The sequence below is a fragment of the Rosa chinensis genome, chromosome 4 (genome assembly GCF_002994745.2).
Source record: "Rosa chinensis cultivar Old Blush chromosome 4, RchiOBHm-V2, whole genome shotgun sequence".
NCBI lineage: Eukaryota > Viridiplantae > Streptophyta > Magnoliopsida > Rosales > Rosaceae > Rosa > Rosa chinensis.
Genome location: NC_037091.1, coordinates 65,398,086 through 65,540,460, shown reverse-complemented (window position 1 = coordinate 65,540,460; position 142,375 = coordinate 65,398,086). Strand labels below are relative to the sequence as shown.

The following is a 142,375-nucleotide window of genomic DNA, read 5'->3' as shown; positions in this document are numbered from 1 at the left end:
TTGTCTCATTGGATGTATAATTTGTATAACCGTTGTTACCACTAGTACCAAATTTGTTTCTTGAGAACAATACGTTTGTATCATTCTTGTCGGATTGGTTATATATACAGTTCAACTTTAAAAATCATGCATGTAGCTAAATAAATCGAGTATCTAATACTCGAGCGTACCTTTTATGATAGATATAGTACATTACCGGACCGTAAGTTTAGAACATCCATCATTAGATTTGAATTATACAGTCCATTTATACAATCTAGCTAGCTCCATTCCCATGTTTTGTTTGAAACCTTCGATGATATATTTCTTGTAGATATGGATAGATCGAGAAGAAAGAGTGGAAGATCGATAAGAAGGAGACCGAGATGAGAGATCGATGGATGTTAATCATGGCTATATATCCAATCTGGATGTGGATATTGGATCTATTGAGAGCTTTGTGGTCCATGTACATGTTGCTCGAGCTTTGACTGAGAAGGTATCCTGTACCCCATCTGATAACGAAGCTTTTGTCTTTCGATTTGCTAAGGCCTAATTCACATGGGCAGAGGACGCCAAAATGTAGACCAAAACCGTCCAATATGCTTGGATCTTTGAATAGAGATCATGTGTGCTTTCTTCTCATGCGACAATCTCACATGCATTTCGGGTTTCTGGGAGAATGATGGGCAAGTCGGCATGGGCGACAATAACATATCATTTTCATTTGGTATTATATATATGAAAGGTAGTCTATTGTTTTGATGAATAGCTATAGGAAAAGCATCTCTTGGGCACAAAAACATTCTCCTACTTCATCGCGGCCTTTGTTACTACAATGTTATGGAGCAAGCAAGCATTGATTCATCACCTCTCCAATGAGAATAGCTTGCTTTTAATGTGCGGGGCATGCGATGATGCGATACCGTGCAAATGTTGAACTGTGATATACCCCGTGTCTCCATGCATGGCATCTAAATAATGCTTCGAACGACCCAACTCGATCAGGCTAGAGAGATCGAGCGAGATGAAGAAGTCTTGTTGGATCACCAAACTTCGGATAGAGAGATTACTCAACAATAGTTTTCTTTCTTTGAGTTTGGAAAAGTGAGGACATACAAGTTGTTTGAATTGTTGCTAATTAAGGAAACAAGAGATATGCAAGAAACACCATGACACCCAATCGTGAGGGTAATTTGTTGAGTAAACATGCCACCTCTACCAAAATCCATCAAATGAAGCATGGAAACGGGGAACAATTTCAGCAAACTAGAAACAGGGAATCTGAAAGAAAACAAAGACATCGAATCAATAGAGATAATATTTGAAGTGCTCCCCATTATTGATTAAGAATCTGATATGCATATAAACCCTAAATCCCAGGGTTTGTAGTGAAATTTAACTAGACCAGATGGAGGAATGAGTCTCTGAGCTAGTGCTTACATGTCGGGCATTATGTGCGGAAATGTATTCCCATAGAATTTAATAATCTCACATGGAAACTGCAACCCAATCATCCATCAGTTTTGGCGCTATTTACAATTCTTTCATTTCTCTTATATGTCATATTATACCAGTCAAGCACTGAGCTTAATTGCAAAAACAACAGAGACTCGGATGGCATGTTTAATATTGAAATATAACTATAATTCCATTTCTCTTTTCAAATGATATTATCTTAATTTGGAGTTTTGAATTTGATTAATATGTTATTCCACGTATATAATTATATACCTTCGTAAGTGACTCTATTCCTCTATAGGAAAATTACCGTAACGGTTCAGCAAGCATCAGTGGCGGATCTAGAATCTAAAAATGGGGTGGGCTACATTCATGTGTTTTTTTGGGCGAAACCCAAAAAAAAAAAATAGTACAATTATGCACAAGTGTGAAAATGCAGGAGCGGGAGATAAGAACTTGAGAGTTCAAGTGTTTAATGATTGAATTTAGTATGAAATTTAGGCCTTTTTGGGAAGAAGAAGACGAAGAATAATGAGAATTTGTGATAGACGGAGAGAATGGGAGAGCCATATAGGATTTTGACTTCGATAATTCAGGAGTTCGGGTGGGCTTCGTCAAACAAACATACATAAAAAAAAATCAAATACATATCATATTTATAGGTCTTTTTTTTTTCAACCCAAAATTCCAGGGAGGGCTTGAGTCCTTCCCCCCCTTATACATATGTACCTAGAGCCCCCCTGGCCAGCATTCAATGAAAAATTAAATACCGTATTAATCTTCTTTGTCATCCAGCAAAAATTTTCTTCAAAATACAAAAATAGAAAGTCATAAACCCTAATCCTTGTATTGTTATCCCTGTAGATTGTTAAGCTGTATATAAATCATTTTGTTCTATAACCGCTTGTTTGTGAATATTCTTTTAGAAAGAAGGCCCTACAAAAAATATGCACTTTCCCTTTATGATTTTTTGTCAATTTTTTCTGACTACCAAAAAATATTCAAGGTGTTAAATCTTGTGGTTTCAAATGTCATGATTATGTACTTGAGTCTTGCTTCTTCTCTTATTTTTTGAACCTCATATCATATTATTTGGAATCAAACATAGAGTTGACATTATTAGGGCATCTCCAATAATAGAGTCAAAAGCCAAAATGACTAAGGGATTTTTTTTTCACCATCTCCAACCCAAATCAAAAGGGTGTCAAAATGGCTTTTGAGCCATACCTCGAGTCAAAATGACTAAAGAATGAAGGTAGAAAGCCAAAATGGCTTAGGAGAAAAAAACTGGGCCCCACCTTCTACTATTCAAAATGGAAGGCCAAGATTAATTAATACCAAAAATTAAAAAATAAATATATAATTACTTCATTTCTAATCTGACAGTCAGAAAAATGCGATGAATTAAATTCAACGGCTAATAATAGAGTAATGTAGTTTTAAACGAGAAAAACTTGAAAAAATAAAATAAAATTTTCTAAAAAAAATTTAAACGACGATATATTATATAAGATTATTATGTATGATATATAAATTCATATTATAGTTAAATAATTAAAATTATGAAATGGCTATGATTTTAGACTAAAAGGGGTTGGAGATGCAAAATATGAATGAATAGTAATGACACTAGGGGTGTCAGATTTTCCAAATGACTTTGGTTTTTGACTAAAGAGTTGGAGATGCCCTTATTCAAGGGATAAGTACTCATTAACTCATCCAATTAAATATGTATGAACAATACTATTCTATTCATTATTAGTCACCTAATTATCAGAATCTCATATTTACTATCTTCTAATTCTCAGTTAACTGTTCATCGGCTTATGAACAGTGCCGGCGCAAGCCCAGCCGGTCGTGGCTGAAAAGACTATTTTGTCCCTGTGTCAGCTCTCTCTTGCCCGACACCTGTCTGCCTGCTTTGATCCCCCGTGTCTTTCTTCTTCGCTTCACCCCGTGTATTTCTTCTTCGCTTCGCAGAGAGAGAGTGAAGGGAATTCATTTTCTTGGACCAACAACCCTCAGTGTGTGTTTTTCTTGCTTGGACACCTGGGGTGGTTCTCAATGCTATCGTGTCTATAATACCTCGCTCCACCAAGAGGTAAATAGTGTTGAGGATTGCGCAATCGGTCTTTTATTTGCATTTGAGGATTTTAGGCAAGATTACTTGCAACCGATTTGCGGGTAATTCCAGTTCTGATGTTGCATGTCATGGTTGCGTCTGTGTTTCTTCGATTTAGGGTTTCTTTGTTGGCTATTTTTTGGATTTACAGTTCGTCAAATTTGATTTGTGTTGAAAGAGTGGGTTTTGGTGCTGAGTTAAATTTTGGTTTTCACGTAATCTGTTTTCTCAAGCTAATAGACATGATGTTTTCCTTTTTTTCGCTTTGTTCTTGGCTGAGTTTTGTGTTTCTGTTGTTGATAGAGTGAAAGAGAGGGAGAGAATTCCAGAGAATATGTTCTGCATGTTCTCCGTGTGTGTGTTTTTGTGTTTTCTGATAATAGTAATAATCAAGAAACACGGAGAATGAACGAATTAACACTTGGTTCTTTTTGAAAGAATTTTGATTTGGGGTTTTGGTGATGTCAGGGGTTTCTAGGTTATTGGCTTAAACTTCCAGAGTTATTATTCATGCTTGGAGACATAGATTGCTTCTACTCTCAAGGTTCCTTAATTATCCTCTCTCAATTTTGTCCATTGTAAATTTGTAATTGTAAATTGTTCCTATTTAATGTTAAACTGTGATTGGTTTTGTATGCAGGTTTCATATGCTACTGTTGTAAGAATTTGGTCTCCAAGGTCTGAAGAGAAGGAGAAGGTTGAATATGTAAATGAAGGTAAATGGAAGAGAATACATGTTAAGCAATTTTTGAAATCATGCTCAACTTTAAATTTTTAGAAACTTTTTGATAAGGTTTTTTGTTTTGTTTTTTTCCTGAGATCTGTAGAGGATGAATTTTTTTGAAGTTGTAACCTTTGAACATTTTAGTTCAATTTTAAAGCCATAGCCCGAGATTAGGGTAGAAAATTGATATGAGGTGGTCTGCTGGTGTGAAATGATATGTTGTTGAGGAACTCTTCTTATGCTTGAAAGATGGTTTATGAAACAGGATTTTGGTTAGATTGCTCTATGGGTTTGATTTCTGCATGTCTGACGATCTCCACATGATGCCCATTCTCTCTTTATCGTATACATTAATCAGCCTTCTTTACTTGGTGATGAATGTGTCTACATTCGGGTGTGTTTTCTTTCTGCTTTCTTTGCATCGAAATCAATTTTTTTTTTTTGGGCTCTATTTTGTCATGAAGAGAGAATGGGTAGATATGTGGATTTAATGATGATTATATGGAATTGCAAACTAGGAACCCACTAAGTTTTCGTAATGTTAGATAAACAATTTTTTTCATTGAATTCCTAGGGCACTAAGTTAAATGATTAACTTATTGGAATTGGATTTACATAAGGATCCGGTTTTCAAGTTACACTCTCTAACCGGTTTCTGTTTTGCTTCTTTTCTGACTGAGTTTTGTGTATTGATTGATTGATCATTCAGTAGAGAAGGACATATTGTTTGGCAGGAGTAATATTTCATGGTGTTTAAAAGAAAAAAGTATTAGGAGTATTACTTACACAATAATGAACTTTCTGTTGAAGTTAGTTTTGGTAGTTTTATGATTGGTTTGAGGATTTTATTGTTCTTTTGTTTGATTTTTGCAGATTTTATGCAAAACATTTTAGGGGTTGTTTTTGCGCCACTGTTATGTTGTCTGTTGTTTAGTGCTATTCATCTCTTACTCTGATTCAGGTGAGTTTTGTTAGATCAGTTGTTGATTTTAGTTGTGTGCATGATCTTCAATATTTTCATTGCAGTTTCCAATTTATATACTGAATCAAATATTTCAAACTATTTTTATCCTCATTTGGATTGTTGTTGGTGTTCTAGCTGTTTGTTCAAATATAAATTGCTGAGATTGCCTAAAATTTTTGCTTCTATGGTCATCAGATCCCTACAATCTTTCTCACCATCTTATCTTTTCCGCAATTGTTCATATATGAATCATATAAATTGCTTTGCTTTTCTTTCGTCTCTGGAACAATCACATCTTTATAGCTTATGACTTCATAATAAATTATATGGCATTTTCAGGTTATTAATAGCCTTATTCCAGGTCTTCGATCAGAATGCTTTCTTGATTCAAAAACTAATTCCCAGTACAAAACACCTAGATTTTATACATACCCAGTATAAAGATCTATGGTAGCAGCTAATCATGAATAAACCATAATCCATCAAGATTTAACTTTATCTTTTATCCCTTTAAATAAAATTTTATTTTCAAATTCCATAATCATGTCATATCCACTTAAACATTAATAATACATGGGTCATGGGAGGAAAATTTAACCTTTTGAAGGAGGATCAGGTTCTCTGAGATGCCTCGGTGTTTCAGATGATGCCGATTTGTAATTATCTTATTGTTAGTTTTTAGTTTGTAAATAATTTCCTTCCTTTTTTCCTGTGTATCCAAAATGTGAACTTCAAGTCTAAGAAGTTAGAGATTCCTTGCACTAGAAATGTGTATTTGCATTCAGAATTTCATGTGCATGTAAATCTGTTAACTATGATAAATATCTATCTTATACATTTTAGAAAGTCTCCATATTTAGTACATAAGTTTGTGCTAATGGCTACAGAACTTATGCAAAAAAGTTGGAGGAGTGGGTTCGACCTCAGACTTCCACTTCGTTGAATGAGATAGCTTAACCAACATATATGACCCTCCAAGAAGTGGATGCAAACAGACTGACACAAATGATCAGATTTGAAAAAGTTTCTCGAGTTCAAAGGTTTGCCACGAGCCCATGAGGGTCTCTACACCGCAAGTGAAAAGTCAAAGACTGCTTTGTGCCAAGTTGGAATCAAATACAAGGCATATGATCAGATTTTGTGGTCAAATTGTAGAAAGCTGTTACAGGTTACAGTGCAAGTAGAAATAGCTGGTATACAAAACATCAGAAAAATGCTTGACCAGACTATTAGATAAATGAGCAACATCAAATCCCAGTGGGAACCACAACCCAGCTGATATGTGTGTGACGAACACCGACACCTCTTTTCAGCAGACAGATCAAATGTAGTTAGGTTAGCCTATAAGTAGAACAATATATTTTTGACAAGGACATAGCAGTTGTATTGTATATTTGCACATTATCAGAACATTCATATTAATGGTAATGTTAGTTGCAAACATAAATCTCTAGCCATCCAAAGTTGCAGATTTTGTTTGAAAACCCGCAGCAACGCGCGGGCACCTATGCTAGTTTGTACTAGATCAAAAAATCTAAAGTGAGTTGCTAACTAACATTTCATTCTTCCAGCCACTGCTGTGGCATGAGTAATAGACTAAGATATAGGAACATAATGGAAGTCAAAGTAAGAAGAAAATTTAGAGCAAGTTCACTTGCTGGGTCACTTGGTCATCCACTATTCACTACTTTTTAGTGTTTATTTTCACCTCTGGGTTACGGGCACAGTTTCTAAACTGACCTGGGTCACCAAAATCACGACCTGGGTCACTTTCGTGACCTGCAAACTGACCCGGTGACCCCTGGTCAGTTTGGAAATTGTGTCGGTGACCCAGAGGGTGGAAATAAACACTAAAAATTAGTAAATAGTGGGTGACCAGGTGACCCAACGGGTGAACTTGCTAATGAGTTTGTATAATTTAATTCTTCCATGGTTGTTGTGTTCTTGTTATTGTTTCCCTTTTCCTGTAACACACAAGTGGTGCCATGCCAAAGTCACTATAAAAAGGGAAACACAACACACAGTTTGCATGTCCAATTCATTCCATTCCAGTCTGTCCAGCACATAGCACTTGAGTAACAAATATCCTAGTAGCTAGCTAGCTCGTAATGGGTTCCATGACACTTCCCAAAGAGCTTCCCACCATCAATTTCTCCTTCCAAGACTTGAAGCCTAGCTCAAGTTCCTGGGCCTCCACCTGCAAACAAGTCCACTGTGCACTCAAAGAATACAGTTGCTTTGTGGCATTGTACCAACAAGTTTCCCCACATCTCATGGAACAAACACCGCACAAGTCGCCACCCCAAACTTAGATTGTCGCCAAAGAGAAACCCCGACTAGATCTTATCGGACTTATCAAACATGCCACCTCTGTTGCGATCAAACTCACCACCAAGAACGATTCCGATGCAGCAGTGACGCAAAAGAAATCACCACCTGTTGAGCCCGAATCCGATCACTGCCTTAACCCAAAACCCTCAGCCGCCACAGCCTTAGCACTGCTGAGACAGGAGCCTGTCTCCACCTGGATCGATTACCGATGCAAGACACTGCAAAAAACACCGCCCCTCCGTCGTCGTACCACCATTGCCTGGTTTGGGTAACACAATGCCACCACCGCCACTACACAAAACCCTAGGCTTCGCCCGTCGAGGTCGCTCCGCGGAACTCGGAGACCTCCAGATATTGAACTACGGTCTTTTTGTATGGGAATAGATTAGATTATGATTTTGTTAGGAAACTTTAATATAGTTAGTTTTGTTATTGGTACAGACTAAATGAGAGATTCGTTAATTTTTTTTTTTTAATTGGATATGTCATATATCTATGGAAAAAAAAGAGAGTTAAATAAGTTAATTTAATATTAAAATTAAAATATAGGATGTAACAAGTAAGTATGGTGAACAAATAAAATATTAGGATGACAATAACCGCACCCTCTTAGAAAAGTACGGATATGTTGTTGATAACAAAATAAGAGATATGTAAGAAGTACTATGACGCCCAAGTTAAGAGTCTAACATGAAATGGGTTAGTTTCGTGTTTACAGTCGACAATACTTGGAGATTTATAATATTTTCATATATATTCAGTGATTATTAATGGGTGTTAGTTTTTTATTATTGTTATTATTAATGGTTGTTAGTTTTTTTTTTTTTTTTTTTTTTTTAACCCTTAGCCCACCCCACCCTTACATATGTCAATAAGAATCGAACCAATGACTTTTACAATGTTGGAATTATAATTTATCAACAGGTCACAGCTTACTGACCTATTAATGTTTGTTAGTTGGAAGAGTGGTTTTTATACGTTCTCTACTTCTTATTATCGTTAATTGTCATTGGTCTTATCCACGTATTTAATCATATTTGAAGTTAGGGTTTGGTTAAAAAGGTGAGGGCCGACAAGTGATATTGTGTTTTTGCTTTGTTTAACTCACCACTACATGCATAAGTTTCCTTTAGACTTTTGATCAAACACTTTGTCTATATTTTCAAAACCCATCAAATGAAGCGTTGAAACGAGGTACAATTTCAACGAACTAGAAATGGGAAATCTGAAAGAACATGAAGAGATTGAATAGAGAGAATATTTGAAGCGCTCCCCTTTGTTGATTAAGAATCTGCATGAGATGCATATAACCCTAAATCCCAAGGTTTGTAGGGAAATTTAACGAGATTAGATGGAGGGATGAGTCATCTTTCATATCGCTGAGCTAGTAATTACATGTCATCCATTATGTTCAGAAATGTATTCCCATGGAATTTAATAATCTCACATTGAGACTGCAACCTAATTTTCCACTAGTTTTGGCTCCATTTACAATTGGATACAAATTTGCTCACCATCTTTGGTTAGGTGGTGATACCACCACCCCATAAAATTTTACCACGTGTTTCACAACCTAAACAAAGATGGTGAGCAATTCATTCAATTCTCTCATCTGTCATATTGAACCAGTTGAGCACTAAGAGCATCTTTAGCAGACTCTATTTTAGCTCCTTAGCTATTATAGAGAGCATGTTTAGCTTTTTATATATTTTAGCAGCTGCATTAGACTCCTAAGTGGCTCTCTATTATAACTTTTAGCTATCTCACTCCTAAATATATAGAGTGAGATGAGGCTCTCTATAATTTAAAACATTCATTTTGAGTTATTTTATATAAATTATAAACACATTTAAACTATTTAATCTTCATTTAAAAAGTAATATAAATTCAAAATTAGCTAAAATAGAGAGCATTGATACAGACGTTTCTAAAGTGGCTAGCTAAAATGACTTTTGAGCTATTTTGGCTAAAATTTGACTAAAAAATGGCTAGCATTGCTAAAGATGCTCTTTAGCAGATTCTCTATTTTGACTCATTAGCCATTTTGGAGCGTGTGTTTTGCTTTTTATATATTTTAGCAGCTGCACCAGACTCTTAAGTGGCTTTCCATTATAACTTTTGCCTATCTCGCTCCTAAATATAGAGAGCGAGATGAGGCTCTTTATAATTAAAAACATTCATTTTGAGTTATTTTATGTAACTTATAAGTACATTTAAACTATTTAATCTTCATTTAAAAAAATAATATAAATTCAAAACTAGCTAAAATAGAGAGCATGAGTGCAAACGTATTTCTAAAATGGCTTGTCAAAATGACTTTTTGGCTACTTTGGCTAAAATCTGACTCAAAAATGGCTAGCATTGCTAAGATGCTCTAAACTTGCAAAAACAACACATACTCGGATAGCATTTATATAAGTATACTTCTATTTCAAGGGGTATGCATATTTTAATGCTATTATCTTAATTGGAAATTTGAAATTTGATTCCTTTTGTGGTAATATGCCATTCTCTATATAACTATATGTCATGTTCTTAAATGACTCTTTTCTTCTATAGAAAAATAACCTTAACGGTTCAGCTAGCATTAAACTCAAAATTAAATACCGTGTCAATCTTTTCTGTCATCCAATAAAAATTTTCTTCAGAAATATGAAAATAGAAAGTCATAAATCGTAATCATGGTATTGTAATATGTGTATTTTGTTAAGCTGTATACAAATCATATTGTTCTATGACATTGTTTGTGAATATTCTTTTAGAAAGTTGTTGTCATTGATTGTCCTACAAAATATATCTTTTGAATATCCACTATTGTTTTTTGGTCTCGCATATTCACATTAAAACGCTACACAAAAATGTATTTTCACTTGCTTTTTTTAGACAGTACTAATAACGTGGTATGGCACTTGATATATCACGTACATAAGATGACAATGGAATGGGGTGTGATCAAATTTTCCTCAATCATCCTTTCATAGTTGACCAATATGCAAAGCCTAACTGCCTGAAGTGGACTCTCTCCATGTCCAAGAGATGGAGGAATCCAAGCATTTAGGACATTCGCGTTCTTCCTTTCGTAGTCGACAAATACACAAAGCCTAAATACTTGAAGAGGACTCTCCATGTCCAAGAGATGGAGGAATCCAAGTACTTAGGACGTCTGCTTTCTTCCTAATGTCATAGTTAACGAAACCACAAAGCCTAATTGCTTGAAACGAGTTCTTACCAAGTCTATGAGAAGTTAGAACCCAAGCACTTAGGACGTTTGCAACCTTCTCTTCGTCATCGACAAACGCACATAGCCTAATTGCTTGGATTGAGTTCCCACGAAGTCTGGAAAATGGAAGAACCCAAACACTTAATTCATCTATGTTATTCGCTTGTCTTCAAATGTGAGATGTACTGTTTGTCGTATACAAATGATCAATACAACTTGCAAATGAGGTTCAAGGCATTGGATATGCGTACAATATTGATACAGTATATGGAAACACAGCTTTATCAAAGCAAACTAGTCACATGATCCATAACAATAATGACTTCGATAAGTCGAAGGTGCAAATATTGAATACATATGCCTTGAGTACTAGGCAGCAATGGCGTCTACTTGTTTCACCTTTGACGCCTGAAAATAGCCTGCACATTAAAAAAAAATGCATAAAGATTAGAAGCCTGCAGCCAAATTTAAAAAATAAAAATAAAAATTAAAAAAATAAAAACATGTGGCTGCACCTGCACAAGTAATCATAAGCCATCCTTTTATCGCATGCTCATGTATACAAGAAAAAAATAATCAACCCTGGAAGGAAGCAGTGGATGTTGAATTTACCGAAAAAAAGCGCGCAACAAGACAATTAAAAGAATCGAAGCATTTCATAAGAGAAGTTGAAAACAAAGCCAAGACAAAAGACAAGTATGTGGAAGTGTGGAACTCACATCCTCTAGTTGCACTAAGAATTCTTGTTAAGCATTGAAGGCTTCGAAGTCCAGGAATCAACAATAAAGCAGGCAATTGATTGAGGAAAATAGCAAAGGTTGTTCTCAAGCTATTATCTCAAAAGCCGCAGCAGTTTGGCAACGACGAGAGGATTAAACAAAATTTTCAGTTTTATAGTAAAGTCGATAGGATCTATCAATAAATAGTCTTGAAGATGAGAGTGGGTACATGGAGGGAATTAGCTTGTTCGGTCATGGAATAAGGTGAATTTGTGTGAGAGAAATCACCTCAAGGCGAATATGGGTGAGGAGTAATCCCCTCAAGATGAATGTGGGTGAGGAGAAATCTCATCAAGGCAAATTTAGGTGAAGAGTAATCCCCTCGAGAGGAATCCAAGTGAGTAGTAATCCTCTTTAGGGGAATCCAAGTGAGGAGAAATCATGATGGAGCAATTTTGAGCAAAAGAAAAAACAAACTTGACGGAGCCATGTTCCAAAAATGGGTTAAATACTGTTTACTCCCTGAACTTTCAGGGAAAAAACAGTTCAGTCCCTGCTTTTTCAATTTCACACGTTTACTCCCTCAATTCTCAATTTTGAACCAATAGGTCCATTCCGTCTAAAACCTTCGTTAAGTAGGTGACGTGGCAATTCATTTCCGCTAAAATGTCTATTCTACCCTCACTTCCTTTTATTTATTTATTATTTATTCTTTTTTTTTTCCTTCTATTTATCTCCTCCCCTCCCCTCCCCATCGCCACAACACTTCATCCTCGCCATTGCCACCACCACTTCCACCACCATCACTACCCACATTGCAGCCAAAGGCTGCTGCAACACCCCTCTCACCGCCACTACTACCAACACTTCCTCCTACATGTCCCTTTTCTTTCGTCCAAATTAATACCACAATTCCCAGCAAATGCCACCTAATCGCCGTTTTCCTGCAACCAAATCAATGTGAAGCAGAACACCATCATCTCCAAGCTTCAAATCTCTAAGTAGAACACCCATCATCTCCAAGTCTGAGCAATTAGTCCAACATTAGAAAGAGGAATTTGCAGGGGTCTGACAGATCGATATGGGTCTCGATCTTTGATTTTCATCAAGCAGAAGATCGATATGGGTCTCACCTTTCGACTGTTTCAGCAAAAATACCAGCAATAGGTGAGACGGCAGAAGTGAGTAGAATAAGATTCCGAAAGAGGTGGTAGTGGTGGCACCGCCGCTGCAGTGGCGCCATTTTTGTGCGCTTCGTCATGGTTTGGTGTTGGAGGCGCCCCTCTTCTCAATCTCTGCTTCTCTTCTCTCCATTCCCCCAACAAAGGTACTCTCCCTCTCTACACACAATTTCTGCACCCAAAATCACAACCAATCTGATTCAATTTTGCATCTTCAATTAATTTAGGGATCAGAGTTTCCTAGAACAATGCCCCTTCGCTTTGAGCTTTTGCGCAAAACCCAACATTCCTACAGATAGGAAGGGATTGGGGTTGGGGTTTGAGGTCCGAGTGAGGGGGGTTCGATTGATTATGGTGCCGGGTCCGAATTCGTGTACTCGTCGTGGCCAAGGGAGATCCAACGGCTGTGCTTCTCCACCATCTTCTTCATCTGCTGGAGCATTCGATCTCTAAGCACCTCCAGATAGTAGTCGTCTAGCCGATCTAGGGCTGCGATTTCCTCGTCAAGCTTGTCCTCCACCGTCTTCGCCACCGTCAACACTTGCTGCTCAATTATCTACAAACCAATCAAAGGAAAACTTCAATTATGTTTCTGGAGATGTGTGTGTGCGTGTGTATATATATTCGAACGATAAGGAAGAGAGAGAAAGTTGTACCTCTTGGACAATTCACCATTGTTGGATGTGATGGATTTGCAGAAAGTTTGATTCAAATGAAGGAAATGAGATTTGAGATAAGGAGAGGGAGAGGGAGAAACAAGGTTGATCTGGGTGAGATTTTGTTGAAGATGATAATAGAATTGGAATCCGAAGGAGAGCAAATTCGCAGGCAGACAGGGGTGGAAGTGCTGATGTCGGCGACAATTGGGAGGGCAGACAATAGGTCGTATTGTAGTAGTGGTGGAGGATAAGAGCTAAAAAGAAAGAAAGAAAAAAAGAATAGATTAAAAAAAAAAAAAAGGAAGTGAGGGTATAATAGACATTTTACTATAGAAAGACTGTCACGTCAGCAATTTAACAGAATTTTTGAACAGAGAGTAACGGAATTGACCTATTGGTTCAAAATTAAGAGATGAGGGAGTAAACGTGTGAAATTGAAAAGGCAGGGACTGAACTATTTTTTCCCTGAAAGTTCAGAGAGTAAACAATATTTAACTCTTAAAAAATTAACTCATTCACTTTATCTTTCTCAATTATATGGATCATATGCCACCCAATATGAAGACCATGAAGCTAGAACAGTTAGTCATAATGCTCAAGAGAAGATTGTTTATGGGAGGATTACTAGAGATGCAACTAATGATCAAAGCACTCTATCTGATGTTGCTTTAGTTGCCTTAAGTTTTGACTTTATTAGTTTAGGCACATAGCGTAAAATCTGATAAAGACAACAATCAATTTGAGTATGGTGCTTATAGATATAATCAATGTAGAGAAATACATGACTAGTTATGTAGTTGGATTCATCCTTATCATCCCCTAATAGGAGAAACAATCAACAACTCCAAATAGATCTATGATTATCATGTTTATCACTACAGTTCGTACTATTTGGGTCAGATTTTTTGGTATAATTATTGTACTTTTGTAGACCAGTTCATTACTATTTATATGTAAATCCAATAAATTGATTATTTACAAAAAAAATTTATTTTCTAAAATATTTTTGATATTTCATTTTTCAAAATTTTAATAGATATGTAAAACTCGACATTTTAATCCTTACTTCCATGGTTGTGTTCTTGTTCTTGTTTCCTTATTCCTGTAACACGGTAAGTGTTGCCATTCCAAAGTCACTATAAAAAGGGAAACACAACGCACAGTTTGCATATCCAATCCATTCGAGTGATTCGACCATTCCATTCCAGTCTCTCTAGCACATAGCACTTAAGTAACAAGATCCTAGTAGCTAGCTCTTAATGGGTTCCATGACACTTCCCAAAGAGCTTCCCATCATCAATTTCTCCCTCTTGAAGCCTGGCACAAGCTCCTGGGCTTCCACCTGCAAACAAGTCCGCTGTGCACTCGAAGAATATGGTTGCTTTGTGGCACTGTACCAACAAGTTTCCCCACAGCTCATGGACAATATCTTTGGCCAATCCAGGGATTTGTTCGAGGTTCCCCTTGAAAACAAAGTCAGGAACACCAGTGAGGAGCCTTACCGTGGCTATATCGGACCAAACCAGCTCATGCCGCTCTATGAAAGCGTGGCCATTGACAACGTTACATCCCCACAAGAAACTCAGAAGTTCAGGGACCTCATGTGGCCTTATGGAAAGACCAACTTTTGGTACGTACCTAGCTACTTAAGGGCCGGATCTCATTAATTACTTATATATATAACTCTACTTTGTTCAAATTAATGATCGGTCGTCTGTGTTGCTTAATTTGATTGCAGTGAAATCACAGATCTGTTTGCCAAGTTGGTTGGGGACCTAGAAAACACTGTGGGAAAGATGATATTCGAAAGCTTCGGGATTCCTCAAGAGCAATATGAATCGTTGGCGAGTTCAAACAGTCATCTTCTTCGTTTTCTCAAGTATAGGACACCAGAAGAGAGCGACACTGTCATAAGGTTTCCGAGCCTCACAGACAAGAACTTCACCAGCATTGTTGTTCAGCATGATGTCGGTGGCCTCGAGGTTCAGACTAAGGATGGCGATTGGATTAGTGTCGAGTCTGCACCTTCTCTCTTCTTGGCTGCTGATGGACTTCAGGTACTAATTTACTAATTCCATTAATTTCCAAACTATAGTTATGCATGTGCATGCGACCTGAGAGTCCTGTAATTTATAATAGATTTCCTCGTATATTCTGAACTGGAAGCAGAGAAAAACAAATAATTTGCTGTCCCTATAGTGAGTGAGAACAAGGAATGATCCAAGAATCGGCTGCTCTCTGCAAAAGTGCAAAACAACAAAGCCCTATGACATATATTTGGTTATCTCGATCTAGCTTTGTAAACTAATCAAACTTTTAATTTTCTTTTTTCCAAGTTAGTTAACCATGTGCGTAGGTTTTGTCAATATCTAACACATTAATGTTAGTGCAATGTTTATTTGCTTGGCATTTCCTAAGCACAACAACCAAGAGTCATGTTTTCTTCTAATTAATAGCTTTCTACTCTTGGATCCTTGAAAGAATTGAATGTTTCAAGCTTCATGTACAACTCTCATCAATCAGGTATGTGTTGCATACATGTGCATGCTTGTCAAGTGGTTAGGATTGAACTTGTCTTTAAATCCTATTGTAGGATGCAAAAATCTTTTCAATCCTAATGTACTGATATGCAAATTTTGGAAGGTTTATCCAAAGCATTCAAACTTTCTTAAATTGGTTTATGGGCTTTTCCTTTCAAACGTCTGATTTTAATCCATAGATAAAAACCTTTTTTGAAAAGCCTTTCCGTAGTAGAAACCCTAGGAGACCCTAGTTCATTCATATCATATATATATGTGTGTGTGTGTGTGTGTTTTTCACGTTGTTAGGGTTTGGACACCAGAACAGAAAAGATATCATTGCTACATTTATAAAGAGCTTTCTGATCTTTCATCCTCAGAAAGTATTGAGCCAAAATTATTGTTGAGAATTCTTCATGAGCTGTTCCTTGTTTAGCTTTTGAAGGATTATCAAATCCCAAGCTTTTTTTGTCACAAAAGTTTTCTGGTTTTATGCTTCATGTGTGTTGGTAGTTCATGCATGATTTGTGCCTTGAGATGATTGAAAACCGAGGTGAGAGTTGTGCCATCTCAAGATTGACAAAGGAGAACAAGTTTGCTGATCTGAAAGTAGCAAAGACAAAGATGAGAAGACACTGCTGCCCACTAGATTGGTTCTAGTAGATGAGTTGTGTAAGATCTTTTTGTACTTTTGGATTCATATAGTGGATTGTTCACCGGTATAGTGCCCGTAGTTGTTTATCTCTTTAGAGGGTTTTACTGCGTCAACAGATTTTGTGTCATGTGTGATGATTTTATTTTGGATGGTTTGGAAAATTGAATAAATCATAATATCAACATAGATCTGCATCTTCGATTAGGATTCAATTTCTACTGCAATCCTATATTAGGATGCGAACAGGCTTGCACTCCTAAGACTGATTTCTAAAGTTGTTGACATATTGATCAGTTGCTTTAGTTGGGAAATACATATATCCATTCTGTAATTACAATTAATAAACTATTTTTTTAAGTTTTGATTAAAATAATTTGAATAGCAATTAATAATCTAATTGATTTGGTAATAGGTATGGAGTAATGACAGAATGAAAGCTTGCCAGCATCGAGTAAAGAACTGCGGGGACAAGACTCGATACTCGTTGGGAATGTTTACGTTTAACAATGGAGTATTCCAAGTACCCAAAGAGCTAGTAGACGACAGTCACCCACTTCTCTACAACCAGTTCGACGGTCGTGGCTTCATTAGATTTTACACCACAAAGGAGGCCAAGAAGGCAAAGTCACCCATCAAAGCCTATTGCGGCATTAAAAACTAGCCTATTCTCTTATTTCTCTACCAGAATATTTATATATAGAATTGTGTATTTATTTCCAGCCATTAGATTCATTTACCTTTCACAGTCTCTTAAAATGTCTCATAGGTGAGCAAATCTCTAGAATAAATCAGTTGTATTGGTTCAGCTAGCTAGGAATCAAGATTTTAAATTTCTCCGAAACTATCGAAATTTCCGTAAATTTGAAGTACCGAAAAGAAATTCATATGCTATATCATTTCGGTCAGGAGTTTCCCAAAATTTTCTGAAATTTTCAATACATTTCCGCGAAATTCTTAATTTGTGAAATATCTACACAAAAAAAAATATATTAAAAAATTCACACCGAAATTTTGTCCGAAATTTCTGTGAAATTCGTTTCTCACTAACAAAATATGCAATTTTTTTTTAATCAAGTTGAAATTGTATTATTTATGTATAATTTTAGAGAGGTTATATTGTAAATAGGAGGATTAAAGGATTTCACTCCTACCTCCATGGTGACTTGAACCCAGGATTTGGATGTTAGGTAGTGGACGCTCTAATCACTGAGCTAACACCACTTCGTCATATTGTAAATAGGTTTATTATAAGTTAGTTTAGTTTATATAAAAGTTTCATTCAAAAATATCATTTTATAAATGCAACTAATGTGATTTCTTTATTTTTAACCGAAATTTCCACCAAAATTGAAACTTTCTCCGAAATTTCCTTAAATTTGAAGTACCGAAATTGAAACCGAAACCGAAATTTGAAACCTTGCTAGAAATCAGGATACATGCTTCGCTTTACTTTGCGATCTCATATGTATCTACTTTGCTTTGCGGTTTAAATCTCCGTACTATTTTTTTGTTTATAATTTAATTAATATTCTGTTGTTACATATGATGCCATCCACTTGCAATGGTGGAACCTTATTAGGGTCAGAGTGGACCATGGCCCCTCAATAGCTATCCCCCCCCCCCCTTCCAATATGAGGTCTAATAACATTTACATCTCTTAACTGCAACAGGTGGTTGATTTGATAAGAGCCTCTAAGTGTGGAACCCCTACACCCGGATTCGAATCTCGCCGACGCTGATTGAAGTTAAATCTCAATCTATTCTTGGTGGCCAGGGGAGAGGAAGCGTTTTGATCCCCCGGCATATATTAGTCTCTGGGTCTAGAAAGCCTTTGAGAAACCGTGTGATCTTGATAAAAATAATAATAATAATAATACATTTACATCTCTTTGCTTTTACCTTTTGTTATTCCCACAGCAATAATCTAATGTCATCGGTATACAAAGTAAAGGGGAAGAATAAAACTCTTAGAACAATTTTTTTTCAGTCTATAAACCCCCCCCCCCCCCAAAAAAAAAAATTAATTATCATAAATACTTTTGGCCCCTGCAAAGTAAAGTTTTTGGTTCTGCCACTGGTCGTGCACAATGACAGATTCACAGATCTGTATTGGGGCCTGAATGAGACATAGCTCCCCAACAACTATAATTTTTTTAATATATAAGATAGGGAGAAATATCACTTTAGTCATCGAACTATGGTTCGCTTGACACTTTGGTCATTCAACTTTTAAAAACTTCATTTTGGTCATCGAACTATATCACCGTATATCACTTTGGTCCTTCCGTCAGTTTTCTCTGTTAACTCCAGGGGTATTTTGGAGATGAAATGTTTTACCCTCCATTTTTATAACTTAATCCAATTTTTCCCACCTAAACATAAAACTTCATCCAATTTTGCCAACTTTTCCCTCCTTTTATTCATGCATTCATCATCAGTAATCAATGCATACAACGGAGAAAAATGATCATTCAGAGAATGATTCAAAGTGAGGGAATATAAGAGGAAGAAAAAGATTGATTTAATACATCGAGGAATTATAAAGGAGGGAAAAGTTGGCAAAATTGGATGAAGTTTTATGTTTAGGCCGGAAAAATTGGATTAAGTTATAAAAATGACAAGTAAACCTTTTAATCTCTAAAATACCCCTAGAGTTAACATAGAAAACAGACGGAATGACCAAAGTGATATACAGTGATATAGTTTGATGACCAAAATAGAGTTTTTAAAAGTTGGATGACCAAAGTGTCGAACGAATCATAGTTCGATGACCAAAGTGATATTTCTGCCTATAAGATAGGTAGTACATACCCCCCACCCTTCAAAATATGGGGTCAATAACATTTACATCTCTTTACTTTTTCCTTTTGCTATTCCCATTTATTAGTAGAAAAGTCAACAAATGTTATGTAAAAAGGGTAAACCCCGCCCCCCCCTCCCCATTGGAGTCTAATAACATTTACATCTCTTTGCTTTTGGCTTTTGCTATTCCCACGGCAATACTCTTGTAATTTTATCTTTAGTCTTAACTAGATAATCTCTCCCGGGCGATGCCGCGGGGTTGTTTGCTTGCTAAGCTTTATACATTCTTTGTGCAAATATTTACATAACCGGCACTGATTTGCAAGCACCGACTTCATTGAAGACACAAAGCAATAGTACAAAATTGATAGAATATAACAGTACACCCAGTTTATAGTCTATAATCATTTGCAAGCACTGAGTTCATTGTAGCCTAGCCTTGCCATCTGAATCATTAGGTCTCTAGAAGCCTTTTTCATGTTGATTAGTTCCCTCTTACTTGGGATAACTTGCAGTCTCAGTTGGCCCAGCTTGCCATGCCATAGCGGTCTTACAAATTACAACTCATGTTCTGCAAAAGATAGCAAGTAAAACAGAATGAAAATCAGGGTTATCGTCACTACGTTCACGTTTCAAGTGAATTGGATTCGCCCACAAATTTTCAATACACAAAATTACTTTAGTAGTAGGAAGAAAGCCAAATGTGCATTTACATGGCTATGTTGAACGCAATAAACAAAGATCTAATGTTAAATTAAAATATAAACTTGTGCTGCTTAAACTTAAATTGCAATGATAAACATAGACTGTGTACACAAAAAACACAACAAATCTAACTTCAGGTGGGGGTTGTTTGCTTGGTTAAAAAAAAAAAAAAAAGCTCAAATGCTATTTCAAAGAAAATGTCCAGATTTACCAAATTGAAAGGGTTATGGTTATTTATTATCCAAATTGAAATGTTTTGCATAATAGAAGCAAAGGCAAAAACCAATGCTCTCTAATGATTACATAAAATGCAGACATGAAGGGCGGAAAATCATAACGAAGGGAATCAAAGGCTTGGTTCTATTATCTAAGCATTAAAGTGAATGTATAAAGTTTATGAAGTTAATAAAAACGTAACAGAAGCAGGGTGTTACCGGTGGAGTTGGAGGGCAGCCACTTATAACCTGCAAGAGTGCAAGAAATACAATAAAAAAAATTATCAGTAACCATTAGAGCCATTAGAGAGCGTTGGATTCTCTAATCAGAAAAGATAACTTATTTAGATCTATATCAAAAGTGGATTTTAAGTTAGTGAAGTGCATGGTATACTAATAATCTTATTTCTCGCCATGTCTGTTAATAGGAATCAATATTAATAGTAATGGTTGATGAACATCTCCTTTGACTAACAACCTGCTAGAAATGTTTGACGTACATATCATTGTAAAATCTCGTTTGAGAAGCGGAAAGCACAATATGGACTGTCATAAGAAGCTCCCAACAGAAAAGTAGAATGAGCAACTTCGTATGACAAAAAAACTAACAAATGACAGAAGAACACGGCAAGTAAATTAATCACTTTGGACAAAGCAACCAAAGAGCAGAAAATGGCAAAAACAACACTTAAGAAACAAACAAAATCACTAAACTGACAGAAAGAATTGGAAACCAAGAACATATAATCATGATGGAGCAAGAATATAAAATTACCTATATTGACAGCAAGAATTGGAAAGAAGGAGATGAGGATTGACCTCAACCAGGGGCATAACCAGTCACAGGGCTGGTTAGGCTATAGCCCAAGGCAGAATTAAGGAGAAAAAGCCCCAAGTATAGGTATTGCCCACTTAAAAAAAAAATGATATATATATACACATCTAATATAATTATTAATCCTCAGTCTTCCTTTAGTTCCTTACCAGAGAGTAGCCGACAGCCCGACAGCGTTCCTCTTCCTAACTTCCTCAGTTCCTCCGACCGAGTTCATCAGTTCGTCAGTTCCTCTTCCTCAGTTCGTCAGTTCCTCTTCCTCAGTTCCTCCAACCCGATTAGCTCCAGATCACCCACATAAAGGTACTTCTAAGTTCTAATTTCATCTCTCCCAAGCCCCATTGATGGGTTTTGCTTGCAATTGATTGTGAGCTTTGAATTTCAGAGGCTTCAATTGAAGTATTCGGAAGACTGGAACTACGTAAGGGATCATTGAATGGCAGAAGTCTGAAATCTTTCCAAATCCTGTCATTCCTGTGAGTTCTCTGTTTCTAATTCTTTGCTTAATTGCTTTGAGATCATGAGGTGGCCGGTGGATGTTCCGGTATATATGTGGATCAGTGGATGTTTGAAATATGTGATAGGGATGGCAGATGGGCTATTGATAAATGATAATCAGTATATTAGTTGCTTTGCGGTGGACTAATTGGTTTGCGGTGGCTATTGGAAGCTTGCAATATTAAATATGGATGTTTGAAATATGCAATATTATAATTTATATGTGGTTGCTTTGGTAGATTTCTGCCGACTTAGGCTTACGAGCTTGCAAAATTTTTATGCACTTAAATCCAGCCCAACCCTTATTCACATCCTGGATACGCCACTGACCTCAACTGATGAATTCTGTAATCGAGTCTGGGTTGGCTCTGATGTTGATCTCAGAAGCAAATGAAGAAGATTTGAACCCGGCTAGCAATTAGAGATTCAAGATTGAACTAAAGTCGATCGATCTGTAGGAAACAAATATATATATATATATATAGATATATATATATATATATATATATATATACTGCGATTAGGTCGCTAGTATATATGGTGTGCAAATGAAGTATGAGACGGACTGAATCTATGTTGAATTGGATTAGTAAAATTTAAAAAGTTCATCACAGTAACCCATAATTCAATTCAGACAGAGTTTGAAAAAAAGTTTATCTTCATTTTTTGATTAGCATCTTGTGCTTATTCCTGAAAGTAACATGATGAATAATCCTTATTACTTTTCTTAATCTATTGCAAAGGGGGAAGAATCTATAAAATCATTGTTTGCTGGTAGCCACAAATAATGCATATTAGTTACTGGTCATGCATATAACTTATCCTTTTTCTTCTTTTATAGGTAAACTAAGCAATAGCTGAAAACTACCTGATTGAGCTCTTACGTACATAGCTATCTATAACTATAGGTATAAAAAGATGAAAATCAGGTTTGACATGTACTTTTTAGGTACTCTTTTCTGCACAACATTCGCTCTAGCTCTTCCCTATATAAGAAGCAAGCATTTCAAAACTATTTTCTCTCCGAACACTCCTCAGTGCTCTATTTCAACTTGTTGCTCTCAACCAAAAATAGAGAAAACCCAATTGGATACTCCAAAAATCCAGAAAATCTGAAACTCAATTTATGTTCAAGTGAGTCTTTGTTGAATTAGATTAGAAAAATTAAAACTGACTGAATAAGAAGGAACAGAAACAGAAAGTCTCTAAAAATCACATACCCATTACCAAAACAATGGAATAAAGCTCAATTGCAGCCATCTAAATCAAGCACAGCATCTATTTCAAAGAAAAGATCCTGACTTACCAACGACACCTCAAAGCAATAAACTGAGCAGTAGCAAGTTTGAGATTTTGAGCAGGAAACGTATCTCTGTCTCTTTGGTTTTTGGATTTCTGTGAGAGGAGAGTGAGGAGAAATTTGTTGATTCGGTGGAGACCAAGAGCGATTCGGACAGGCGAGAGAAACAGCAAAACAGATCGTCCAAACTATCTACACGTAAGGCTGATGGCAGCTTCGTAAATCAGAAACAAACAGGGGCAAATGGGTAAATCAACACGGACGTTACTGTTCACAGGGAGATAGCGCTTTAGTATAGGTAATTTAATTGTAAATGCTAGTCTTTGTTCCTACAAAAATTAATGTCTTCAGTATACAAAGTAAATAGGAAGAATAAAACTCTTATGACATTTTTTTTTTAGTCTATGAAACCCAAAAAAAATAATTATTATAAATGCTTTTGGCCCCCGCAAAGTTAAGTTCTTGGTTCTGCCACTGGTCGTGCACAATGGCAGATTCTTATTGGGGCTGGAGTTGGCCATGGTCCCCTAATAGCTATTAAAGTTCTTTAATATATAAGATAAGTAGTACATTATTTGGTAGAAAAATTAACAAATTTACATATGTGGCCCTCCCAATCTGGGGTCCAATGACATTTACATTTCTTTGCTTTTGCATTTTGCTATTCCCACAATAATAATTTTTAATTTTAATTTAATAGTAAACGCTAGTCTTTGTTATTACAAAAATTAATATCTTTAGTATACAAAGTAAAAGGGAAGAATACAACTCTTATCACATTTTCTTTCAGTCTATAAACCCCCAAAAAAAAATTAATTATTATAAATTTTTTTGGCTCCCGCAAAGTTAGGTTCTTGGTTCCTCCACTGATCACTTGTAAAGTCGCAAACTCACAACCATACAGTACAAGCGTTCGATTGAATTACCTCTCTTATAAACCTTGAAATCCTGAATCATAGGCAACAAAACACACTAAGCACATGAAATGAACCAGACTTCTAGAGTTGTACAATTTTGAAAATATGCCATCTATTTAGTAAATTTCAAAAGTTTAAGTTGCTAGCATGTTTTGGGAAAAAAAAGAGATGAATACAAATAAATAAAATCTGCGATGAAAATTTCGAACTCAAAACCTCGTTCAAACAATTATAATGTTTAGTAATTAGCCAACCGTGTGTGTAGCGTTTCCAAAGGCCAAAACTTAAGCTATTAAGTGCCGCCCTAATGTACATTGAACTAACATTCAATGTGATATCGAGTAGGCTCGAAATTGGAATATTCAACTTTGTATATTTACTCATAAATAGTTTTATTTCTTCGATTTTGAAAACGGTGGGGCTATTGTCACCCTTCCATTTTCTTAGTTCGCCATACTAACGTTTGAATTATTAAAAGTGTATATTATCCAAGTGCAAAATGATTAATAAGTATAATAATTTTCTAAAATCCAAATCCGTGAGGAAAACTAAATACATAAACAATTAATTAAATACAAAGGCTACTTAATTTCTTATTGGATAACATTAAGGGCTAAATACTGGTTACTACCAAAATCAATTCAGTTCCTTAACTTCTAATTTCATCAAAAACACCCATGTACTTTCAAATTTGATCTAATAGGTCCAATTCGTTATATTCTGTTATGGGCTCAACTTATAGTTGGATTATTTGTTGAAAAACTTTTCATTTGATATATTTCTAATAGTGAGACCTACTCCTAAATTGACTATGCATGCCAACTCAACACCACATTATAAAACAAGGTCATATATGAGCCACGTCAACAAGTTAAATGACTCAATTATGAAAAGATAAACATATTGGACCTATTAGATCAAAATTGAAAGTGCATGAGTGTTTTTGATGAAATTAGAAGTACAAAGACTGAATTGATTTTAGACCTAAACCACAGGGTAGTAACTAGTATTTAGCCCTAACAGTAATCTTCATCTTCTCAGCCCAAATATAAATTTTACACCGATCAATATCGACAGCTCCATAAAACCTGAAGCACCCAACAAACCTAGGTTTGAGAATTTTGCTCGTCCGGCAGCGCTCAGAGTCGGTGAGGTTCTGCCTCACCCCAAATGGGCTGCTATCGGACAGGGATCGCTATTTGCTCGGGGTGGTCTGGGGAGAGACGTTGACACTCCAGGCTTTGGACGGTGGCGGTGGTGAGGTTCGAATGATTCTCTGGGTGCGGTCAATGTTGTGCATGGTGACAAGATTCGGCGTCACCTTTTCAGGGCTGAGTGGCGACAGGGTTTTTGATGAGGAGCAGCGGTGTAGTTCTGCAGAGTCGTGCGACGGTGAAGATCTGGTGGATCCGAGAGGCGTCTTCTGACTCTGGATTGGTGCACGGCGGAGTAAGCCATGTGCGGTGGTGCGTCGTTTCGCCAGGTCGGGCCGACGAGGCTTGGGTGTGGCATGGGCGGCACAGCGCGAACATGGCGGCCTGGTGGTAGCGCGCAGTGTTGCACGGACAAACACACACAGATGAAGTTGTTTGGGCCTGGCTCCTAATTCGGCTGGGCCTTGACGGGTGTGGGTTTTCTCCTTCTGTATTACCCCATTGGGCCTTTATTTTGGACTAGGGGTTTGGGCCTTTGGTTTTCCAATTTAGTCTTTTTGATTATAATAATTCCCTACTTTGTTACGGAACTATGCTTCTAAGGTTTTAGTTAGCGTTATCGAGTCTAGTTTACTCGGCCTATTTACTATGTAGTAGTTAATAGTCTATAGGCTTCCTCTACGAGCATGGAACCGTCAAATGATTGGACCTAATCTATGCATCACTGTGCTACTACCACAAATTCTCTATCTACCCATAGATGGTAGAGGAAGGATATGTAATGGCCATTTCTGGCTTTGGATGAATGATAGTCGCCCGATTTGGGTTTGTTCAAAAAAAAATATATATATATATATATATTTTACTATTTTTGTTTTTTGTCCTTTTTTTTCCCTCCTCATGGTCAATTCGTTAATCAATTCATTAATGTTAACTTCGTCAAAATATTTTCAATACCCTTCATGAACACCGAAAGTAAAAATTTAAAAGACTAAAAAAAATCATTCTCTTCTTCATTGCGCACATGCAGTTGTTAACTTACTAATATTTTGATATAAATTGAAATGGGTAAAGCTATGGTATGTTAACATTTCTCATATATCAACTATTTTTACTACTTTAAGAAGGACTCGTGTTACCACTTTGAGGACTTATATTACTATTTTGAGGACTCATACGGTAAACTAAGAAAATTTACCACTTTAAGGACTCAGATTACCACTTTGAGGACTAATATTACTATTTTGAGGACTCATGTGGTAACTAAGAAAATTTACCGCTTTAAGAACTCATGTTACCACTTTGAGGACTAATATTACTATTTTGAGGACTCATTTTACCACTTTTAAGGCAATTGTTTGCATATCATACGTTAATATATTGTAGAATTTCCCAATTGAAATAGACGAACATTGAAATTGAAAGAGAAAATAAAAATAATAGAAATAGATTAGATTATGATTTTGTAGGAAACTTTAATATATTTAGTTTTCTTATTGGTATAGATTAAATGAGATATTCATTAATTTTTTTTTTAATTGGATATATCATATAAGGATATTTATGGAAAAGAAATGGATTAAATAAGTAAATTTAATATTGAAATTAAAATATAGGTTGTAATAAGCAAGTGGGTGAACAAAAAAAATAGTAGGGTGGCAATAATTGCCGCACCCTTTTGGAAAAGTACGGATATGATGTTGATAACAAAATAAGAGATATGTAAGAAATACTATGACGCCCAAGTTAAGAGTTTAACATGAAATGAGTTAGTTTCGTGTTTACGGTTGACAATACTTGGAGATTTATAATATTTTCATATTCAGTGATTTTTTTTTTGTAAGGGTGAAATTTTATTGCCAAAGAGCATTAGCTCTCATAAGTACAATCAGATATTAGAAGATCAGAGATATATGGGGGAGCTTGTGCATACCAAGCTTCCTTGACACCAGATTAGAAGCTTATACTAGCTAATCAATGGGCTACTCTATTGCACTGACGAGGCATAAATGTAAACCGAGTTGTCTGCAATAAGTTCTTGGCTTCTAGTATATCATCGATGATACAAGCAAAATCAGATTCGCCATTGTGAGCAATGTCTTGAATTGCTGCAAGACAATCTGATTCAATAATGACATGCTGCAGCTTCATTTGTACTGCAAGGTCCAGGCCTTCTCGTATAGCCATTAGTTTAACTTGTTTGGCAGAACACATTTGAGGAATGGAGTGAGCTAAAGCTGCTACAAAGCAGCCATGAGGTCCACATATAATGCCACCAATATCTCTATGTGACATCGACGACAAGTAAGCACCATCCACATTAAGCTTGACAAAGTTCCCTTCAGCAGGCCTCCAACATTGTTTAATGTGGTTTCTCATATTATTCAAGGGAGCTCTTGCCTTGTGGAATTCCTCCAACCAAGCCATGGCACCACACTGGAGCACTGCCGCAGGTTTGGATTTATTTTCCCATAAAGCCTCATTCCAGTTCTTCCATAGGGACCAAATAAGCATCAACAATTTTTCAAAAATGTGAGGCCTGAGTTGAAGCACAGCTTCTAGCATCCATTGTTTAAATGGCATACTTAGCATCAGAGAAGCAGTTAAGTGAAAAGGAGTTGCAGAGAAGAGCTCCACAGCAATCGGGTATTTAGTAAAGACATGTGAAATGGCCTCCAAAGGATGAGCACAGAGTAAGCGTACTGGCTCGCCCTCATAACCTTTTGTGATCAACTAGTCTCTTGTAGGCAACAAATTTTGACATGCTCTCTAAACACAAACATGCACTTTACCTGGAACTTTGGCTTTCCAGAGTCTATTCCATAGTTCTTTAAATGGATCCCCTGTAGAGGAGGTAGCTAGAACAAGCCCTAATATATGTTGCTGTGCAATCCAATAGACAGTCATAACTGTGAAGAAGCCACGTTTTTCCGGTGCCCAAACCAGTTTATCAGGCCTAGTTCTTCTACTAAGAGGAATACTCAATATTTTCTCCGCAATGTCAGCTGGAAAAAGTGTGTTAGCAGTGGCCTGTATCCACGTACGCTCATGTGAATCAATAAGGTCAGAAACAATATGGAAAGAAGAGGCTTGCCTTGTTCTCTGGAGCTGAAAGTGTGAACAGTTTGGAATCCATTGATCATTCCAAATGCTCACATTTGATCCATCACCAATCCTCCACTAAACACCTTCTTTTAGAATAGGTCGCCCTTTAAGGATGCTACGCTAGGAGAAGGATGGAGTCTCTCCTAATTGCGCATTCCAAAAGTCACCATTTGGAAAATACCTAGGTTTAAACAGTTGTATTACTAAGGGATTAGGGTTTGAAACTAGTCTCTAAGCCTGTTTTGCTAGCATTGCTAGATTATAAGCATAGATGTTTTTTAAACCCATACCTCATTCTTGCTTGGTAAGACACAATTTTTCCCACCTATGCTAATGAATTTTTTTTTTTTTTTGCATCAATGTCTCCTCAGAAGAAAGATGTACATAACTGATGAAGATCATCACACGATCCTTTTGGTAATAGGTAATAGTTTATGGCATACAAAGGCATTGTCTGAGCCATAGCCTTAATGAGGATTTCCTTACCTGCAGTACTTAGAATCTTGGCTTTCCAATTCACCAATTTCTTTGTTAATTTCTCTTTGATGTATTGAAACTTGGCAGTTTTGGATTTGCCTACTCTCAAGGGCAGTCCTATATATCTATCATGCTCTTCTACACGCTGCACCTCAAGAATGGCTGCAAGTTCATGCTGCATCTCTTTGGGTACATTTTTACGACACTACTCTTTTGAAGCTTTATCTTATGTCTAGAAGCTTGTGCATAAGTATCAAGTATTGCTCTAATATGTAGACATTCCTGCATTGTAGCCTCTCCAAACAAGAAACTATCATTTGCAAAAAATAAGCGATGTAGAACAGGGGCTTGTGGACACATTTTCAAACCCTTAAGAAAACCAGAATCAACTGCTTGAGATAATAAAGCAAAGAGACCTTCTGCACAGAGTATAAACAAATATATTCATAAAAAACCCTAGCATCGCCGTCCTCGAGAGCAGGATTCTGCAACCGGTCATGCTATCCTTAAAAAACATTCTTGTTTGGAATTGTCAATGTATTGTCTGCAATGAAACGCAACGAGCTCTCCTCAATATCATGCAGTTGAAGAAACCAAGCCTTATCTTCCTAGCGGAAGCCCTAGCTAGGTCAAACCATATTGATGCCATAATGCATAAACTGGGCTTTACATGTAATATCTGTTATGCCCGTAAGGATGAGTCACAAGGATTGGTGATGTTTTGGAAAGATGAATTGAAGGTAGATTTACGCTCCTTATCTCCGCATCACATTGAAGTGGAAGTGGGTGAACGGGGAAACCCTAAGCTGTTCAAGTTTACGGGGATCTATGGTTTTGCAGCTAGGGCTGATCGTGGCAAAACTTGGGCCTTGCTTCAGAGTTTAGCGGCTGAACATTATAACTTGCCTTGGCTTTTTGCTAGGGATTTCAACGAGATTCTTTGCCAGGCAAATAAATCTGGAAGGCCTCCTCGTGCAACAACTCCAATGGTACAATTCCGGCAAGCGATAACTGATTGTGGCCTATTTGATATTGATTTTTTTGGAAGCCGCTTCACATGGTCTAACAAATTCACCAAGGAGCGTTTAGATAGAGGCTTGCAGTCTCAACCTTGGCGAGCTCTATATTCCCCTACAATCGGGTTATCACGCTCCATCCAAATGAGTCAGATCATTGCCCCATTTTGATCGAAGTCGGGGCTAAAAAAGGTGTGAAACGCAACAATGTTCAAAGATTTCAATTTGAGGAAATGTGGTATGGTGATGAAAGATATAAGGATATCATTCAGCGTCATTGGGCTCAGCCAACTACTAGTAGTGGTCTTAACCAAATGGGCCAGAAGATTGATACCATGGGCAAGTAGCTTATGGCTTGGCACTCTACTGAGTTTCAGCTACAGAAAAATGAAATGCATGAATTGCAAGCTAAGATGAATGATATTATGAAGTTGCCTTTCTCGCGGAGCAACGCCTCTTGCATGTGCGCCACAACCAAATCCTTGCACAACAAGAGAAATATTGGAGGCAAAGATATAGAGTAGTGTGGTTGAAAGAGGGAAACCGGAACTCTGCTTTCTTCCATCACAAGGCTTCTAATAGAAGAAGTCGTAACACTATTAAAGGTCTTTAGGATTCGAATAGTGAATGGAAGACCGATCCTGATAATGTGCAACGTTTGCTTTTGAATTATTACCAGACAATTTTTGCCACTGAAGGAGCTAATGAGGAGGCTATTTCAGAAATTTTCAAGGCTACTCCCATGAAGGTGACACCGGTTATGGATAGACACTTGCTACAACCCTATTCTGATGATGAAATCAAAGATGCCTTGTTTCAAATGCACCCCTTCAAAAGTCCTATACTGGATGGCACGACTCCTTTTTTCTTCCAGAAGTATTGGAGCATTGTTGGTATGGATGTATGTGAGGCTATTCGTAACTTTATAAAACATGGTGATATTTGTTTGGAATCCAACTTTACACACTTGTGTCTCATCTCAAAAATTCCTAACCCCACTGATGCATCTCACTTTCGCCCTATAGCTCTTTGCAATGTTATTTACAAAATTTGCTCCAAAGTATTAGCCAACAGGTTGAAGAGGTGGCTCCCGGAAATTATTTCCCCATTACAAAGTGCCTATATCCTGGGAAGGCTAATCTCTAATAACACATTGATAGCTACTGAAGTTGAGCATTTTATGCATAAGTTAAGACGTCAGGAGGAAGGTCTCTTCTCTCTCAAACTGGATATTAGCAAGGCATATGATCATCTTGAATGACGCTTTCTGCATGCTATGTTGACCAAACTTGGCTTTGATTCGGAATGGAAGTATGGGCTGGGCTCCTTTTGCCGAGCTTTAAGATAACATGTAGAAAAAGGTTGCTTCCAACACATTCCCCCAAGGGTGTCCTAAAGTTTCTCCACCGAATTGCAGTGATGGTTATGAGTTGTGTTCATTCTGTCACTTATGATGTGCTGTTCTTGTTAATGGGGAACAAACCACACAGATTACTCTCACTCGAGGTATAAGGTAAGGTGATCCTCTTTCATATTCGGTGATTATTAATGGGTGTTAGTTTTTTGTTATTGTTATTGTTAATGGTTGTTAGTTGGAAGAATGGTTTTTATACGTTCTCTACTTCTTATTATTGTTAACTAGTCGTTGGTCTTATCCACTTATTTAATCATATTTGAAGTTAGGGTTTGGTTAAAAAGCTGAGGGCTGACAAGTGATATTGTGTTTTTGCTTTGTTTAACTCATTATTACATGCATAAGTTTCCTTTAGACTTTCGATCAAACACTCTGTCTATATTTTCAAAATCCATCAAATGAAGCGTTGAAATGGGGAATAATTTCAGTGAACCAAAAATGGGGAATCTGAAAGAAAATGAAGAGATCAAATTGAGAGAATATTTGAAGTGCTCCCTTTTGTTGATTAAGAATCTGCATGGGATGCATATAAACCCTAAATCCCAGGGTTTGTCGGGAAATTTAACGGGACTAGATGGAGGGATGGGTCATCTTCCATTTCCCTGAGCTAGTGCTTCCATGTAAGCCATTATGTTTAGAAATGTAATTCAATGGAATTTAATAATCTCACATAGAAACTGCAACCCAATTTTCCACTAGTTTTGGTTCCATTTACAATTGGATTCAAATTTACTCAACATCTTTAGTTAGGTGGCGATACCACTGCCCCATAAAATTTTCCCACATGTTTCACAACCTAATAAAGGATGGTGAGCAATTCATTCATTTCTCTCATCTGTCATATTGAACCAGTAGAGCACTAAGCTTGCAAAAACAAAACAGACTCGAATGGCATGTTTAATACTGAAGTATAAGTATACTTCTATTTCAAGGGGGGATGCCTTTTTAAATGATATTATCTTAATTTTAAATTTTAAATTTGATTCCTTTTGTGTTAATATGTCATTCTCTATATAACTATCTACTATGTTCTTAAATGACTCTTTTCTTTTATAGAAAAATAAGCTTAACGGTTTAGCCAACATTAAACGCAAAATTAAATACCGTGTCAATCTTCTCTGTCATCCAGCAAAATTTTTCTTTAGAAATATGAAAATAGAAAGTCATAAACACTAATCATGGTATTGTTACATGTGTATTTTGTTAAGCTGTATACAAATCATATTGTTCTATGACCTTGTTTGTGAATATTCTTTTAGAAAGTTGTTGTCATTGATTGTCCTACAAAATATATCTTTTGAGTATCCACTTTTCTTTTTTGGTGTCGCATATTGACATTAAAACTCTACATTTTGTGTATTTTCACTTGCTTTTTCTAGATAGTATTAAAAACGTGGTATGGCACGTGATATATCACATAAGATGACAATGGAATGAGGTGTGGTCAAATTTTTCTCTTTAACCTTATATTTATGAAAATTTACGATTTTCGTACTTTCCAACATTCTATACCTTTGTTCCCGCTAAAATTTTCTATTTTTATTTCCACCATAGTTTCTAACGGTCAATTTCTTTGTTTGCGCCAAAATGTTCCGTTATCATCCCTACCGCATTTGCCAACGGTTATTAAGTTTATAACTTTTCCGCCACATGTTCTGTTGTCATTTGCGCCACATATTCTAACGGTTAATACCTTTTTTGCTCCAAAATTCTGTTATCATCCGCGCCACATTTTCTAACCATTAGTGTCTTTTTTGCGCCAAACTCTTTTGTTGTCATTCCCGCCACATTTCTTAATTGCTAACTTTTTTAACAACAAAATATATCATATAGAAAGTTATATATATATATATATATATATAATTAAAGACGGAGTACTTGATCTATGATATGTCTTTATGTTTAGAAATTAACATTTGAATCCGAAACTTTATTCAACATGAAAAATAATACTAAACCAATAGGTATTCACATAAAGTGCATTTAGGCCTTACTGAACTTTCTCCATTTTTTGGGTCCATACAGTAACAGACCATGCTATATATTTCCCATTAAAAAACCCACAAACAGAAAGAACAACCCCAAAGGCATATGTAGCTAAGGAAAGCTCAACGAAGTACGAAGACAACCACAAGTGAGTTATACTGTTATAGAGATAGTGTCTTATGAAAGACAGAGGACCATTGCAGTTTCTAAATTAGTTCCACTCGTCCAACTACACAAACCACTTCCTAACAGGGCTTAGAAGAACTACTACTCTTTGTCCCCAAAAGCCTAACTCATCCACCACGTGACCATCCATGTCTCCTTTGGACCTCTCTCAATCCATGATCACTTTCTTGGGCTTCACCCAAACACAACCTTTTCAATTGGGACTTCAACTACATAGTTGAGCTGACCTAGGATACTAGGCTCAAAAATGGCTTTGGAAGGGCCTTGGTTAAGCTTAAAAGCAAAGCATCCAAATAAGCCCATTACTTTATACCTCCAATTCTAGCCACATTCTTAGATAATCATCGGACAAAAATTGATTTCGAAGCTAAATCCCTCTCCCCAATCCACTGTTAGACGCAATTTCATCATCATAAACCATGATCTAACAACTCCCACATAGATCAAGAGCAACATAACCAATTACACCAAGTAACACATTTATAAAAAAAAAAAAAAAAAATGTACAAAGGAAAAATCCACCAGCTTTGCCCTAACCCTAAATTGCCAAAAGACAAATGCTGAAATGCACGCCTCAAATTTTACACATCACATCCACCACTTACCGGACTCACCCCAAATTTCGACCAATCTGACTCATATACCCCCACACAATCCCCACATTCACCACCACACCCTTTTTAATGTGGACAAAAACCCTAATTTACTTTCCCCTGGCAGCACTTAACCGCCTACAACAGGTAACACTGCAGAAAATGTGACCGGGACACAACCGTAAATTAACTCTTCTCTCCCAAATTTCCCCTAGCCCAGTGTGTTTATATTTATAATCTTCCACATTATATAAACCACATTTTGTAAAACTCTCTCTCCCTCTCTCTCTCTTTCTCTGCGTTTTCTGTTTTGTTTTCTCTGAAGAGAAAGATAAAAGGGGAAAACGTAAGGTGAAAAGTTTTATAGTTTCCGCTTCTCCTTCTCTAATTTCATATTCCCTCCACCTTAGGTTTTTGCAGAGCTTCGAAGAAGAATCACATATATAATCTAAACCTATAAACACCTTTTTTTTGCTTCCATTTCTTCGACTGAAGAAGACTTTGGCTATTCGACGACTCAACGATCCCCTCGGTAATTTACGCTTCTTGATTCTTCACTTTAATCTCTGAAGAATTTTCTCTTAGCATTGCTTTATCTCCAAGTAAAAATTCTCTTTTGCTTTTGTGGTTAGGATTTTGGTGATCTCTGCTCGGAGCTAAGGGATTAGAATTCTCGCTGGTATGGAGGTTTTGGAGGATTTTTTTTTTTTTTTTTTTGGCGCTGGATTTTTGTTGTTGTTAGATCTGCTTTGTGCTTGAATGAGCGAGTTGATTCTGGTAGGAATCGGTTTGGCTTTGAATCGGAGTTGGAAGCATGATTTGAGGTCCGAGAGGGGAAGAGTTTGACGGAGATGAAGAGGTCTCGTGACGACGGTTATACAAGTTCGCAAGTTAAACGGCCCATGGTTACCTCTCGAGGCGAGCCGTAAGAGTTTCTCAATTTTATTTTTTTTTGCTTTGATTTTGTTGTTGTTTGTGTTTATTTTGTTAATGAGAGTAAAATTTTGGTTTGATTCGACGAGATGAGTCTGTGCTTGGTGATTGACTGTTTCGGTATTGATTTCTTTGAAAAATTAAAATGTTTTATGACTCACTGTAGCTGTTAATCGAGTGTTGTATATGTTGGGAGATATCATTACTGCCGAAGAATTGGTGCTAGGTTAACTTGAAAATCTATGAATTCTTTTGATCAGATTTTTGTAAAGGTCTCTGAAGTTTCAGTCTGTCTTAGTTGTCGACTGAAGAGAAATCTGGTCATGTTTGCAGGCATTGCTTACCTGTTGTTATACTTTATAGGATAAATTTTAAGATGATGTACTGCAAGAGTTTGATAGTTTCACACATTGACTATTTTGTGATTATTTTTGGGTGGTGCAGCTCGGGGCAGCCGCAGATGATGACAGCAACAGCTTCCCAGAAACTAACAACCAATGATGCCTTATCATATCTAAAGGCGGTGAAGGAGATATTTGAAAACAACAAGGAAAAATACGAAGACTTTCTTGAAGTTATGAAAGACTTTAAAGCTCAGAGGTTAAGACAATCAATATGCTATTGTTAGTTTTTTACATTAGATGCAGGGAGAGTTACATTTTCTCACATGACCTTATTATGTATTGATGTGTGCTGTCTTGATTGTAGAGTTGACACCTCGGGTGTGATACAGAGGGTAAAGGATTTATTTAAAGGGCATCGAGACCTAATATTAGGCTTCAATACCTTCTTGCCGAAGGGATATGAAATCACTCTCCCTCTCGATGACGAACAACCTCCTCAAAAGAAGCCCGTTGAATTTGAAGAAGCTATCAGTTTTGTCAACAAAATTAAGGTGGGAACATTATTTCATGGCTTAATTTGAGGTTACAGGTTCACTTTGAAGTTTTTTGACCTCATGAATTTCTTACCTGCAGACTCGATTTCAACATGATGATCATGTTTATAAATCCTTTTTGGACATTTTGAATATGTACAGAAAGGAAAACAAGTCCATCTCTGAAGTTTACCAGGAGGTGTGTTTTAGTGCTTCTTTTGTATAAGAATTTTCTTTATTTGGTCTTTTCATGCACTCATGTTTTGTGAAATTCATCTTACTTATTTCAGGTCTCAGCACTTTTTCAAGACCACCCAGACTTACTTGTGGAGTTTACTCACTTTTTACCTGATACTTCAGCAACAGCCTCCACCCAGTTTGCTCCATCTCAAAGAAACTCAATGCTTCGTGATAGGAGCTCTGCCATGCCCCCTATGAGGCAAATGCATGTTGATAAGGTTTATTTCTACTTTGAGTTTAACATTCTCATGTCCATTTTTTCTCTCTGTCATACCTGCATCAATTTGTTTTTAACATATGCTACATGTGCTGTTGCCAGAAAGAAAGGCCTATGGGTTCTTACCCTGAGCATGATCTCAGTGTTGACCGTCCTGATCTGGACCATGATAGAGCTCTGATGAAAGCTGAGAAAGAGCAAAGGAGGCGTGGTGAAAAAGAAAAGGAGAGGAGAGAAGACAGAGAAAGACGAGATGATAGGGATTTTGACCATGATGGCAGTAGGGACTTCAACATGCAGCGTTTTCCCCACAAACGGAAATCCACTCGTAGGGGTGAAGACTTGGCTACTGATCAATTGCATCAAGGTGGGGAAGACGATGAAAACCTTGGAGCACATCTCATTTCATCTTCTTATGATGATAAAAATTCTGCAAAAAGTGAGAATTGTGATGTTTTTGAACTAGTTTACATGGCCGCATTGAGAATGAGTTTTCTGCCATAATTAACAAATTAATGCATTAAAGCCATCTATCTATCAAGAAGGCTCCTCTCTGTCCTCTTTCTGTATAACATGGTGTAAATGCCCTCATACCCTGGATTGCTGAGCATTACTGTGTGTGTGTAAGTTGAGATTTAGTGTCAGTATCAAGTGTAGTATCAGTTGTCTCTACTCTTCTTTTTATACTTGACCACTTAATTATGACCTTTTTTCTGAATGGTTGAATTTATGTCTGTTGGGCTTGTTCTTGTTTTTCCAATAGCTTCATTTACTTATTGCATGGCATGGCAGGTATATATGGCTCGGAGAGTGCCTTCTGTGAGAAGGTGAAGGAGAAGTTACGAAATCCTGATGATTACCAGGAGTTTTTGAAGTGCCTCCATATTTATAGCAAGGAAATTATTACCCGGGCTGAATTGCAGTCATTGGTAAGACATATGCATATAATATCGAATTAAGTGTTACTATCTCCTTTTTTTTTTTTTTTTTCAAAGTACAGTCACTAACTTGTAGAGATCTTCGCTCATGTAGGTGGGTGATTTACTTGGAAAATATCCAGATCTTATGGATGGGTTCAATGAATTTTTGTCATGTTGTGAGAAGAAAGGTGAAGGTCTAATATTTTCTGTACCTGCTTTATCTACTGTGTGATTAAACGGTATCTAATTGAGTCCTGTCCTGCAGATGGGTTCCTTGCTGGTGTCATGAGTAAAAGTACGTAAAATGTTTTGTTCCCTTTTTGTTATATATATATAAGTTAGATCATTCTCTTACTAGATCACATGGGCTCCGACTGCACCACTTAATTTTTGTTTTGGGTGGTTAACTTATTCTGAGTATTTTTAATTGCATTTTGATTTCTGGATGTAATCTTGATTCTTGCAAATCATCACTAAATTGTAAATTCATCACAGAATCTTTGTGGAATGAAGGCAATCTACCAAGACCAGTGAAGGTAGAGGATAAGGAGAAAGATCGAGATCGTGAAAGGGATGATGTGGTTAGAGATAGAGAGCGTGAAAACCGAGAAAGGGATAGACCTGATAGAAATGGTGCCTTTGGAAATAAAGAAATTGGAGGCCAGAAGATCTCTATATTTTCCGGCAAGGACAAATATTTGGCAAAACCTATTAATGAGCTTGACCTCTCTAATTGTGAGCGTTGCACTCCGAGCTATCGTCTTCTGCCAAAGAATGTACGTGTTGCTTTTTTTTTTTAACACACACTTATCTTTACATTAAGGACTGTTTGACGTTTTACTGATATCTGTAAGTGTCATTCAGTATCCAATACCTTCTGCTAGCCAAAGAACCGAACTTGGGTCTGAAGTACTAAATGATCATTGGGTGTCTGTTACTTCTGGAAGCGAGGATTATTCTTTTAAACACATGCGCAAAAACCAGTATGAAGAAAGCCTGTTTCGGTGTGAAGATGATAGGTTCGTCCCAAATTTTATTATTTATGTTTGTTATTACTTATTTATTTCTTTATTTGGTTCATTTTCCTTGCCTTTTTCTGTTGTCATTTTTGGCTTAAATTCTGAAAACTATATTTTCTTTCTGAGACTTCTATTTGAGATGTCATAAGTTTGTGCATGTGGTTTATTTCCACCTTTTTTCCCCCTTCTCTCTATTGCAGTACCAATTGCCTGGAAAGAATTTCCAATTCTTGTTTATATAGTAATCTATCATATGGTTTTTTCTCAGGTTTGAATTAGATATGCTGTTAGAGTCTGTGAATGTAACAACCAAGCGTGTGGAAGAACTATTAGAGAAGATCAACAACAATACCATTAAGACCGAGAGTCCAATCCGTGTAGAAGAATACTTCACAGGTTTTTTTGATTAACTGATTTGAGGAATACCTATTTGCATTTGTGATCTGGTTTCAATTGCTGATTGGCTTTTTCTTCTCTGTTTGTTTAGCTCTGAATCTAAGGTGTGTTGAGCGATTATATGGTGACCACGGGCTTGATGTAATGGATGTGTTGAGGAAAAATGCTCCACTAGCTTTGCCTGTTATATTAACGCGCTTGAAGCAAAAGCAAGAAGAGTGGGCAAGGTGTCGCTCTGATTTTAACAAAGTCTGGGCTGATATATATGCCAAGAACTACCACAAGTCGCTTGATCATCGTAGCTTCTACTTCAAGCAACAGGACTCAAAGAGCTTAAGCACCAAAGGTAACTACTGCAAATGTGATACTCTGCGATGTGTACAGATTGTGATAGTTGAGTCTGTTGTTTTATAGCACGGCTCCCTATTAATTAAGCAGGCTTGGTTTTCCATTTCTGTTTAGAATATTGAAAAGCTACTGTCTTCCAGTGGTTTGCAATTGCTCTTTCCACTTGCAAAAATTAATTCTTGCTTCCTCTTCCTCTGTGGATGGGGTCAAATTTTTGCAGCCTTGTTGGCAGAGATTAAAGAGATGAGTGAGAAGAAGCGGAAGGAAGATGATGTTCTTCTTGCTATTGCTGCTGGAAATAGACGTCCTATTATTCCAAATTTGGAATTCGAGTACCCTGATCCGGACATCCATGAAGATCTGTATCAACTCATTAAATATTCTTGTGGAGAAGTTTGCACAACCGAGCAATTGGACAAAGTTATGAAGATATGGACAACCTTCCTTGAGCCAGTGCTTGGTGTTCCTCCTCGGCCTCAGGTTGCAGAGGATACTGAAGATGTTGTGAAGGCAAAAACTCATGCTGGCAAAAATGGTGCTGTGAGTGGGGGAGAGAGTGATGATAATCCTGATGGTGGGGCTACTGTGACAAATTCTAAACAGTTAAATTCATCGAGAAATGGAGACGAAAGCATTCAACCTGAACAATCAAGCTCTGCAAGAGCTTGGACAGTAAATGGAGCTAATGGGCTCAAAGAAGAAAGTTCTCATGATATTGATCGTGCTACATGTAAAGGTGATACTTTCTGCAATACCTCTCAACAAGGTAAAGTGCAAAGTAATGCATCTACAGCCGATGAAATGTCTGGAGTGAGCAAACAAGACAATTTTAATGAACGATTAGTCAATTCTAATGTATCACTTGCTACTGGCTTGGAGCAAAGCAATGGAAGAACTAATGTGGAAAACTCATCAGGTTTGCAGAATGTTTGAAATTACTGAATATTTTACTACCCTCTCGCCATACTCACTGTTTCTGTTTTGTTTCTTATTATTACCCTTTTGTTTATGAATTAATTTCTGATATATATATATATTTTTTTGTTGCAAGGTCTTAGTCCTACTCCTTCCAGACCTGGAAATGGCACTGTTGAGGGTGGGCTTGAGTTACCTTCACGGTCTTCACCAGAGGTATGATTAACAGTGTGGTAATACTCCTTGTGTTTGGATAGGCCTGGTTTATATTAGTTTATGGGGTGTTGCCGCTGGTCCTAATGGTGAATCTAATTTAGAATACCAGAACAATAGTTTGACTTGTGATGTTGAAATGGCTTTTAAAACATATTTAACTCTGGAGGGTGGCTTTGATTTTGGTGCGGACATTTATGAACATTCAAGTAAATATATGCTTAAGATTTTTTATGTTTCTATTGATCTCACAGGGTGGTGATTCTACTAGACCAGTTATATCCTCAAATGGAGCAATCACAGAAGCCACGAAAGGTCACAGATATGTGGAAGAGTCGGTTAGACACTTCAAGATTGAAAGAGAAGAAGGTGAAATATCTCCAAATGGAGATTTTGAGGAGGATAATTTTGCAAACTATAGAGAAGCCGGTTCAGAGGCTGTTCAAAAACCAAAGGATGGTGTTTCCAGCAGGCAACTTAAAGGCAGGCATGGGGAAGAAGAAATATGTGGTGGAGATGCAGGTGGAGAAAATGAGGCTGATGCTGATGATGAAGGTGAGGAAAGTGCTCATAGATCATCAGAGGATAGTGAGAATGCTTCTGAGAATGGCGATGTCTCTGGAAGTGAATCTGGTGAGGGAGAGGAATGTTCTCGAGAAGAGCGTGAGGAAGATGGGGACCATGATGAGCATGATACTAAGGCCGAGAGTGAAGGTGAAGCTGAAGGGACGGCCGACGCCCATGATGTTGAAGGAGATGGAACTTCTTTACCGCACTCAGAACGTTTTCTACTTTCTGTGAAGCCTCTTGCAAAACATGTTCTTCCAGCTTTACATGACAAGGACAAGGACTCAAGGATTTTCTATGGAAACGATTCTTTCTATGTACTTTTTAGGCTTCACCAAGTAAGGATCATTTGAACACACACACACAGTAGGTATTTTGCATATTAGTATTTAATTGGAGAACTAACTATACGATTTTTCTCTAATTTGACAGACACTATATGAGAGAATACAATCAGCAAAGATTAACTCGTCATCAGCGGAGAAGAAGTGGCGGGCATCAAATGATACAAGCACTTCTGATTCGTATGCTAGGTAGGGCTTTGGTCTCCTTTACCTAGTTTTCAGCAACTTTGAAGTCATTAGCATATATTTCCTGAATCTTTATGATTTGGTACAGATTCATGAATGCCCTTTACAATTTACTTGACGGTTCTTCTGACAATACAAAATTTGAGGATGATTGTCGAGCTATCATAGGGACTCAGTCATATCTTCTTTTCACATTAGACAAGCTGATCTACAAGCTTGTTAAACAGGTGAGTTTGTTTTCTTAACCTTCTAGTCCTTAAAGTTACTTTCTATTCTCCCTTCTTTGACCCTGAATCTTCTGCTATATGTACTTGTTTTCAGCTCCAAACAGTCGCCAGTGACGAGATGGATAATAAACTTGTCCAACTATATGCATTTGAAAAATCAAGAAAACCAGGAAGATTTGTGGATGTAGTTTATCACGAAAATGCTCGTGTTCTTCTTCACGATGAGAACATTTATCGCATAGAATGTGTATGTCTTTAATCACTTTGACATTTATATATAAATTAGGATTATAGTGGTCCAACTGTGTCCTTCATACGTTATCATGATTTGTTTCTTTGCAGTTCTCTTTGCCAACCCGGGTGTCTATTCAGCTTATGGATTATGGGAATGATAAGCCTGAAATGACTGCTGTTTCAATGGACCCTAATTTTTCTGCTTATTTGCACAATGATTTTCTCACTGTTCTTCCTGACAAAAGAGAGAAGTCTGGGATCTTCTTGAAGAGGTATCTTGTCTGTTTTTAAGCATGTCAAGTTTTGGAAGTTGAGTGGTCATGATTAATAATACCAGCTCATGTTTACAGGAACAAACGCAAATATGCGAGTTGTGATGATTTGTCTGCTATTTGTCAGGCCATGGAAGGACTTAAAGTCGCCAATGGTCTGGAGTGTAAGATAGCGTGTCATTCATCCAAGGTACTTCATTTACTACTATGTTCCTGACCAGTAGTGTGTTGTAGGTGCTCGTTAATCCATTTGATTTTCTGTTAATCCATTTGATTTTCTGCTTCTGTTAATCCATTTGATTTTATATGTTGTAGGTATCATATGTTTTAGATACAGAAGACTTTTTGTTTCGGACAAAAAGGAGAAGAAAAACTTCGAACAGTTCCTGCCATAACGAGGCTAGGTCTTCTAGTGGTTCAAGTAGAGTAGAGCGGTTTCACCGGTTGCTCTCTGGTTCATGATATGCCTTCTTTTGACCGTCAAGTATATATGGTATGCCTTCTTTTGACCATCAAGTAAATATGTCACCATGTGTATAAAATGGTGAGCTTCTTTAGTGGAAGGCTCTAACACTGTGATACATGTTCTTTTGGTTCTCCAGTAGCATTTTCAACGCATTGTATGCACCAGCGCTGGAGATTTGGAAAAATTGAGGCGCTGTGAGCGAAAGAAGCTTGTGGAATTACTTTGTATCCTCATATTTCCGCCTCTCCGACCAAATAAAGAAATGAGGAGAGAGGGAGATATGGCTCGAAAGTAGTATACTTTGAGTTGGCACTTTGAGCCGCATTCTTGTAAATAGAGGTAATTTGTGTTGTAAACTACAGCTACATTGCTCATTTAATTCATCAATTTTTTTGGTTAATCTTATTTATAGTTCTTATGTATTTTTCAGTTCTTGTATGTATCGGTCATCAAAATGGCCTGCTGGCTGATATGCCTGCCTTGAAAAGGTCGAACAGCCACTGTTACGGACCTCAATTGTTTAAACTGTTTTTAAAAGGGGTTTTTTTTTTTCATCATATTATTATTGTTATTATGGAGCCCTGGCCAGATTTTAAAATCTCGGCCAATATCCTCATGGTTCATGGGAGCCCTAGTCAGATTGAAGTATACTAGGCAACTTGCATGCGCAATGCTGCGGATTTGTAAATTTTGTCAAGTTTATACGTAATTGGATAGAAATGACAATATAAGAAATGTTAACTGAATATGTTATGAGTGATATTATGAAAGCTGATATTTTAACCTGGCTTTAATATATACATGTTTCGAAAATGGAAGTGTTGAGTATAAGTTGATATTTGAAGTAAACTTTTATATTAACGTGTTTCAAAAGAAAAAGATATTCTAACAAAAAATATTCTTTACATCAAGATTAAGAGAATAGTTAAATCTCACTAAAATATCATACATTTCGAGTTGGAACGATAGTTATAATTACTGAAGACATATTATAAAGCAGAATGAGATGTTGTACTGTTCATTAAATAGTGACATGCCCATTTTGCCCCCCCTTTTTTTTTTTGACTTTTTTGTCCCCTTTTTAAATTTTTTTTTTTATTTTGAAGAAAAACACAAACATTAACTCAATTGGATTATTACAAATAGAAATGAAAGATGATTATGATCTTAAAATTCATTTGTTCTTGAATCCATACTTTTAGCTTAGTAAAAATATACAGACTTTTGATCCGTCTTTATATATGATTTAGGTTTGTCAAATTTAAAACTCTTCATAGGACACCCTCTTTGATGCTCTTAAATAGCACACGTTTGCTTCATCTTGGCATGCCTAACACAAGTTTTGGCCAATTGGCCATTAAGTAGAGGCATAATGATATTTTATGAACTGTTGGTTTACAAATTGATATTCTTTTCTTTTGTAAGAATATAATGTGGTTCAACCAGCTAACTCACTTATCGGAGGGCGGTCCATGATATTTGACGCCGTCTTTGCGTTGCTCTGCAAGACGGGGTCAATATCAGGCAATTTGGGGATTTGCACCAGCAGATCTATAGTTCGCCGTAGAAGGCGGGCTAAATCTCCCTCGTCCATTGCACAATCCATCATGATTTCCCTCCAAGTCAACCCAGAAACCCAGGCTTCAACCATACCTGCAAACTGGGTATCCAAATAGCAAGGCTTATTTACCCCATGCTTTTCCTGAAGCTGTAAAAAAGTGCTTCTTTGCTCATCCAAGAAGCTCACCACGTCAATTACTGTACTTGAAGGTTCGTATATGTAGCTGTTATTTTTCCACGGACGAATTTTGATCCCTTCAGATACTAAACTGGCGCACACAGCAGCAAGTTCTGTAGGCTTTAAACTTAGTAAGATCTTATTTCGAAGAACCATGGCAAGCCACAGTTCATTTTCTCCTCGAATAGAGGCTGCAGTTTCACCAAGTGGAAATATGGTATGAGTGTTAATATCTAATGCCCGAGTTTCATGTATAACATTGCTGATCTGCAAGAACTCTTTCCAACCAGATGGTTCAATCTGCTCTATTCGATTGGTCAAACGTCTTGATCTACCCTTCAAGCGCTTGATCTTCTCCTCTGTATAGTTGGCCATGTCAATGATCTTCTTGTATTCTCTGAAGCCTTGTGTACGCGATATCTTTTTCTTCAGACGTGAAACTTTACTTCTTTGTTCTTTATAACACCCTATAGCATGATTATATGCTTCTGACTTGAGTAAAAGCTCATCATGTTCAGAAAGACTATTCAAGACTGGAACATTCAAACTCCAAGACCATGTCTCAAGAGATCCTTCCATGCCCCAAAAACCACCAAGATCAGACTCCGCAAGCTTCTCCCACTTCATTTCCGTCTTATCAAGAAGCGTGCTCATTATTTCCCGAGGCAAAGCATCTCCTTGAGCTAAAGCAACATTTGGAAAGCCTGTCTTATAAATTGTTTTGATCCACTTTTCTGTAAATAGGTACCAAGAATTGTCAGAGCCAAGAGCCGCATAATATGATGGTTCAAAAACTGAAGTTGGTTCAGACTCTGCTGCTACTGCATTTAGTGCAAAAGAATCGTCCACAGAAACCATGTTCTTAAGCTTTGAGCAACTCAGCAACTCAACCTTCCCCAAATAAACAGTCGGGATGGAGTGTTGAACTCCTTCTGAATCTTTATACTGCAAGCACAAAAAGGGCAAGTGCCCATTTTCACACTCCTTTAATAAGGGTCGTAGTGAAGAAAGCTTCTGAGATTCCATTCTTTTCCGAAGTTCAGTCCTTAGGCGTTTCTCTGCCCTTAATTCTTCCTGTAGATCAGCAATCTCCTTGTATGCTGGTCCAGACAAGAGCTTCCTGCTTTTTCTGTCGATGGCATCATCGCTAATTTCCAAAGTCAGCATCTCTATTTCTTTCTCAATTCTAGCAAGCTCCTCTTTTGCAGCAACCATAACATTGCTGCCAACATAGTTTCCAAAACTTTGCTCAACTAGCTTTCTAGCTTCGTCCAAAGTTCGCCCAGGTTGGGAGGCTTTTGTATCATCTGATTCACTGGATCTACGAGTGACTTTTGAACCGGCAAGAAGATTTAGCACCATTCCATATGAAGCAGTAAACTGTGATACCAGAGGTTCAAGTCCAGCAAAAAGAACCTTGCAACCAGCTTCAGCACCCTCGTAAGGATTTTGAATAAGCACTACATGACCCCTTTCATCTGTGCCTCTACGTCCAGCACGGCCAGCCATTTGAAGTAGTTCATTTGAGCTCAATAGGGTACGTCCACTGTCACTCCTTTTGCTGAGGGATGCAATAATGGCTGTCCTAGCAGGCATATTGATTCCAGCAGCAAGTGTTTCTGTAGCAAATACAACCTTAACAAGACCACGCTGAAACAGCTCTTCTATGAATGATTTCCATAAAGGTAGACAGCCAGCATGATGGGCAGCAACCCCTCGCAGTAACCCCTTCACTGCACTCTCCCTGATAGCATCCGGATACTTAATGCGGAACCTCTTCAACGCTAATTCAACCTCACTTGCTTCACAGTCATCTAGAAGTTTGCAATCTTGAATGTACTGAACAGCAGCATCACAACCTTTCCTGCTAAAAATAAACCATACTGCTGGTAGCATATCCCTAGCCTTAAGGTGCCATAATGTATCAGTAACTTGAGGCACCTAAAAGAAAGAGACAAACAAAACAGCATGATTAGATTGATTGGTCAATTATTACGGAAACATTGATATCATAGGTAGGTAATAACAAACCCTAACTAATCAGTGTTCCCCAAGGGGAAAAAAAAAAACAATTCTTGTGATGTGTCTCTGTCTGAAAAGATTGACGCAGAAATCATACTTGTGAACGGTATATTAAGTTGATGTCATTCTTTGAAAGTGGTCGTCTAGACATGTTACCAGTACTGTCATCATAGCTCGTCTCACTAGCCCGTCTTCTTGAACTCCTCCTTCTAGATCCATCATCTTTATTAGATTTTGTTGCAGCAGCACTAAGTTGCAGATAATTGACTGACAACCTCCTGTTCCATTTAAAGAAAATGTTAATATCAATTGATGTTCCCCTTATTTTCAAAGGAAAGAACTACAGGGAAATAAATTCAGTACAAACAATTATTTCAAATGAAAACAATCAAGAAGCTAATGTTGGTACAGCATCTAATCATTGTTAATTGCAGGTTAAACATTTATAATTTTCATCACGAATATTTGGCAGAATAACTAGGTGAAGCTTAACCATGTAAATAAGATCAAACTATTGGCTTCAACCATTTTGATTTTCTTTTATGACAGCAGATTAGAACCACTAGTCAAATGTGCACGTAGAAACTGCAAGCATTATAGAAAAAAAATAAAAACAAAAACAAAAAAGGAAAAAGAAAATTACCTATTCATGTGTTTTCCTGTCTTATCAAGAAGTGGTAATAAAGAAGTCTTTGTCGAGAAATGCCAAGTCAGTGGTACTGGACGCTTTGTTGAAGTTACCAATTCAGTTTTACCATGAATCTAGGAACAGGATGGAGGGAAAATTCAATTAACTCTGATAAATCCTCACAGTCAAATGTAAAGAAAAACGTAGAACTGGACAAATAAGGAAAAAACGACATGACCATCTTTCACAGTTTTCCGTCAATGTAGATTAAATCTTGTACGATCCAAGTACCTGACCAATCCAACCAGCCAATTCATCTGGATTAGCAACTGTTGCGGACAAACATATGAGTTGAACCACTTTTGGGGAATAAATAACCTGAAATATTTCAAACATGATATTACTACTGTGATAACATTATTGGCAGGAAAAAACAGTATGCAGGCAACAAAATGCACTTACAATTTCTTCCCACACTGTACCCCGAGATATGTCACTTAAATAATGAACTTCATCCAAGACTATTACATCCACGTGAAAAAGTGAGTCCCGAGCAGAAGACATTCCAACGCTGCACTAAGAAACTAAGATTAATTTTTCGTTTACTCCAAAAAACTCAGTCACTGAATTGGAAAGTTAACATCATGAACATCTACATTACTGCCACAATTACAGCTTAAAAAGTTGTTGCGCAAAACCTAAATATACCTCTGATACAACATGTTGCGCAAAATCTCTGTGGTCATAATCAAAACCTGAGCATCTTTGTTTACTGCCGAATCTCCCGTGAGAAGACCAACATTATTTTCACCGAAAGTTTCACTAAAATCACAAAACGAATCAGCTAATTCAATTTAGCTACTGACTTAAAAGTACATCACCTACATTGCCAAACCACTAAGTCATAAAAGAGCAACTACTTTAAAACTACATTACTTCAACACGAAATCTTCACATACTTTTCTTCACAGAATAACATAAGACTCACTCACATACCGAAATTCGCGAAACTTCTGATTCGATAAGGCCTTAAGCGGAGTTGTGTAGAACAATCTTCTTCCCTTGGCTACGGTTGCTACAGCAGCAGCTTCTGCTATCAAAGTCTTTCCGCTACTCGTCGGCGCAGACACAACTACTGATGAACCTCTCAAGAATGCTTGTATAGCTAATCTCTATCCAAAAGTAACCAATAGATTCGTAACTCAAAACCGGTACATGATACACCATTTTGATACATAAAATCGGAAAATGTGTGTGGTACAAATCAAAGCACACCTGAAATTTATCGATTCGGAAATCGTAGATTGAGGCGAGAGCGCCGTCGTCAATCATTTCCTCGCCGAACAGTTTCACATCTTCGCAGAGCTTCTCCACTCTCTTCCACCGGAACTCCTCGTCGCGAATCGCCGGCGGCTCTGCACCGGCCATGGAGTCCTCCATCTCAATTTCATCGTCGCTTTGTTCGAGCCCGTCCGACATATCGCCGGAAATGTCATCGTATTCATCGGCCGCGACGTCTTCGTCGTCGTCCTCTTCGAACTCGTCTTCCTCCTCATCGTCGTCGGCGTCGGAGAGTTGAGATTTGGCGGGGAAGGCGGAGCTTGGGGACTGGACAGTGACTCGGAATCGGAGTAGATTTTGAGTGTGTGGAAATTTGGGGGAAGAGAAGGCTAGGGTTTGGGTGAGGTGGTGAAGTAAGGGATGAGGAGGTGAGGGTTTGAGAGAGAGGAGGCGCGTGAAGAAGGTGTGAGAGGGTGAGGAGAGGATAGAGAATGTGTCCATGGCGGGAGAGATTTTTGGGCAAAATCTGCGAAGTCAGTATTTATCGTTGCGATATTTTGAGATTGGATATCCGCTGCCACGTCGTCGTTTTCTTTTGGAAAAAAAAAATCTCGTTTTCATCATACGGCTGCCGTATACGACTATTCACTAATAAATGGGCCTCAAGCTCTATGGGTCTCATTACTATGTGAGTGTCTGCAATAATGGGCCGGCCGTATGATAGAATTTGTCTTCTTATGATTCCAGTACTATAATTTAAAATACGAAAATATTCCTCAATTTCTTTCTAAAGTACACACGTGGCCGAACTTGATTACCACAGAATGGTCCGACCACCCTACTGAAGATCTCTGCGGTTTACAAATGATCGGTTTGGAAAACGGTACTACTAAAATGGTCAGATCCACCACCACCCACGACCCTAGGATGATAAGAGCCAATAGTTGTGTTCCACCAAAGATCCAACAGCTTCAAATAGGCTCGATAAGAGCAATTTGGTTATGGGCTTTTATCCCGACAACCACAAGTTGGGCCAGTGATCCATAACTCTCTTGATTTGGACCTATGGAGTTACCAAATGGCTCTTTCCTCCGATTTTCCGGTCGTTCAGACACAGTTGAGTCACGATTAGCGAAGCCACTTTTCGTGTATTTATACACCATCCTAAGAATTAGCAATTTAAACAGAAACGTTTAATATTGACGACAAAAGCAAAAGGCCTAATTTGTACCCAAAAAAAAATAAAAATCCAAAGGTCAAATAAGAGGGAACCTTAAAAAAGAAAAAACTAAAGGGGGAATGACGCACACGCACTTGCATTATAAAACAAAAGGGGTAGGCTGTGTTAAGCACCCCTTGGGCAATATATAATATAAGCAGCCACCAAACAACACGCAGCACATCTTTGCTTACTTCCACCAAACACTTGGATGCCATTCTTAACACTAGTCCGGTTATATTATACTCAAGTGTCTGCACTAACTGCCACTCTTTTCTTTTTTCTTTTTGAGTTTTTTCTGCCCCTTATTTTCCATGGAGCAAGTTGTATTTTATGATGTTACAAATTACAGATACCCTCCATTAACTTTCATTTTTTCCAAAAATTAACTGACGAAACGAAAAAAAATTCATTCTTAAAAAGTTAAAATGCATAAGTAAAATTTTTGCTCAAGTGATGAATTGGTTTCATATTCAGTTGTGCGCAACTGCATTAGATTTATATTCAAGAGTTTAATTTAAATAAGACAATCAAAATGCTCGTTATTCTCCACAATTTGATTTAAATCAAATGACACTGGTGCAAGACTTTACGGTTTAAAGTATGTTTTATGTACAAGATAATGTGACCTAAATAAATAAATAAAATATAAAATAATTTCTTACACCATTCAAAAAGAAGAAAAATTATGAATTTATCAATGATAAAAGTAAGCAAATATTATATAGATCATCATATACACTAATCTCATGCCCCTCATCTTTTCTATCAAATGATTTGATCATCTTATGGTGCAAGAAAAATTGGACAAAATCATGATCGGAAAATGTGTAGAAGATAAAAGAAAATATTGGTTCAAGGTAATATCGCAAAATAATTTTTTTTCTTAATACGTGCAAAAGTTAAATAAATGTAATTTGCAATAAACATATCTTATAGTATTATACCTTCTTGTCTGTTCTTCATTCGTATTCTTTGCGAGTCATTTTTCGCTCGTGCCTGCTTGTAAATATATTTGAAATGCCAGTTTAAGCGACCGTAATCGTTTTTAGTTCAATAAAATTTATGTTAAAAGAAAAATGTAATTTGCAATATAAAGTAAATGGGCCAAAAAAAAAAAAATAATAAAGTCAAAAAAATCAGTCCGCCACATAATGACAACCTGACAGCAGTAAGCCAAACTAGACCATTGTAACCAAAAAAAAAAATTAATATTTTCCGCGACCCCATTTCGCTCCTCTTACCAAACCCCGCCCCCTCACTCCTCTCAACAAACCCTCCTCTCCACCGATCTCACTCCCTCCCAAAATCCTAGAGCCGCGGAACCGGATCCAATCCACCATGGCTCTCTCCCGTCTCTCCTCCTCCGCTCCAGGATCCAATCTCCTCAAACCCCTCACCTCCGCCCCCTCCCTCCGTCGCTCCTTCTCCGCCGCTGCCGATGACTCCACCCCCATCACCATCGAGACCTCCCTCCCCTTCACCTCGCACGTGTGCGACGTCCCCTCCCGCACGGTCGAGACCTCCCCCAAGGAGCTCATGAAGTTCTTCCGCGACATGGCCCTCATGCGCCGCATGGAGATCGCCGCAGACTCCCTCTACAAGTCCAAGCTCATCCGCGGCTTCTGCCACCTCTACGACGGCCAGGAGGCCGTCGCCATCGGCATGGAGGCCGCAATTACCAAAAAGGACTGCATCATCACCGCCTACCGTGACCACTGCACCTTCCTCGGCCGCGGCGGCACCCTCCTCCAGGTCTTCTCCGAGCTCATGGGCCGCCAGGGCGGCTGCTCCAAAGGAAAAGGAGGATCCATGCATTTTTACAAGAAGGACTCCGGCTTCTACGGCGGCCACGGCATCGTCGGAGCTCAGGTCCCGCTCGGATGCGGCTTGGCTTTTGCGCAGAAGTACTCTAAGGATGAAACGGTGACGTTTGCGCTCTATGGAGACGGTGCTGCCAATCAGGGACAGCTGTTCGAGGCGCTCAATATCTCTGCGCTGTGGGATTTGCCTGCGATTTTGGTCTGTGAGAACAATCACTGTGAGTAATCAATTCTCTCGGTTTTATGTGAGTTTAGATTCATTGCTTTCGGAAATTATAGACGATTTGATTTGCTTATTCGGATTGCTTTTTGCAGATGGAATGGGAACGGCAGAGTGGAGAGCAGCCAAGAGTCCTGCTTATTACAAGCGTGGAGATTATGTTCCTGGCTTGAAGGTCAGATTGAACGCTGCTTAATTCGTTTCGTGAAGTTTTAGCTACTTTTAGATATCACCATTGCTGCATTAAGTAAAAGTATCATGGTTTGTTTCTGCATTTGTTTTTGTATTGAATTTATGGTAATTAGATGTGTCGTGTTAAATTTGTGATCAGAAGATCGGCTGGAGTAATTTTATTGTGCCAAAGGGTAAACCATTGTTCGTGTCTAGGTGATAGGGAGTTTATTCTTTGAGGAGTAATTTTGTTCCTTTCGCTAATGTTTTGTGAACAATTTTCTACTTTGGAACAGGTAGATGGCATGGATGTGTTTGCTGTGAAACAGGCGTGCAAGTTTGCTAAGGAGCATGCTTTGAAGAATGGACCCATTGTGAGTTTCATTTCTTTCTCTGAACCGCAATGTTTGAATTTCTTTATTCAAACTGTGGCTAACATAAGTTGCCTTTATTTTAACGCCACACATTGTGTATTTTCTTGATCACATTAGTTCATAAGCCCACACGTAAAGTAAAACATGATTAGCGTAGGTTGGTTAGTTGACTTTTTGTGTGAGAGCCACTTATTCCAGTATGATATTAGAGTCTGCAAAGGGCATGTTACACTTGAGCTACAATGGGCAGACTAGCATTTTCTGCTTCATCACAACTCCTGAAATTGTACACATGAGGAAAAGAGAGATACTGAAAATGAAAAGGGTGTAGTATGTTTGGTCGAAGTTTTACACCATATGCACCGGAAAATGTCTTCCCTTGTTCTTATAAGAAATATTTGAGATTGTTCGGGTAGTTTGCAAATGCTACGTAGAAGTTGACAACACTAAGTTAGAAGCTGTTAGGTTCTGTGTGATAGTTGGTGATATGAAAACTTTCCACTGTTGCTGGTTCAAAACCAGCAAGTCGTTATCTTATTCATGCACTGACAACACTTTTAAATTTATAAAAATTTTATATGAAAATTGGTAATCTACTGTCAATTTACATGTTTTATTGTCTGACAAGCTTCCTCTGTTTTTGGCTTTCAGATTCTTGAAATGGACACTTACAGGTACCATGGTCACTCCATGTCTGATCCTGGGAGCACCTACCGTACACGTGATGAGATCTCTGGCGTGAGACAGGTTTGATTTTACCAGTGCAACGTTTCATTATTTAATAAGGGGGATTATATCCACAATTTCAAATTTGTATCTTCTCTAATTTTTCCTGTTGCTGTGATTTCTAGGAACGTGATCCAATTGAAAGAATAAGAAAGCTGATATTTGCTCATGATATAGCGACTGAGAAGGAGCTGAAGGTATTTTATTCAATCCGGGTGGATTGTTCATTAAACTTGCTGTGAATTCTATTTTGGTATATGCCTGGTTTCAATATCGAGGTCAATATTTTATAACATTTGGTCTTGTCCTCATTTCTTGTCTTGCTGGAGGATTGATCCCAGCTTGAATGCTGTAAAGGAGATGTCAATATGGGAGTGAAGCTGAATCACTTCTGAAGAAAACTGAATGTGTTCTTATCATTTTCTATTCTTTCAGGATATTGAGAAGGAAATGAGAAAAGAAGTTGATGAAGCCATTGCTCAAGCCAAAGTATGAAACTTGATTGGCTTCTGATTTCAATAGTTCCTTTTTGCTGATTTCTGATAGGGATGTTGTTGTCTTTCATGATCATATATTGTTCACTCACATTACTGTTGTTCTATTTTGTTATGTTTCCAGGAAAGCCCAATGCCAGATCCCTCTGAACTCTTCACAAATGTGTATGTGAAAGGTTATGGAGTCGAGGTAATATTTCTTGTTCAGACACTCACAGCCTCACACGCATTATTCTATATTATAATCACTGTGGGCAGCAAATTGCTGATAGATTCTTAGTTGAGACTGCTGCTTTTGGATGGGTATCTAATGCTTACCATTACATTTGTGATAGGTTACTATCGTTGATAAGCCTCTTTAAATTATTAGTTGCTTACATCTTTGGTTATACTATCTTGAAACGATAAAAGTTTTGATCATCTTATATGGTAGAACCAGTTGGTGTTGATCATCTTATGTTTGCCAATCTCTAGTTGGTTCTACACCCAGGGAGCGACTGTGTGATTCAGTTCCAGTAATAGACTCAAAACAGAAATACAATGATCAAGAACATGGATATACATGTGTCATTTCTTTATGTGGAGTTTATCACATAGTGGGGGCCAAAATCACTTTTTGTATAGAGTAAAATGTTAAATACCATGACTTTATTTATTCAACTATTAGAATTTGGTTCTCCAATTTGCATACAATGGACTAACATACCTCTACTATTACTTAACCCCCTTTTCTTTGCCTCTTAGATCTAGTTTTGAGAAGATTTTCTTAATTTCTGAGTGCGCATTCCTTCCTGCAGGCAGCAGTTTCAGCTGAAAATTCATATATAATCTTCACTTATGCAAATTCACAGCTATTGTTGTTTTACTGATAGTGATTTTTGTTTATTTTTTTACTAGTCATATGGACCTGATAGGAAAGAAGTTAGGGCTGTGCTTCCATAAGTTGAAAGCGGAAGTTGTTGCGGATAACCAGTAACCGTCCTCCCCACAACCATGAAGCCCATTCTCACAAGTGAATTGCGCCTTCCAGTTATCCTGGAAAACAAAAACAATAAATGGTCAAAGTGAAGATTTGCCATCTCCTCCTGGTTTAATATATTTGATATGTGTCATCCTTTTTGTATAGGATATTGATTCTTCTCCCAAGTCCCAAGTGCTTGGGTGGAAATTTTGCATTCTAGCCATGTACTTGTTCTCGGGACTCGAGACATACTACTTACACTGTTGGGATTGACATCAATATATTTACCAATTCGCTTCTACGAAATTGACGTCTGATTTCCTGTTATTATCCGTGTCCTCAGTTCCATTCAAGTGTTAGCTTTTGGATTTAGATTTGTTCTTACTACGTAGTAGTCTCTGAAGCTTGTCACTCGCATGAATGCATTGTTGAAAAGAGGCGGCCTGTTATAGGCAGTAGGTGTTTGGGGCAGTTAGGGTTTTCAGCTGAAAGTTTGTTAGGGTTTTGTATTTAATGTTGTTAATAATCCCCTTGTTAGGGAAGTAGTATAGGTTTCTTAGTTAGTGCACAACGTGAGGTGTTATTTGTTTTTATCCTTTCTTTGTAAGGCTTATAAAGCTAACAGCTTCTGTTTCAAAGTGAATAAGAACGTTTCCTCAGATATTACAGTGTTGTGAGTATTAGGGTTTTCATTCAACAGTAGGTTGGTCCTTATCAACATGTCAACGCCATAATCAACCTTAGTTAGAATCCATCTTTGGGAAAAACTATCCACAGCCTACTCTATAACGGTGCTTGCCTGAGCCACCTGTTTGATAGGACGGAAGGCTAGGATTTGTTCGATGATGTTGGCAGGTAAGCAAGGAACTGTGACAGTTTCGATGGAGGTGTTAGGGCGGCTCCAATCATTCTGTGTTGCTTAGGCCTTTAGGGTTTTGAGGTGTTTCGTTTGGGAGGAGGGCTCATTTCTGCCTGTTCAGCTCTGTCACTAGTTCACTGCATGACGATAGTGGAAGAGTACCAAGTGGTAGAGGACTGTTCAATTAACAACCTGGATGGGCCTATTGGGCTTCACTGTGGGGCTGGGACCCCAAACTTAATTATTGGGTTTCGGTTACATGCGGTTTTTGGTTATGGTTTGGAAAATCGTAAAATCAGTTCAATATTTTTGAGTTCCATAAGTTCAGAGGGCCTTTCAGGCATTATGTTTTACAACTAGATATATTTTTTTTCGTAAAAATAAGAACATTGTTTAAGGAAAACTGAATTGGGAGAGAATTGAGTCGTACTTTCATTGATAATAGGGACCTTTTATATATAGGATTACAAGTATAGAGATAGAGTTGTACATGAAAACATAATCGTACATTGATCGGATATCTCCTAATCTCCTAAGATTCTCCGAGAATATCTCTAATATAAACCCTAATTCAACTAGAGCAAGTAACCTCGAGTTTGGGCCAGACACATATTTTGGATTTACTTGAACACTCCCCCTTGTGTCACCCAAACGTGGTGCTTCTCTCGTTGCCACATTAAAAACCTTGCCGAGTAACAAAAACTCAGTGGGACAAAAATAATCTCGGTCGAAGGGGAAAAAGAGCACAATACACCATTCACGTTTCGAGACCATACATGTAGACACCTCCCCCTGATGTCTGCATCTTCCCCTGACGACTACGGTCATTGGAGTTCGGATAACTTCGGCAAACGATGCTACCAACATGTTTCTCGAACGTGGAATTTAGGCAATGACTTAGTGAGCAAGCCTGCTGCACTGTCCTCAGATTGAACTTAGTTCACCTTGATCTTGAGGAGAGTTTGTTGTTGCTGATTATACTTGGTGTGATCGCTTTTGATGTAGCCTTGCTTTAAAACAAGCTGCATTATCCTATATGCTCGTAGGCTCATCTGTGGTAGACTTCAAACCACAATTCTTTCAAACATGCGTAATTATGGATCCAATCCATATACATTCACGAACCACTTTGTGAAGAGCAATAATCTCTGCACTGTTCGAAGATATAGCGACTAGGGTCTGTTCTGTAGACCTCCAAGATATCACGGTCTTTACCCATAGTGAACACTTAACCAGTTTGGGAATGACCTTTGTATGAGTCAGAGAGATACCCAACATCAGTAAAACCTTCCAAAATACTTATGTCGTTTTGGATAGGGATAGTGGACGCAGGCCAGTGTTGGCGGCGTTCCTAGTGTGTGATGGGTCCGAATCCATCATCTCTCTGTAGGGATAGAACAAGCTCATATCAATCGTACATCTCAAGTACTGAAAAATATCTTTTACACCAATCCTAATAGCGTTGCGTTGGCGCATAGCTATATCTTAGCTAACAAGCTTACTGCAAATGAGATGTCTGGTCTTGTGCATTTAGCTAAGTACAATAATGCACCTATTGTACTAAGTAAGGCACTTCTGCCTCTAGGCACATCTTCGTCATCATCCTTTCGACTAAGAGGATCCTTTTCAGGATCAAGACTACGGACGATCATGGGGGTGCTTGAAGGCTTAACCTTGTCAAAATGCCTAAGCATCTATCGACACGATGCTCAAGTTCCAAACCGAGACATAATCGTGTTCTCCCAAAATCCTTCATTTCAAACTCGGATTTCAAATGTTCAGCGATTTCCCTTAACTCTTCAAGAGCTTCCAATGAAGATCATGTCCAACATGAATCGCGATAGAATCCGAAACTTGTTATAGAAACGCGTGGGCATATCCCTTCCCAATCAAGTAGTCACTTTAGTGAGTGTTTCAATCTTATTGTAAACGCGCTCCTTGGTCTAGAGTCACTTGACTTGGGTAGATGAAGTTCACCATGAACCTTCATGTATATTTCGTATCTAGATCCCTATAGAGATACGTAGTGACCACATTTGTAAGCTGCATGTTCAGTTATTCAGAAACTACCAAACTATTAAGGTAGTGGAGTGCAATGACATCCATTACGAGAGAATATGTCTCATCATAGTCGATTCCAGGGCGTTTTGTGAGAAGCCTTGCGCCATAAGGCGAGATTGTCATCTCTTTTTCTCTTTACACTTTCTAACGAAGACCCATTAGTCAATAGGTTTTATGTTAGGAGGTGTTGGTATCAATGGCTCAAAAACCTTCCTCTTCGTTAGAGAATCGAACTTAACCTGGATCGCATCTTTCCATTTAGGCCAAATCTCTCTCTATGTTGGCATTCATTCATCAACGGAGCATGGTTCGATATCATCGGACTCAACAAACTCAAGTGCAACGAAGTGCGTGACTACATCATCAATTATGATGGAGTTTCTATCTCACGTCTTATGTACACTAGTGTAATTTTCATAGAGCTCTATATTCTCAGAAATAGATTCTAACGTTGAGGCGTCCCCCAATGATAACCATAACCCGAAAAATTCTCATGAGACGGATTTTGAGTGTCGATGATCCAAGGATTAGGTTGTGCCAAAGCATCATTCGAACCCACGGGCCTCCCACGCATCCTAGCTGGGGCCATGACCTATAACGCCAAAGTGCCACTCTCATTGGCATTGGCACCATGCCTACCTCTCTGTAGGGTGGCGCTACGTCCTCTCGTAGGGACGCCCTTCCTTGTAGGCATGTTTGCAGCATATTTGTTTGATCTCGTCACTTTAGTAGAGATCAGGATGAGACATAGTGGGGACAGACCACGACAATTCATGTCGTTCCTGCTGAACATCTATGTTCTTATCTCCCCCTAACGATGGGAAGACTGTCTCATCAAAGTGACAACCAGCAAATCAAGCGATAATGAGATCGCTGTGCAAGGGCCTTAAGTGGCGGACGATTGTTGGAGTCTCAAATCCAATGTAGTTGCCCATTTGTCTATAAGGACCTGTCATAGTGCGCTGTGGCTGCGCAATTGGCACATAAATGGCTTACTCAAATATGCGTAAGTACGATACTTGTACCCAGTCACTAGCTGTAACGCAGTGGTACATTGAGTGGATGTGAGTCGTAAATGAATTAGCATAGCTACATGCGATATTGCACCACCCCAAGCAGATATAAGGAGATTGGTGAGCATTATCAATGTCCAGGCTATAATCGTAGTCGTTTCCACAAGACCATTTGGGTGTGTGCATGGGAATATAATGTCCAACATTAGTCCCAATGCAATAACCATCGAAAGTCTTCGATGTAAACTCTCTAGCAATGTCAAATCCAATTGACTTAATAGGATGATCCGGGGAGTGAGCCCGTTGTCATATGATATATGCTAGGAGTGTAGCATAAGCAGCATTTATAAGTGGACAATGGCACAACACGTGACCAGCGTGTTTACGTGTTAACCAACATCATGAGATATTGAAACGTCCGCAAGTTGGTTGAATCAGTCCATAGAATCCCCATGGATTCTATATAAGAACATAATGAGTATTTTCATATTCTTTGCATAGGACGGTCTCAGTCCTAATTTCCCTAAGGAACGATATTTGTAAAACGAGCGAGAGGCTTTAGAAGCAACCAATGAAAATTTTAGTTGTGCCTGAGCGTCTGAAATGCTATTTGAAGCAAGTTGGTGATTGCAGTATCACCTAGGGCGCCATTACCATGATGGACGCCATCCATGGCGTCATGGATAGGGACTGCGCCAGCCCTAGGCTGGTGGTGGACGGAGGCGGTTCCCTAGGCAGCTACGTTGGTCACACTTAGTCCAGAAATCAACTTTTGATTCATGCTTCGTTTCGCTCGAAAGAAATGACGTCCATGTGAAGTCTTTAGTAGACGGATCATTATATCATGACTAGGATGATCTATCTTATCGTGACAAAGCCAATATGTGTCTAAATCCAAGAGATCTTCTCTCATAAATTTATTGGATTAATAGCTCGAATAGTAACATAGAATCCACTAGAGAGACACATAAACTTCTCTAAGATGCGCCTTTGTTCGCAATCATTAAAGGTATTGCAAAGGAACTCATTTCCGTTCTCTACATGCTTTTTCGCATGGAATCCGTTGGCTATTCATAGGTGCGATTGGCCCTAGGAGCGTAGAGAGTTTCTGTGACAGTAATTAAGGTGTCATTTCGCAAGTGGAACTTCGGCTACTCCATGTCTTTGAATTAATACTGATGGCCCAGCCATCATAGTCACAAAAATCATATGCTCAGAATCAAAATGGAGTCATAAAGAACTCGAAATTTTATTCATAAGTCAACGGAGTTACATCATTGTCTCTTTGACTAAACAAAATCTAATCCAAAATGATAGCTAATGCAAAACAATGGTAGTCGTCTAACTTCTTTCGGTAATTCCAAAATAAATGTGACTAGGTGAGTACAGAGATGTCGGTGGAGCAAGGGTCGCTTAAGTACCACTAATCTAAGAATATTCCTAGACATCACACTTACTTTGAGTGAGCCTACTTTGAAGAAAAGCTAAACCATTGGCATTTACTTACAAAAATATATGGCAATTGCCTATTACATCTCTTGGAAAAATAAAGACTTAAACAGAATTGACGATCTATTGATCCCAGCCAGATTTGTAGTCTTCAACCCTTCACTCTAGATCATCTTCATGATCTTCTTGTTCCATATAGTGAGCTTCTCTTGCTTCACAATATGCTTTGTAGGTGGTGACAATTTCTTCACGAGCTCTAGAAATGTGTGCCCAATGATCAGACACTCCACATCGAGAACATACATCTCTTTGCTCAAACTCCATTGATTGAGGCGCTTGAAAGCGTCATTTAGATGGCTCTTAGTGTTGGTGGCACCACCAACATGGCCAGAGGCATTGCCTCCTTCTCTCTTTCCACGTTTACCTCTTCGGTTCCGTGTTCGCCTATTTTAGAGATTACCTTCCCAAGTAGAGCGATTATATGGACTAGAACGTCCAAATGTATTCCTAAGATTAGGGTTTCACTCTCGGAGCCCTCTCTTTGGGGCGTGACTATAATTGGATTTCGGAATATGCTATGTTCCCACAGATCTCGAATTATAGTTCTTCACAAGGATGTTGTCATGATTTTTAGCGACATTCATAGCTCCAAAGAGCTCATGAAACCTTGTGATTCGTCTTGCAATAACATCGATTCAATAGTTCTTAGCAACCATCAATGCAGAGACGGGGAAAGTAGAGAGAGTATTTTCAATCAACATCTCATTTGTGATCTCGTTACCACAGAATTCTATTAAGGATTTAATGTGAAGTGCTTCCGAGTTGTAGTCAATAACTGACTCGAAATCCCAGAAGCAGAGGCTATGCTATCTCACTTCTAGGTCAGGAAGCAGGGAGTCACAGACGTTGCCAAATCTATCTTCGGGTGAGACCCATAGCCTTCTGGGGTCTTCTTCATTCATACACTCGTACTTGAGCGAATCATCCATATGACGAGTCATTAGGATGATGGCTTTCGCCTTATTTGCCTCTAAGGCTGCTCTATTTGCTTCCAAAGCTTGAGTTTGCTCAACAGTTAACACGTCCTGGCTAGGCTCGAGAATCGTATCAAAGATTCCATCGGCTTTGAGATGCTGGCGGATATCACGAACCCACCTGTGATATTCAGAGCCAATTGTTCCCAATGGAGCAAAGTACAATTTGTTCAACTTACTCATTCTGAAAGAGAACAAGAAATTAGGGTTAGTTTCGGAACGAAAAAAGCTATCACGAAAACAAATAAAATTTATGAGCGTAGTCGCTTCCAACAAATTAGGAATTTCCGAGCGTAGTCGCTTCCAAGAAATTCTATTCCAAGAGGGGTTGGATTAGATCGAAACCATGATGTTTGCGGTCGATCGTTTTATCTCAACAAACTCTAAGTTTGGAGAACTCTACAAACTGTAAGTGTGGAGTGAGCACGAACCCCCACAGTTCGGCTTAATTTGGTTTCCCCTATGATAAAGAAAGGGGCGTAGAAGAAGGGAGGTTGCAAGTCCCCGAAAAAGAAGAGAAATTGAATTTAAAAACTCTAAAAAAAGGGGAACGTTTAGTAAAAAAATACCTCGAAATAGGTAGCCGGAAAATATCTGGAAAAGTCATCGGAAAATGGCTGAAAAGTCGTTGACCGGCGTTGACGTGGCAGTGGGTCCTCCTGCTGACTTGTAGTGATGACGTGGCAGTGCTGATGTGGCAGTGGGTCCCTGTGATGATGTGGTTGTGGGTCCTCCTGCAGACATGTCAGTGGGCCTCTGCCTTGGGCTTGGTCTTGGGCTTCTTTTCCTTTCCCTTTCCTTTTTTTTTTTCTCTTTTCTTTTCTGCCAGACTTTCAATCGGCCGGTTCAACAAGTTTTTGGCAGGTTTTTGTGATATTTCTTCTGGTTCCTAAATCTTCAGGTGTGGTATCTTCTTGTGACAAAATTTGGTGGAAATTGGAGGTCCAGAAGTTGGTGAACCGGTGGAATATATGCTGCGAGTTGTATGGAGCTTCCGGTGGTCGGGTCGGTAGGTTTTCGACCGGTTCTTGGGGTGGGGCAGCAGGTTCTGGACTCCTGGGATCGAGTTCTTCAAGGTGTGAGGTGGAGGCAGAAAAGGCTTCAAGGTTTTGTATTCAAATTCAAGGTTTTTAGCTTCTTGAATCAGGGTTTGGCTATTTGTTTCAGGGTTAGGGCTTCGTGTTGATAACATGTTTAAGGAAAACTGAATTGAAAGAGAATTGAATCGTACTTTCATTGATAATAGGGACCTCTTTATATAGAGGATTACAAGCATAGAGATAGAGTTATACATGAAAACATAATCGTACATTGATTGGATATCTCCTAAGATTCTCCAAGAATATCTCTAATATAAACCCTAATTCAACTAGAGTAAGTAACCTCGAGTTTGGGCCAGACACATATTCTGGATTTACTTGAACAAACATATAATTTTTGATAAAAACTCGTGAGTTTATAACCAACGATTTTGGTAAGGGTGGTTCTAGTTGGACCTCCAAATTTGTTATATGGACCTCCATCATTTTTCAATAGTTATTGGATTTTGTCAACTCATATAAAAAGACATATAACTTATAAGGATACAGAGAGAGAGAGAGAAAGAGAAAAGGAAAAACAAAAACTCTTCTTACCTCCCACGACAAACTAACAACGTTTTTCTTTGTACTTTTAAAGTATGTTCTCCCTTCAATCTCCCATGCTTGGATGCGAGATGAAACATTTATAGATTTTTAAATTGTTATTGTTTTTTATTAAAGTCCTATGTTTTGGAGATGAAATTAGATAAGTTTGGCCTCTATACTTGTAAACAAAACTACTCCTTATTTGTTTCAACTTTAGAAAGGGATAGATGAATGCAACAGTAACAAAAAATAATTGTAATTTCTCATCAGTTTGTTCTGCTGCTTCCCTTAACTTTTTCTTCAAAACTTATATCTTCAATTCTCATGGCTTACGACACTTCAAAATGTTGGATTGATTCATAGAACCAAGGGAAGCAACATCAAAGAATCTCGCTTTTAGGAAAGGCTTTTCTTCGAGTTCTAGCGTTAATACCCGAAAGACTCATGAGCAGCGTTAATACCTAAAACTTGACTTACGTGACCAGTTCAAATCTGAAATTTGGTCAATTCATTATGCTTCTTCTTCTCTTAGTTGAATAGAGATAATAAAAAAATAAAATAGAACAAAAGATTGTTGAAGAATAAATTTAATTGTTCAAGGATGTTTTGGTAAAATTAAAGAGGTGCACTTAGCTATTTAAGTATTTAAAAAAGTGAATTAGAGGTTCAAATAGCAAATTTGGAAGTCCAACTAGAACCCCTTTTTGGTAAAATATACCTGGGGAAAAAAAAATTGGTAAGAGAAAACTACGGGGTCAAGTTCCAAGAGGTTATAAATATGAATTTTGACTTCCCACATGCGTGTAAATTTTTTGTAAATAAGAACATATAGTTTTGGTCATAAAATTATGTGTTATAATACATTTTGAATGAGATTACGGCATCACGCACACTAATGGCTTAAAAAAAAAAACGGTAACAGAGAAATCGAATTTGATAGAACAGTTTTGAACTCGTTAATATCTCATAAGTTATAAGGAAACGACGTCGTAGAGTGTCCTATACTCTGTCGGTGGTACAAGTTTGCGTACGTGAGGCAACTATGAGTGGGACCCATGCAAGCCCAGAAAAGGACACCATATTATGAGATCGAGTCGATTCCATCGACATGTACCGCTATCGCTCACGGTCACTTGTTTTCCCAAACCAGCAAAACTTCAATTTCTCTTACGTAACCACCATTAATGGATACATAGCAGTGATAGCACATACATATCTCTATCCTCCTTGTCAGAGATTAGATAGATCTAGCTCAAAGAAAGCTCAAAGCATATGAATACTGTGTTCACCTAGCCTTATCTGAAGGTAGACATGAAACACGCTTGTTTCACGGGTGAGAGGGTGAGACATAACGTAATCACAAACCACAGTCGTATAGAGTTAAGCCATGCAACACAACAAAACCGCCGAGAAAATGAAGTGTTCTATAGCACTCCGAATTAACTCAACGAGTCACACGTACAACAAACAACGAGTGATCTCGGTAATTCAGTGATATTATTGTTATATTTCAGAGTATCTCATTCAATAAGCTAATCTCACGATTTTCAATTATATAATTTTAATACTCTGAACTGCTATAAAAATAATTATTACAAACTCAAATTGTGTCATATACAATAATGACACGTCTACTTATTTTGAATGGAAAATAATTATGAATCGGAAACAATTGGAATGAGAGAAGAAAAGAATCGGTATTGATTTCGGATGAGTTGATCCTTAAACTCATCTCCCCATTCGTAATCAAATTCCTGAGTATTAAGGAATCGATTCCTTATAAGGAGGTGGGATCTACACCAATTCTGATTCATTTATGTGTTAGTAAACGTATGAATACTTTTACCCGAAATCATTCATATTCCTTTATGTGTTAGTAAACGCAGAAATATTTTTATTATATAATCATTTCCTCTCATTCCAAGTAAGTAAATGTGTTATTAAGTTACCTAAAATACTAATCAAACTTATAAAATTTTAATACTCCAAAATACTAAACCCTCAAAATTTCGAGTGATCTCACAAGTCATAGCTGAGCAGGGAACAATCACAAATTCACAATTAGTCCCCTGTTTGCAACGGGCCACGTGTACCTCACGTTGAAAACGCCATCCTTTTTGAAAGGTTCATATGCATCAAAACACGTGAATGGAAACAAACACCACCGACGTTAAATATGTACGTCCGGCTCAGAGTCGTACGTGGACCTCTGACCTGTGGTGGTGGTGCTAGTGGTGGTTGCGTCACTCAATTTATGCAGTGTCTCAGAGAATCCAATGCAGACCCGACCCAACCCATCTTCCCACCTTCCGACTTCTATTTCTTTATTCATTCTCTATTATTATTATTCATCTTGTTTTTGTTTGCGAGGTTAAAGTTAATTAATCACAGAGCAGGTGATTAACCCACACGTGCATGCATGCATGCAGTTAATTATCATATACTTCTGCTACGTACTCCGAGACTATACTATAGGAGTATAGGGGTTCAGCTCCTGAGTTTCCTCAAGGATTTCTGACAGCCAATCCTCACCGTCGATTCGCTAATGCATGCAGGACTCGAATTAGCAGACATTCTGATCGGTTTTGGTTATAATAATGCGCTTTTAGCAGCTAAGTTTGACGCTAAACTTTGTTTCTATGTAGTGCCAGAGAGATGGAAAGGAATCACGTTCCAAAACCAGAAAAGAAGGCTACCTGGCTATATGTTGTGTTCCAACTTTAAGGTACTAATTCCCTTTCTACCTTCTATTATAAGAGATACGTACACAAACATGATCGATCTTCTTGGATTTGTTTGTCCAATGAAAGTTTTTTCTTTTCTTGATTCTTTTCTGTGGGTGAATGAAAGGAAAGGCTACAAGTACGACTCCGTCTATGAGTGTGCATTTCCTACAATGGGGGCGGAACCAAAAATTAATTTTATGAGGGATGCTGTTGTTTAACATGTGCATTTGTTTCATGATAAAAAATGAGAGAAGTTGTTATGTGTCTAACTCGAAATCGGGTGGAACCAACATTTCTAACTAAAGTCTGAAAAACTCAACACAAAAAAGTGCATTTGTTTCAGGATAAATATGAGAAAAATTGTTGTCTAATATAAGAGCTGTTCTCAACTGATGTAATTAAAAATGAAGATATAACCAATTATAATGGGTTTAATTTCAACATACATTTCATATCACAACAGTTTCAAGAACCTAGTTTCAAAAAACTGAATGTATCGATGTGGTTTCAGTTTTGATTTGTTCAAAAATTACTGAAAGCTAATGTTTTTTCACTGCATTGATTACATTGCCAAGCATATATATTCTAAAACTTCTGGGTTCTATTACTTAATACAAGTTGGGTGCTTCCTGGAATCTGAATACCCAATTGCAATAATTAAATTCTTAATTTTCTCACTTGAATCCATATTATAATTATATGTTCACTTTACAGTACCTGTACATCATTATTAATAGTTTGATGGACAGCCCTTTATAGTTGAAAAGTTCACGGATGATTCACGGATGACCGACCAATTTGTACATCGATTTTTATCTTTGGTTCAGTCTTTTTCAAGGACTACGTATTTGCAAAGAATGTGTAATTCAATGGATATGACTGACTACACACTAACCAACTAACTTTTTGTTATTATTTTATTATTATTGTTACTGGTTCATAATTTAATAAGACTATCAAGTTAGAAATGGTTTCGTCCCTTAAAATCCAGTGGGATTTATACATAGATCAGCTCGATAAGCCATGCGCGACTGGCCTTCTGCAACCAAATAGCTAGCTCCTGGCATTTAAATTTTCAAGCGTCTCACCAACTACCCTTTTTGTAGTGTTAAATTTGACCAACTAGCTTGTTTGATGAGCTGATGGGATTAGGGCATGTATGCAAATAAATAAAACAATATTATCTTGCGTTTTGCACACAGACAAGCTGAAGTTTCTTTACCCTTTTTAAAACTTTTCCACAGGGTGACTTTCTATTGGTCAGCCAAACAATTTTGAGAAAACCTTCTCTTGCATCTTGTTTTCAAAAGAAAATCTGTTAGATACGTCGAAATGTCATTCTCAACAGCAATACATTAGTGATATGATAGCACTAATCAATTCAGCGTCTACACTCCATGTATGAATTGTAGAGAGTTGAATTGTGTGTGTAGTTGGGATCCAATGCTTGCTATTGCTTCGTCGTTAATTAACCGTTTTTAATCTCAAAAGTAGACTTTAAACTTTAATCCATATTGTTCCTTTTTTTGTTGAAGATTTAATCCATATTGTTCCTTTTTGTGCAGGACAAGCAATAGTACTTTTAACACGTATAAAGCGCGGATGCATCAATTTGAGACTTGAAAATCAATCAAAATTGAATTAGAGGCAAAGAATTTGATACAATAATTGTTGGAGACGGAAAGTTCACTGCAAAATAAAATCCACTTTCAGTTCGGACCAAACACTCACAATGGAAGCAAAGAATTGTCTAACCCTTTGCGTCCACTCAACTCAGAATTATTATTCAATAGTTCAATTACATATGTATTGATAGAGAACATGTATATATATTTAGAATCATACAACAATAAATTGACTTGTTAGATAGGTACAAACTAATAAGTAATAACAGAGACACATATATATGTGTTTTTGATAAGTAGGATTAATTATGATCGGAAGTTGTCACATCCATTGTTGTGTCATGAATATGGTGGCACATAGTTTTTCTTGTTCATATATTCATTATTCGTTATATGATCATGTGCTTTTTCTTGTGTCATAACTCATAGTGTCTACATAAAATAAGTAATAAACCAAATTGAAAACACATCACAGTTGTAGAACAGAAGAATGTTAGGAACATACTCAAATTACAGATGCAAAGAATATAATTAAGAACTAGTAATTTTTTTTTTTATGCTGGCCTTTGCATCTTCATGAATTTCCTTGCCACTATGAAAAATTATAGTTTAAATTGTAAATTGTAATTTTTTTTAGTATTGGTGATTTAAGAAGCATGGAATTAACCAAACCCATCAAAGATGTACGGTGAAAAAGAAATGGAAATCGAGCTGAAAGAAAAACAAAAATAAAATAAAACTCATTTGATCACGGTTGCAAAAATTCTAAATTTCGTGAAACATTGAATTTTTATGTGCAAATTGCGCTTGAAGCTATTAAGACAATATATACATGTCTAGTGGTCACCTATTGCTGCTCTCCTCTCTTTCCACTATTTTAGGAGTTTTCTAGAGGCAAATGTTAACCTTTTGTGCGTTTCGTTATGTGGGTAATGTAAAAACAAAGTCTTTAAATAAGTAAATTCATTATGATAATTGAGAATAACAGTTAAGTTTCAGTACTCATTTGTACGCGCATATTGCGTATTAAATTTTTATTGTTATTAACCCAATTTCATACCAGACGAGTTACTCGTAGCAACATTGATATAACAAAATGATAACTAGAAGGTAAAAAACAAAAAAAACTTTCAAGTCTATGTTTCGAGTCATTTTCACCAACAAATCACGTTTAAATGATTATTATCCCATTTGACCAATTCAGAAAAGGTCCATAAATATGGCACATTTAGGCCGTGCCCAAACCCCGCCGTGGAATGTTCCAGACGGATGTGGCAACCCCAACGCCCTCCACGTGACCGGCACGTGACCACGTGGGGACGAAGATAGAGAGAAAAACGCCAGGCTGCATTTGATAGTGTCAGCGGCCCACATCAATAAACAGCTGGAAATTATAGTCCTTTTTTTTTTTTATAGGTTTTGGTCTTTTTTGGGAGTTTGGGAGTGAGCTGTGATTTCATTAGTGGAGGCAACGAATATTTTTAGGTTATTCCAAGAACAAAGAAAAAGGGCAAGTGCCCCATGTTGCTTAGCTGTCCTCCTCCTCTTTTTGCTGCACACTCTGACCTGGCACTCTGTTATTAATAATTGTGCCCCAGTTACTAAATATAAATATTCCGATTTTTTTATTTATTATTATCGTTGAAATTAAGGCACACACTTGTGTGCTTAACTTAATCACAGACTCCTCTGATGGCGTAAATGAGTATTAACTTTTTCACATTGGGCTTGTCAATTAGGGGCATTAATGAATCAATCTCCATCCAACTCAGACACCCGCACACACACATACACCAGATTTTGTTGAAGCCAGTTTAGCAATCCCATTAATACCTCTGAATCCGAATTCAAAAGTTCAAAACTCATTTTCATTCCGGATTGGTCGACTTAAATGTGCATTGATTTTGTTTCGCAGATTTCTAAATTTATCGAGATTTTAAAATGATGAAGTTTAGACGGATTGCCAGTAAACCTATTAAGATATAGGATCTGATTCGATTTAATTATGATTTGTTGACACAAATTTCATGTAGTTTAAAAATTCAATTTTCAATATTTTTGATCCATCGAATCATCATATATTCAATAGATAGAAAAAAAAAAAAAAAGAACCTAATGAGATATGTGCAGATGAAAAAAAATAAAATGTGCAGATGAAATGTATTTATCTAATTGTTAGCTACATTGTAATACTTGGTAGGTTAATCATTCTTTTGTTTTCTTTTTTAGATGCTTTGCTATTTTACAGAGGGAAACATTTATTGAAAAAGTAAGCCAATAAGTGGTAGGTGAATGGCAAGCATATGTATCATCGATCACGCACAAGAAGCACCAAACAAGAACAGACCTCTCCAACACAATAAAAACAAAACAATTTACCATTTGTTTAGGGCAAATAAGAATTAGAAGCGAGTTAATAACGTTACCAATCTGTAATTAAAATGTTTTACCCCAAAAACATTACCCCATTCAGCGCATAAAAACACAGAGAAAGCATTCATTGCTCAGCAGCAGTTTCTTTTTTAAATAATGGAAGCCAAAAGCAGAGAGCAAAGGACAGGGACAGTGACAGTGAATAGTCCATAAAGCCCTCACTGAACGCTTCCCCACCACCACTGTGATCAGCTTTTCCGTCTTTCTACTCATCCAGTGGCTAAAGATTTCATTGCAATTTTGGATTTTACCTTTCTCTTTTTTTTTTTTTTGCCATTCTCAAATCTCCACAACCGTCTCTTTCTTTTTTCTTCTTCCTCCCTATAATAACTATCTCTACCCACAACAGCCAGACACCCACCATTGGTGTTCCACATTCACTCTCTCCCAAAACCCATCCCGGGTCGGACCTCAACAGAAAAACCCAAAACCCGTTTCGGGATTTTGGCTTTGGATTTCGGGTTTGATTTTTCCTCTCTCTCTGAGAGAGAGGCGAAATCTAAATCAGCAATGCTCTCATTCCGGCTATACGCCGCCGTTTCGTTCCTCTTCAGTGTCTCCCTCCTCTTCCCTCCCTTTTGCATTGGGATTCGCTCCTTCCCCACCCGCGCCATCGACGCCTCCGGAGACGGCTCTTCCGACGACGCTTCCTCGGCGGCGGCCGCTTGGTCGCGATTCTCCGAGGCGCCGGATTATCGTAACGGAGCGGAATGCGCCACGTCGTTTAACCGCGAGATGGTGTCGTCGTGCGACGCGTCGTTGGTCCACATCGCGATGACTCTTGACTCGGAGTATCTCCGGGGCTCCGTCGCCGCCGTCCACTCGGTTCTGAAGCACGCTTCTTGCCCCGAAAACGTGTTCTTTCACTTCATCGCGGCCGAGTTCGACCCGGCCAGCCCCCGGGTCCTGACCCAACTCGTCCGATCCACTTTCCCCTCCCTCAATTTCAAGGTCTATATTTTCCGGGAAGACACCGTCATCAACCTAATCTCCACTTCAATCCGGGTCGCCCTGGAAAACCCGCTTAACTACGCCCGGAACTACTTGGGCGACATATTGGGCCGGTGCGTGGAGCGGGTCATCTACTTGGACTCCGACGTCCTCGTAGTCGACGACATTCACAAGCTCTGGAATATCTCCCTAACCGGGTCGCGGGTCATCGGAGCCCCGGAGTACTGCCACGCCAACTTCACCAAGTACTTCACCGACGGTTTCTGGTCCGACCCTGTTCTCTCCCGGGTCTTCGCGACCCGGAACCCCTGCTACTTCAACACCGGCGTCATGGTCATGGACCTAGTCCGATGGCGGGAAGGAAACTTCCGGAAGAAGATCGAGAACTGGATGGAGTTGCAGAGGAAGCGAAGGATTTACGATCTGGGTTCTCTCCCGCCGTTTTTGCTTGTCTTTGCCGGAAATGTGGAGGCCATAGATCACCGGTGGAACCAGCACGGCCTCGGCGGCGACAATGTCAGAGGCAGCTGCCGGTCTCTGCATCCTGGGCCGGTTTCTTTGCTCCATTGGAGCGGAAAAGGCAAGCCGTGGGTGAGACTGGAGTCGAAGAAGGCTTGCCCTCTGGACCATGTTTGGGAGCCTTATGATCTCTACAAGCACCTCAACGTTGCAAAGTATCAGTCTTTTTCATCAATTTCTGCTTCTACATTGATTGGGTTTTCGAGCTATTTGTCTTGATGATGATCGTAGTTGTTACTTCTTGTTGTTATGATTCTTTTTTTTTTTTTCTCTCTCTAATTTTTTGGATACATTTGTTCAGTGATTCTTTTGATAGATTCATGTACAGATTATTAATTGGGTTTTTTAGGGGGAGGGGAGGAGGAAGAAGAGAGAAAATTCATGGGGGTTATGATGAAATTTGTTTTACATTTTGATGAATTTTCTTTTGTGCTATAAGGGATTTGATTCCAATTCAGGGTTCTTGGAACCATTTTGGTGAATTGGATTTGAATGGAAAAGCTGGGGTCTCCCTCAGGATGACGAATATTATCATACTCTTCTTTGCTTCATTCACTCAATTCTTTTCCCTTTCTTTTATTGTGCTTGAAATATCTGATAGTGACCCAAGATAGTGAGAGATGAACTGTATTTCAATGATGTGCTGTATCAATGTTACAGCTCAAAGTGCTTCACGGGGCTTACTTGTGTGCATCTGGGCTTGACACGCCCTCCCCTCTTTGTTATCTTCATCCCAATTAGTGATTGCGATAATTCTATAGCGCTTCCGAATATTTTTTTTGCTTGACTTGTATTTTAATGGCTGGATGTGATATATGCTTAAACTGTTGCGTAAGCTCCTATTCGGTTTGTGCTGGATGATGTGCGTCAACCGAAGGATATTAAAATTTTGGGGATAGAGAGACTTGGCATAGTCTTCTAGCCGTTTCTCGTGTCATGGTGCCAAGTATCCAATTTTTCTAGCTCATCGTTGGTTGAAGGTTCTATTCTCATAATTGGACTCTTTCGTGTTAGGTGATTGCTTGCTTTCTTCTACCCAATTTTCCTAGCTTCACATGATTGGACTTTTATAACGAAGTTGCTTGAAGGAATGGCTTTGCTGGAGGAAGCTAATTGCACTACCAGAAAGTTCTTTCCCTAATCGTTATTAGGTCCAAAAAGTTTTAGTCTTTAACAAATTAAATACTTAATCTGGACAAATTGGATACAAATAAACAAACCCCTTGTTGTCTGTCGGCTAAAACATGCGTAGAACCATCGTAACTAATATAGCAGCTGCTTGCGTCTTTGGAGTTTCAGGACTCCGAAACGCTATAAATTTTACAATTTTATTAGTGTTACTATTGTTGCGGTTACTACAGTGATTGGTTGGGGAGCTGTACACATGCGTTGCACTTGAAACAATTTAAGAACCAAAGCACTTCAAGAACATTTCTAATTCTAGTATGCATCACCATACATAGTGGTTGACTATGGCTTCCATATAAAGTATAAACAAATAGAAACAGAGCAATATGACCGTTGGCATCTATACTTTGGAGTAAAATATACAAGTCGTGCTTGATTAATCAGCCATAAAATCAGAATCACAATTAACCTCCGAGGTTCTTTCGGATCCTGGCAACGTCTTGATCGGTAATTTGAAAACTGTTTTTCAATATCTGAATCTCAATTGGAGGCTTTGAAGTGAATGAGGCTAGGGACACAATCTGTGCACCAGGGTTTTGGCTACTCAAGCCGGACAATGCCACTGCCGGAGCCTTTGAATCATAGTTGTACAGAAAATGAATGAGACCCTTTGGAAAAACAAATGACTCACCAGGGTTTAATTGTTGGGTGAAAACACGGTTAGATGTGTCCACAAAGCCCACAAGAAGCCGGCCCTTGAGGCAGGTGGTTACCTCTGAGGCCCGTGGGTGTGTGTGCAGAGGGACAATCCCATTTGCATCTATGTCAACTCGGGCCATGCTCAAGCCCAAGGTGTTCATGCCCGGTAAATTGTTCGCATTGGTTAGGGTTACATTGAAGCCGAAAGGGTTGGCTTTAGTGTTTCCGGGTTTGGATAGGACTGATGTAGAGAAATGGGAGGAGACTGCTAGCTCTGGATTAATGCAGGGTGCACCGTTGAAATAAAAATACTGAGGGGTTTTAGTATCTGCTATGCAGTAGTCTTGAAGTGGATCTGGGTCGGGTTTGGCTTGGCCCAGTAGAAGAGCAAAGCTGAGGAATAAATGGAGAAAGGACGAGTTCTTTCTCATTCTGCCTTTCTTTACATCAACAGAGAAGGTTGGGTTGAGATTTGCAGTGAGCAAAACTGGAGTTATATAGCAAATGTGGGACAGTGATGTTTAGTCCACAACTGACGTTTAGTGGGGGGAGGTGATTGAGTAGCTTAGAGGGTATTAGAGGAGGAACATACAAGGCAAGTTAAAAGACAATGAAATCGAGTAGGCTTAGCCATGTACATCAATCAAATAGGCTCCACTGGTCAAAGAAGTAAACGTTGATATTATGTTTAAGTTAATCGTTATTTTTTGTGTTTCTATTGATTATTAGTTTTAGACATAAATAATTTATATATCGAAACAATTAAGGTGTACTAATTTTAGAAAACATCTTATATTACACGGTCGGATCAATTCATCAGACTATTAAATTGATATAACAAGCTAATAATAATACGTGACCTAAACAAGCATTGAAAATTTATAAATATTGTTACACTTTATCCCGTATTCTTTTCTTATCAATCGCCCGACTCAAAATCATCTCCCGACTGTGTTATTTACGTGCTTCTTGGGCTTGGTGTATGTGCCACCACTAGTCCACTACATTGTTAAACGGCGCCGTTGCTCTTGCTTTTATTGTGCAATGTCTTCTGGATGGTTTTGGTTGAACCAATTCAATCTTAGGGACCACGGGCAGCCCAAGTAGATACAAATAATTATTAGCATTGGGAGCTTAGGACCTGTCACATGTAACTTTCACTATCGTGTCTTTCCACTGTCCTCTTCCTCTCAAAACAGGACCATTCCTTAGCTTCTTCACCTTTCATGCCTCCTCTGATAAGTGCCTTCAACTTCTTTAGGTCTTCCTGTGAAGCACTGAATGAGATATCCACAGGTACCATATATTAAAAGCTTGTTCCTATCAAAAATGTTAAACTAGTGATGAAGATTGGTAGGTATATATCTTTGTTTATTTAATGTCTTAAACCCCCATTATAAAGCTATCTAATCTCTGCTTCCCCTTTAATTTTTCATTTCTATTTTGCATCTTTTTCAGTTTTACAATCATGAATGCATCAAGTAGTTCTAAAAAGCTAAATCATCTTTGGAAAGATTATGTGGGTCTTCTGCAACTTTAAGCCTTTAAGATTAGCTTTTTAATTTCATCATCTTGTTTTGATGACTGGGTTGGGTAGTTTCCAGAAGAACCAGAAAACAGTGAAAAGGTAAAGTGAAAATGCTAGGGTATAGAAAATTAAGCTAAAGAGTACGTACACATGCACATGTTTCTTCCATTTTATTATTCTTGGCAATTTTTAAAGTCTTTTCCTTTTTGTCCTTATTGTGATTTTTCTTTCAGTGCGTGATTCAATAGGTTTGGGGTGAGTGATGTTATGCCCACACTAGACAAGGAAGGCACCGGTTCTTCTCTGGTAGTTCAAGTCTCGGATCAATAATGGGTGAATCAATAGTGGGTTTTCCAAAAGATGCTGATAAGGTACACGCTTTATTTGTCCTTAGATTTTGTTTTTTGAGTGACCCATCTGTTTTAATCTGCTTGCAATTATTGTCTTTTGAAGATTATGCTCTGGGTTATGATTGTTTCAGTATATAATTGCTAGATTTCGGTACTGTGATTTGTTCTTGATTCAGAATATACTTTGGATTTTGGTTTCTGTGTGAAATAAACAGATGGGAGAGATAGCTGGTACAGATTCATCAAATCCTTCTCTGGAAGTGTCGGTTTCATTTGGTAGGTTTGAGAATGATTCATTATCTTGGGAGAAATGGTCGGCATTTTCGCCAAATAAGTACTTGGAAGAAGTTGAGAAGTGTGCTACTCCTGGTTCGGTAGCTCAGAAAAGGGCTTATTTTGAAGCTCATTACAAGAGGATAGCTGCTCGAAAAGCCGAGGAGCTTCTGGAACAAGAGAAGCAAATGCAAGATGATGATCCCTTAAAGTCAGATGATCAAAATAATGGAGATCAGATCTGTTGTGGTACGGATTATGGAATTGATGTAGCTACCAGTCAAACTAGTGCTCAAGCAAATAGTCAAGAGCCCAATATAGAGAATGGGATGAGCAGTACTCATGTGGAAGATCTCAAGGAGGAGGATGATGAGGATGTTTTCACTATGGAATGTCAAACATCATCGATTGAGGGTAGAGAAATAGAGGAAACTGATAGCGGAGTGGTTAGTCCGAAGACTCCAAAGCTGAACAGACCAGAAGAACTTGTTTTGGTAAAAGAAGTGGAAACCATCACTGCTGACACTCAAGAAACAATACAGCCAGTTCCAAAGACTTTGGACAGTGATACAGGCAATGCTCCAGAAGTTAAAGAGGAAAAAGCGAGATTCGATCTTCAGAAGAGATCTCAGAAGGTGAAGTACATTATACTTCAATCCCTTTAGATAATCTTGGTTGCTAATAAGTACTATATTAGTCTGATGTTCTGTATCTTTTGCAATTTTCCATTGTACAGGTTACTCCAGTGAGCAAGGAGAGGACAGTGGCAAAGGCCAAGAAGAAATCAATTTCACCAATGACTAAAACACCTCAGAATCCGACCCCTAGAGTGTCAAAGTTACCACAGAATTCCACCCCTAGAGTGTCAAAGATACCGCAGAATACTACCCCTAGAGTGTCAAAGATACTGCAGAATACCACCCCTAGTGTGTCAAAGCCAATATCAGCTCCTACCGGAGCAAAATCTGCACCACGATCCTCAGTAACGAAGGCCAATGGTTCATCTTTAACTAGGAGCACAAATCAGTCAAGTGAAAAAACCAAGAAAGTGCCTCCTAAATCTCTGCACATGTCACTCAGTTTCAATCCTAAAAAGTCTGATTCAGCTTCAGAAACTGTGGTTACAGCTAGAAAATCTTTGATTATGGAGCAAATGGGTGATAAGGACATTGTCAAACGAGCATTCAAGACATTTCAAAACAGTGTCAACCAATTGAAATCCTCTAATGAAGAGAAACCTTCAGCACCAATGCAGGTATGTTAATTTTATCTGCCTTCCCCAATTTCAGCTACCTATAACATTTAAACAAGGGTTGGCATTGGCTTTTCTAACATTAGATTTTTATTTGATGCTATCATAAAACAGCTCCCTACAAAGTCGAAAGAACCAAAGGTTTCCACTCCTATGCCTCTGCCGAAAGACACTGGAGGGTAATGTTCTATATTTCACTCACTCTTTTCTGTTGATGGATGGATTTTCTAGTCCAATGTTATTACATGTGTATATACCACACTGTTAATTCATGGATTTTCCCTATAATTAGGTCTCAATTACTTTATAATTGCATTGTTTTCTCCTTTTGTTAATAGATAATATTAATAATAACTATTAGTTGTTGTCATAGGTCACTCAAAACGAGTTATCCGGATAAAAGAAATGCCAAGGCTGCTCCATCATCTTTTGGCCTGAGAAGTGAAGAAAGAGCAGAGAAACGGAAGGAGGTATCTATCAATTGCTTTGACACCTTCAGCATGTTTTGATCTATTAGCCATAGATTTTTATAATCTCATTTACCAATATTTTTCAGTTAACAATCAACTTGGCGAAACCCAATGCCAGAGATGCAGAGAGAGCACACTTCCAGCCAAAGTCAAAGGTATGATTAACAAATAAGTAACAAGAAAAATAAGAAAATCGAATTCCAAAGAAGTTGAAATGTCATTTCTCAGCACTGTTTCTTGACACAGGAGCAAAAGGAGGCAGAGATAAAAAAGCTAAGACAGAGTCTTAAGTTCAAGGCTACACCAACGCCTGATTCTTATCGGGGACAAAAGTTATTGAAAAGTACTCTAGAAAAGGTATATTACTGTATCCTAATTGTGTTCCTATCATATGATCAGCATATGCAAGAAGCAAAGTATGATTTATGCTTGCATTAACACCATCAGTCCAAATTTGTATGATGAGTTACTTAGTCACTATGTTTCTGAAGTTGTTGGTCTGGTTATTCACTGTGATTATGGTATATGCAGGAGGGTCCTAAGAAAGAAACGCTTCGGTGATACAAATTTCTTATGTCAAAAGGTTATCATCATCTACTGAGAAACAAGTCAACTTCAGAAGAAGCTAGAGAAGAATGAGACACATATGAAGGAATATCCTTCTCATGAATGGTCCATGCTTGGATATTACTGCTTAGCTGTTGCTCATAATGAGTCACAATCTGTATATCTGGATGAGTAGCACAGAGTGCTTCTGTTACCAACCTTATCTAGAGATGGGGCATATTAATAATTTGCTCATGATAAGAAACAGCTCACTGAGCGCAGAGGTTCAGTTAATTTCAATTGTCCCAATAGTATTCAGATTTAGAAACTGTTATGTACACATTTTTGTATATTTGTGCCTGTGAGACTATTTGTCCCAGATAGTTACAAAATCTAGAGCTGTTTGCAGAAATCTGGACGCTTTATACAAGTACACAATATTCTAATAAATTTCAGACCAAAGAATTATATGAAGAAAAAATATCAGAAACCACTCGGCTACATTTCTGATTGTAATCCTACTTTCTGTAATCTATACATTGAATGAAAACCAATTCAGACTTCATTATCTGATCCACTAGAATTACTTCTAGAGGTTCCTGACATGAAATTTTTTGGTAAGACTGGAAACCTTACAGGGTTCCTTGATGGCGGTGAGTCTGGTGACGTTGATGTTCCTGAACTTGCCGTCACTGCCTTCCTCCTCTGCACATTTCGAGATATTTCCACGCATGCTTGATCAACCATGCCTAGAAAATCCTTAACCACAACAAATAGTTGAAATGGGTGTGATCCCTTTTCCTTTGAAGCTCCTCCTTGGTAATATTCCGTAGTGGTCTTCACAAATTCCATCACCCTACTCTGCTCTTTTGCCATCGCCTTTAGCTCTTCTTCGGCATCTTCAAGAAAATCGTTCATCTCAAAAACAAATCTTCCACCACCATCCTTCTCACATTGGAGTACTAGTTCTCTAGTTTCCGCAGCTCGTGTAGTGAGAGCCGAGCAAGCGATTGCAAAGCTGTCATAGTCTATAGTTGCTGCCTTCTTCACATTTGAAAACTCAGAACTGATGCCTCCAACCACTGGCAATCCTAACATCATATACTCCTTCTCTCTATCCTCTTTCGATTTTACATTCTGCTCAGAGCTCATGTTGCCGTTACTGCTCTGGCTGCCGCTGCGGCTCAAGCTATGGTTCCTGTTCAAAACACCCCGTTTTCCCTCAGACCGCACCACTTCTTCCACAACAAAATGAAGTAGAGTAGTCTTCCCATCACTACTTCGAACATCAGATAGTTTTCGAAGAGAACTGAGCTTGAAAGCTTGCGCATTCCCTCTCGAAGTTCCTGCATTCATTCGGTTTCCAGCCTTGAGAATCGCTTCTAGCAGCTTCATAAACAGTCCTCTAGTTCGAAGTTCCTTGCATCCCAATTCAATTGTCTGTAAAGACTCTTTGAGTTGGGCAATCTCTTGCTCATAGTTGTGTCTGAAATGCATGGCATTGAGTCGAGTAAAAGCTGATGGAACAGCTTTCAAAATGTGGTAGAGGAAGCATTCAGCATCAGCAAGCCTTTTAGGGTCTTCATTGTACGCAAGAATTTGGGTTATTTCCTCTTCAGTTGGGGCAATCCTAGCAAGCTTTTCGAGATTTTCAGCACTTAAACCTCTGCCCTCATTTAGCACATCAAGAATATCTTCGATAGAAATGGTCAATGATTTTATAACAATTGCAAAGTTCTGAGACTTCCTCTCATCTAAGATGCAAATTTGTGACGATGAACCAGTGCCTCTTTCAGGAGATTTCCGATTAGTGGCAACAGTTCCAAAAAGAGCTTCCATAAGGTCTCCATCAAATCTGCAAGCAGCAAAAAACATGTTACTTTTTCGATTCTTCGAATGTACTTTGTCACATGTTTAAGATTGTAAAATTGAGCTGCGATCAACATACCTGAACGAACCCTTATCAATTTTGTCCCACACCATGGAATGCTCATGATTAGTGTTCACCTTGTCCCAATGTAGTGGCTTCAGCTTCACCCCCTTTGGCTCTGGTTTTGATAAGGCGTTCAAACTTCTTGACTTAGGCTTTGGTGGTGGAGGAGGCGGCAGTCCCGGGCCCTTCATAGCCGGAACTGGTGGAGGAGGCGGCGGTAGTGGCACTGCAGGGGCTTTTATTGGCAGAGGAGGTGGTGTTGGTGGTGGAGAATGAGGTGGAGGCGAGGAACCCGAAGACTGAAGCGACAGCTCCACCACTGGCTCTGGATTAATCTCAACACCCTTATTAGCAGCCATCCTTCTACTACTACTTCCAATCCGAACCCGATCATTTCCTTCCGGCACTAAATCAATGTCAGACGTCGAAGACCTGCCTCGAAACAGAGGAAGCTCATTCTCTCTGCTAGTCCCTACTCCATTTCCATCATCATACTCATCAATTTCGTCTCCAATATTGCGAATTCGCACCGCCTCCTTCTTGAAACTCTTCTTTTTCGAGTTTTTGGCCTCGAGTTTTCTCCAATACAGCACATCAAGACCATCCTCGTCCACAATAAACCCCTTGAGATTCCCATCGTACCTTTCAAACTCATTGCCATTGACTGCAGCCGGTTGACCACGACGGCTTCCTCGTGAACCGGAATTGTTATTAGCACCAGCACCAATAACACCGCCGCTGATCTTCCTCCTCCGCTTAGCAACAATGCACCGTTGCACAAAAAAGAAGACCACCGCACACACCACCAGAGTGCTGGCTGCGGTTGCCGCTGCCGCCTTTGCAATGTTGCTGTTGTCATTAGACTTCTTTTCCGGCAGAGGCAGCGGCAGCGGCAGAGGCTGTTGAGGCTCCGGCGGAGGGGACTCTACTGGAGGTAAAGAAGGGGAGATCGGAATAATCGGAGACGGCGCCGGGGTTGGAGTTAATGGAAAAGGAAAGAAAGTCTCAATGTTTTGTGATTGACCGTAGCAAGTACCAAAAAAATTACCACTGAGAATACAAAACAGAAGAAGAAGAAGAAGAAGCCATGGCCGGATAATGATTAGATGTAAAGCGCCGGCCATGGAGGGTGTTTCTTGTTTTAATTTGTCAGAGATGAAGAGAAGGGAAAGAAACTGAAACTGTTGTTGGAATTTTGTGGATGGTTGGCATCAGTTGGAAGGAGATCTCAATGAATTTGTCGTCTGCCTTTTGGGGTTTGGTTGCTGAAAGCTTCAACAATAGTGGTTAGTTGTTGTAGTTTTGCTTTCCCAAAATTTCTTCTTCCCGGGCTTTCATGCATTCAACCACTTTTAAGACCTTTCCATATAGGATTAAGTTAATATCCCACTAATATCGAAGATTACATAAACAAAATGGAATGGACGGAGCAGTTTACTCTTTCAAACCAGAAATTATGGACCGCGTTTTATACCATCAATCTCCTTCGTTAGGGTTTATATTATACCAAATCAAAAAGGTTCGAACACGGATGCTCATTCTTGTACGTAATGGTAAAAGAGAATAGGAAAAAGTCAGAATGAGGGCCCTCATCAACTTTCCAGAGCTGTAATCATTTTTGCAGTCAGGGAAGAATTTGGGTTTCACACGTTGAAACAGATGGGCACAAAAGCAGAAATAATTTGTCAACGTCTGCGTTTGATTATATAAACGCAAAGAATTGGTTACAGGTTGACGGGGACCTTTCTCATCAGCCTTGGGCTATAAGATTCTAATTTTGTTGAAAAAATAGAGGAGAGTGGATCACCAAATTGTTTGCTAATGTCGCACAGACCAAATTTTGGATGATTCATATTGGAAGTTTCTGAAGAGCCCTCAAACTCATTAGTCATTGACGCATTGCTTTATCCCCAACCAAAGTTTATGATGAGAGTGAATGATTTATTAAAAAATGGATTTGGATTTTGGATTTGAATGAAGAAATGTAAAATCTAATGGTAAATTTGAAATGGTAAGGTCAAATTAATCTTCTGATTTTTCTTTTAGCATTCTTTTAAGTCCTTTAATTATTGTTAAAATATCAGTCATCAAACGTCGGTTTAGCATGTTATCAACTCAATTTGGTTCATTTAGAGCATTTGCAGTAGTGCTACTTATTTTTTAGTTAAATTTTAGCCGAAATTGCCAAAAAGCTTTTTTGACTGCCCACTTTTAAAATACGTCTGCATTAGTTTTCTCTATTTTAACTAGTTTAAATTTGTATTTTTTTTTTTAGGGTAACGGAATCGGGTTCCATTAATAATATCAACAACCTCACTCGGTCAAACTAGAAGGATTCAAAAATCCCTCATAATACAACTCAAAGCCCAAACAAATTGCTCTAAGCAGAGAAACTAAAAAAACAAAACCAAGCGACTACTAAAAAGACAAAAGCTTAAAGACCCCTAGACCTCACTGGCTGCAATCAAAGCAACTGAATTGACAAACTTGAACGCCTAAAGACCTTTGTGGTGTACATTGTCATTCATCAACCAACAATAGCTAAGACCAAGGACCAAAAGGTTAAGAGCATTATTCAAAGCTAACAACCCAAAAAGACCGACAAAAAAAAAAAAAAAAAACTACACTACCTAAACCAAAACACCTGGCATGGAGGCAAAGACGCCTAAGACCCAATGGTGTATATTCCTGCAACCATCCCAACAACGCTTGACTTAGGATAGTGTAGGACTCCAAAACCTAGCCCTCCTAGGAAGGGGACTCCTGCTCAATCAGACCAACATCACCTGACAAGCCTACAGGCTTACGTTTGTTCCGCCGACCACGAGGCCTACCCTTCTTCTTCAACACTTTCTCAACAAAAGCAACCAGGACGATCTTCTGGTTGCACAACCAGTGGATAATCGCATGCTTTAAACGCTTGCCAACCTCCACATATTCATCCTCTCTCGACCTACGAATGCCCAAAATCCTAGCTGACTCCCTAAAAGAAGGAGGAGAAAGCCCAGTTCCAGCCTCAAAGCCATCAGCAACAGTAAATGTATTTATAAATTACATAGAATAACTAAAAATAAATCTATTAAATTAACAAAAATAATAAAGTTAAAATAGAGAGTAATTTAGAAGTCTAGTGGAGCTGCTAAAATTGATTAAATAAAAAAAAAAAAAAAAAAAAAAAACTAAACATACTTTCTAAAATAGTTAAGGAGCCAAGATAAAGAGTATGAAAAAGATGTTCTTGTTCAAGTAAATCTCTAATTTGTGTTTGGCCCAAACTCTAGGTTATTTGACCTAATGGTCATAGGGTTACATTAGAAGGATCTAGATTTCTATTAAATGTACGATTACTTTCCTTGTATGATTTAGATTCTATGTATTGTAATATTCTATATAAAGAGGCTCATATTATCAATAAGAATACACAGAGATTTTCTCTCAATTTATGATTCCCTAAAACAGTTCTTACAAATGATCGTATTTTATAATCATTTATGACTGAATCGAATCTTTTAAGCCAGAAAATATAATGGTTTGATCAATACAAAAGAATCGGGAAGCAAAGGAATGAATGGCAACTGTCTAAGTGGTTTCAAAATGAATGAATGAATGAATGACAAAGACCTGAAAATAAAAATCCCTCTTGATATAGGAAGTCAAAATTTACTCATCTTATAGTTTCTTCTCATTTAATTAGAAAATACAAAAGAAGTTGGAGAACATTATTGTTTCTGTTATGATTAATAAATAAATAAATAAATGGTATTCTACAATTCGTAAATGGAAATCTCACCTTCCAAATTGACAATATTGATGTTACTGGTTAATTAGGCTTATCTAAGCGACTAAGCCTAAAGACAAGCTTTGAGTTAGGTTTTGCCGTTTGACTTTGGGCTCCCTTGACATCAATTATGCATAAGAACCGAGTGAAGTGCAAATCCTTAATCCTCTCTGTTTTGTCCTTGACCAAACATATATAAATTCCCTGTTTTGATATGGACCCAAAACCTAAAAAGATTTAAGATTCTCAAATTGGAGTTCCATCTATTAATGGAGTCAAATTAGTCAAAAAAAAAATACAATCAAACAAAGCTGAGAATACCTCTATGCCATCCACCGTCCACATCCATCGTAGTATATTCTATCCCTCAAATAATGATTGGGCCATCCCATCAAAACTCATATCCATCGTCCACAATAAACCCATATCCATCGTCGCAGAAATCCCATGTGTTCTCATTTCTGGGCCTTACTTTTCCATTTTAAGATATTCTATCTATTAGCCCAGGCCAGCAACAAAACCGGGTTTTTGTACAGATGTATACCGTTCCCGAGTGAGTTAAAAGTAAATTTAACTCAAGACCCAAGAAGAGTGTTTTTACAGTGCACTGTGTACTCCTAAAAAAAGCATTTTGATCGTGAATTCAATGAACATACATATGTTTGGTTGTTTAGACTGACAAGTTGCACACTGATGAATCATTTATTTGAAAGAAAATGTATTCAAGTGACTGTTGTAAAGTATCTTTACTTGCGTCGTGGTTGTCAAATTAATAGGAAAAAATATAAAGTGCTATTTTTTATCTCTAGGTGGACAATTGTTAGTTGTTGATTAAAGTATAATCATCGGCGCATCAACAATTCACTCAAGCAAAATCTTAATTTGGTGGAAATGATTATCATTGTTTAGGTGTTATGATACAATTTGAAGGTCCTTCTAGATTTGAGAATAAGTTAAGGGTAATTCGTCCACTGATTACTTTTGGTTGTTTCTTACTTTGGTAGCACCGCGATCAATTGCAATCGGTTGATGCCTTTCTTGACACCAAAAGCCAAAGAGTACTACTCGCAAGTCACAACCACTATATCCATATCTTCTTTTTCTTGATTCACAAATCTAAAGATCTGTAGCAAGACTACACCTCTGCACGCTTCCCTCTTGTGGGGTATATGTATAGACGTATAGTTTCATAAAAGTTGGGCCCCATCTCCATAACCAAAAAAAAAAAAAAAGTGGTTTCTAAAGATTCACGTTGAATTAGTAACAATGATTTGTCCGATTTTGCACATCTATTTTCTCTATTCACACACCTCATTTATTTATCTATTACTTTAATTAATTTTTTTTTACAAATTATCCTAACTACCGTCTCTTGCAATTCTTTTTTTTTTTTTTTTCTTTTATCTTTTATCTATTTTCTATTTGGCAAGTCAATCATCTTCAAATCTTAAACCCTTATTTTCCTGCTGACACATTTCTTTGCGATTTTTTCTTTTATTTTTCATCGAAAACTTCTCTAGTATAGTCATTATATCTCTCTAACGTGATGATTTGAAGTTTATTTATAGCAGAACAAGCAACTTTAGACCCATCTTTAGAAAAAAATTTACATCTGAATTGTAATGGAGACATGGAAGAAAAATATGATTTAAGTGATCATTCGAGCCCCTTTGAATCCATCATTCCTGGTGATATTCTAATTGAAATTATTTGGTGTATCTCAATCTATCGCTCTCCGCCAAAAAGATCAATTTCTCAGATATTTGGTGGACTAGGAGATTCAAATTTGTGCGTTCTGTTCGTCTTAGTTTGATTTTGGTATGGCTTGCTTGCTAATCATGGTTTTGGCTTGAGTTGATTGATAATTTTGAAATTATTGACGCTTTGATTTCATTTTGACTTTAGTCATATCATCACTCTACAAAATGTTTAATGTAACTGGGAATGGTATCTTGAATCAACGTTGCTTAATCATACATTAGAGGTTTTGGATCTCTTTTAGTTTAGGTGATATGCTTATATCTTTCTTCAGTTTTGTATAGCAGTCATGATGACATATCTAAATCTCGTAATCATGATTTTCCATCTGAGTCTTAAACTTTGCCACACTAATTACAGAACTTTCGACATATTACACTTCATCCTACGGTCATGCCCATCAGTTTTTTTCTTTTCTTTTCTTTTTCTAATCAGCAATGACATTCACAAGAAAAAATTGGTTTATTGTATAGGGGTCGTGACCACTTACCCAATTTTAATAACAAAATTGCCCACTTACTCTACTAAGAGTTTTTTAACCTCACTTACCCAATCTAACATCTATTGACAATTTTGCCCTATCAATTCACCTAAAACTCATCGATCTCTCTCTCCTCTCAAACTCTATCTCCTCCCAGAGTCTCTCTCTCTCTGTCAAAACTGCCTCCTCACCCAAACCACCGTCGTCGATCTGGCAACAGGTTCCTTGGCGACTTCTCAGCCATCACCGCCGGCTACTCCATCGTAGGAGACGAAGGGCTGCTCAGATTCAAGTTCTCCCTCAAACCCTCTCACTTCAGACACCTCCTGATCAAATCGACGCTGACTCCAACATATGGATCACATCGTAACCAACGTCTTTCTCTCCTCCAGGTCCCAATTCAAACCCTAATTCTCCGCAATCCCTGTTTAATTACAGATCAAAACCAAAGAAACTTTTCTAGCAGCAGAAATCTGATCAATTCCAGATTCGTTTTCAGGCGGAGAAAGAATCTCAGGCGAACAAGTCTCAGGAGCTGGCATTGAAGCTCGCGAGCATGGGGGCGATGGAGCAGCGGTGCTTGGTGCTGGAGCAGAAGATCGAGGCCCAAAGCTTCAAGATCTGGGCGCTCCGGTCCGATATCGAGTTTCTTCGTCCCCAGTCGATCTGATCTGGTGCCCAGAGCACATTTTTTTTTTTTTTTTTGTATACTGTGAGCTCCGAGAATGAGGAAGGAAAAAAAAAAGTGAACGTGTACAATTGAACATATAAATTGATCAATTGTGTCTTTAATGTAGTCATTTTGGTTCACTCGAGGGCAATAATATGATTATTAAGGGGCAATAATATGATTATTTGGGGGCAATAATATTATAAATTGATCAATTGTGCCTGTACTGTATTCATTTTGGTTTTGGGAGTTTATACAATTCACTTGACGGCAATAATATGATTATTGGGGGCAATAATATGGTTACTAAGGGCAATAATATGATTCCGGTCGCCGGAGTCCAATCACCGGCCGCAGGAGTCGGGTCACTGAACCGCCACCAGAGTCAAGCAAGGTCTCCATTGACTTCTTTCTCTAAGTGATAAAGAAGGAGAGGGCAAAATTGTCCCAAAATTTTAATTAAAACATACTTAATTGAGTATTAAGGAAATAATCTCTTAAAGTGTTTGGGTAAGTGGGCAATTTTTTAGCTAAAATTGGGTAAACGATCATTTCCCCTATTGTATAATGATATTTAATTCATGATTGACTTGCTAAACATAAAAAATAAAAAGAAACATAATTATAAGAGAGGGTAGCTAGGGTAATTTGTAAAAAAAAAAAAATTGTATTCAAGTAATGAAAAAATAGATGGAGTGTGTGAATAGAGAAAATTGGTGTGCAAATAGCACCACCCACCCATTCTAGAATATAAAATAATGGACAACGTTCCATATTATTGAAATTCTAAAAACACAAGTAGTTTAAATTAATTTAATAAATATGACACGCCGCAAAATTATAATACTTCAAAATATTATGAAATTTCCACCGCCATGAATTTTAGTATATTTTCGGTCATAATTAGGGCTGCCACTTGGTTTGCTAATTACCAAACCGACCGAATACCAACTGATGTTTTAAGTTTGGTAAACCGACTTTTTGATAATCGAAACCGATAAAACCGAAATCGAAAATTACCGAAAGAGTTGGTTTGGTTTTGGTAAATACTGAATCTACCAATTATCTAAATATTAGCTTTTTATACTATGGTTTTCAGTACACATACTTGTATATTAAGAAATAAACATAAAATTTTTCATAATAGTATGAACTAATCTACATATACTACATTAATAGTACATGTATTTTAAGTAACTTAGTCAAAGATGGTTAAATAACCTAATTTTATTGAAAATGACTCAAATTTGATGTCATATATACAAAAGAAAGTTATAATTAGGAGATAAGTACAAAGTTTACAACTATAAAATTGAAGAACCTAGTTTTGATCGTTCTAGTTTTAATTACAAAGAATTAATTGTTCTAAAGTTGGTAATATCGAAAATCGAAATACCGAATTTGGTAGTTATGATTAAAAACCGAAAATTTTGATTGGTAATTAGTAGCTCAATTTTGAACCTGAAAGTTTTGATTTTGAAATTGGTAATACCTATAACCTATTTAAACCGACCGAATGACAGCCCTATTCATAATACATCTTTTTTTGGTCTGATCCTATTCATAATACACGTAAATGATGTAATACACAATTATGAGGGGGGGGGAGTGTGAAGGTGTTTTGACAAGAGTAGGGCAGGCCTATGATAGGCATACCACTCTTAAAGGGACAACGAGACAAAAGACTGGGGTTGAGAGGGCTAGGACCCATGGCAGCAAGTGTCCCAGTCCCCCCAACCCAAAGGGAACAACCACTTCAAACACGTCCAATTCACAATCCCATTCCAATATTCTTTCTACCAGACAAGATCTTGCATACATATCTCTCCTACTCAACAAAATCCCCATCCAATCTTCATTTAACAACCTGTACATCCATAGGTTCATTCATCCACCTCCATTTTTGCCCCCCCCTCTAAATTATTTTATCTTCCTTTTCTATAAATCAATTTAAGATTCTAATCATGTATTAGTTGGCCTAAATAGCTTGTGTTCAAACCTAATCTTAAAGTACCCACTTGTATCGGTACCAAACTTTTTGACCCACACATAAGGAAAAGAATACCATAAATCCACTACCCTTTTGTCCTCTCACATATAATAACTAACAAGACTTCTGAATTCTCAAAAGTCCATTACAAAAGCAAAAATTTAGAGGAGTTAAGTAATTAAGAATACATTTTGAATGCCACTGCACCGCCCAGAAATTAAATCAACGTTTTTAATTGAAGATTATGAATGTAATTAGTAATCAGTAGTATTAATGAGTGTAACTCACAGTCACATATCAACAAACAAACAAAATCAAGACAGACGAAAAAAAGTACAGAAAGGAAAAGGAAAAAAAAAAAGGACAGTGGTAAATTCAACAAAAACCGTTAAAACGGGTAGTTGCGGTTTTCGACCCGAAAAAAGTGAGTTCACAGGGTATGGGTCGGGTCGGGTGATCTAATCAGTGTTGGTCATTTTGAGCCGTGTGATATGGAGAGTCAAGCGACGTGGGAGACGATGGAGCTGAGAACGAGGACGACGATGAAAGCGGCGGTGATGGTGATGGTGACGGTGACGGTGACGGTGACGGTGAAGGTGAAGGTGAAGGTGAAGGTGATGATAGGGCTGACGTTGGGGATGACGGTAAAATTGACGGCGGAGACGGTGGCTGATCGGACGGTTCTCGTAGCTTTCTCTTGTTGATCCCACTCTCTTCTACTCCTCCGGCGACGACGTCTTTTGTCATGTAATCCTTAAGCCTTTTCACGTCCGATAACTTCACCGGCTTCACTATGAAATCTTCTGCCCCTTCTTCCAAACACCTAAAGCAAATTCCAAGTTGAAAATCAGATTAAATAAAACTTAACCAACTCAGAAAAGTAATGTAATCTTTTTTTTTTTTTTTTAAATGATATGAATTATATAAGAACACAATACCTGTCTATGCGCGCCAAAACGTTCTCAGAGGACATTATCACAACCGGAATCTCTTTAAAAGTCGTGGATTCCTTGATTTTCTTTAGCAGTTCATATCCGGTCATACCAGGCATGCAGTAATCCGTGATAATCAGATCCACCTTCAAGCCCTGAACACACAAATAGGTCAAATTCATATTCAAATTTTTATCAAAAACTTGTACCAAAAAAAAAAAAACTTACATCAAAACCGACCGAGGTGCTCTTCTCCTCGTCCAAACCTAGGAATTGCAGAGCTCTCATACCACTGTCCACAGCGGTCACTGCAATTTCGGAACAAATTCAAATTCAGACACATAAAACCAAATAACACAATATTTTCCAAGAATGTAAAATGTTTTTTTTTTACCTTTGCAAGAGGAGATTCTGAGCAAGCGCTCAATGACCTTGCGATCGACGAGGCTGTCATCGACGGCGAGGACGTGAGCTTCTTCGGAACTGGAAAGATCCAAGCCTTCGAGCTTGTCCGACCTCCTCCGCCATGAAACGACACCGTTCCTGGCCATATCGGAATAGAATCGGACAAGCGGGGATTGCTGTTATGTTTCGCTGCTTTAACCCTTGAAGATGATGAAGGTGAAGGAGAAGAGAGGGCAGCAACAAGAAAAGGCTTGCTCAGCTTCTACCGCCAATGTTTTATACGGTTAGTGATGGAAATGTGGAAATATGAAATGTAATAATAAGGTAATGTCTATCTGTCTCCGTCACATTGTGTGTTTTTTTCCCTCTCTAATATATTAGGTCTGTTTCGCAAAATCAAATCTTTCTCTCTCTAACAAATCTCCATATCTACTTTATTTAATTTCAAGCCTTTAAACGCTGAGATTCTGAAATCCACTTTGGTGCGATCTTCCAAATCAAACAAAAAAAAAAAACACCCGATATCTCGCGAGTGATTGGCTGGATGATGTTGGACGAGATTTTGGTCAATGTTGGAGTTTGTGCTAGTCTGAGTAACGGGTCGGGGGAGTTGACCGGCAGTCAACGGAGGACAGCGCCGTCAAATCGTTATAATACGCGGGAACTAGGCGGACGACGACGGAGGCACGAGTCCCGATCCGGCGGCAAAAGCCGGTGACATTTACTGGGTTTTGTTGGTTTGTAATGGAAAGAGTTGGCATCATCTATTGTTGGGTATCTCAATCTCTTTAAGAATCCTATGAGAGGGCGCCATGGCTGGCTTTCGTTCCCCACCGTCTCTCCATGCACGTGGTACCTCGTGCTCTGTAATTTCTTCTTCTTTTACTACTTCTTTTTGGTGAGTTCCCTTTTTCTTTTATTTTTGGCAAGTTTTTTTTGCTTGTCTCGAATAATATCCACAATTTTGGTAGGCAAGTTTCCTTTTCCATCAGAAAAATAATGTGATCGGGTGTAAAAATTGTTTAATCTCTAACAGGGACATGTCTAAACTTTAGATTTGAGCACCAAAATCAGAATATTTATTTACATTCAATAATCTATGATCGTACAGCAACACTCTTTAATTTTGAATTTTTTTTTTTCACATTTAATTGTATATTTGTATCAATTCCATATTTTTTAATTGAGCAAGTACCCCATATTTTATGATCGGATGATCAAGGCATTTAAAGTAAACTATTCATCTGTTCTTTAGCGAATGTCGAACGAAAAGCTCTACAAACTTGAATTCATACTCGTCTGTTCACTTTTCTTATATGCTGATTTATATACAAACCAAATCATTCAGTTCCAAATACAAAAAAATAAAAATTCTAGAAGAATAAACAGTAAAACAGGGGGTTGGGGGGTGGATTAGGAAGGAAGTGTATCAGGGGGCTAAGGACATGGGAATATATGGACCATGGTGTCAAGAAATAAATTATCGACAAGTGGCAATAAGAGTGTAAAGACAACGAGACAAGAAAGAGAATTGAGGAGATTTGGAGTCCCAAAAATAATCTGGGTGTAGGACCCGAGATTTTTCCTTTTTGAATGCTTGGACTTTTGCTACCAAAATTCAAAAATTCAGACACCGAGGATCAAATCTGGGATATCACCGCTTGTATCGTGTTTCCCAGATTGATTTCCTATTCCCATATATCCCTCGAAGTCAGTCAAGTCTCATCAGAAAATTAAAAACCACGTATCGCGGAATAGAATGGATTTCACAGCGAAGGGGAATGGGAATGGTGCGGATTATAAGTGACGTGATTTTTTAGCAAGGGATTTGATTGTTGTCATGTTTGATTCTCATCTAACGTGCGGTCTGATGCAAGATTTATGCAGATAATGAGGAAGCTATAGTCGAGTGTGGTGCGATGGTTCCTTAGTCTGCCCAAAGTATCATGTTCGAAAAGAATCAAAAGATTATGATGGATCAGTACGATGTAACCGGGTTCTGTTTGAATTAGATTTCTTCTTTTTGTGTTTATGGAGCGTTGTTCAATAACAAAAGACTCGCATTCATTTGCTTGTTCGTGCTGCCGTGCGGGTGAATTTTATTGATGAAATATACTAAATTTTGACAAAAACTAAAACTATACTAAGATCTATATAGTGAAAATAAATGCTAAGTTATATAATATATATATACACATATATAAAGATTAATAGATAATTGATGGTAATTGTCGGTTATGTTTCTTAACACTACATATCGACTCCTCACTTGCAGTTAAGTTGAATTTCTTTGTTCTAAATGCGTGTATATATCTAATTTCACACAAAAAAAAAAATGTCATCTTAAATGCTAATATATGCGTATATACAAGATAATGTAGTCTCAACATTCGGAGTATAATATTGTGATACAGATATTGAATAAGCAAATAACTCAAGCCGCAGCCGCTCTCTAACCTAGGGTTAGGGTTTCTTTGCCGACTGCGTAGTTTTGTCTCTCTTTGTCAAGTCAATGGCAACGATCGACGCAATGGCAGCCCGCCTGGCCTCCTCCCTAGCCCTTGCTGATGGGAAGAACCCGGTGGATCTGCGCCCGTCCAAGGGTTTGAGACAACCCGAGGCTTTCATGATTGGCAAATTACTGACAGCGAGGGAATACTCGCGCAGATCGTTCCTGGGAATGTTTCGGGTTGCATGGAGGATTGATGGCAATCTCAGGGTGGAGGAAGTTGGAGAAGATGACAAAGTTTTGTTCTCATTCACAGACCCAAACGATGTTGACCGTGTTTGGAAAGGAGGACCATGGGGCTATAACCGAGCTCCGATAGCCCTTGCATCGTACGACGGTGTCAGTCCGGCGGTGGAGGTGCCCCTCAAGAAGTCATCATACTGGCTAACGCTGCAAGGAATACCACCTGCATTCCGATCGGAGCGCATCATGCGCCTCATTGGAAGCACGCTCGGCGACTTCAAGGAAATCGATCGTCCGGCGTTCAGGAATCGGACTATGCGCATCCGAGTTGAGATCGATTACGTGAAACCTCTGTTATTCCGCCGTCGTTTCTGGGTCGAAGACGAAGTCCAGTTCGTAGTGCAGTTCAGGTATGACAAGATCTTCGGTCGCTGCGGCACATGTGGACTAGTTACTCATGTTGGCCTCCCCTGTTCCGGACCGGAGCTAGTTGAAGATAATGATACACCGGTAGGGGCAGTAGCACCACCCACAGCCTTGACTGTCATGCGAGAACACACAGTACCAAACCCTAATGTTAACAGGGTGGTGATGAATAACCAAACCCTAATCTTCAAGGCTCAGGTGCCACGGAGTATACCAGAAGCTCTTCTCCCTCCATCGGTGATGAACATGCGACGTCAGAAGAGACAGGTACAACTTCGGGAACTGCTCGAACCAAAAGGCGATGAACATCCAATTACCGGTATGCGTAGGATTAGAGAAGATGATGAGGTAACAATCTCTCCCAAAAAACTCCGTTTGAGTCTAGCTATTGGAAAGAAGAATTTGGATGCAGTGACTATGGGATTGCTAGAGGGACCTTCAAATGCCAATGACCCACCTAGAAAGAGGGGACGCCCAATTGGCAGTGTAAATAAACTACCATATAGGACAGCAGGAAAAGGGAAGAATGCAAAGAAAGATGGAGAATCTGCCAAGCTAAAGAGCAAGAAGACCAACCTGATGCCGAGGTTATTGGCTGCTGATGAGGCTGAGGCAAGTACTAGCTCTAACCCTAAGGGGAAAGAGCAGGTGCTTGCTTAAGGTATCAAAATCTCAAGACATTCTGAACTTCAAGCCTTCTTGAGTGGGAATGATTTCTATAGACTTTTTAAGATGTTTCTAGTTGATATGTGTACCACAATTGAGTGCTGGCAGATTAGACTAGATGAATGATTTTGCCTTAGGAAGTGAGATAATCCTTGCTTAATTTGGCTTGCTGTTTCAGCGAGCGACCATTTAGACTTTAATGAGTTTAGGTGTGACTTAGATAGGACATCCGGTTTGTTCCGGCTCTTCTTATGTAAGTTCTGTTAGACTCTGGCCTGTTCATTTCATGGCTTTGATATCTAATATAATCAAATCCTTTTCAAAAAAAAAAAAACATTCGGAGTATAATTGAGTCAACATGAGACATTTATTAAGTTTATCAAGTTTAGCTCATATGCTTTATCTAACTCAATCTCAATTCAACTCATCTAAGTTGTACAGAGGTGAAATTCCGCTCATATTAACTAAATTGCAAGCTGAAGCACGAACTTGGCTCACCTTGAGTTAGAAGTGGTTTAGGTAAGAGCATTTCTCGTATACAATTTCATGAACTATTTGACTTACAAATGCTCACTTAGAAGAGATACATGCATTTACACATTATGACTTAATTAATTAAGGTCTGAAGTCTCTAAAAGACTTAAACTAAGCAACTAGTCATACTCACATATACAAAAAAAGGGTTATAAGTATTCGCATCGAATTCTAGAGGTGTATTAAGAATTAGTTGACTTTGTAATCATGAAAAGCATACCTAAAAACCAACTCTTTTTAATTTTTGCAATGAGATCCAATTTAAAATATGAGGGATGGGATTTCACCTCAGTCAAACAGAATCTCAATTTCGGGCATCAATTAGGGCCCACTAATTTATATTGCTCCGACACCTTTGCATGATTATCAAAAGACCATCGATAATGTGGGGTTGCCTCCGATCCTCTTACGGCCTTACCAGATACCACTCATCGGGTCTTTTTCACATGAATTCCGAGTAATATTATGATATTGTCGATTAGTCTTGTATGGTAGATTTGTAAAAAATATGGTATATTTAGTCTCATGGGTAATGGTAATGCTTGTTCACTCATTTTTATTCTTTTTTTGACAGTAAGGTATGATCTGAAATTAGATCACGACAAATATATTGAGCTCAATTCATGTGGTAATTATTACTTTTCTTGCTTCACAATTCAACATCATCTCTTTCAAGCATCTATGGAGTTGAAGTGAATTTTGTAACAGACTATATTGCAAATAGATATGTATTGCAAAAAAAGAAGCTCATATGATCATTCAAATAATGTAAATCCAAGTTTGAGCATGGACCCAAGCCTTTATCAAATAAAGAGAGACAGTTAGTTCAAATCTAAGATTAATTCTGAGAAAGTTCACTCTCTATTAACAATCATGTGATTTTTAATTCACAAAAAAGAAAGAGTTATGTTCTCACCATTGCATGTAATATAAAATTAAATTTAGAGTACATTCGTTTAATTTAAGTAAAAGAAAAAAATACTATAAAATTAGATTTTTCATCAGAAAAAATAAAAATGTATACATTTCTAAAATACTACTTTGTATTGGAGCTATTCATGGGCATGGGTGTGATTTGACAGTTAAGAACTATGTTCTTTACGATATGACTTTGAAGGTTAAAAAAAAAAAGGTATCACCGCGTGGATGATCCTTCTCTTTCTTGGAAGATATGGCATCTTACTTTTTCGTAATAGAGTGTGATTTGGGGCATCTTTTTTCTTGTTGTTTATTGTACTAGCAATAAAATTCATTTGGACCATTTGACTCTCTTTACCAAACAGGTAATGAGAACCCTTTCATCTTTTCAAACATACAAGAAGAACCTTAGGTTGGAAGATAGGAGTGGGACTGTGGGAGAAATTTCAAGTCATGGATATTATATAGGAATATTTATACATCTATCAAGATCAGGACGAAGAATCCCTTCACTCAAATGGCGTTTAAGGAAGAAGGTAATGAACTATTGAGCACTATAATATTAAGCTATAAACAGCTAATACAATGGCGAATAATTAAGTATTTCGTTAGAATTTTATGTACAAACTTAGTATAGATAAATACTTATCTATGATGATTATAAAATAGGGTTTTGTCCATTTAACCCAATTATAGAGATTCTTTTCCACTTACCCTATTAAATTTTTTTAATTCTCTCTTACCTATAAAGACTCTAAAATGGTATTCTCTAATACTCAATTAAGTTTAATTTTTATTTTTTAAAGAATATTTTACCCTCACCATTTTGTTGGAGAGAGAAAATGAAAGAGAGAGAAACCATAAAAGACTTTGTCATAGTCTAGTAACCGGCTGTCACCCACCGGACTTCTCTAAAAAACTTGTCGGAGGCCCCTAAAGAGATCGTCAGAAAAGTTTATCGTCCCTAAATAGATATGTATTGCGCTCCCCCTTTCCAAAAAAAAAAAAAAAAAAAAAACCTCTTTTGTCCCCCAATAGACTTTTATTGGAGGGCAATAGAGGTTTATGAAACCTCGCCGAAAGTCCTTAAAGAGTGTATTGGAGATCTCATATGGGGCCGGAGAGGTTTATTTCCCCCCCTAATAGGCATTTCGGTTGCCGGAATGAGAACTAATCTCCCTAAAAATTAGACAAATAAAACTTTGATTAAGGAAAAAAAAGGAGATTATATCAATTTAAATTTTTATTGCCCCTCAATAGACGTCTATTGTCCCCCAATAGACCTTTATTATCTTCAATAAAACTTTTTTTTTCTCTTTTCTTTCCTTTTCCTTATGCTCCGATTTTACCCAAAAAAAAAATGATTTAGGCACCCAGAAAATGCTCTGGGCACCCAAGTCTTCTACCATTTCTCCCTTCGCTGGTTGCAGACCTGGACTGTGAGACGTAAAGAGATGGACGCCTCATAGACCAAGTCCCATATGATCCATCTATCTGTCACATTAGGGATGACAATGGGGCAGGTTAGGGATGGAGATCACAATACCATCTCCATCCCCGGGGTCATTCTCTACCCCCATCCCCGCCCCAATCCCCAATAAAAATATATTGGGGATTCCCCGTCCTCATCCCCACTGGGGACTAAGCTTCCAAACCCACCCCAAATCCCCAATAAGAATTTAATAAATAAAATATTTTTTTCTCATATTGTCTTTTTTAAAATCAAAATCTACAACAAATAAATTTAAAACATGATTAAATTCATAAATCATAATTTAGTGAGTACAAAAGTCAAAACACCGTTAAAGTAAAGTAGTAAATGTATATATTTATTATTTATATTATAAAAAATAAATTAAAATATAATATATTGGGGCCGGTTTGGGGATGAGGATCACAATACCATCCCCGCTCCATCCCCAATCTTAGATAGTGGGGATTGGGGATTCCCATCCCCATTTGTCCCAGAATTCTCCCCCCATTAGGGCCGGGTATTCAATGGAGCTTCGCCCCGCTGGGGATTTTTGCCATCCATATGTCACATGATTTCGCATACTTCTAATTCAAAAACACAATTGAATTCAATACATTCAAGTCAATTACGACGTCGTGGGTGGAGGAGAGCTGGGCCGATCTTGACCTCGAGGACAAAATGACAGCTTCGCCGGAGAGACAATGGTGTAGTAGGCGTTGCTGTTGGAGGAGGATTGGCGGAGCTGGTCGGTCTTGACCTTGAGGAGAGCAAATGGTATTAGAGCTCCAGCGTCGTCCAAGAGTGACTCGGTGTTGGGAGGCGAGCTCGAGGGAGATCTTGGTGCAGATCAGTGTCTCCGGCGCTTCAGTCGATACGGCTTTGTCGTGTGTTTGCTTCACCAAGCACAAGGCAAATAAGGCTTTGATTCCTATTTTCAGAGCCCACGAGTGAGCGATTGGGTTTCGAAGAATTTCGATCATGCCTTGGTGGATTTCATCCATGTTGCTTATCTGCACTCGGAGTTTCGTCATTCGCGACCTGACCAGGAGGTTCTGATCAATGCGACCGAGTTGACTCGGACCTCCATCAAATTGTGGAACAGAAGCTGGGCCAGGAACCCAACCCGGTTTCGATTCGACCCTACCACAACGCAGTCGGACTCAGAGAGAGAATTGAAGGGATGAGAGAGAAGGACATGATAATAGTTATTTAATTAGATTGAGGGCAAAATGGTCATTTTACGTTAAATTAAGTTGGTGAGAATAAAAATTTGTTAATGGGGTAAGTGAGATAATTTTGGTGTTTTAGGTAGGCCTGGGAATTGCAAACCTACAAACCGAGACCGAAACTGTCAGATCCGAGCCGATACTGATCAGGTCGGTCTGCAAAGTCATTTCCACACATTCCCTAACCGAACTGTACCGTAAAGTATGCAAACGGGTAGGCATCGGTATGGGTCAAATACATACAGTATTGGCCGACCCGACCCGATTTTCTAATCTTTTACATAGAAAGCACGACTTGTCGTAAATGTCAGCCCTAAACTCCCAATTGCTTCGCGTTCTGCCGTTCTCAACTCACACAAACCCTAAAGTCCTAAACTGAGCCTCTGCCCTCCATCGACTGATCGAAGATTCGAAGGCTCTCACTCCTCTCTGCTCTCCTCCATCGAAGAATCAAAGGCTCTCACACTCTTCTCTGCTCTCCATTGAAGAATCGAACGAACGCTATCACTCCTCTCTGCCCTCCATCGAAGATTCGAAGGCTATCACTCCTCTCTGCCCTCCATCGAAGAATCGAAGGCTTACACTCCTCTCTCCCCTCCATCGAAGAATCGAACGCTCTCACTCAGTCACTCCTCTCAGTCCTCTCACATAGACCAAATCAGAGTTCAAGAGTGAAGAAGTTAAGAGCCTCGATTTGACTCCAACTAGATTCTTCAAGCCTCCCACTCCGAATCAATGGGAAAACTGCAAGTAGGGGTCATCATGGGCCGGGCTAGGGCCGGCCCTACCCTAAATTTTAGGGCTTAGGGTCGGGCCGGGCCGGGCCTAGTCAAAGTCAACAAAATTTAGGGCCGGGTAGGGTCGGGCCAGGGCTTAAATATGCTAACCCTTACCTGCCCGAAAAGCCCGATCCGTTAGGGCCGAAAGGGCCGGGTCGGGCAGGCCCTCAAATAGGGCCAAATAGGGCTGAAATGGGCCAAAAAGGGCCTTATTTTGTTTAACAAAAAAAAAAACATTATTTTTTTCTTCTCAAAATATGGCTTAATGGTATATATTGGTGATATAAGACTCATTGTTTTTTATTGAACATATTTTATATTAATATAATACTTGTAACTTATAACATTTATTAATATTACTTAAGGTGGTTATATTCAATTAACTATCTATATAAATCTCCCAATATTAATTGTTGTCTAACAAAGAAAATAGAAATTAAAGAAAACAAAACTTATGAAATCAATTACAAAGAAAGAGATAAATTGCATATTATAGAAAAAAGAGAAACGTAATTTTTTTTAAAAAAAAATGGCTTATTCGGGCGGGCCAAAAATTTCAAAATGGAAATTGTTCAATCTGACAATGCTCATGGAGGGTAACAAGCCTAATAAACTAGTTATACTACATTACAAGGCATATAAGGATTATGTGCGATCCAAAAATTTTAAAATGAAAATCGACCAATCTGAAAATTCTTATATGTTTATACAATAGTGATAGGTATTGTGTAAAGAAATTAGGCCGATCCGCCGTGAATAAGGCGTCCAAAGTAGCGGTCAACGCTTTGCACAAGCAAACTTCCCTAAGGGGAGAGGCACCATGCGCGGACAAACGTTGCGGAATTTTGACATTCGTAAGTAGACCCCCTACCCATGAGAGTGTGGGAGCTGAAAGATCGAAAAAAATGAATTGCCAAGGACCGATTAAGAGCATATTTGTTTTATGTTCTATTTAGGGTATTGAGTTGACCGGATAGATCGAGGTCCAACCGAAGGCGGAAATTGATGAAATTTCTACCACTAATATATATTCATATGAAAACAACATCCAGCGGTTCATTTTAAAAAATTCCATTTCGTCCCTCATTTTGCTCATGGAGGGTAACAAGCCTAATAAACTAGTTATACTACATTACAAGACATATAAGGATTATGTGAGATCCAAAAATTTTGAAATGAAAATCGACCAATCTGAAAATTCTCATATGTTTATACAACATTGATAGGTATTGTGTAAAGAAATTAGGCCGATCCGCCGTGAATAAGGCGTCCAACGTAGCGATCAACGCTTTGCACAAGCAAACTTCCCTAAGGGGAGCGGCACCATGCGCGGACAAACGTTGCAAAATTTTGACATCCATAAATAGACCCCCTACCCATGAGAGTGTGGGAGCTGAAAGATCGAAAAAATTGAATTGCCAAGGACCGGTTAAGAGCATATTTGTTTTATGTTCTATTAAGGGTATTGAGTTGACCGGGTAGATCGAGATCCAACCGAATGCGGAAATTGTTGAAATTTCTACCACTAACATATATTCATATGAAAACAACATCCAGAGGTTCATTTTAAAAAATTCCATTTCGTCCCCCATTTTGCTCATGGAGGGTAACAAGCCTAATAAACTAGTTATACTACATTACAAGACATATAAGGATTATGTGCGATCCAAAAATTTTGAAATGAAAATTGATCAATCGGAAAATTCTTATATGTTTATACAATAGTGATAGGTATTGTGTAAAGAAATTAGGCCGATCCGCTGTGAATAAGGCACCTAACGGAGCGGTCAACGCTTTGCACAAGCAAACTTCCCTAAGGGGAGCGGCACCATGCGCGGACAAACGTTGCGGAATTTTGACATCCATAAGTAGACCCCCTACCCATGAGAGTGTGGGAGCTGAAAGATCGAAAAAAGTGAATTGCCAAGGACCGGTTAAGAGCATATTTGTTTTATGTTCTATTTAGGGTATTGAGTTGACCGGGTAGATCGAGGTCCAACCGAATGCGGAAATTGTTGAAATTTCTACCACTAACATATATTCATATGAAAACAACATCCAGCGGTTCATTTTAAAAAATTCCATTTCGTCCCTCATTTTGCTCATGGAGGGTAACAAGCCTAATAAACTAGTTATACTACATTACAAGACATATAAGGATTATGTGCGATCCAAAAATTTTGAAATGAAAATCGATCAATCTGAAAATTCTTATATGTTTATACAATAGTGATAGGTATTGTGTAAAGAAATTAGGCCGATCCGCCATGAATAAGGCACCTAATGGAGCGGTCAACGCTTTGCACAAGCAAACTTCCCTAAGGGGAGCGGCACCATGCGCGGACAAACGTTGCGGAATTTTGACATCCATAAATAGACCCCCTACCCATGAGAGTGTGGGAGCTGAAAGATCGAAAAAAGTGAATTGCCAAGGACTGGTTAAGAACATATTTGTTTTATGTTCTATTTAGGGTATTGAGTTGACCGGGTAGATCGAGGTCCAACCGAATGCGGAAATTGTTGAAATTTCTACCACTAACATATATTCATATGCAAACAACATCCAGCGGTTCATTTTAAAAAATTCCATTTCGTCCCCCATTTTGCTCATTAAGAAGTTAACATTACATTGGTAAAAAGGTTTCAACTCGACCAATTGATTATTTTTAGTTATGTTGATTACTTGATTTATTTCAAAATTGGTATTACATGAATATATTGTCCAATTTGAAATAATAGCTTTGTAATTATTACAGTTAATTAGTTAACAGTAATTATTGGTAAATATTAAAATACCCATAAGATATTAAGATTATATTAAAACGGCGGCGTTTTTGCCGAATTAACGGTTAATTATTTAAAAAAAATTATTTTTTTCTTCTCAAAATATGGCTCAATTTAAAAGACTCATTTCCTAATATGGTAGATTGAAATAATTTTCTACACTTCCATAGTTTTATTACTTTTATACATATAACACATGTAATAGAAAATAACAAAAATAAAATATAAATTTTAGGGCCGGGCTTTAAGGGCCGGGCCGAGCCTAGCCCTTACGGGCTCAATCGGGCCGGGCCGTAGGGTAGGGCCGGGCTTTATTTGTGTGACCCATACCCTACCCTAAATAAAAAAGGGTCGGGCCGGCCCGCCCTAATGGAAGGGCCGGGCCTGGCTTCGGCCCTACGGGCCGGCCGGGCTTAGGGCCCAAGGGCCATATGATGAGGCCTAACTGCAAGTAAGTCTCTCACTTTCTCAGATTTTTCTGTTTTCATTCATGCTTTGTACTTTGTAGCAGCATGATTGACTGATGGTGTAGCTTGATTTGAATTTGGGGTTGATTAGTGGTTGGATCTGTGAGGTTTATGTAGTGAAATTTTAGTTCTTTATATGCAAAGAGATTTTAATCAAGCTAAGGATCAGTTGGTGTTTGTGTAGTTTATAGCAGACCCTGCAAATATGCAATCATATGTAGGTAGAGCTGCTGTTAAGGTACTAATATTAAAGAGTGCGTGGGTTAGCATGCTAATATGCATTTGTTTGCTTGCTTGTTGAAAATTATAATGCTAAGTAGTTAAACTAGTTGAAAAAAGAGAAATTGATAATGATAAGATGATCTTAGTTATTGATCATGCTGCATTCTTTCAGGTTTCTGGAAATTTTGATATTCAGAACTGTTCAGACCGATTGGTACCGATTGATACCGAATTGATCGGATTCGGGACTGGTCGGTATTGAAGATGAGATTCCGGTCTCCCGAACCGAACCGAGCCGACTATAAACTCGGTATCGGTTTCGGTAAGAGCCCTTTCCCGAGCCCAGCCAAACTGATCCCAGGCCTAGTTTTAGGTCAATGACCCTATAAAATATAAGACGTGAAATTCACCACCAAATCACCGATACTATTCGTGTAAAGACTCGAAGCAGTGCGTAGCTTATACACAAAAGAACTTCACTTTGCAGGGTGGAACTTTTTGTTCACTAAGAATCTGTTATCAAAATGTTCATGCATATACCCTATTTTGTCTCCTCCTCCTGTAAAGAAGAAAAGCTTTGTTGATGAAAGTGGAAATGGAGGTAACGGGAAAAGTTGAATATGGACCCAGATTCATAGTCAGTTGAATGGGCTTCAACCTCATCCATAGGCGGGCCATATTAGGGTAGAGACTTGGTTAGGCCCATCATTGCTCCTCTGTATAAACGCGTCCAAGTTCAAACGGGGGTGAGTGAAGAAGAAAGCAAACTGAGAACGATGAGGTGTGCCGGGAAAGGACTCGGGACTCGGTGCACTGGCCCACCAACACGGCGGTGCGGTCGTTGTGAAGCCGTTGCTTATTGCTCTTTATCTCATCAGGTGCAGCTTATAATTTCTATGGCTATTTCTTGTTTCAATCAGTAACTCAGTTTTAATGCAGAACCCATATGCTTGAAATTTTCTCTGTCTCTGATTTCAGCAAAGGTTTTATCTTTCATTGAATATAGCAACTGGGTTATTCTTATTTTGATCAGAAATGGTGTGTGAAATAGTAGGAGGGAGAAAGGTGTTACTTTCTACTTTCTAGTGTTGATTGGCTTGATATCAGAGAAAAGAAGGAAATTTCTGATAATGGGTTTATGAGGGTTTTAGTATTAGTACACACGTCATATTGCTACTGCAATTAGAGCTTTGTACTATTAGATGTTGGGTTGCTCTCGAGTGCCATAAGTCTTGAGTCTCCTAATCTTGCTCAACCCCAGTGCTATTCTAATATTGTTTACAAGAAGACATTTTTATCCAATTATAGTTGAGATGTTTTTCTCTTGAACTTAAATTAGTTTCTGACTGTATCGTTTAGATTTTGCATTGGCGTGATCATAAAGAAGAGTGTGAAAGGTTAGAAGAACAGATGGAGCAGATAGATATCTTGAACGAGTTTCCTTTCACTTTTTCTGAAGAAGCTACAGTTCAGGTAATAAAAAATTGTCTCAGTAATAGAGGACATTGAATGGTTCTTTTCTTTTAGCTTCTTTTACTGTGTCATTGTTACTAGTAAAACTGATGTTTCTTTTGGGATGATCATGTTAGGTTTGTGAAAAGCAGGAGACAAGGTGTTCATTCTTGAGAAAAAGAGGGGTCCATCAAACGGGAATGTGGTTGTATGAATGTTGTTGCGGGGAACCAGTTATGTCCTTTGATCATTCAAGGTTTCTTTTTGTATTCATAATTCATTTATCTGCCTGATACATCTAAATTTCTCATATTAGTTGGTTTTCCATGTTCTAATTTTGGCGATATATGCTCTTCCATTGGCAGGTTAAATAACACTTGGGATCTCTCAAACACCCTCTGCCCATGTAATGGTATCATCTTTTGCTTCTGGCTCTTTGTGATGGATTAAAAAGCTGATGTGAAAACATATATATGCAGAACCTATATTCATGCTTTCAAAGCATTTAACCAGTTGGAAGGAGTATTATGAGTGGAGATCCATCCCACTGTATTCACCCATTGCTTTGCTTCTTCACTGGGTATGATATCTGTGTCAGCCTGTCAATTAAACAAAATCTGAAATTCAAGCTTTACATGTATGCATGTAGCCTGTACAGATATTTAGCAGTATGCATCTAAGAAAAGAAATGTTGTATAAATTCCACAATGGGAATCTCATTTAAGTCTCTCTCCCTTCCAAATCCATGACTTGATTCAAATGTTGTATAACTGTTATTTTTTTTTTGTTGACATGCTGATATGTATCACAACAATAATCATCTGCCTTCTTATTTCAGCCTCTTACAATTTACTATGCCACTCAAGTAGCTGGTTCAGGAAGCTGGAGACCTGGAATCAATGGCAAATTGCACATACACTATCTTGGTACTGTGTTGCCTTTAACAGTAGGAGCATGTTAGCTGGTTTGATATTAATGGTCTATTATCATAATCATATTCCCTAAAAAATTTACAGTTATATGAACTGAATTCTCGCAGGCCCTGAGAAAGAGCTTCTTCAGCTTTCTGTCTTCTCGGAGCTGCATGCGCTTTTCCCTAACATGGATGTGCATATAGATCTTATTGGACCTTCAATTCCACAACATAGGTAGGTTGTACGCTTTGAATGGTTTTGCATATGACTCCTTGATTTATTTTGCATTGAACTTTCCCTAATCAAGGTAAAACAAGGGCCGTTTGCTGTGTTGTCTGTCTCCTGTGGAGAAGACTAGATTATATCCAAGTATGTTTTTAATTCCTGGTGTTTTCTTGAGCATATAGGGATGGTGAGAGGATTGAGCTGTGCAATTATGCTCATTGCCTCGATAGAGATTGCGTTTGTAAATCCTCAATTGAGAGTGATGTACATACTAATGAAACTTCAGCTGTTACATTGCAACTTAGGAGGGGACTTTATCATGAACGTTACACAGATATAGCTAAGGTCGTGTACTATCTGTCTCTTTCTACAACACATTCATGCAAAAGGATCATATGTTTTCTCCATTATATTCTATCCATCACTTGTGATCTAAGGTGCATTAACCTTATTGGTTTCCGTTTTGCCGTTTCTCATGGTTAATCTTATGCGGGCAGGATTCATCTCCTCATATAGTAATTGCTCCAAATGCCGGCATTGCTGCTTATTCAAGCTGGTTACCAACAATTGTATGTTTGTTTATGTTGAATCTCTCTCTGTCTCTCTCTCACGTGTGTGTCTATATGTCCAAGTGAACTAAGTCAACCTTGTATACAGAGCTGAAATTTCGATTGGTCTCAATTTCCTTGGTTGCTTATATGAGTGTTTCAGGAGCTGATAAAGGATATGAATATACCATCAGTTTTTTCCGATTACTGTGAAGAAGCTTGTCATCTTGGAGCTCGTTGCATTAGCAGTGTCACTGGCTGTCCTCTAAACATTCCGGTGTGTGTTTACATTACTTAAGATCTTTTATAGCACCCCATTGAACCACGACTTGTTAATTCATGCTCTCTATCATGCAGATTCAATTAAATCCATTCAGGCAACCGATGGTGGTAGAAAACAGTGCTCTCGTCATCCCTTGCTACTCGAATTGCTTCCTCTACGGAATGTCAAAGTGGTCTGCCTAAAACTACACATATCTTTTGGAAGATCATTTGTTTTTTTTTTTTTTCAAATGCGTCGCTGCATTTCTTGCTCAAAACATTACAGAATTGAAATAGTTGCGGCATCCACTGAGACACAGACTCACTATTGATCGACATAGACTGCTTATTCAGTCCCTGATGTATATACTATTTAGCTCCTTCTGAGGTTTGCAATTGGAACCGAGTTGCTGATGTAATAAAATGCCAAGTACCTACCATGCTTTGTTTCGCTGAACGTTAAGCAAACGGTGTCGTTTACGACTAGCCCGGCGGACATCAACATTCGTGTCCACGTGGCACGTGCGACTCCCCCAACGTAGGCAAAGTCAATGAAAGACCAACAAGAAAAAGAAAGAAAGTATCCCAGAATTTCGTTAACATGAACCTAGGATGATCATCACCACATTCATCAACCCCCTCCAATTTTAGCAACTTCCCCAATTCGTCTTCCCCCAAATCCTAGGGTTAGGGTTAGGGTTAGGGGTTCTCAATCAATTTCTGATTAGTAATTGTCCAGAAAACCTCAATGTCTCGCACCCCGTGGATACCATTGCTTCTGCTCTGCTCTCTACGGTTTGGGGACGCTCTCAAGGTACCCCTTAGAATCAAGGACGTCCTTCCGGTGCTGCCACGTCAGATATCGTGGCCGGTGCTCAACAATTTCCACAGTGCCGTGGATTTGTTGCCGTCGTTTATCGGGTCGGTGACCCCTTACAACAACTCGATTCAATGGGAAGGAGCTTGCTTTTCCGGCAACGAAGCCCGGCTCGAGTTCATCAAAAGCGATAGGAATAAATCTGATTTGGGTGGCGGCGTTCTCTATCTCAAGGTTCGAAATTTTTAACCTTTTGGTCTGTAAATTCAGAAATTTCTTTGCTTTTTTACTGTTTATGTATTCAAATTCAGTAATTGGATTAGTTATACTAGGATTTTGATATGGTAGTGAAATTACAAAAATCAACTGAGATGGGTGGGTTTAGTTTTGGCAGGGTCAAATTTTTAACAATTTGTTTGTAAATTCAGAAATTTCTTTGCTTTTTGAGTGTTTATGTATTCAATAGAGTAAATTGTATTGGATGATCAGCTTTAGTATCAGCTTCGTTGCGATTATTTAGACTAGGATTTTGGATGTGGAACTGAATTTACGAAAAACAACTGAGATGTTATTAGTTTTGGGAGCTAGTTTATGGTGATTGGTTGAGATACAATAAGCGTAGAACTAGTTTTGAATTTTCTTGGTGCACTGTGTATGGTTTTGAGAGGATTTAATTAGTTTTATTGTTCTACAGACTTCTGAGGCACACAGCTGGGCGTGTATGGATCTGTATGTTTTTGCAACACCGTATCGGATTACATGGGATTACTACTTCTCTGCTCGGGAGCATACGTTGAAGTTCGACTCCTGGGAAGAGCCTGCAGAGTTGGAATATGTATGTTCAATTAATTAGCAATATGTTTGAATATTAAGCTAGACAAGTTTATATGCTTGGAGTTGATGATGTGACTGACTGTCGAGCAGGTAAAGCAGCATGGGGTGTCTGTGTTTCTCATGCCATCGGGGATGCTGGGGACAATGCTCTCCTTGATTGATGTGTTGCCTCTGTTTTCTAACACTGTTTGGGGTCAAAATGCAAACTTAGCTTTCTTGGAAAAGCACATGGGGGCAACCTTTGAAAAACGTTCTCAGCCTTGGCGTGCAACTATAAATCCTGACGATGTTCATTCTGGTGATTTTCTAGCACTTTCAAAGATCCGGGGTCGATGGGGTGGATTTGAGACATTGGAAAAATGGGTGACTGGAGCATTTGCTGGTCATACAGCAGTGTGTTTGAAGGATGAGATGGGCAAACTATGGGTTGGTGAATCAGGGCACGAGAACGAAAAGGTATCAAATTAAGGACATTTTGCAGCTAATAAAGGTTGAAATATAATACAGCAAAAAAGAAGGCTAAAATATGAAGCATAGTAAGTTATAAGTTATTCCATATGTTATACCACCAGCACCGTCCTTATTTTTGTATGCTATTATGGTATGGAACCAGATTAAGGACATATTATGGCTTATAAGGTTTAAAGATTATGGAATAGTATTTCCCAAGTTCTTCTGTATGTTATATAGAGCTACCACCATTGATAATTTTGCACGATGTTTACTTCAAGACTGTTGTGTATTGTAATTACTATGTCTGTTTCTTTATTGTCTTTTATTCCCTTTTTCAACTTTTAAGATTACCCTAGTTCCATGCAATTTCAGCTTTGTGAAACAGTTGCACCTTGGTATATGCTTTAATGAAGTAAAACACTAACATCGTGTGAGCTCTATTTGGAATAGAATCTTGACATTCCTGCATTACCATTGCAGGGTGAAGAAATTATCGCAGTGGTTCCATGGGAGGAATGGTGGGAATTAGCACTCAAGGATGGTTCTAATCCACAGATAGCCTTACTTCCTTTGCATCCAGAGTTGCGTGCAAAATTTAACTCTACTGCAGCATGGGAATATGCTTGGAGCATGTCAGGGAAGCCATATGGTTATCACAACATGATATTTAGCTGGATTGACACCATGGCTGAAAACTATCCCCCACCTCTTGATACTCACTTGGTACTAATTTACTGGTTTAACATGTGTCAAGTATATAGTACAATAAGCTTTGTAGAACTTGTTTACATGAAGGGATGAGGGTATCGATAATATTACTTGCTAAATGAACAGAACAGCAACACAGTAGTTGATGAGGGTTCAGTTGGTTTTAGTTGATTGTGCTTTCTGTCCTAACTGGCAGCTTCTGCTTTCAGGTTGTTTCTGTCATGTCTATGTGGACCAGGTTGCAGCCTGCCTATGCTGCAAACATGTGGAATGAGGCTCTAAACAAGCGGCTAGGTACTGAGGTAATTGTGCTTCCCTTGTGGTTGCTCAGTATTTTCAAGAATGAATTGCCATGGGTCTGCTTTAGAATTCTAGTGCACTCAACATTTTCAAGTAAAATTCAAGTATACTGCTTCACCTTGAATCAGATGTCTAATTTAACCTCTGTGTTCTTTTAGGGATTGGACCTGTATGAGATTCTAGCTGAGGTTGAAAATCGCGAGATATCTGTTGATCACTTGCTTACTATTCCAGAACAAGATGAGTGGGTGTACAGTGATGGCAAATCTACAACCTGTGTTGCTTTCATTCTTGCAATGTATAAAGAAGCTGGGATTTTTGGTCCTATTTCTAACTCTATTCAAGTTACTGAATTCACTGTAAGTCATTTAGCACTATCGTAGTATTCTTTTAACTTTTATAATCTCTTTTGTCTATCACTTTTGACTCCATTTGACATAACTTATCATTCTCTCTCTCACAGATTCGTGATGCGTACATGCTAAAGATTTTTGAGGATAACCAGACCCGTTTGCCAAGTTGGTGTAACGTAGGGGATGAAAAGCTCCCATTCTGCCAGATCCTTGGTGAATATCGGATGGAACTGCCTGAATATAACACCATAGAGCCATATGCAAACATGAATGAGCACTGCCCCTCCCTACCTCCTACTTATAGCAGACCTAGTCGATGCTAAGGAGTTGCAAGTGTATATTGAAAGAATCATAATACACAAGTGTAAGCACTGGGCTCTTTATTCGAATCACATTAGCTGAATAATTTTATGTACATAGTTGTCGTCTGTAACTTTACTACTCCCATAATACAGTTGTGATAATTGTTTAAATTTTAATTCCATTTTACAAACTTAAGCTTCTTTTGTCCTTCTTGAATCTTTGTTTTTGAAGAATTACATGGATAACAAAGAAATCTTCCGGCTTTAGTGAATCAAATATAAAGAAAGGTGTGTACTACAATTGAAAACAAGAAAAGAAAAGAGAAAAATTCAGTCAGCGTCCCCACACTATGCTGCCAAGGTTAATTTAATACCTGAATTCTCAAAGATATATTTTGACATCAACGTGATGCTTCCGTCCAAAATTTGTGACGGTTCCGTTAAAAATGATCACGTGTCATACATGTGACAGATTTTTAAGGGCAAAGTCGTACTTTTACACCAATTTTGTTATATATATATATATATATATATATATATATATAGATCCTATCTAGAGCGGAGCTCCGCTTTGAAAATTAACATGTGAAGTTCGAGTTTTGGGTTACTTTTCGGTCGCATATCCACATCTCGACCATTCAGTTTTTAGATACTAATGTATAGATCATCTATGCAAATTTTCAGCCAAAATGATGTGATCGTTAAGGCATTGATAACTGCCTTAAAGCTAGTATGGTTCAGGTTGACAGATTCAGTCTGTCCATTGGTTTAAGCGAGTTAGATACCTTAACGATCATCATTTTGGCTGAAAATTTGCAGACATGATCTATACACTAGTACTTAAAAACTGAACGGTCGAGATGTGGATATGTGACCGAAAAGTGACCAAAAACTCGAACTTCACACGTTAATTTCAAAGCAGAGCTCTGTTCTGGATATGATCTGTATATATATATACAGAAGAGCGAGGTTAGAGTTTAGGGTCACTTTTCGGTCGTATTTCCACATCTCGACTGTTCAGTTTTTAGCTACTAATATATGTATAGATCATCTCTGCAAAATTTCAACCAAATTAATGGTCGTTAAGGCATTGATAGTTGCCTTAAAGCTAGTACGGTTCATGTTGGATAGGTTCAGTTTGTCCAATGGTTTAAGGGAGTTAGATACCTTAAAAATCATCAATTTGGCTGAAATTTTGCATAGATGATCTATACATCAGTACCTAAAAACTGAACGGTCGAGATGTGGATATAAGAACAAAAAGTGACCATAAGCCTTAACCTCGCTCTAAAATTTCAAAGTGAGGCCTCGCTTTGGATAAAATCCTATATATATATAGGATTTTTCTCAGGTGAGGAAGTCCATACCGAAATTTCGGTACCGATTTCCTGTTTTCGACCACTTTCCGGCCACATTTTTACATCTTAACCGTTCAGTTTTTAAGTCCTAACGTATAGATCACCTCTGAAAAATTTCAGCCAATTTGGTGATCGTTAAGGCATCCAAAACTGCATTTTACACGAACGGACCGAATCTGTCAAACCAGAACCGTTCGTATTTATAATGGTAAATTGCATTTTTGGATGCCTTAACGATCACCAAATTAGCTGAAATTTTGTAGAGATGATCTATACATTAGGACCTAAAAACTGAACGGTTAAGATGTGAAAATGTAATCGGAAAGTGGGGGAAAACGGGAAATTCGTACCGTCTGCACCGTACGGACATCTGCACCGTAGCCGGACTGTGTGTGTGTGTGTGTATATATATATATATTAAAAAAAATGTATGCTTTTCATCTTCAACTTAAACCGAAGAACAAAAATAGAAAAACAAGAACCCCAAAATTTCAACTCTCTCTCTCTCTCTCTCTCTCTCTCTCTCAAAATTAAACTAAATAAGCCCCAAAATTTCATTCTCAAATCGGAAACCAAAATCAATCATGGCAATTTTTGTCAATAGCTTCAAAGATTTCGAATTCTTGCAATTCGAAGACTCCGATCAAGACTCTCTCTGGGAATTCATCGACCTCTCCGACGCCAACTCCGACAACAACCTCCCCACCTCAACTCCGACGCCGAACCACCACAAAACTCCGAGCTCATTGGGCCCAACACTTCATTCGACTCCCCAATCGCTTTGCCCATTGCAGACCTGATCCGAGCCCACACCCGCTGTCGTCAGACCCCTCTCGTTCGCCTTCTCGATCTACCTTTCCTGAGCCCTCTCAATTTCGATGACCGTCGTGGCCATGATGATGATGACGTCGGTAGTGAGCGACAAGTTATGGCTGGAGAGGATGAGGAAATTGGGGAAGAGGACATTTGCTCAAAGATTGAAAGAAGGTTTCCGGATTGGGTTTTCTCATGTGAAGGTGAGAGATTGAGCTTCAAGTTATATTATATTAGTTTTGTGAAGGATTTTTGGAATTTGGTTGAGGCTATAAAGAAAAAAGGGTTATGTATGTGAGAGGTTTAATCGTGTTTGTTGTATTTGTTTTGTACAATGTAGCTCATGGATTGTGATGTTCTAGATGACTATAAGCTATTGATTGTTGATTAGTTCTTGTATTGATTTGAACTTTGTTGGTTTTGATACATAAAAAGAGGGCTTTTTGGTGCTTAATTGGGGATTTTGAGATAATGCTGAGGAAGAGGACCAGGTCAACTCAAAAGGATCAAGATCAACACCAAATGGGGCATATGCCAATTTCTAATGCTCAGTCTGAGTCACATTTCCGGTCTGATGTTCTTGGACCGAATCTAAAAAGCAATTTTTTTTTTCATTGTCCCTGGTCTGTTTGTGGGGTTGATCTCCTATAGGTTTAACAAATTTTGATTCAGTTAGAAGCCCAACTTCGCCTCTAGATTTTAGGGTGTTTTCGAATCTAGGCAGCCCCTTTAGGTCCGCAAGACCACCTTTCATGGGCATAAGAGGAGCTGGGGTAGTAGTAAAGTAGGCTTAAGCATGAGTCGATGATGATGATGATGTCAAGTTTTTTGGGAAGGTTCCCATATCATTAGAGAAGAAGAAGAAGAAGAAGAAGGAAAAAGAAAAAGAAAAAGAAAAGAAAAAATGAATAACAAAAGAAAAGGGTACATTGGTCTTTTTCCTTGTTTTTGGTCTTCATGTACTTGCCACGTCACTTTTTTAACGGAACTGTCACAAATTTTGGACGGAAGCATCTCGTTGATGTCAAAGTATGTCTTTGGGTATCACATTGATACTTTTGAGAGTTCGGGTATCAAATTGGCCTTGGCAGCATAGTTTAAGGACGGAGACTGAATTTTTCTCAAAAGAAAAGGTTGTAATACAATGAATGCGAGTTTTCTGTTTTCCGTTTTTAGTTTTTTTCGGTAAATGTTCTATAAGGGCTATTGCTTTTGGTAGTCTTATTATAGTACTTGTCTTTGATCCAGGGAAGACCCAAATGAGCTCCTATCTTGACCCTGTTCACGCCATTTGATGGTTTTTTCTTTAAGTCTGCCAAAACATTCTCCCACTTTTTTGATACACTTGGCCTTTGCACCACCATCTCCATCAGAGCTGTTCTTGGCCTCAGAAGCACGAACCGGGTCTGGATTGCTCTTCAAAATCGCTTCCATTGACAGGAGTCCGTACTCTTTACTCCTTACTTCTTTAGCACGCAAAAGGAAATGAAGAAGATTGGGAGAGAGATTGAGGCTTGGAGAAGAATTTGTAATGCCTTTTGGTGTCCAGATTCCAAACTATATATAATATGGGTCCAAACCATCTAAAACGTGTTTAGTTTAGTCGGAGATTGTGGTAACACAGCCTTGTTAACTTATCACCCTGGTAGAACCGCAGAACGTTCCATTTTCCAAGCAATAACTTACAAAAACATCACGGTAATCCATAAATTAATTCACAACTTTTGAAAACAATAGTCTGATAACTTCATTAATGAATAAAATTCTTTTCCATATAGATATGGCTCATTTAGGGTGTCAGTGAAGACAATCGCTCATCGCCTCATCTTAAATTTATATTTTTTAGTCTTTAAAAATTTAACATTTCGTATTCAAAAAATGCGAGACGAGCATGGTGGAGTTAGAGAAGACCTACAAATCAAAAGGATTTAAGGTATAACCTTGCCCAAGTCGTTGCAATTTGCAATTCAAAATAAGAAAATTCAATATTTTCATAGCAAAATAATTTCCACTAAAGCATGAACAATGCACAGAACTCCTCTTGGAAAACAAGGAATTTAAACAACGAACTTTGATCGATCAAATCCGTATACAATATACAACAAAAGGTGGTCATAAATCAAAATGAAAGAATGGTCGTAATACACGTACGTTCAAACAGGAAAAAAATAAAGCTGGCAGCTGTTACTGCTTTCCGGTAGTCTTGTGGTACTTCTCCTTGATCCAGTGAAAACCAACATGAGCTCCTGTCTTCACCTTCTTCATCCCACTCGACGCCACTGATTTCGTCTTCCCAAACCCTTCCTCTACCTTTTTGGTATACTTGGCCTTTGTACTCGTGTTGGACTGATCATAGTTAGCGGGATACGGGTCAGGGCTGCTGTCCCATTGATCTGCCCACGAGGTCATTTCGTATGAATTACTTGCTGCCATTGATCAATCAAACGAAACGAAAAGAAGATGAAGATGAACTAGATCGATTTTTCTTGGAGATCGATGAATTAATGTGTTTGCAGGTGAGAAAAGCTTTTGATGTTAGAGATCAGAAACTGAGTCTATATATAATGTGATATAGCCGATGAAAGCGTGGTTCTGATATTCCTTGTATTGTATTTTCTATTTGTAAAACCAAACACGTTTGTAGAATATCAGACACTATATTCTAAAATAACCTTCTGACGGAAGACAAAGACGGTCAAATTCGAACCAAACGAACCTTCTTTCGACGCAGTTAATTAAGAAATGATTAACTGAGCTTTTGAAAAACTTGTTGCAGCTGACAATTGTGGACTTGTGGCTTGTGGAAGGTTCTATTTTTCTTAGCCAACAAGAACATATAGGCGTACTTCATAACTATTAACGTAATATATGATGTGTATTGATACCAATTATGTAAGATGCACGTATTTTGTATATTCAAAGTTGAATTTTGACCTTTCTGTGCAGTTAGCTAATGCTTTTTAAACTTTCTTCCAAAAGTTTAATGAGAAAGTACAAAGGTGTATGAGTTAACGGCCTGATGCACTTGTCTTACATTTTTTTTTTTTGTTATAGCTCATCTATGATGCTTTGACACAGTTATTCGTTGCAATCACTCAATTCTTAAATTCTTTTCTAAATATGATAATGATTTTCATTATTTTGCCGGTAAATATTCTGTACGTTCGAGTTCTCTTATATCGTCCAAATCCGACGGGTTCGAAAACTCCATTATAGTTGGTAGCTCTTATTCCGTGCCAAATGCCAACGCATTAACCTTAAACAAGTAGCATCTCTCCAACACTATAATAAAGGTTCACATTGTCCTATCAGTTATCGCACATGTCGTGTATTATTGTTTGTCTTTAATCTTGGTTGTTAAAATACAGCAGAAGTGAGATTGAAAATCGTACACTCTTTTGTCGATCTAGACCAACCAGTTCTGTTCGTCGTTATAATTTGGTTAGTTGAGAAAGAAAAATAAGTGGCGGCCGCCAAATAGATAAGATTTCTGTTTGTTCCAGGTGGACTACGTCCATTGGCTATTTCATATTTTCACACGCGCAAAGAGTCCTCAGTTCAACCCCCAACTTTGACCGCACTTGATCCCATTTTTGTCACTTAAAACTAAAGTTACCAATGTCAAAACATCTCCCATTTCTTAAGCATGTTCTTTATTTGACAAAAACATCTATGCAAAATCATGTATACATCATCAACTAAAAAGTTTTCGGTGAAACAGTCAGACTAACAGATTTGTTCGACTGTCTAATACCATATAACTTAGTGTATTAATCGTAACTCTAGTCTAGAGATTTTTTCGTTTCGAATACAGATGCTGTGCGTGGCTCTAAAAGAACTCTATTACTATAATCTGGAAAGAGTAGAAAAGTAGAAAGAAACTTCCATCCAATGTAAAAGCCTAAAGTTCAACACGCATTTTCAATTCAATAATGCCTTTGACATAGACTTCCATGGTGACTAAATCAAACCCCATGCCGGCTCCCACCTTTCCTACCTGGATTCAGGGATTATTTCCCATCTTCAACACCTTCCTAACACCTCTTCCTCTCATCTTTCGGGAATCCCAACACCACCTTAAAATCTCACTTTGTAAATCTCATACCCAAAAATAGAACCCGCCAAAATTCAATCATGAAGTTTTCCTTTCACCTCTTCTCCATCGCCATTTGCCTCACACTATCACACACCTCCGCTCGCTTCTTCCCCAACATAACCAACATACCACCGTGGCTCCTCCCGAACGTCACCGTCCCAGCCGCTTCTAGCGCCTGGGACGCCTTCCAGAAGTTTGGGAACTGCCGCCCCGGCGAGAAGGTCGACGGCTTGGCCAAGCTCAAGAAGTATTTCAACTACTTCGGCTACATTCCCAACCTCCCTACCAACTTCACAGACGACTTCGACGATGAGCTCGAGTCGGCTCTCAAGACCTACCAGAAGAACTTCAACCTCAACGTCACTGGCGAACTAGACGAACAGACTATCAACCACCTCGTGCGTCCCCGCTGCGGCAACCCTGACATAGTCAACGGCACGACCACCATGAACTCCGGCAAGCCGATGTCATTTAACAGCTCCAAGCTCCACACGGTCGGTCACTACTCTTTCTTTCCCGGAACTCCTGTATGGCCGGAGGGCCGCCGCGATCTGACCTTCGCGTTCTTGCCGGACAACGAGCTTTCAGACGAGGCCAAGGCCGTCTTCGTTAGCGCCTTCCAGAAGTGGTCGACTGTCATTCCGATGACCTTCACCGAGACGACGTCGTTCTACTCGGCAGACATCAAGATCGGCTTCTACGTCGGAGACCACGGCGACGGTGAGGCCTTCGATGGCGTTCTGGGGACTCTGGCGCACGCGTTCTCTCCCCCGAGCGGGATGTTCCACCTGGACGGCGACGAGAACTGGGTCATCGGAGGTGACATCACCACGTCCACGGTGACGTCAGCCATCGACCTGGAGTCGGTGGCGGTTCACGAGATAGGTCACTTGTTAGGGTTGGGGCACTCTTCGGTTGAGGAGTCGATCATGTACCCAACCATCACGTCGAAGACGAAGAAAGTTGACCTCGCAAACGACGACGTTCAGGGGATTCAGAAACTGTATGGCGCCAACCCTAGTTACGACGGTTCGACTACGTCGTCTACGCCGTCCACTGAGGCCAGGGAGACGTCGGCAGCTAGGGACCACACGGCTTCGCGGTGGGCCGCCGGAGTGGTTGTGGCCGTTGGATTAGTGTTGCTGTCGTTTTAATTCTTTTATTGTTTTGGTCCTTTTGGATTATGGGGTTCATTGGAGAGAGATTGATCATTGATTTTTGTTACTATTTTGGAATTTAGGGAGTATACATTTCTGTATATATATACACTTTCAGAAATATCTGGTTTCTTTATAATTTGGAGGCTGTTATTTCTGGTAACTTTGGCTCTAGCCTGCAAAGAATGTTTTGTCATCTACAAAAAATACACAGTACGATGCAAATGAAGTCCGGAGATTATGAGAAATGGTCGTGAATTGTCCGAGGCTTTTCATATGCACATTTTCAAATGGACAAACAAAGCGATATCAAATTTTTTTTTTTTGGATCAATATCATCATCAATACTTCATTCTAGTAGAAGGAAAGTTACAAGCAGGGATGCAATGTAGTACAAAAACCAAAAGGCTAATTCTAACTTGGTCAGATCATCTGATCTGAGCATTCCTTCTACACTATAAAAACAAAAAACGGAGTTAAACTCTCCAAAACACCAATGACGCTACAGATAACCATAATCCAGCAATGGGCCACAACAGACTTCGAACTAACGCCAGCATACCAACTGATTAGTGGCTCAAACCCAATAAAGAAGAATGTGCACCAGTCATCTCCGCCTCGTCGGCTAGTGAATACATGTGATAGATTTTGTTTTGAATCGACATCATAATAGGCGATGATGTGTAAAAACATTTGAAGCACAACAAGACCCAAAAAGGGTTAACCACAAGCAGCAAACAGAAAACTAAACTAAACTAAAACTGGGAAAAAAAAAAAAAAACACCCGCCAGGTCCAGATCCAAGGTAGATCAGAGCCAAGCCAATTTCAGAAAGCAAAACCAGAGAAGGGTGCAGATCCAAAATCAGCTCAAACCTAACCCAAACGTCGACCCATACTCGCTTCAACCTTTGCTGCAGTTCGGATCTATGATCTACCACCACTTTTCTCCAGCCTTTGCCGCTAACCTCTCGGTCCCTGATCAAGAACCGACATAGCCGTCAATGGACCACAGCAGACCCGCAGCCTCTTCGCATGACACAAACACCAATGGGACAAGACACCGATGCAAATCGAGGTCCAAAACGAAAACGATCTCTGATCTACTCAATAGCCACCCAAACTACCGATCCAAACAACTGGATATCAGATCGGGATTAACAACCCCCAAAATAGCCCCCTTCCCCTATGCCGTCACCGGATCTGAAACCATTCGACCCCATCGCTTGATCAGCAGTCCCAATCAGTCTAGCACCACCATCTTCCCGCATTATCACATCCCAAGGAGAGGAGCATCGGTTGAAACCAAAAACAGCGGTCACACACACAAGACCCTCCTCTCCCGGATCGGAGCACTACAGTGAGGGAACCGACAACGTTTGACCAGGAAAGAGCACAGTCTCGCCCTCGCTCTCTCTCTCTCTCTGGCGTGTTCTAAGCGATATCAAATTCACAACTTATATATAAGACTAATGGGAGAGGATCCTCTCCTGAGCATTTTATTTACCTGAGCTGCCTGAGCTTTTCAAGAGATTGAGACACATGGCAATATCAGATCTAATGGTCTACAATACATCTAAAATTGTTTCCATCACTTGTAACTTTTGTCTTCTACCCAATCCCAATCTGTTGTTCTCTCTCTACCCCCTTCTTCTTTCTTTCTCATTCTCTGCCGATCTATCATGTTGATCCATTTCTAGAGCCCTATGACCCATTTCTTTCTCATTCTTCTCCAGAATCAAGTGCCGTTGGTAATAAAGAGATAATAGTTTTTTTGGTAGTGTTATTGGTTTTGGTACTTGGGTTTGCATTTATTTTGAGAAAGATGAATGATAAATGGAGGTTCAATCAGTTTAGAGACCTCTTTGGGGGTTGTGTGGTGGTTGTGTAGTTTCTTTTTCAGAATATGAGCTTGTGTTGATCTTTGAATGATGAAGGTAATGGAATTTGAGTTACTGGGTTTTTAGTGTGTTGGGTTTGTTGCTTTGGTTCTTGGGAAAGTGAAGGAAAATGCTTAAAGTTTCTGTCTCTGTTCTGGACCAAATTTGTGCCTTTCTTGATTTTACTTCCACACTAGTTTCAATTTGGTTCAAAATTATTTTGGTCTTTGTTAAGTTCTTGACTCATCCTTATGAGATATATTGAAAATTTCTAGGTTTAATTTCTTTCTTGGTTTTACTGCCATTTTATGAATCTTCCTTTGGGTTTGTTTTCTACTCTTGATTGGTAATATTTGTTTGGCTCCAGTTTTGTTGCAGCTGGTCAACAGTCTCTTTTCTTGCGCGGGCATGCCAGCACCGTTCGGGTGCGGTCGTCGGGGGTGTCCCTTGACCTGACTTCTTTCAAGCAATTGTGGACGAGGAGAGCACCAACCTCGTCGTGGGATTCTTTATGCCTCGTGGTGAGGACTTTTGCTAATCTTCTTGAAAATCACAATCGATACTCAATGTTGTAGATCGAGCAGAGCGAGAACCACTGGGAAGTAGAGAGAACTTGCTAAAGCGTGACTTTAGCTTGGCTGGTTTGTGAGGGCGTTACCCTTACTTGGCTGGTGACTTGACATACACATTTACGCAAGCGTACGTATCATTGTCAAGATAGGGAAGTGTAATGCCCAAAGTTATCGTACCACGGGGATTAGTGGCTAGCCCACAATCCTTGGATAATCGGAAATAAAGACACTTAGCAAACAAATAAAATAAAATAAAACTAATCTAAGGCACCAAGCCTTAGCAATGCTCGGCTTTTATTTTCACCAAAGCCTAATCAAAACTAAGAGCCTAGTGATGAATATTTACAATGAGTTTGAGTTCAATATTTTGAAGTTGATTTCAACTTAACAAAAAGATAATGAATGTAAAGCAATAAAAATAAAAATGAAATGTAAACAATAAAAATGAGAATGTTGGGTGTTAGGAAGGTTCCTTCACCAAATCTCATGTGTCGGAAGCTAATCTAATGTAGATGCATATTTCCTATTTTGGCGGTAGTCGTATCCAAGGCGGTTCAAGGCTCAAGGACCGAAATTCCCTTTCATGGTATTCCTACTCCGGTTCAAGGGCCGTAGGAACTCACTTGACATGAATTAGAGTCGGTTCAAGGGTCACTAATTCACATCAAGAGGCGTAGAGATCGAGAAATTAGACTACTAAGCGACCCGCCCGTGCAATCACGCAACGGGTGTAAATCACCATGCTTATAACCCATCGAATACGAAATTGAAGGTTTCTAGTTTAGGAATTAGAGGGGGTCAAGCCTCTAACTCCATCCTAGACATGCTCAAAATACACACCCTAGAGTTGACTAGGCTCCTAGACATGCATTTTAATCCAATAAAAATAGATATAAACATCCATCATTTGAAGATTGCATCATTACATTAAATTAAACATCTTTTACACAAAATTTGGGTTAGGGACACAACCCTAAAACCCAACAAGAAAATTACTCACAACCCATAATTATAGACATCAAAACTACAAAATTCAAAGAGAAAAGAAAAGAGAAGTGTAGGAGAAAACAATGATAGCCACAATTAGCTAGAAAGCCAACATATATGACTACTCTTGAATTATAACTCTCACAATTACCCAAATCTTGAATCTTGTAGAGGTTGAGCCATTTGATAGATCCTTGAAGCTTTGTGTGAGTAAATCCTTGAAATCTCTAAAATAAAACTAAAGAAAAGAGGAAAAATGAAGGATAAGGAGAGAGAGAGAGCAGCCCAAAGGGGCGGCCTCTGTTTTGAGGTGGTGCGGCTCTGTTCGTCCCTCTTTTATCCCAGATGAGACGATCGATATATATGAGTACTTGGTCTGTGTTGCGACAGAGAGAACCAAGGGTGAGATAAGGGCCACGTGGCTGGGAGAGACTGCAAGGAGGAAAAGATAATTGCATGGTGTGTGATCTGCGCGGAAAAAAATAAGAGAAGAAATAAGCATAATGGGTCTGCCACGTTTTTGCCTTAATTGGCTCAAATTAATTGAACAACTATTGTTTAATTAACACGTGAATATGGCTGTGGTTGACATGATTAATTAATCATGGTTTGATTAATTAAATAAACCAATATTAATTAATTCATCATTTTCTTTTCTTCATTTCTCTATTATTTACTCCGATTTCGCATTATTTTCTTCTAATATCTTTGACTCCGTTTATTTCTTACAAAATAAATTAATTTCATATTAATTAACTTGAGGATTAGCTTAATTCTAGTATTTTGAGTGCAATTACGCGTATAAAAATGCGTGTAATCAGCTGGTTCCGTAACTGTTGTGGTCATGGTACTACAATCGGCTCCTGAGGAGACTAGGACCGAAGTATGTTGACAGAGGGTTTGGTGGCACTGAAGTCGGCTTCTGAGAAGACCAGGACTAGGAGTGTGGTCACCGGTAAGAGAAAGAGAAGGAGAGAAGTTGCTCTTAGAGAGGTTTGCTCTAGAGAGACTTAGATCATCTTAGAGCTGTATTGATGAGTGAATTGTGTGTTCTAGTGATGAATTTGTAACCTCTATTTATAGGCTACCATGCCAAAGCAGTTGGCATTAAACAAATGATAGTGGAGCATTAATTGGAGATAAGAAATGATGAATTTTGGAGATAAGGAAGCATAATTGGAGATAAAGAATGATGAATTTCGGAGATAAGGAGATAAGGAAGTATAATTGGAGATAAGGAATGATGAATTTTGGAGATAAGGAAGCACTTTCGGCTCCTTTATTCCTTCAATTATATCTCTATCAAGAACTCAGATTTTGACCGTGACTTCTTCATAACAAATGTTTCACTATGAGTGTAGATCATCCTGGTAAAATTTCAGAGCTTTTGGTATAGTGGTTGGGCCGGAAGCGCTGCTGGACCTCTTACAGGTACAGTTTTCCAGTTTTACTTCTGCAGAAAATTGGACTGATTGTTTGAAGGCCTTCCACTCATAACTAGCTCTGGAACTCATCATAAGAAAAATGATCCTTGGGATGTCTAGAATTAATCTGGACAGTTTTAGCTCATTTGGATTTCATTTGATTAGTCTTCCGCCCCTCCTTCCTTGTTTAGCTCGGTTTCTCCTAGTCGAAGTAGGAAAATGTGCTAAAGTTGACTTTTCATGCTTCCATGGTAGGCTTTATTTAGCCTCTAAATATATATTTCGAATTTGTCGACAATATATAGCTTGAGCCACTGACATTGGCTCAATTTCTCCAAGACATGCCTTGTCAGGCCAAAATGCTCATTTTGGGTCCAAACAATATTATAGACCGAGATGAACCGGACTTGAAACGGACAGGCGGTGAACTGGTTTCGCCACTGAGAGATGTTAAACTCATAATTAGATGTGATGTGTTCTAGTTAACTCTCATATCACTACCAGAAAACTTGTTTTTTACGATGCGCAAATTACGGCGTGCATTCCTTGCGCGACGTAAAAGATTGTCCTTTACGGTGTGCCTTTTGTGTGTGTCGTAAATGACACATTATATTTACGGCGTACTTTTATGTGCGCCTTAAAAGACTTCTCTTTTTGATCTTTTACGGCATGTTTTTCATGTGTGCCGTAAAATATTACATTATATTACGGTGTGCTTTTATGTGCTCCGTAAAAGACTTCCCAATTTAATCTTTTATGGCACTTTTTTTCATGTGTGCCATAAATGGAAAGAAAATTTAAGAGCCCGCTATTATTTTTGGCTCAAATTCTAATTTCCCTCTTTGAAGTTTGCTATGAAAACCACGACAGTCACCCTCTGCTCAAAAAGAAAAGAAAAAAACTCTCTCAAAACGGCCGATCTCTTCGTCTCTCTTGTCCTCCCTCTCTCTCCATCATCGCAAATCCCATCTTCCGCCAATACTTCTCTCTAAGCTCTTCCTTATCAGCAAACCAGATTGGGAATATCTTTTAGGGGTATTGTTCAGATCTAGATCCCTCATCTGCAAAAGAGTCAATTGGGTCGCATATCGTAAACGATGTTGTGAGTCCGATTCAGTGGAGCTTTAGCTGGCTGGGGATTGGAGCTAAGATTGGTTTCAGTTTAGGATTCTTGGTCAACCTCTTTGGAGTTCTAATTCTCTCTTATGCCGCTTAATCAACTATTCAGTGTAAGCCCCTAAACTCCTAATATATACATATAGATGTATGAAATTGAATTTCAGAACAATAATTGTAGGGTTTCATTGTGATTGATAGTCAGATTGTTTTTTAGATTGGTTTCATTTGGTTGCAGATAAGGGATAGTTGAAGATTATGGAGGAAGAGTTTTCAGGACCTCCAATCACTGTAAGATTAGAATGCAGATTTAAATAGCTAAAAGATTTTGTTTTAATTACCTATTTGAAAGTGAATTGCTGGGAATACAGGTGGTGGCAGAATTGGTTCTAAGGTTCACTACAACAAAATTGCTTATTTATAGCACTTGATAATAGCGTTTTTTAAGCAAGTGCTATAGATTGTATATAGCTTATTCTTTGATAGCATTTGTAAATTTTTAAACGCTATTAAAAATTTGAGCGGGAGTCTTAATTTTAGGTAGGTGACACTTTAAATGAAAAGTAATAACTAAGACCCCAAAAACCTTCTCTCTCTCTCTCTGTTCTCTCTCGGTGGCGCTATTTCTCTCTTCTCTCTCGGTGGCTGCTCTCTCTCTTCATCCCCACCGCTCTCTCTCTCTCTCTCCTCTTCTGTCTTCGTTTCTTCATAAGGTATGAAGCATGAAAGGAACTCATCAATCTTCTCTCTTCATTCCCATCAAGCTCCAAAATCGATCTCTTCAATTTGAAAATTTCTTTTGAGTTTAATTTTGGAATGATATCTGGGTATTGGTTTAATTTTTTGTTTTTCTGTTTTCTCAAACCAGGAAAGCATTGCAAAGGATTAAATTTCACTTTGAAGGTAACGGTTTAAACATATACTCAATTCTATTTTCTGCAAATAACTCTCTCTCTTAGGGAAGACATTGTTTTTCAGTACTATTCTTACTTGTTGCTTACATTGCCGACAAACCAATATATTTCAATCTCTTGTTGCTTGTCACCTTTCTCCGACATACCATTGATTTTTTTTTTTTTGGTAATTGCAAGTTTGTATTTTTTAATTGGTTCTTCAATCGATTTTCTTTACTCTTGATTGTGTCTGAAAGATTCAATTAGCCTTGGGCATGTGCTGTTGTTTGTTGGGCTACTATTTCCCTTTAAGATTCAATTAGCCTTGGGCATGTGCTATTGTTTGTTGGGCTACTATTTCCCTTCACTAATCTGCATTTGTTCAGGTTAAGAATGATAAATTGATGGTTAGAGTAATATAATTTATGGTAGTTTGTGTTAATTTATATGGTAAGAGTCTAAGTATTTGGTTGTTGAGAATTATGATGAAAGGAAGAGTGAAAAAGAAAGTGAAATTTTTGGGGTGGTGTTGTTTTGGGTGCCGAAAATTGATGTTAGTTCCATATCAGTTGAGCACATGAGAATAGTGAAATTACAAATTGTTCTGTTGTCGTTCTGTTTTGATATGTATTGAGCGTACTGAACTGATGGACTGTAGTGTCCTTGCTCGATCTGTTGGATTTGTTTTAGGTTCAATTTTCTCAATCAGTTAGCTGGTGATTGATTTTAATACCTTAACTATACCAAACTCATGTCTCTTGAACTGGTTAAGTGGTTACTAGAGGACCTGGTTTGGCAGCTTGTGGATGAGTCAATCGGTTGAGCAGATTGAGTTCATATGTCATAAAATTGGAAGAAATGGCGTGATTTAACATAGGGAGAGTTTATATCTAAATTAGATTGCTCTCATTGAAATCAGAGAGCATTTTTGTTTCTTTAACTTAATTGGTTTTTGTCATTGTCATTGTGATTGTTATTGTGTTTTTCTGCATTCAAATTCCTAATGCATGTATTGTGGCAGCTTATTTTTGTTTCTTTTGTGCTAGCATATATGAAGTTTATTATGTATTTTATTCATTGATATCAGTTATGAAGTAAATTATGTACTTTATTGATCGATTAGAATTAGTTTGTTTGTTTTAATTTTAGACATTGCTTGCATAAGTACTGCTTGAATCTAAAGATGATGGATAAAGAGTGGGTGTGGCTTCCCAGGTAAGAATCATAACTTAATTTTTTGGGAAAATGATCATTTACCCAATTTTAGGCTAAAAATTGCCCACTTGCTCCACCAACTGTTTTTTAACCCCATTTACCCAAAACACTCTAAGGGATTATTTCCCCTTTACCCAATTAATTCTTTTTTCTTTTTTTTTGAGACTTTTTTGCCCTCTCCTTCTTTCTCACTTAGAGAGAGAAGTCACCTTCCACCTTGCTGTGCTCCGGTGACCAGTGACCGGCGCGATCTCCGGCGACCGGTGACCGGATTCCGGCGACCAATTACCGGATTCCGGGAACCGGTAACTGAAATCCGGTGACCGATGACTGGAATCCGGAATCCGGCAATTATTGCCCCCCAGTAATCATATTACTGCCTCCCAAAAATCATATTATTGCCGTCCAGTGAATTGTATGAACTCCCAAAACCAAAATGAATACACTACATGCACAATTGATCAATTTATAATCATATTATTGGCTCCCAATAATTATATTAGTGCCTCCCAATAATCATATTATTGCCCCCCAATACAAAGTCCAATGTCTCTACTGCCTCCCAATAGACCATCAAAAATGCACCATTTTGTAGGATTCACAGATAATTTGACTTTAATACACTGAAAACAACATGTAACTTATCAAAACATCACACTATAGTGATCCATGTCCCTCGTATCAAAGTCTACTGGGGGCCAATAATGTGTCTACTGCCCCCCAGTAGACCATTAAACAAACCCCACAGTTACATTACAATCTCAGGATACCGGAAAAAAATTAAAAAAAATCTCATTATACCAAAAAAACAAAAAAAAAACATCTGGGCACCCAGGAATTGATCTGGGCACCCACCGGACTGTGAGCAGTCGTCGGAGCATGTTTCACGTTGGAGCGGAGTCGATTCGGCTTGGGTTCGGAGTCGGATCGGAGTTGGGGGCTGAGTTGTGGCTGTGGGCTTTGGATCTGTGGATCTGTGGTTTGGTTGTTGGTGACGCCGGAGGTGGATCGATCGAGGTTGGCCTGAAGCTGAAAGTGGGGTGCCGGAACAGCCATGGCAGTAAGAGAGAGAGAGAGAGAGAGTCTGGTTCGATGACGGCGTCGTTTTCAGTAGGTTTCAGCTCTGAATTTTCAGCTCAGGACTCGAACTCGGAATCGAAACCGGTCGAGGACGACGCTGGAGGAGGAAAGTGAGCGGCGGTCATCACTTTCAACACGCCGAGAGAATCGGAGACGGAAGACGACGGCGACCGGTCCTCGTTGCGGCAATCGGAGCCGGTGGGATCGCCGGTTGCTTGGGCTTGGGCCTCGCCGATAAAGGTAGCAAGTAAGAGAGGGATTTGCAGCAGGTGATCTGCAGACATGAAGAGAGATAGAGAGAGAGAGAGAGAGAGAGAGAGAGAGAGAGAGAGAGAGAGAGAGAGAGAGAGAGAGAGAGAGAGAGAGAGAGAGAGAGAGAGAGAGAGAGAGAGAGCAAAGCCGGAGGTGGGGCGCGGCAGAGAGAGAGTGTGAGAGAGAGTCTGAGAGGATAGAGTTTAATAGGGGGCAAAACTGTCACTATAGGTTAGATTGGGTAAATGAGGTCAAAAAACTCTTGGTGGAGTAAGTGGGCAATTTTTGGGCTAAAATGGGGTAAGTGGTCACGACCCCTAATTTTTTTTGGTCACCAATACTTGCAAAGTAACATAGAAATTTAATTAGACTTAGAATGTTTTTTTTTTCCTGTTCTCTTTCTTTTTAATCATAGATCTAGTTCAAAGTATGAGCAAAGAGCATTACATTTTGTGAAGACGGCTGAAAAGAATTTGGGATATCCTGCAATGATTCTTTGCCCTTGCAAAGATTGCCGTAATGTAAGCCATCAAGATAGTACTACTGTTTTTGAACATTTGGTTATAAAGGGGATGGATTCCAAGTACAAGAAAAGATCACATTGGACAAAACATGGAGATCAGATAGTAAACGCTAAAAGTGTTGATCATGAAACCACCAAGGATGAGGCATATAACTTATATAGAGCTGCCTACTTTATGGATGAAGATTTTGTCCAGCCTACAAACTCTATGGATGAAGCTACTGTACAGAGGCAAGATGATCAATTCATGAAGAACCTAGAAGATACAAAAACTCCTTTATACCCAGCTTGTCCCAATTACACAAAGTTGTCAGCCATTGTAACTTTATATCGACTCAAAAGCAAGAGTGGATTGTCTGATACCCATTTCAATGAGCTTTTAGATACTATTCATGGCATGTTACCGAAGGACAATATTCTGTTCAAGTCGTTGTACTCGATTAAAAACTTCCTCAAGATATTTGACATGGGATTTGAAAAGATTCACGCTTGCGAGAATGATTGTTGTCTTTTCAGAAAAGAGTATAAGGACTTGGACAATTGTCCAAAATGTGGTGCTTTAAGATGGAAGAAAAATAAGCGTGATAAGAGCATTTTAATGCGACATTTTAATAATTATTTCCTCATATTTTTCGTAGTTATTTCCTTAAATAAATAAATTTTAATATAATTTTTATTTTCTAGGTACCTTGGAATAAATGGAGCTGACATGAAGAAATGGAGTTTTCCTGGTCCGACTAGGAATCCCAGTCAACGCAGGAATCCTGATGAGGCTAGGAAACCTGAAAGCATTAGGAGACCACATGATGACGTGGGAGATATTATGGGGAATTAAAGCTGATTTTGCCATGGGAAATTATGGAGTTAATGTCAAAAATCGAGAGATGATCAAGGATAATGATGCCATGGAGAGATTTAAGGGAGAAAAAGTCCAAAACAAGTCCAGATTCATTCCTATTTTCACTCAAGAGTATTTTGGCCGAAAATTAAGAGAAAAATCAGATAAAATCTGGGCAAAATCAGCAATAATATATTTGGAAAGATTATGGGATTTATTTTGGAGGCTTCTGATTGGCTGGATGACTCAACAGAGTTGACATGGCATTCTGTGATTGGTCGAAGATGTGTGGCATGATTGGATAGTTATTTGAGGAGATAAATCAGAAAATAATCATGCAATTAATTCAAAATAATCTCCCTAAATCAAGGTGTTAAATTGGAGGTTTCTTATTGGTTGGATGACATAGCAGAGCTGACGTGGAGTTATCTGATTGGCTAATGCTGTGTGGATCAATCTTGAAGACTTGGAGACTAAGTTGCCATCCTCCTATAAATAGGAGCATTCTCTATACAATTCTACACACCATCACACAACAACACCACACCACAACACACCTCTTCATTCAGAAAATTCTCTCCATCCTCTAAAGCAAGCCACGGAGTTCAAGCAAGGCCGAAGGGAGAAGAAGGAGCCGTGACCTATTCCTCCACCATCCACCATTGAAGACTTGCTTTCAAGCTTCAAGGATCACAACGAAAATCATCCATCCTCATCTTCCATCCACGGTGTAATTCGACCTCTACTTTGTAACCTTTGTTTGAATTTCGTTGGTTTTGTTTTAGTTGACATTCATGATTGAACAAAGTTATTATTTCTGGAATTTTTGTGATTAAATGAGAATTTTCAGATTCTATTATTGTAATTCGAGAGTTGCTTATGTGAGTTTGTTTAATTAAATTTGCTTTATAGATATCTTTTGTATTTTAATCTTATGTGGTTCGAAACACTTAGGGTTTTGATATGAATGGTGCTAGATTTAAGAACATGAAATCAACTTTTTGTTTTGTGTAACTTGAATCGAAGCAGTAAAGGTTTTGGACAAAAACCGAATTTAATTAAAGAGGATTGCAATTAGGTGGACTTTTTCATACTAAGTTGCACACTTGAGTTGATAGCCTTTCTATGTGTTTCATGCGATAAACATGTCATGATTGACTAGCTTTCTAGGGCTTGATTACATGTTTGATAGGATTAATCTTTGTGCTTTCACTTAGGTTAATTAGCATTGAAAAGTAAAAAATGGGAAATTATTTGCTTTCGAATATTTCACATGATCAACTCCTTTCTCATGACTTAGATGAACAATATTAGGGTTTAATCGAATTTGATCATAGTTTCGGTTTTGATCTTTGTTCTCTCATTCCATTCGTGTAATTATGTTTTTAGTTTTCTTTGTTTTCTTTACTTAGTTTATTTCCAAAAACCAAAACCTAAACCCCCCTTAATTTCGTAATTATGTATATACTTTATTTTATTTTTTGTAAATAATATACTTTGTGTCTTTATTAATTGTGTAATTGTCCTACATTGACAGGTGTACCCTCAATCCCTGGAATAGAACGATCCCTACTTGCTTATACTACTAATGATATTTATAGGGTTAAATTATGCGCTTGCTTTGAGCGCATCAAAGGGTACTAAGGAGATCAGAAAAGGTGTTCCAGTTAAGGTTCTGAGATATTTTCCTATCATTCCGAGATTTAGAAGGATGTTCAGGTCTGCACAAATGGCAGAAGATTTAAGGTGGCATTTCAGTAACAAAAGCACTGATGGACAAATGCGTCACCCTGTAGATTCTTTAGCTTGGGACATGGTTAATGATAAATGGCCTTCATTTGCAGCTGATCCACGCAATCTCAGACTTGGACTTGCTACTGATGGTTTTAACCCTTTCTCCATCTTAAGCTCCAAGTATAGTTGTTGGCCAGTAATGCTCGTCACGTATAATTTGCCCCCTATGTTATGCATGAAGAAAGAGAACATTATGTTAACATTGTTGATTCCTGGTCCAAAGCAACCCGGAAATGACATAGATATTTATCTACAACCACTTGTAGAAGATTTGCAATTGTTATGGCAGAATGGGGTGGAGGCTTATGATGCATTCAGTAAATCAACTTTCAATTTGAAGGCAATGTTGATGTGGACCATAAATGACTTTCCATCCTATGGAAATAATCTTGCTGGATGTTGTACAAAAGGCAAAAAAGCATGTCCTATATGTGGAAAAAATACACATCACAGATGGTTATGCTTCAACAAGAAATTTGCATATATGGGTCACAGGAAGTTTCTTACACCCTCACATCCATATCGAAGAAAGAAATCTTGGTTTGATAATAGTGTGGAACATGGTAGTAAGACTAGAATTTTAATAGGACGAAACATTTCTCTTGCTCTTAAAGATTTTCCAAATGATTTTGGAAAAGGTGGGAACAAAAAATGGAAAAGGAATAATAATGAAGATGACACCAGTGATGTCGATGATCAGAATGAGCTTTCTAGGTGGAAGAAAAGATCGATCTTTTTTTGTTTACCATATTGGGAGGTTAGTGTTCTGTTTTTTTTTTTTTTTGGTTACATTATAATTGCTTACTATTTTCTGGATTTTTGTGTATAGGAACTTCTATTACGTCATAATTTGGACGTAATGCACATAGAGAAAAACATTTGTGAAAGCATAATAGGCACGATGTTGCATAGTGGGAAATCAAAAGATGGGATTAGTGCTCGTAAAGATTTAGAAGACATGGGAATTAGGAAAGACTTGCATCCACAACAGCATGGAAGCAGATTGTACCTTCCACCAGCACCACATACATTTTCAAGGTCTGAAAAAAAAAGATTTTGCAAGAGGTTATATGATTTTAAAGGGCCTAATGGTTATTGCTCAAATATTGGGAACTGCATATCATTGGAGGAGTCTAAGGTTATGGGCCTGAAATCTCATGATTATCATGTTCTAATGCAACAATTGTTGCCTGTTGCTATAAAAGGATTGCTTCCGAAAGGGCCAAGAAATGCAATACTTCGGTTATGTACTTTTTTCAATAGATTATGTCAGTGTGCTATTGATAAAGAAAAGTTGCTGATCCTTGAGAATGAGGTTATTGAAACTTTGTGTTAGCTTGAACGGTTTTTTCCGCCATCTTTTTTTGATATCATGGTACATTTACCGGTTCATCTAGCAAGAGAGGCACGCTTGTGTGGACCTGTTAATTTTCGTTGGATGTATCCTTTTGAGAGGTTAGAATTATGTCTAGTTTTCTTTTCATGCTAAAGTTCATGATGCAATTAGAATTAGTTCATGTACTAATTTAAATTCTTTTACTCAGGTACATGAAAACACTAAAAGATTATGTACGAAATCCTGCAAGACCTGAGGGGTGTATTGCAGAGTCCTACCTAGCAGAAGAGTGCATCGCTTTTTGTAGTCAGTTTCTGAAAAAATCCATACAAGTGGAGGAAAAAGAAGTTTGGAATGAAGATTTTGTCAATGATGTCATTCTTGAAGGTCGTCCAATTTCTAAGGCTACATCGATTACATTGACTGACAAAAAGAAAGACATAGCACATCGTTCTGTGCTACTGAACACAGCCATAATGGATCCATTTTTAGAGTAAGTACCTTATTGTTTATATACTTATTTAGTTTATTTTTATATATATTAGTTTTATTTATTTATTTCATATTAATATAGTTATGTGTTCTATTAGTATGCATTTGGAGGAGTTGCAAGCAAAAGACAGACGACTTGCAAATAATGAAACCTTACTTTGGAACCGGCATACCGAGAGATTTGCAGAATGGACAAAAAACAAGGTTACTTGCAATCCACCATCTCAAATTTCTTGTTCTTCTCATTATTACTTAGCTAAGGTACACCAATTAACTCTTAAATGTGTGATAGATTCCTATTGACTCGAAGAATCACTCAAACACATTAAGATGGTTGGCATATGGTCCTAGAAAGAGTGCACTATTAGTTAAAGGATACATTATCAATGGACAGCGGTTTCACACGAAGGATGTTGATAGAGAAACTCAAAATAGTGGAGTGACTTATGATGCAATAACCATGTGTAGAGGAAGTACAAAAGATATTGCACAATGGCTGATGTGGTTACTTACTACGGGATATTGACGGATATCATATTACTAGACTATCATCTATTTTATGTTCCAGTCTTTAAGTGTCATTGGGCGAATAAAGGAAATGGTGTCAAGGAAGAAGATGGATTTACACTTGTAAACCTACAGCAAAGTCAAATATCATTTGCAAGAGATCCATATATCCTAGCATCTCAAGCAAAACAGGTTTTCTATTCAAGAGAAGATGATTCCTCTAATTGGTATGTTGTAATAAAGGCACCACCAAGAGGTTTCCATGAGTTGGAGACAAATGATGACAATGTAGACGTATCTTCATTGCCACAGGAAATTGAAATGGACATTGATGATTCTACTGAGACAGTTAGATATGTCAGGGAGGATTGTGAGGGCCTTCTTGTGTAGTATATGAACTTGTTAGTGAGGAGTTTGGTTTTTGGTCATGCTTTAAAGGTGTTTCTATTATTTTGTGTTTTGGCTGCAAATATTATTGTGTTTTGTATGAGAATTATTCATATGTCACTGTGATATATGCATATTTAGTTTTATATATGAAACCAGGTTAATAATGAATTATATAGATGCTTACTATTCTTTTTTCTGAAACATATAAACGATAATGGTGAGTGATATTTCAAAGGCAGGTCGCAGTAAGAGGAAGCATACTAAGAAAACCGGTGGAATATCACAAGACTTTGATGCAAGGGATGTGAATCTCATGGCAGATCTCCAAGAAGTACATACACAAGTTAGTAAAGAAGCTACCCAAGATGGACCAATTCCAAGTAATGATAGTTCTGAACAAGATGCGGTCCAAGAAAATGCATCTGTACAAGATACAGTTGAAGATCCAAGAGGTTGAAAAAGAAAAGAGGTCCAACCAAAATGAAGAAAGTTGCTATGGACCCTGAGAATCGGATTCAAGTTCAATTTAATAGCTTGGGTGAACCAGTAAGCTTGTCATCTTTTGTGGGCCCTCTTGTACGAGAGCATGTACCTGTAACACTTGATGATTGGAGGAACCTTGGTGATGACCTTAAAGTACCATTATGGGAAGAAGTTCATGTATGAATCTATTGTCATTTTAAGCTTTCCAGCACATGTTAGTCTTCATAAATTAGGTTTCCAATACTTTAATACTTTGATATAAATTGCAGGCAAGATACATCTTGGATGAAGAATGGCAAAAAGATGTCATATTTAAGTCGATGGGATGCCTTTGGAGGGCCTCAAAATCTAGATTAGTTCGTCAAATACAAGCAGCAAAGAACAAACAAGAAAGACTTCGGCTCAAACCAGACAACATACCAACTTTAGCAATTTGGAAGAAGTTTGTCAAGACAAAAACAAGTCCAACATTTAAGGTATGCTATTTTCTGAGCTAATTAAGTACAAGATTATATTAAGGGGTAGTATTATGATAAAGAAAAAATGACTTCAGGCTATAAGTGACAAGTACAAGGCATTGAGGCGTAAACAAGTACCACACACATGCAGTCGCAAGGGAATGGTTCGATTAGCAGCTGATATGGTAATACATATCATATATTAATGCTTTTTAAGGCAAATTTATTGAAAATATGATTATTTCATCAGTTTTTCCTTTTCTATATATATGATTCTAGAAAAGAGATAGTGTCAACCCATCTTCTGTGTCAAGGGTTAAAGTTTGGATCAAATCTCGCACAAAAAAAGATGGTACACCTGTGAATACAGCAGTTGGTGAAACTATTGTAAGGGCATTCCTTTCGTATATGGGTGAATATATATTGCTGACCCTTTGTAAAATAGAACATATATAATTATATATTTGTTGCTTCATTCAGGAGAAGTTAAGAGAAGTTGAAAGTGATTCACCCTCATTCTCAACAACTAATGTGAGAGAAGATGCTCTTTCCCAAGTATTAGGACAAGATAAACCTGGACGATTAAGAGGAATGGGAAGAGAAGTTACTATAAGCAAATTAGCCTTCTTACAGTCTAGGGACAAGCATGTGCTCCAGCTAGAAGAGCAACACACTGATATGCGAAGTAGAATCAAGCATTTGGAGAGCTTAGTCCATAAATTAATTGGACATCATGAGGTAAGACACGTGTAGATATATCTTTAGAAGTAAAACTGTGGTACACCAATAAATAACTTACTACAATTAATATTTTATTTTTTTCTGGGTATTGTTAGACAACGCAAAATGAGGAAGATAAAAATGAGCAAAATGGGTCTCAAGTTGACAAGACTTCTCTAGTGGTAACTATTACATTCTATTGCTTTTTTTTTTTTGGTTAAGTATTACATCTTTAAATTAAATATGTTATTTTCAAGTTAAAATTGTATCAATATGATTATGTATTTTGATACATTGTAGAGTATGAGCCCCAAATCTCTAGACAAGTGCAAGCTTTTAGATTGGTGTGGAATGGATGAGATTGTAGCCGAAGGACGCTGGTGTTCCAGCGATCCGAATGAGCTTGTCAATCATACTCCTCTTAGACCTTATGCAATGAAAGTGAGGGTAGATATTCCAAACAAACCAGAAGCTTTGGAGGCCTACACCTAATATGAGCTGTATGGAACAAGCTCAAGGTAAGACAATAGCGTGGCCAGCTGATAAAGTGGTCTTGCAAATCAGTCAGCAATCTGAGAATGAAGATAATATATCTATGCCTTCGGTAAAATACTTTTCCTTTTACAGCTTGTTCATTTATTTTCGTTGTTCCTATTATTTATATTGCATATCTACTTAGTCATTTGCTCCTGTTTTCATTAATTGTTAGAGTAAAAACATGAATTCTATCAAGTGCAAGTTGTTCAATTGGAGTGGAAAAGAAGAAATAGTTGCTGAAGGTCGTTGGTTCTCTAATGATCCAAAGATGCTTGTTAATGATATTCCTCTCGGACCTAATGCCATGATAGTTTGGGTTGATATCCCAACATGTCCTGAAGCATTTTTATGGAGACCTATGCCTAACATGACATATATTGAAGATGCTATTGGCACTAAAGTAGCATGGCCTGCTAACAAAGTTGTTTTGGAAAATAGTCCAAACATTGAGGAAGTTGGAAACCTATCATCTCCTTCGGTAATTTTTAACTCTTTTGTTGATTGTACTACCATTATTTTGATATGTGAGTGTATTAGTTCCTTTTATAATCTGATATCATTATGTTTGTTTTGTTGCTAGAGTGTGAACAAAAACTCCAAGAAAAAGTGCAACTTGTTAGATTTCAGTGGTTCGGGAAAAATAGTTGCAGAAGGACATTGGTCTTCAAGTGATCCAGTCGAGCTTGTTCATTTTGTTCCTTTAGGTCTTAATGCTACGAGAGTTTGGGTTGATATCCCAAGGGTCCCTAATGCATCTCTTTGGATGCCAACATCTGAGCTACATTGCATTGAAGATGCTATTGGTACTACAATAGCTTGGCCATCTGACAAAGTTGTTATGCTTTGAAAATCTGGTCAGTTTTGGTCATGCCATAGCTAATTAATCATGCTGCTACTTGTGATCGATTAGCACACTTTTCAACTTCTCTAATCATGATTTTTGTCTTCTGTTTTGTAGCAGTCCAATATTGGTGAAGATGATGACCTCCCTCAATTCAATAGCAATGTAGTAAATTAGTTATTATGTTTTTGCAGTTTGTTAAATTTCAGTAAGTAGTCCATAATGGATCTAAAGACACAACTTGTTGGTTGGACCAGTTTTTGAATTTCTTGTATGCTACAAATTAATTATGTATCATTTTGAACTATTAAATGAATTATTTTGTTTATGGCTCTCAATTTTCAGTTCAACACAAACGTTTAGATGATATCATTGAAATGTTATAATAAGTGTACAGAGACAATTGACAAAACGCTATAAACGTTATGGAAAACTAATAGCATTTTAAAAACGCTATGGAAAATACTTTTATAGCAAGTCAGAAATGCTATGAAAAACTAATCAATAGCATTTTGTAAACGCTATGCTTACAGACTTATAGATAGCGTTTCCCAGAAACGCTATCTAAAGCAATAGACCTACCATAGCGGTGGCTGTCATAGCGTTTTCTATAAAGCTATGACATGATACTATAGCGTTTTTTGGCCTCTATAGATGACTGTTTGTGGTGTAATGGTTGGTGTTGAGTTTGCGGGCATGACTCACTTTTATGGGTCTGGTTTTTGTTTTCGTAGGTTTCTATCCTCTGTCTTCTTTTAATTAATTAACATAGCAAATGATCTCCAAAATCCCTAAAAATTTACCGGTATCCAGTTTAGTATGTTAGCTTAGTGTCTATAAAATTTGGGCTAAATACTGTTTAGTACAATGTGGTATGGGCTAAATATCGATTCAGTCCCTCGACTTTCAATTTCATCAAAAACACCCCCACAATATCATCTTCTCGTCCAATAGGTCCCTCCGACTCAATTACGTCACTTTCAAACGTTAAGTGCTGACATGACATTTCCAACTCATCAAAAGTGGAGCCCACACAGAAGTGAAATTCTCAAACTGATCCTGGCCAACCGAATATGGAAAAATCCAAAATAAATTCCAGACTTTGATCGATGTTAGGGAGACTTGAACCACAATACATATGCAAATAAAAACCCCAACCACCAGACCACTTACATGGTATTGGCATATGGCAAACAAAAATACCATATATCTGTATAATAGTTTTAAAGATGTCCTTCTCCACCCACCTCTCTCCTCCCCTCTTCTTCTTCCTCTTCCACCATGAAAAATATTTTAAACAAGAGTTGAAGCAAAAACATATAAATTCCAGCTCCCACCACCACCACCCGAAATCGAACCAGAAGTGGCCTGCACATCAACATCACCACAAACTTGAACCCCAGATTGCGATGTTGTGACGGGGAAGTAATAGGCATTCACCACCGGTTTCGCCGGTACCAGAACCGGAATAAGACCCATGGACAGAGACCCATCTTCGAACTCTTCTTTCTTTGCCACCACCGGAAATTGTTGGCCGGAAACTGACGGGTTCGTGATCCCGTCGGTTTCTTCAAGACTCTGCCTTTGATTTGGTTCCATAAAAAATCTGCTCCCTTTTTTTTAACGAAATTGAGAAATTTCGTTGAAGCCCAGATGGAATCTAACAAGAACAAGCTTAATAAACCAACAAATTTCATGAATTTAAGAGCTATGAAATTTGGGGAAGATAAAGAAATTAATCATGAACAAAGCTTGAAAATTTGGCTGAATTTTGGTTTGGGACTTTGTTCATGATTAGATTAGAGGACTAATTGAACAAATGGGAGAACAAGAATCCAAATCTGTTGGACAATTTAGAGTGAGCTATTGAAACAGAGATGGGGATAGAAGAACAAACCCTAGTAGAGGGACCCCCGGACTATCCTTTTTCATGGCGGAAGAGGAAGAAGAGGAGGAGAGAGGTGGGTGGAGAAGACCATCTTTAAAACTATTATACAGATATATGTTATTTCTGTTTTCCATATACCAATACCATGCAAGTGGTCTGGTGGTTGAGGCTTTTATTTTCATAAGTGTTGGGGGGGGAGGGGGTTCGAGTCTCCCCAACCTCAAAGTCTGGAATTTATTTTGAATTTCTCTATATTTGGTTGGCCAGGGTCAGTTTGGGAATTTCAATTTTGTGTGGGCCCCACTTTTGATGAGTTGGAAATGTCATGTCAGCACTTAACGTCTGAAATTTACCGAATTGAGTCGAAGGGACCTATTGGACGAGAAAATGATATTGTGGGGGTGTTTTTGATGAATTAAAAGTTGAGGGACTGAATTGATGTTTGACTCAAACCACATGGTACTAAACAGTATTTATCCCAAATTTTTCATTGATATCTGAGTAGTTTAGGTTAGGTTTTATTATCGTTTTGGTTTCTGGTCAGAGTAGTTAATCTGTTTTATGTTCATTAGTTTAGTTGTTATTCAATCTTCTGTGGGTAATGATCCCTACATCCCTGTCTACAGGCGACTAATTCATTGTTTGCACTTTGCAGGGTAAAGTTTGTGTGAGCTTTAAGTTTCACAAAAGAATGTACCTAACGGTTTGAAACTTTAATAAATAGAGCAAGTGGACGGGCTGAATGGTTTGGTTTCAGAACTTGTTGTAGCAGTGTAAGAGAAAATCATGCTTGACTAATGTGAAGGATTGATGGCTTCAGCAGCAGTTATGCAGGTATAATAATGTGGCCATATGTATTAACAAACTGTGAAAATACTTTACTCTCTTTAGTAACTCAGTCTTTAATTAGTTTTTGCATTCTAGCTTGTATATATATCCATCAGTTGGAACTATGAATGACTAATGGGATCAATAATAAGATGTTTACTTCCACGGGTTGGAGCAGGGCTGATTCTAATTTCCTAGAGGTCATGACTTGAATGAACCATAATAATTGTCTATAATTATCTCACACGTGGGGTTTGAAATAAACTTAATTGGTTCTCTACTTTACATCAATCTGTGGTAGTCATTGCTGCACTTTTACATTGATTGTTTTTAAGTTTATATTTTGGCTTTCTTCCAATACTCAGATTGAAGCAAGGAAATGGTCACTTGAAGGCTCAAATAGAAAGTTTTTTGAGGGGCTATCTGGAACAGATGAGTTGGGATGACTTTTCCCACACTAGAATACAATCACCCTAGGCTTCAGTGATTTGCATTTGCTAATTTCTGGTCTGGTGTCTTTATTTGTGCATATGTATCTTGATTTTGCTAATCTTGTTACAGATTAGTGTAGCCTCAATTTTCGATAATCAAATGAACTAATTGTTTTGTTTTTAATTCAAAGAATAAGAAAAAATGTCAGGAATGACATTTGATAATGGAATATTCGAAGATGCAATTTGAGTATTCTAGTTGAGAATTGTTTTGAACTAATTCAATTTGCTATCTGCAGGCTCTTCCTATATATTTGGAGAAGCTTTTCAATCAGTATGTTGCTATAATCCTCTGTGACTTTTGTCCAGTTTTTCAAAGAGGTTAGTTTATTTTCATGATTTGGCATTGTGGTTCTAACCTTTATGTGTGGTTGTGGATGGGGCGAATCAATATCTGATTTGGTGTTTGCTTTTATTTGCCAGGTTATTCCACAAGCAATATGCATCAGATATGGACTTGTTGTGGGTTCCAACTTTGTATGGCTTGTCCGAATTTTGATGATTATTTGCTACCCAATTGCTTATTCAATTGGAAAGGTATTCTTAGATGAATAGTTGAAAATATTTCTCTCCTTATCATGCACCTTGTCTTTTAGATTTTCAATAAATGTATATTGATGATGCTGTTTGATTTGACATGTAATTGTTGATACTAAGAAACTGTATGTTTCCAGATATTGAATTCTGTTATGGAACATAATTAATAAGTATTATTTAGGCTAGCTCAGTTTAAAGCCCCCGTCTCCATCCAAAGCAAAGAGGTAAAGTGAATTCCATGTACAACCAATATGGTATCACCCAAGTGATACCATTGAATTTATTTCTTTGTAATTGTCAACATAGTTCACACTTTTAACAACTCTATGGATTAATTGTCAATAGATTGCTTTAGAAGGACTGAAGCACAGAGTATTTGAGACATCACTTGCTGATCTGTATGGAGATGAGGAGCATGCTTACAGAAAAATGTGGTTGAGATCGGCTCAGAATATCCCAGGATTGTTTTTGCTTGCTATGGTGTTAGGTCCATAATTAGCTAGTAATTATTCTCCTAATCTTGCACTTTTGCTTAACTTTTGTGTTTATTTATATATAGGGTTATTATCACAAATGGTACCTGAACTATACCTCAATCTTATCGATGGTACCTAAACTTCAATTTTGATCACAACCAGTACCCGAACTTTTCGATTTCATTTTAAATGGGTACCTAAAGCCACCTCCAGTCACTATTCCGACTAAAAACGGCATGGGAGGCAATCATAGTGATGATTTTTTATGATTTCAAGGGTTGCAATCATATATAGTAATGATTTTTTGGTAATAGACTTGCCTTGAATTTTTTTTTTTTTTTTAGATTTGGCTTTTTTGGCCGGAATAGTGACCGAAGGTGGCCTTAGGCACTATTTAAAATGAAATCGAAAAGTTCGGGTACTGGTTGTGATCAAAATTGAAGTTCAGGTACCATCGATAAAATAGAAGATAAGTTCAGATACCATTTGTGATAATAACTCTTATATATATTTATTATTTTTTCCTTATCATGCTAGGAAATGATGGAGAACCTTGGAAATGCACTAAAAACTCAACTTTAGTACATTTTCCTACTCCAGTTAGGAGAAACCGAGCTAGGCAAGGAAGGAGGAGCGATAGACTGACCAAATGAACTCCAAATGAGTTGAAACTTTCCAGAATCATTCTAGACATCCTAAGGATTAGGGCTGAACTCGGGTCGGTTATGCAATTTCAAGGACTGAACCTGGAACCGGAACCAACAACTGATTATTGTTTCGGGCTTGCTGTTTTTTGTATCAAGAACCGATATAGAACCGAACCGACCATGCTCGGGTCGGTTCCTAGGTTTTTCGGCTCCAAACTGAGATCGGTTCCATGATCGATTTCTCTGTTTTTTGGTTCCAAACTCAGATCGGTTCCAAACTCGGTTCCTCGGTTTTTCCATATAGAAACACTGCTTTTCAGCCATTTCTAGTTTCCAGTTTTCAGTTTTCCTGATTTCCATACATACATTCAAATGATTCAATATATCACAATCTATTCACTCATTCAAACTCAAAACAGTATCTACAATCTACATATTTAACAATCAACATCAACATAGCAAATTAGCAATTTCCTGCAAACTTCCAAACTGTCAAAGCATGAAAGTGATGAAAGCATTAAACTATCAAACAATCAAAACTCTCAAACTGTCAAACACAAACACTCAAGCACTTTTCAACAATACAACTACAAACTCAAAATTTGCAAACTGCAGAACTGCAATAATACACATTCCCAACAATACAACTACAAACTCACAACTCGAAGTCTGCAATAATACACATTTCCAGCAATACAACTACAAACTCAAAGTTTCACATGCATAAACTGCAAACTCAAAGTCTCACATGCAGCAAATAAAAATAAACAATAAACTGTCCAATTTGAACAATGCAGCTGCATCAATTTGCAGCAAACTAAAATACTGAAAGTCTGAAACTGAGCAATTCAAAGTCTCAAACTGAAACAAATAACCTAAAATTGAAATAGTCCATGAATATTTCATCTAAGTGCACAACTGCAAACATATTTCCAGCAAAGCTTCCTCTTCCTCAATGCAACAAGCCAACAATATGCAACAAGCCAACAATGCTTCCAGCCTTCCGTCAATACTAAATCTACATAGAAAATTACAAATCTGCAATTAATGGTATTAGGATATTTTTTTTTTAAAAAAGAGAACTTCAAATGAAGCAAAAATGTTCAGACCTTTATGCAGCCTTGATTATTGAGTGAATTGAATCATTTTTTATGCTTTTTCTTCTTGGTTGTAGGGGCTGAAACAAAAATGATCAGGTGAGATAATAAAAATAGCTTATAAATAAGTTTGTGTTCAACAAAAGATAATTTGATCCAATAATTGCATGAGTATCCAATAATTTGAAACAGCAGCCTTATGCATACCAGTCCTAATAAATGAAACTATGAAAGCAAAGATGAAGCTACACTAGCACCACACACATACAGAGAATAAACTGAGTCCAATACAAATTCAAGAGATTTGAAGAAACCCACAACAGAAATGTAAAAGTAAAAAGATTCCTCCTTTAATTCCAAAGTCCAGATTTTTCAAATGAATTCAATTCAAGGCTTCAAGCAGAAGTATTGCATATTCGATTATTTAACAATAATGAACAACAGTTTAGACACAGTAAAACACTCTGAATGAACAACAGTTTATTATTTAACAATAATCCAAGCAGTTCTGAATGCATAAATGGAATACTAAAACATGCAGATTGATTGATCAACAATATTCATGGATTTTGGAGCTTACCAGTTTCAATTGAAGTGCTCACGGGAAGAAATCGCAGGTTGAAGTTGCTGAACTACACTCAATCACTCACTACAGGACATGATTCAAACGAAGAGGAAAAAGTAGTTAGATTTCACGGATCTATTATAAACGAAGAGGAAATTGCATAGCAATGAGAGTAGAATGAGAAAAATGAAACCTTACACAAATCAAAGGAGACTGAGAGAGTGAGACTTTGAGGGAGGTCGTCTACCTCTTCTGGGCTTTGATCTTCTATTACTCATAATCTCTTCTCCCAATCGAGATGAGGACGAGCAACAGGACTACGCGCACATGGGAGGCTGGAGACACGCCTTGATTGTTTGGCGCGGTCTATCCTTATCCAGAGTTTTATTGGATCAGCGAAACCTATCAGATACCAGACCCTGCTCAACAATCCAAGCCTGAGGTATTAACGCTCTGTGTGTTTCTGTAATTCGAAGTTTCTGTTTCAGGGAAGAGTCGAAGAGAGTTTGAGGGATGGAGACTGAGAGAGTGGGAGTTTGAGGGAAGAGTCGAAGAGATAACATTTTAGGATTTTGATCGAATGGATAGGAAATTATGAGATAAGATGGAAGGCTCTGATCGCATTTAGAAGGCTAAGTGTGTGCCTGATCACATAAGAAAGGGTCTATTTTACATAAATAAGCTCACCACTAATGTCCACTTATACACTGACATATGTATTTCGGTTCCAAGGAGGTTTTAAAAACAAGGACCGGAACAGAACCGAGAATATGTCTCCAGGGACCGAACCGAAAAAAATGTGTATACATATGTCGTAGAACCGAACTGAACCGAGACTTTCGGTGCGGTTCCTTCCATTTTACTGGTCCAAATCCCAGCCCTACTAAGGATCATTTTGTATGAAGAGTGCAAGAGTTAGTTCGGAGTGGAAGGGCTTCGCACTAGAAGACGAAAATTGTAAAACCAGACCTGTACTGATTCCGGTAGCAATTCCGGCCAAACCACGGTGAACTAAGTTATGAAATTTTACCAGGATGATCTACACTCATGGAGGAACATTTGGTATGAAGAAGTCAAATGTCAATTCCTAAGGCTTGGTGGAGATTCAATTGAAGGAAGAAAGGAGAAGAAAATGCGCAAGCAGACAAAAAATGGGTCAACGGTGATCAACGCCGGATTCCGGACATTTCCGGCCGATTTGGCCAGCCGAGAACAAGTGTAGAGGACAAGAAAGAGCTGACTAGGGTTAGGGACTTTAGGTTGGAAGACTTTAGGTCATGGTTATTTTGAAATTCAAAATTTGAAAAATGACAAGTGGTCTCATTCTTTACACCTTATACCTTTGTCTCTTATTTATTACATTGTTTCCCTACACTACCCTTACTTTTTCCCCTTCACCAAAATATCTATGAGCTTTCTAGGTCATTTCTATGTGGAGTTAAAGACTAGATCCATATTTTGTGCTTACACATTTGTCAACCACATCTAGCCCTTCATTTCCTTTGATCTCCACCCTCCATTCATCACTTTTGGCCTATAAAAACACCATCCCCTCACTTTGGACCTTTTTCTTGTCTTCCTTCATCCATTCCATCTTCTTCCTTTCTCCATTTCCTCTCCGTTTTCCATAGTTCTTCATCATGTAATTCTTAGTTCTTAGATTTTGTGTAGAGAAAAGTGTAAAGTGTCTTGGGTTATTACCAAAAACCGAAGACTCTTTACATCTTTGATCAATCACACCTTGGTTTCATCATTTCAACCTTTGTTCTTCAAGTTTCTAAGAGTTTTGTGGATTTGTATGGCAATTTGGGTTTGAAAGAACCAAAATTTCCGTACTTTGAAACATCGCTCACTAGTTTTGCATCAAGGGGAGCTAGTTTGGTAACCAACCACTTTCTCCACTCTTCCTCTCTTTTGCTTGATGTTATTATGTTGATGGGTTTGATTTATGTAACTATGGGTTGTGAGTAGAATAAATTTGGGGCTAGGCCTCATGTATAAAACAATGTAATGTCATGTTTTTTATGAATATACAGGTTTTGAATCCTTTAGCTACTTTACTTTAATGCTTTCTTACATATATTTTTGGATTTGTCACCTAGAAGCATGTTGTAGGAATTAAGGAAATCGAAAACTTAAGCTTGACAATCTTTTGTAACCGAGAAGCATGTGTAGCTAAAAGGGTGGTGGTCTAGCTTATTTTTACGGGAAGAACTAGATTGCTTGGGTTTCTTACCTAGGAATTAAAGCATGATGTTGTGGGTTTAGGTTCCGGAAGAATTTAGGCTCACAGCACCATAGGCCATTTAGGATCTGGAAGATTTGAATGGTATAAAGGTTGTGTAATTTAACTTTGCTTCAGAAGAGATTGTTAAATTGCATGACTAGTTGGTTTCTTTGTAGCTTCATAAAAGCACTAAGGGGAAATTTAGCAAAGTATGTGAAAATGGGTTACTTTATATGCATGAGGGAGGC

General features: G+C 38.2%; 11 protein-coding genes, 3 long non-coding RNA genes and 1 pseudogene across 21 annotated transcripts; 10 read left to right on the top strand and 5 right to left on the bottom strand.

Annotated features, from left to right (window-relative positions):
• Nucleotides 1-14,558: 14,558 nt before the first annotated feature.
• On the top strand, nt 14,559-17,355 carry LOC112196185 (probable inactive 2-oxoglutarate-dependent dioxygenase AOP2). Its single transcript, XM_024336488.2, has 3 exons — nt 14,559-14,990; nt 15,099-15,417; nt 16,947-17,355. Exons 1-3 carry the CDS (start codon nt 14,620-14,622, stop codon nt 17,193-17,195), a joined length of 939 nt encoding a protein of 312 aa, XP_024192256.1. The 5' UTR covers nt 14,559-14,619; the 3' UTR covers nt 17,196-17,355.
• A 2,299-nt stretch (nt 17,356-19,654) lies between these two features.
• Nucleotides 19,655-23,036, bottom strand: LOC112200532. The gene is made up of 4 exons (XR_002936355.2): nt 22,896-23,036; nt 21,920-22,041; nt 20,476-20,505; nt 19,655-19,907 (listed from the first exon to the last, which is right to left on the bottom strand). It is a non-coding gene; the product is annotated as an uncharacterized LOC112200532 (long non-coding RNA).
• A 10,961-nt stretch (nt 23,037-33,997) lies between these two features.
• On the top strand, nt 33,998-42,857 carry LOC112197689 (paired amphipathic helix protein Sin3-like 4). Of its 5 annotated transcripts, XR_002935739.2 has the most exons (26): nt 33,998-34,269; nt 34,370-34,416; nt 34,519-34,662; nt 35,115-35,270; nt 35,379-35,565; nt 35,648-35,746; nt 35,838-36,005; nt 36,107-36,443; nt 36,797-36,933; nt 37,037-37,112; nt 37,190-37,219; nt 37,420-37,700; nt 37,789-37,943; nt 38,212-38,339; nt 38,431-38,685; nt 38,908-39,603; nt 39,739-39,818; nt 40,070-40,720; nt 40,815-40,915; nt 41,001-41,139; nt 41,234-41,386; nt 41,482-41,645; nt 41,724-41,835; nt 41,961-42,138; nt 42,248-42,450; nt 42,542-42,857. XR_002935739.2 is itself a non-coding variant. In XM_024338460.2 (25 exons), exons 3-24 carry the CDS (start codon nt 34,589-34,591, stop codon nt 42,105-42,107), a joined length of 4,254 nt encoding a protein of 1,417 aa, XP_024194228.1. In that variant the 5' UTR covers nt 33,998-34,269; nt 34,370-34,416; nt 34,519-34,588; the 3' UTR covers nt 42,108-42,138; nt 42,248-42,668. The 5 variants fall into 5 exon arrangements, 4 of the variants coding, with proteins under 4 accessions (XP_024194228.1, XP_024194226.1, XP_024194227.1 ...); XM_024338460.2 differs by having other exon boundaries at nt 36,107-36,371; nt 42,248-42,668; XM_024338458.2 differs by having other exon boundaries at nt 42,248-42,668.
• Nucleotides 42,858-43,451: 594 nt separating this feature from the next.
• Nucleotides 43,452-48,324, bottom strand: LOC112197690 (DExH-box ATP-dependent RNA helicase DExH15 chloroplastic). 2 transcript variants are annotated; one of them, XM_024338462.2, is made up of 8 exons: nt 47,775-48,323; nt 47,496-47,671; nt 47,208-47,321; nt 46,962-47,070; nt 46,791-46,877; nt 46,515-46,633; nt 45,969-46,149; nt 43,452-45,790 (listed from the first exon to the last, which is right to left on the bottom strand). In XM_024338462.2, the coding sequence occupies exons 1-8, from the start codon at nt 48,279-48,281 to the stop codon at nt 43,550-43,552; spliced, it is 3,534 nt and encodes a 1,177-aa protein (XP_024194230.1). In that variant the 5' UTR covers nt 48,282-48,323; the 3' UTR covers nt 43,452-43,549. The 2 variants fall into 2 exon arrangements, with proteins under 2 accessions (XP_024194230.1, XP_024194231.1); XM_024338463.2 differs by lacking the exon at nt 47,208-47,321 and having other exon boundaries at nt 47,775-48,324.
• A 1,873-nt stretch (nt 48,325-50,197) lies between these two features.
• On the top strand, nt 50,198-54,082 carry LOC112197594 (pyruvate dehydrogenase E1 component subunit alpha-1, mitochondrial). Its single transcript, XM_024338326.2, has 8 exons — nt 50,198-51,040; nt 51,138-51,217; nt 51,510-51,587; nt 52,239-52,334; nt 52,439-52,510; nt 52,749-52,802; nt 52,932-52,997; nt 53,705-54,082. The coding sequence occupies exons 1-8, from the start codon at nt 50,341-50,343 to the stop codon at nt 53,747-53,749; spliced, it is 1,191 nt and encodes a 396-aa protein (XP_024194094.1). The 5' UTR covers nt 50,198-50,340; the 3' UTR covers nt 53,750-54,082.
• Nucleotides 54,083-68,870: 14,788 nt separating this feature from the next.
• LOC112197089 (probable galacturonosyltransferase-like 9) lies at nt 68,871-70,597 on the top strand. Its single transcript, XM_024337651.2, has one exon. The coding sequence runs from the start codon at nt 69,104-69,106 to the stop codon at nt 70,280-70,282; it is 1,179 nt and encodes a 392-aa protein (XP_024193419.1). The 5' UTR covers nt 68,871-69,103; the 3' UTR covers nt 70,283-70,597.
• Nucleotides 70,598-71,339: 742 nt separating this feature from the next.
• Nucleotides 71,340-72,370, bottom strand: LOC112197090 (germin-like protein subfamily 1 member 1). Its single transcript, XM_024337652.2, has one exon. The coding sequence runs from the start codon at nt 72,319-72,321 to the stop codon at nt 71,656-71,658; it is 666 nt and encodes a 221-aa protein (XP_024193420.1). The 5' UTR covers nt 72,322-72,370; the 3' UTR covers nt 71,340-71,655.
• Nucleotides 72,371-73,047: 677 nt separating this feature from the next.
• LOC112196559 (protein WVD2-like 7) lies at nt 73,048-76,688 on the top strand. 3 transcript variants are annotated; one of them, XM_024336927.2, is made up of 9 exons: nt 73,048-73,186; nt 73,652-73,789; nt 73,984-74,676; nt 74,778-75,296; nt 75,408-75,472; nt 75,667-75,763; nt 75,850-75,918; nt 76,010-76,120; nt 76,295-76,688. In XM_024336927.2, exons 2-9 carry the CDS (start codon nt 73,748-73,750, stop codon nt 76,322-76,324), a joined length of 1,626 nt encoding a protein of 541 aa, XP_024192695.1. In that variant the 5' UTR covers nt 73,048-73,186; nt 73,652-73,747; the 3' UTR covers nt 76,325-76,688. The 3 variants fall into 3 exon arrangements, with proteins under 3 accessions (XP_024192695.1, XP_024192698.1, XP_024192694.1); XM_024336930.2 differs by lacking the exon at nt 73,048-73,186 and adding an exon at nt 73,305-73,517 and having other exon boundaries at nt 73,667-73,789; XM_024336926.2 differs by lacking the exon at nt 73,048-73,186 and adding an exon at nt 73,305-73,517.
• Nucleotides 76,689-76,690: 2 nt separating this feature from the next.
• LOC112196558 (formin-like protein 8) lies at nt 76,691-79,691 on the bottom strand. Its single transcript, XM_024336925.2, has 2 exons — nt 78,258-79,691; nt 76,691-78,164 (listed from the first exon to the last, which is right to left on the bottom strand). Exons 1-2 carry the CDS (start codon nt 79,364-79,366, stop codon nt 76,865-76,867), a joined length of 2,409 nt encoding a protein of 802 aa, XP_024192693.1. The 5' UTR covers nt 79,367-79,691; the 3' UTR covers nt 76,691-76,864.
• A 7,441-nt stretch (nt 79,692-87,132) lies between these two features.
• LOC112195995 lies at nt 87,133-88,402 on the bottom strand (annotated as a pseudogene).
• Nucleotides 88,403-101,009: 12,607 nt separating this feature from the next.
• Nucleotides 101,010-104,284, top strand: LOC112197622 (zinc finger MYND domain-containing protein 15). The gene is made up of 11 exons (XM_024338363.2): nt 101,010-101,322; nt 101,804-101,917; nt 102,034-102,152; nt 102,262-102,308; nt 102,376-102,476; nt 102,735-102,822; nt 102,936-103,044; nt 103,218-103,380; nt 103,533-103,604; nt 103,747-103,860; nt 103,941-104,284. Exons 1-11 carry the CDS (start codon nt 101,221-101,223, stop codon nt 104,046-104,048), a joined length of 1,137 nt encoding a protein of 378 aa, XP_024194131.1. The 5' UTR covers nt 101,010-101,220; the 3' UTR covers nt 104,049-104,284.
• A 150-nt stretch (nt 104,285-104,434) lies between these two features.
• On the top strand, nt 104,435-107,788 carry LOC112197621. The gene is made up of 7 exons (XM_024338362.2): nt 104,435-104,895; nt 105,356-105,496; nt 105,586-105,951; nt 106,429-106,671; nt 106,866-106,958; nt 107,115-107,315; nt 107,420-107,788. Exons 1-7 carry the CDS (start codon nt 104,593-104,595, stop codon nt 107,630-107,632), a joined length of 1,560 nt encoding a protein of 519 aa, XP_024194130.1. The 5' UTR covers nt 104,435-104,592; the 3' UTR covers nt 107,633-107,788.
• Nucleotides 107,789-113,613: 5,825 nt separating this feature from the next.
• Nucleotides 113,614-115,264, top strand: LOC112198791 (metalloendoproteinase 2-MMP). The gene has a single exon (XM_024339897.2). It carries the CDS (start codon nt 113,917-113,919, stop codon nt 115,030-115,032), a length of 1,116 nt encoding a protein of 371 aa, XP_024195665.1. The 5' UTR covers nt 113,614-113,916; the 3' UTR covers nt 115,033-115,264.
• A 15,591-nt stretch (nt 115,265-130,855) lies between these two features.
• LOC121052664 lies at nt 130,856-131,488 on the top strand. Its single transcript, XR_005809745.1, has 3 exons — nt 130,856-130,992; nt 131,085-131,291; nt 131,369-131,488. It is a non-coding gene; the product is annotated as an uncharacterized LOC121052664 (long non-coding RNA).
• A 413-nt stretch (nt 131,489-131,901) lies between these two features.
• On the top strand, nt 131,902-133,598 carry LOC112196731. The gene is made up of 3 exons (XR_002935358.2): nt 131,902-132,011; nt 133,111-133,384; nt 133,489-133,598. It is a non-coding gene; the product is annotated as an uncharacterized LOC112196731 (long non-coding RNA).
• The last annotated feature ends 8,777 nt before the right edge of the window (nt 133,599-142,375 follow it).

Coding starts and splice junctions, on each gene's coding strand:
- LOC112196185 (XM_024336488.2), top strand. CDS start 14,620: ATGGGTTCCATGACACTTCCCAAAGAGCTTCCCATCATCAATTTCTCC. Junction 14,991..15,098: donor TATGGAAAGACCAACTTTTG/GTACGTACCTAG, acceptor ATTTGATTGCAG/TGAAATCACAGATCTGTTTG. Junction 15,418..16,946: donor TGGCTGCTGATGGACTTCAG/GTACTAATTTAC, acceptor ATTTGGTAATAG/GTATGGAGTAATGACAGAAT.
- LOC112197689 (XM_024338458.2), top strand. CDS start 34,589: ATGAAGAGGTCTCGTGACGACGGTTATACAAGTTCGCAAGTTAAACGG. Junction 35,271..35,378: donor AAAGACTTTAAAGCTCAGAG/GTTAAGACAATC, acceptor TCTTGATTGTAG/AGTTGACACCTCGGGTGTGA. Junction 35,747..35,837: donor TCTCTGAAGTTTACCAGGAG/GTGTGTTTTAGT, acceptor TACTTATTTCAG/GTCTCAGCACTTTTTCAAGA.
- LOC112197690 (XM_024338462.2), bottom strand. CDS start 48,281: ATGGACACATTCTCTATCCTCTCCTCACCCTCTCACACCTTCTTCACG. Junction 47,071..47,207: donor CGCAACATGTTGTATCAGAG/GTATATTTAGGT, acceptor TTCTTAGTGCAG/CGTTGGAATGTCTTCTGCTC. Junction 46,150..46,514: donor ACAGGAAAACACATGAATAG/GTAATTTTCTTT, acceptor TAAATGGAACAG/GAGGTTGTCAGTCAATTATC.
- LOC112197594 (XM_024338326.2), top strand. CDS start 50,341: ATGGCTCTCTCCCGTCTCTCCTCCTCCGCTCCAGGATCCAATCTCCTC. Junction 51,041..51,137: donor GGTCTGTGAGAACAATCACT/GTGAGTAATCAA, acceptor TGCTTTTTGCAG/ATGGAATGGGAACGGCAGAG. Junction 52,803..52,931: donor AAGCCATTGCTCAAGCCAAA/GTATGAAACTTG, acceptor TTATGTTTCCAG/GAAAGCCCAATGCCAGATCC.
- LOC112197089 (XM_024337651.2), top strand. CDS start 69,104: ATGCTCTCATTCCGGCTATACGCCGCCGTTTCGTTCCTCTTCAGTGTC.
- LOC112197090 (XM_024337652.2), bottom strand. CDS start 72,321: ATGAGAAAGAACTCGTCCTTTCTCCATTTATTCCTCAGCTTTGCTCTT.
- LOC112196559 (XM_024336927.2), top strand. CDS start 73,748: ATGGGTGAATCAATAGTGGGTTTTCCAAAAGATGCTGATAAG. Junction 73,790..73,983: donor TTCCAAAAGATGCTGATAAG/GTACACGCTTTA, acceptor TGAAATAAACAG/ATGGGAGAGATAGCTGGTAC. Junction 75,764..75,849: donor GAGCAGAGAAACGGAAGGAG/GTATCTATCAAT, acceptor AATATTTTTCAG/TTAACAATCAACTTGGCGAA.
- LOC112196558 (XM_024336925.2), bottom strand. CDS start 79,366: ATGGCCGGCGCTTTACATCTAATCATTATCCGGCCATGGCTTCTTCTT. Junction 78,165..78,257: donor ATTGATAAGGGTTCGTTCAG/GTATGTTGATCG, acceptor TGCTGCTTGCAG/ATTTGATGGAGACCTTATGG.
- LOC112197622 (XM_024338363.2), top strand. CDS start 101,221: ATGAGGTGTGCCGGGAAAGGACTCGGGACTCGGTGCACTGGCCCACCA. Junction 101,323..101,803: donor ATTGCTCTTTATCTCATCAG/GTGCAGCTTATA, acceptor TGTATCGTTTAG/ATTTTGCATTGGCGTGATCA. Junction 103,045..103,217: donor CCTTCAATTCCACAACATAG/GTAGGTTGTACG, acceptor TTGAGCATATAG/GGATGGTGAGAGGATTGAGC.
- LOC112197621 (XM_024338362.2), top strand. CDS start 104,593: ATGTCTCGCACCCCGTGGATACCATTGCTTCTGCTCTGCTCTCTACGG. Junction 105,497..105,585: donor AGCCTGCAGAGTTGGAATAT/GTATGTTCAATT, acceptor ACTGTCGAGCAG/GTAAAGCAGCATGGGGTGTC. Junction 107,316..107,419: donor TTCAAGTTACTGAATTCACT/GTAAGTCATTTA, acceptor TCTCTCTCACAG/ATTCGTGATGCGTACATGCT.
- LOC112198791 (XM_024339897.2), top strand. CDS start 113,917: ATGAAGTTTTCCTTTCACCTCTTCTCCATCGCCATTTGCCTCACACTA.